We start from the raw sequence: 144,179 nt of genomic DNA on the forward strand, positions 1-144,179 counted from the left end.
CCTGGACAACCCGGTCACGTGGGGGGGTCACCCCGACCTCAGGGCCCAATCCCTGGTCACCCCCCCCCCGCTGCCCCCTCGAGCTGGGGGGAGGCTCCCCACCCACCCCCTGGTCAGCCCTGCCAGTGGCAGGACCATCAGCCTCTGCGTGTACTCCTCCTCTCTCCCCCTCGCCAGCCAAGGCACCTTTTTCCCAATTTTTGAAGACACAAGTGACACTTGCCATCGGGAATTCCCCCCAGCGACGGCGGAGCATCATGGAGGCCCCGGAGAATACCGGGGCAGGCCGGCTAATGATATGCAAATGGCATTTACTGTAAATGCTGAGTAGAACGCATTGACGCCGCTGTCGAGGCGCCAGAGAATTGAAGATTGGGGTGCGCCCAGTTCCTGCCACGATTTTGGCTTCACGCCCGATTTCCTGCCCAATCTTCCCATTTTGGCGTCGGTTCATGATTGATCACGCCCCGAATATTTTGCAAAGTGAAGGGAGAGAGAACCGAATAATTCAATCAGCCATGGAGATGAAAGAACAGTGCCTTTGGGAATCCTCCTTTTACAGGTGTCCCGGGGGGGGGTACAGCGGTCCAGGGGGGGTAGGTGGGTAGGATCACCTCTATAAGTGGGGGTATGGGGGAGGCTCCCAGGTGCTGTGGGGGGGGGGGGGGGGATGGGTTTGGGATTGTTTTGTGGTGCGGGGGTAGGGGGGTTTCGAGGCTGATTTGCGGTGCATGGGGTGGAGGTGGCCAGCCGCGGGATCTCACTATCGGGCCGCCTGTTCAAGGTGGCAGCCCGATGGTGAGATTCCCTGGGAGTCACTCGTATTCCAGGCCAGTTTGCACGGCGTGGAAGACTGAATTTCGGACCGGTTTGCATTCCCAGGAGGGTTGTAAACTGGTTGGAATCCGGCAGGAGAACATAGAAGGTTAGATGGGATTACAGGGATAGAAAAGAATCACAGAACCCCTACATTGGAGAAAGAGGCCATTCAGCCCATCGAGTCTGCACCGGCCGTTGGAAAGAGCACCTTACTTCAGCCCACACCTCTACCCTATACCCGTAACCCAGTAACCCCCCCTTGCCTTTTTGGATGCTAAAGGGCAATTTAGCACGGCAGAGCCACCTAACCTCCAAATCTTTGGACTGTGGGAGGAAACCAGAGCAGCCGAAGGAAATCCACACTGACACGGGGAGAAAGTGCAAACTCCACACAGAGTCACCCGAGACTGCATTTGAACCTGGAACCCTGGAGCTGTGAGGCAGCAGTGCTAACCACTGTGCCACCGTGCCACTCTTTCAGAGGGTTGGTGCAGACTCTGTCTGCTCTGTAGGAAGTCTGCACCCTCTCTAGCGCAATTACACCCTCCTAAAATGGAGAATCCAGCCCTATGTGTTTCTGCATTTAACAACATTTGTAATAATGGACTGTACATTTTAATTCACAAGAATGGGTAAGATCAGATGGTATCATTCCCAGTATTTAAATTCAGGGAAATTTCAAGCAAAATTGATTGAGAGTTTTTGATGTGATTGACTGAAAAATTGCAAAAGGAATAGTGTGTTGGGAGTCGGTGACAAACGGAGGTGCCTGGATGGTATCAGACATAGCAAAACCATGCGGTCCGTAAACCTTTATTCACAAATTCAAACCTACAGTTTAATCACTTTCTCTGTTGCAAATTTGGTCTTGCATCTTCTGCTGCTTCACCAAAGCTCTGCGATGTCTTTGTTACACAGTTACTGCAGCACTGTGACATTTGAGGAGAATCTTTTCGGTCAGCGTGAAAACTCATTCGACCGCCTGCATGGAGCAAATAGTGGAAAATCAGGCAGGTTAAATGGAAAATAAATAATTAATATCTCGATTCTTCCTTTCATGACTTCAGGATATCCCAGAGTGCTTTACAGTCAATTAAATGCTTTTTGCCATGTAGTCACTGTTGGAATGTAGGAAGCGTGGTCGACAAATTGTTGTACAGCAGGATCCACCAAAAAGCAATTGGATAACGACAATCGCGTGGTTTGGATGAATCTCACGAGAGGCCTCTTGCGAGATTGCCACGTCACCAAGCTGAGCGTGACGAGGCCAGTAAATTGCGCCCTGCGCCTGAGAAGTTAATTTTACCCAAAGGTAAATTGTTCGGATGTTCACCCGGGAATGTAAATGTTTTCTGTTAATCTCGTCTCCTCCAAAGGCATTGTATAAAACACAAAACATAACGAGAAAGTCTTTAGTGATCTGCCCAAAGACCTTTCGCTTGGCTCAGTGTCAGATTTTGCCTGAAATTATGCAGGTGGGTTTGGGAACTCTTTTCACTATGTTAAGGGTGCTACCTAAATGCAAGTTGCATGTTTTTTTAAAGAACAGTACATGGCAATCGTGGTGTCAATCATTAGGAGCTCCTCTTGATTCAGAATGCAAGAGTGAGATCCACTTTCCTTTCAAACCTCATTAATTATCTGAGTTTCGTGCACATATTTAATCACAAAGTTGTTGCCACCTAAGTTGTTCAAACCTTTCACTGAAACACCAAAGCCTTCGCAAGAAGATCTTAAAGTGATAGGAGGATTACATCAGTGTTTTTTAGTTGTGAATTTCTGCCCACGTAATACCGTTCTCTGCCAGCAAAGGGAGCTGTTGCACTTTAGAAATTAATAATTCAATGCAAAACTTTAGTGGGGATGTGGGACACCCACTGTCACCAGCCCCCCCCCCCCCCCCCCCCCCCCTCACTGTAAATAACATGACAGATCCAATCTGTTTTTGCTCAGCCCCCGAAAGAAGTCACATGTTTGTGGATTAAATAAAAGCACCTGGGTTATCAGCAAACGTTCGCCACTGGCAGTTTTACCATAAATAGCTGACCCTAAACTGCATTTAATTTCCACTTCTATCGATTTGTCGCAACAGCTTTGTGATTAAATATGTGCACGAAACACAGATAATTAATGAGATTGTAAAGGAAAGTGTATCTCACTCTTGCATCCTGAATAAAGAGGAGCTCCTAATGATTGACACCACAATTGCCATGACTTGCAGATTAAGCTTTGAAATATTAATAAAACAGCAAATCATAGACTAACTTCACACATGTATCACACCGTTAAGTCGGAAATTACTAGTAATTTAATCTTTTAAGGAATTATACTCATGGGGGTTCCTTACATGAAAAACATATATGCAAAATATTGTCCGTATTGTACAATTAACCACTGTTTTGCGCTGCAAATGACTGCTATTAATCACCCTCGGGAGCTGTTGTTTCACAGTTGTTGCTGCCCATATTTTGAAATAATTGGTTTCTTTGTTTCCGATAATTTCCCTCCTGCCGTCACAGATAGGCATTCGGAAATTGTGTTTTAATTTTCTGGCAACTTTCAGGTGACAGTGACCAAATGATTTTTCACACGATTAAATGGCTGCAAATTCCATTCCAGCAAGTCAGCCCGAGAGGTGAATTAAGAAACAAAATGGTTTTCACGGTAAATGATAATTACAGCAGTGCTCAGACTGGCGCAATTTGATGTGAATATCTCATTTACAATTGAATGAGCTTCTTTGACAGGATGGAAAGTACTTCATTGTGTTTCACACCTGAACAACAATCTATGTCTGCAGTTGTGAACTATTATGTGCTATTGCTGGCTGCATCATTTTAAAAATATGTCTTCCATTCATTAGTTTCTGTATTTTCCTGCTTTGCCGAACCCTGTGGAACTGATGGCATCTGCGATTCAGACTTTTGTAACTGCCTTGAATGATTTAATGACTTTGCAAATGAGGGGCTGGTTAAAGAATGTGCAAATTCCCTCAGGACATCCCATTGTAAGGTTCCACGACAGAAGGGTGGGAAGCTATTGGGAATAGTAGACACAATTTAATGCAAAGAGAAAACAGTCAGGGTGGCACGGTGGCGTAGTGGTTAGCACTGCTGCCTCACGGCGCCGAGGTTCGATCCCGACCCCGGGTCACTGTCCATGTGGAGTTTGCACATTCTCCTTGTGTCTGCGTGGGTCTCACCCCCACAACCCAAAGATGAGCAGGGTAGGTGAATTGGCCACGCTAAACCATAATTGGAAAATCTTTTAAAATGCAGTCCCATTTTGGGCAGCCGGGCACCGTGGCGGTGCCCCTGCCATCCTGGCACAGCAACCTGGCACCCTGGCAGTGCCAGGCTGGCAAAGTGCCCAGGTGGCAGCTGGAGTGCCAGGGTACCATTCTGCCTCGAGTCCAACCACCTGATAATCTGGGAGACTCCCCACAGGTGTCGTTACGCCTTGTCCACCTTTGGGTCGCCATGGTGAGGTCTCCCAGGCCCGGGTGTTTCTTCCCGGGCCTCGGGAGCATCGGGCGGCGACGTATTTAAGTGAAGCTAACTGCTCACTTAAACATGTAAATCTGGATCTCACCCAGCGAGGGTGGGATCGAGATATCGAGATCATGCCGTTGAGATCTCGTGATGTGTTCCGAGGCCTCTCGCGAGATTTAACGGCCTTGTCGCTTCACCGACTCAGGTGCGACAAGGCCATTCGATCGCACCCAGTGTCTTCAATTTCCAGATGTTTGAATCCAGTGGATGTGGCTCAATGCCAGTATATTGGGTCCATTCATAAAAACAGCTGTGGTGAGTAATTCTCAATTGACCCAGAAACAATGGCAGGCAATTCTCTAAACAATTACTTGTGGATTTCCCTTTGTCTGCTAATGCTTCAACTTTGTTCATTATGATGAAATAATGCAATGTGATATGAATACCTGTCATAGTGAAGGTGATCTACTGTCAGATTTTCAGATTGATCAGGCACTGTGGCAGAATAGACTGTAATAATATATATACTCTGTTGAATCAAGCATATCTTCCCCAGGGAAAGAGGAGCTGTCATCTATGGCTCAGATATGATTTCTATTCTCTCATCATCTTGGCATGTGTTCTACAGCTTTTAAGAGGATCAATTTACGTAGCGGTACCTGAAGTTCTGGCTCTGTTTGACTGATATCAATCCTTATAATGGAGGATTGATGGCGAACAACATGGGGCGAATGTATATAACAGTTCACCAACAATTACTGTCATTGCTTTGTCACTGGCTTGTGTCTTTGAATCCAGCTGTGTAGACAGCAACCAGTCATGTCTTCTGCTTTTCAGCAAAACATATCAAATTGATCACACTGTAGGAAAAAGAGAATGATTTTTAAAAAAAACACTCTCCTCTTCTCAATCTGATCCCAAGTTTGGGCACTGGGGATCCAGACTATTCCAGTTCATCTCTGCTCACAAGGAATGAGTGCTGCGTGGTTCTCACCCCACTAGACTCCAAGTGAACAGGTAGAATCGAGTGGCTTAGAGGACTGAGGTAAAATGACGTATTCCACTTAAACATGCAGCTGAAAGCAGCAAGGTTGTCGTTGTAGTAAAGACAGCTTTTAATTTAAAAAATTAATTTAACAGGGAGAAAGGAATGGATGGTATGCCACCACGGGAGAATTAGGAGACATAGCCAAGGGAGGTCCACCATGTCCAATGCTGTCGAAAGTTCAAGGCGGCAGATTGTTGGTGACTTGAACAATTCTTGACTTTCTGAGCCGGACGGTACCAAGGCGGAAATAATTTGAACAGGAATTTGCGGCTAAGTTGGCATGAGCTGGAATCCTGGAGACAAATAGGAGTAAATTGGAGATGATTTTCAGCTTTTAGAGGGATGCAGGATAATCATTTCAAAGTGGAGCTGTCAACAAAGTTGGCAATTTTAAGGCCAAAGAAATACGGTTAAGGTCTAGGTAGGAAGAGGATTGAGGGGTAAAAAGTGAGTCTCATGGGAGAAGTGAAGTTGCAAAGGAATTATAAGAGAGAAGCTGTCAGGGGATTGATTCTATGACCAATGAAGCTGTTATGCTAACAGTCTTGCTCTTGCCTCAATGAACTTGGGGTTGAAAGTGGGGTTGTTGTGGAGGGGAAGCGGGTTTGAGGAGGCAAGATCATAGAATCATACAATCGTAGAATTTACAGTGTGGAAGGAGGCCATTCGGCCCATCGAGTCTGCACTGGCCCCTGGAAAGAGCATCCTACTTAAGTTCACACCTCCACTCTATCCCCGTAACCTAGAAACCCCACTTAACCTTTTTGGACACAAAGGGCAATCCACCTAACCCACACATCTTTCGACTGTGGGAGGAAACCAGAGCACCCGGAGGAAACCCACGCAGATACGGGGAGAACGTGCAGACTCCGCACAGACAGTGACCCAAGCCGCGGATCAAAGCTGGGACCCTGGAGCTGTGAAGCAACTGTGCTAACCACTGTGCTACCATGCTGCCAGGTGAGCGAAGTATGGCAGAGTTTAATAGAGCCAAGCCAGATCCGATGGTAGATAACAAGATCAGTCATTTGCCATGGCAGCTTTGTTACAATATGGCGTGGTAATTGCCAGGCTGACCAAATCCAAAAGGGAAACTTGGACAACCTATCACAGCAATTCACAATTTGTATTTATTACCAAAAAGGTATGTGTACTGACATCAAAAATGAAAAATTCCAATAACACTTTTGAAGATTTTAAATATTAAATGAAAACTTTTATTAAAAGAAATTAAAACTTAAAAGCACAAGGTTACATAAACACAGTTGAAAATTAGCCTTAAAATAATTTCTCCAAAATATTTTCGACTCACAAGCAAACACTCATTTCAGGCAACAGTCCCTAAAGATATTTAATCAATAACAAAATTCCAGTAATATTACCACAAGGCACATACTGTTGCTATGGGGGAAGTATTTCATAGGGATTCTCTTTCCATCTCACTTAGCACTGGAAATCCAAGGCTTTAAACAAAACGTTGATTTCTGGTACAAACAGACACTTGCCTGGGGTTTCTGGAGACAGCTCCCTTTTCTTCTTTCACAGCTCCCTCTTAGCACAGTATCCTGCAAGTTCTCACATGGCTACTACTCCGCTACTCCAACACAGCTTTCAATCATTCCTTGAATATGTCTTTGCTCTTTAATCTTTAAATACATTGGGCGTGATTCTCTGGAAAAACCTCTCAGTGTGGTAGCGAGCGGGAATCACCACAAACTTCCTGGCGCTTGGCCCAGCGAGGCCGGCAACGCATTTCAACATTAATTGGTCCACTTAACAAGGTGTCATGGGCCTCTCGCCACAAATGAAGGCTCGCCAGATGATTCTCCAGCACTGCGCTCACCACTGCCCCCCCCCCCCCCCCACCCCCCTATCAAGGCCAAGCAGCACTTAAGCTGCACTTGCTCAGCCAACCCCAGACAGCTGACAACAATGGCACCGAGACCAGCCCAGGATCCAGGGACGCTGGACTAGGGAGGCTCCTAGATGCAGTGGAGGTCTGGAGGGATGTCCTGTTCTCCCGAGGGTACAGGAGAATCAGCCACAAGACAGCCAGTGCTGCCTGGGGCGAGAAGGAGATGGCAGTGAACCCGTGGTGTGTGACCAGGAGGACTGGCCCCAGGTGCCATAAGAAGATCAACTTACACCGGGCAGCACGAGTGAGTAGACACTCCCCCAAGGGAGCATCTACCCCCCAACTCCCCATGCGACCCCCACCCTAATCGTCGGGAGAGGGCACAGACTGGCGGAGGATTGCCGAGCTTAAGAATCCTCACCACCTACGAGGAGCGTGCATTGGAGGTGATTGGTGTGGCCGAGGACAGAGCAAGTCACCCACGCAGATGCTGGCAGACGGCGCAGATGGTGACGGCCATGGCCGAGGGTCTCTGCAGAATGTCCGCCTTGCTGGAGAAAGTTACCAGGCTGACCTTAATGTGGTTCTGCAGGACATGTCCCGCTCTCAGATGGGAATGGCCGGGTCGCTGCGGAAATTGTCCCAGTCGCCGGTGGGCATTGTCGAGTCACTGCAGAGCATGTCCCAGTCTCTGAGGAACATCGCTGTGGGTGTTGACACAATGGTGCAGACATTGGAGAACCACCAGGGCTGGCAGACCTAGACGATGTAAGGGCAGCCGGGGCTCTAACCAGCTGCCTCTCCAACCCAGGGTGAACTCTAGGGACCTACGGGCACTGACTGGGAGGTGGGGGCGCTGGGTGCTAACCTAGAGCCATCCCATGGAGTGGCAACGGTGGCCACCTGCTCCACAAAGTTCCACCTCGCTGATGAGGCTGCGTCTCAAAGTCAGCACACGGGACAGGGCAAGCACGTTGGGGCCCTCTGGCCTCAGGGCTCCCAGAGGACACCCGCCTGGGGCATCGAAGGCCACAGGCCAATATAAGCAACTGGCTGCCTCCACCTCTGATGTGCATCCTGGGGAGACACCCAGATGTAGTGCAGAGCAATGTTCTTCAAAGTCTAGGGCGCGACCCGCGGGTGGGTCGTGGGCGGGTGTCAGGAGGGTTGCGGAGCCGTTGTCCGCAGCGCTCCCGATCGTGCAAATCCCCGCGCAGCAGCTGACAAGCGGCCGGGAACATATCAAAAAAAATTTTGGCCGCGTTGAGCATGCGCGGTGACGATCGGTGCGCATGCACAAATCAGGCACGCATGCGCAGTACGGCTGCTATTTTTTAAACGGTTGCAGCTTTTTGTTTTACAAGTTCTGTCGTGGTTTTTATTCATTTATTTTATTCCATTCATTTTTTTTCATTTATTTTATTAATTTCTTTTACAAGTTCAATGTTTTATTCATTTTTTTCATTTATTTTATTCATTTTTTTTTACAACTTCGGGGGGGGGTTTTATTCATTTTTTTCATTTATTTTATTCATTTTTTTTTCATTTATTTTATTCATTTTATTTTTTTTACAAGTTCGGGGGGTTATTTGATAAAATATTCCAGGAAAAAATGCTTCACCTTCATCCAACAGGTTCCATTGGAGGAGCGTGTACGAGGGCCAAAGGGACACAAAACCATTTCCTCCATTTTTGTCAGCAGCAAACAAGGTAAGAGAAAATGGTGGGCCGCGCAGGTCGGCCGGCATGGATCACGAAGGTCGGCTGGCGTGGGTCGCGAAGGTCAGTCGGCGTGGGCCGTAAAGGTCGGCCTGGTTGGGTCCCGAAGGTTGGCCGGTTGGTAATGTTGTAGGGAAAAATCCCTTGTGCCAGTGCATTCAAGAGGTCGAGTCTCAAGGCAAGGTTCAAAGCGTTTTTACTGTATTGTACAAGTCCTGAAGTCCTTCAGGGAGACCCATGCAGCCAGCTCCTAACAATGGCTTGACCACGGTGATCTCCCCGATATGCAGACAAGGTTCAATATTTATAGTGAGTACAAGCATTTGCAAGGTTTTGGCGGGCTTTTGCCGTTTTACATTTGAATAGTACAGATAAATAGTACAGATACATGATTTCCCGGGCTTCCTGACTCTGATGTCAATGTATCGGTATCTGCTTGGTTTTAATAGGTGTTCCCTTGACTTACAATGGGGTCCCATTATCTCTATGCTGTACCATGATTAGGTGTTGAGTGTGGTTCCTGGGTTAACCTGGGAATCTATTGTGTCAGCCTCCTGTTAGTTAGGATTTTTGTCTGTGTGTAAAACTAATCTAATCAATATATTTAATCCTTAGGTTTCTTTTGCCTGCCTGGGTCATTTTGGTTTTACAACATTTCATTTTATAACATTTCATTTTATAAGTCTTAGTTTTAATCAAAATATATATATATCTGCCCCACTGTCAGGGTCTTGACTCGCACATATCCCGATCTTCTGGCCGTGATGCCGTTTTAAGATGCAGCTTCGTGCTGTTGCTAGGCAGATTATAGATTCTCCATTTCGTTCGAAAAAGGTTACTCAGCTGTGCAAAAATGGGATTCAAACGAATGCCCATCCCTTTACATCATAAATGGTGCCAATCAGTCCAATAAATGAAGAATGCTTTGATGATGTAAATATTAATACGAATCCAATATAGCCTTAAAAAATGTCCGACTTCAGTAAAAATGGATCCCCGGAAAAAAAGTTTGAAGAACACTGGTGTAGAGCTATTTAATGAGGGCCATGCACATTGAGGATCACTGAGGGCACCGGGCGAGGGGACGGGGGACGGGGGACGGGGTGGGCGGGGGGGTAGGTGGGGGGTGGGAGGAGGTGTGGGGGTTGAGAGGGTGGCACCATCGGGATAGTGGGGGATTGTAAAACATATTAAACACCTTTGTGGGGCTTGTAAGCGAGAGAAGCTTTTAAGTTTTCGTTTAGCTAATTTGATTGCAATTGAAGATAGGTAGTGAGAGAGAAGGCAGCGCTCACAGGCCTGTTAGAAGCAGTTTGTTGAGAAGTCATCTCTGTCAGCTGGAAGAAAAGCAAGACGATGGAGTAATGGTTAAGAAAACAAGCGCAGAGGTTTGAAGAGCAGCTAGTTAATGAAATAGAGAAATGAAAAGAAGTTTCCAGGAAATCTGAGGTTAAAGTACGAGAACAGACAACTGTTCAGAAAAGACTGACAGAGCTCAGAAGAAGGCTGAGATGCCACTAAGATATCTGAAGTGATTTTCAGGTTTGTGAGATTTACTACAGCCTGTGGAACGTGAATTGAAATAAATATGGAAATAAGTGGCTGAACCTCGAAGTTTGTGTAAAAGCAGTCAAGACAAAGAAAACCTCAGAGTGGAGGGTGTCAAATCCTGGACTGGATTTACAGTTAAAAGTGGAGTGGAAAGCTTTGTTTAAAAGCATTGTCATTCGGAGAACATGGGACTGGATTCTTCACCTCGCAACGCCTGAAATGCGATTCACGATCAGGCGGAGAATCAGGGGCTGGATTCTCCGTCCCGCCACGCCACATTTCTGTTTCACCCCGCCGGCGGAATGCTCCGTTACGCCGGCTGGTCAATGGGGTTTCCCATTGTGGGGCAGCCCCACACCATCAGGAAACCCCCGGGCTGCCGGCAAAACGGAGCATCCCGCCGGCGGACAATCCAGCCCCAGGTGCCCGGCCAAAATCAAAGTATGCACCCAGACCCGAACCAAAATCCATGCTCCGGTTCCTCACCGGTGGCACCAATGGGATTTGTGCCCCGTGCCCGTGGCAGCACGCAAAACTGGCATTTGCGTGCATTTACATTTCATTGTCGGGTCTGTTGTGTTATGCTTCTTCATGTAGCATAAGCTGCTTCCTTGGTGTATGCTCTGACAAAGGAAATTACAGACTTGGAGATAGGTTTAACACATTTATTGAACAGTTACCAATTCTCCTACTTGAGTTCGACTCTCCTGCTAATCTTGCTGTAGTAACTCAGTCTAACTAACCAGTCTGCTCTAAGCCATGCGGTGGGTGTGATGCTTCTGATCTGCCCCTGTCCTTCTCTCTGAGTGTCACCTGTGGAAAGAGAAAGAGCATGTGTGCCCTGTCCTTTTATATGGGGTGTCCCCTTGTGGTAGTGTCACCTCTGGGTGTCTTGACTGCCCATTGGTCATGTCCTATTCTAAGTGTCCATTAACTGTATGTCTGCATGTCATAATGTCTCTGGTGTTCCCTCGAGTGTTTACTTAGTCTTACTGTATTTACATTAACCCCTTGTGTATTTATAGGGATGCGTATCACCACAGAGTCTGCTCCGTACTTCCACGATTCTCCAGCCCTATCAGGTGGATGTCATGTGGGAGCAGTTTACAACAAGTATCTACAAGTGGGAACTGGGTGCCATGGTTGCTGAGGGGGAGAGAGAGGGTAAGCAAAGTTTATAAAAATGCTTGCCGGGGTGTGGCTGCCAGGGCTGGGAGGAGTAGCGGGGAGCGACTTGCTGACATATCAGCGGATTCGGAGTCTCCGTCTCAGGATTGGGTTGGAATGGCTCAGGCTGCCACTACTGCAGTATTTGTTTTAAACGCACCCATTTGCCAAGTTACAGGCCCCTGGTTGCTCACTGTGCTGACTGCTCACTGTGTCCTGTAAATGTTCACAGAGCCTCTGGTCATTTGGGAGCCCACCCAGGACACCCCTCTGGAAACCCCCAGACCCCAGCTGACCCATCAACGGGATGGGCGTGGCCACGTTCAATCGGTGGCACACCAGGTGCTGCCACTCCTCACTTCACCCATCAGAAGCACAGCCCCACTGCAGGGGGAGCAGGGGATTGGCAGAGCTCACCCTAAACAAAGGACCCATGCACCGTGGCCTTCGGCACCCTCCCTGGCATACTGACCCTCTCAGGGCAGAGTCCTCATCAGTGACACTATCACCTCGCTCACCCCTCAGGACGACCAGTTGTCTCCAAGGCCTGCCTGTCCACTTCGCCCCTGCTCCCATCCATCCTGCCCCTGGTCAGGTTGTCACAGCCTGTGTCTCACACCCAGGACCCACATCACACTGCAGCTAAGCTCCCAGCAGACACACACTTCCCTCGCTCCGCCCCCCCCCCCCCCCCCCCCCCCCAACAAGTAGGACCTGCCCACACACAAGCCTCTAAGCATGGTGTCAATTGGTGGCACACTGTGACCCTCTCCACCCCAGGTGCCACCCTGCTGGTGGGATAACACACGACCCATCAGTGAGGGCACTTGCAGTAGACGCCACTGGGGAGACAGAACAGGACAAGGGTCGCAGAACCTATCGCTGACATGGGTTGCGGCAGCCACCGGTACCCCTCTTGACAGGGACGGGTGGCAAGGATAGATGCTTCCCGTGCCACTCACTGATGGGGACAGGGTACTGTATGGAGGGCAACATATGGGGGGAATGGCTGTGGGGTGGTGGTGAGTTTGAGGGGGACATGTGGAAGGTGGAGTTGAAGTGCAACTCAGGGTCCCTATGTAGCCTGTTGCAATTGATGGGCAAGGGAATACTCATCTTGCTAACATGTATTCTCTTTACCCCCCCAACGCAGAGGATGAATCTTGGGGTACAGCTAGGAATGCTCGCCATCTACCTGATTGTTTACGCATGGAGGCTTGAGGGACAGGGAATGCTCAGGGAGGACCCTGCGCAAAAGAAACCTGCCCTAGGAGAGATAGGGTGATGCTGGAGAGCCGGCCGCCCAACAGGCTGAGGAGGAGTTGCGAAGAAGGCGCCGCATAAGCCACGTCTGTACCACTGGCGCCTGTCCTTCGAGGACCTGCTGGACTGCGTTGTCTGTCAAAACCCAGGCTAACCAGCGAGACTGTGCACCATCTGTGCCAGATGATGGCACACCTGGCACCGCGGGGGTTTGGAGGCCGACACCCGCTCCCACTGGCCGTCAAGATGATGGTCCTTCATCAACAGGAAGGGCTTCCACTCCCTGAATGAGTAGTTGGCATGTGCTTGATTCCCAGTAAACGCGGACAAGCCAACATCCTGGCACACTCGCCGGTTCCCGGCACCTTCGAGGCGCTCCCTCGGCTGAAGAGTTGGCTCTTGGGTGAAAAGCATAACCCGCTGAGGTCGTAGCTAATGATACCGGTCCAGAGGCCCCAGATCATTTAACTGAGCAGTGCATCGGCGTGCTAAAGATACCATTCCAATGTCTCGAACGTTCTGGTGGGGCTCTCCAATGTAGCCACAGGAGGGTCTAAAACATCATGATGGCCTGCTGCATCCTGCACAACATCACAAAGCAGAGGGAGCGACCTACTGGAGGAGGAGGATGAATGCCAGGCCTCATCTGACAAGGAGGGTGAGAAGGATGGCCAGGAAGAATCGAGGATGGAGCTCGATCCGGCACGGCAGGCCACCAATGTCTGCTCCAGGGCCTCCACTCGCAGGACAGCTTCATCACTGCCAGATATGGTAGGTAGGAGGCTGGGTATCGGCAGCTTCATCGCCTAGTCCCACCCCTCCAAACCCCTTCCAATGGTACCCCTTACACATAGCCGCTTCACATCCTCCCCTGTTCCTCATCCCTTTTATTGATCCCACTACACCAGCTTCCCCTTCCCCTCTGAGTGTCCTACAAGTATCACTACAGAGTGTTAGCCCTGGGTTGACAGCATCACTGGGTCTTGCCTACGGGGCAGAGGATGGTGATGACTCGTTGTGAGATTAGCTCTGGTGCCACATTGATGACAAGTCTGGCTGTCTGCCCAGGTGCTCCCCTGCATATGTGATGGCCATTCCATCTCACGGACCCATATATTCTTTGTGGGGAGGGGTGCATTTGGGGGGGGAACGCAGTTATGGAGTTGGTGAGCTGCGGTGGGTCATTCACTGGGTAACTTTCCCACAAGGCGGGCTCACACTTCTGGCCCCAGGCCTCTGAGAGTGACCCCAAATGGAATATCCAGGGGTCCCTGTCCCGTTCCATCCTCCAACTCCCCACCTCACAAACCTCCCACATCCCTCCACCTGGCACACCTTTTACATCCAGCCCAGCCCAGCCTTCAAACCAATCAGACAATTGAGGCAGGTCTGAATGCTGGTGAAAAGGTGTTTAATGGTGACTATATACACCATTGTGCCCTGACCCCCTACCTCTAGCCTATGTGCTGCACCCGTGCCAACTTATCTGGTGTCTAACTTCTTTATTTTACGTTGCTTATTGTTGCTTCTAGGTGTGACCCCACACACCACATGAGACATTTGTCATGATAGGCAGATATGGCAGCACGGTGGCGCAGTGGTTAGCACTGCTGCCTCACGGCACCGAGGTCCCAGGTTCGATCCCAGCTCCGGGTCATTGTCCGTGTGGAGTTTGCATATTCTCCCCGTTTTGCATGGGTTTCACCCCCACAACCCAAAAGATGCGCAGGGTAGGTGGATTGGCCATGCTAAATTGTCCCTTAATTGGAAAAAATGAATTGGGTACTCTTAATTTATGAAACAAATGATAGGCAGATGTTAGGAACTTGGGTCCAGAAATGGGATCCAAGTCATAGCAGGCAATTTAGGGGTTCAACAGACTGAGGGAAGAGACTGCTAGCAGTAGAGTCAGAGGGATACGCTCACAGCCTGAGTTACCTTGACCCATTCAGGCTTAACCTCGTTAGCGAGAATAAACAGGATGCCCTGGTACAACCACGATGAACTATTCAGGATCCATTGTCATTCGGGACAACCTTGTTTGCCCAACCGCAGCACATCACAGAGTCTGATGACTTATTTGTATGTCAATGGAACGTTATTTGCATATAGAACATAGAACATAGAACACTACAGCGCAGTACGGGCCCTTCGGCCCTTGATGTTGCGCCAGCCTGTGAAACCATCTGAAGCCGATCTGACCTACACTATTCCATTTTCATCCATATGTCTATCCAGTGACCACTTAAATGCCCTTAAAGTTGGCGAGTCTACTACTGTTGCAGGCAGGGCGTTCCACACCCCTACTACTCTCTGAGTAAAGAAACTGCCTCTGATATCTGTCCTATATCTATCACCCCTCAATTTAAAGCTATGTCCCCTCGTGTTGGTCATCACCATCCGAGGAAAAGACTCTCACTGTCCACCCTATCTAACCCTCTGACTATCTTATATGTCTCTATTAAGTCACCTCTCAGCCTTCTCCTCTCTAACGAAAACAACCTCAATTCCCTGAGCCTTTCCTCGTAAGACCTTCCCTCCATACCAGGCAACATCCTAGTAAATCTCCTTTCCAAAGCTTCCACATCCTTCCTATAATGTGGTGACCAGAACTGCACGCAGTACTCCAGGTGCGGCCGCACCAGAGTTATGTACAGCTGCAGCATGACCTTGTGGTTCCGAAACTCAATCCCCCTGCTTATAAAGGCTAGCACACCATATGCCTTCTTAACAGCCCTATTAACCGGGGTGGCAACTTTCAGGGATTTATGTACCTGGATGCCGAGATCTCTCTGTTCATCTACACTACCAAGAATCTTGCCATTAGCCCAGTACTCTGCATTCCTGTTACTCCTTCCAAAGTGAACCACCTCACACTTTTCCGCATTAAACTCGAGCTGCCACCTCTCAGCCCAGCTCTGCAGCTTATCTATGTCCCTCTGTATCCTATAACATCCTTCAGCACTATCCACAACTCCACCGACCTTCGTGTCATCTGCAAATTTACTAACCCATCCTTCTACACCCTCTTCCAGGTCATTTATAAAAATGACAAACAGCAGTGGCCCCAAAACAGATCCTTGCGGTACACCACTGGTAACTGAACTCCAGGATGAACATTTGCCATCAACCACCTTTCAGCTAGCCAATTACTGATCCAAACCGCTAAATCACCTTCAATTCCATACTTCCTTATTTTCTGCAATAGCCTACCGTGGGGAACCTTATCAAACGCCTTACTGAAATCCATATACACCACATCAACAGCTTTACCCTGATCCACCTGTTTGGTCACCTTCTCAAAAAACTCAATAAGGTTTGTGAGACATGACCTACCCTTCACAAAACCGTGTTGAGTATCGCTAATCAATTTGTTCTTTTCAAGGTGATTATAAACCCTATCTCTTATAACCTTTTCCAACATTTTACCCACAACCGAAGTAAGGCTCACAGGTCTATAATTACCAAGGTTGTCTCTACTCCCCTCCTTGAACAAGAGGACAACATTTGCTATCCTCCAGTCTTCCGGCACTATTCCTGTCGACAAAGACGACATAAAGATCAAGGACAAAGGCTCTGCAATCGCCTCCCTGGCTTCCCAGAGAATCCTAGGATAAATCCCATCTGGCCCAGGGGACTTATCTATTTTGACATTTTCCAAAATTGCTAACACCTCCTCCTTTTGAACCTCAATTCCATCTAGCCTGTTCGACTGAACCTGAGTGTTCTCCTCGACAACATTGTCTTTCTCCAGTGTAAACACTGACGAAAAATATCCATTTAACGCTTCCCCTATCTCCTCTGATTCCACACACAACTTTCCACTACTATCCTTGATTGGCCCTAATCTTACTCTAGTCATTCTTTTGTTCCTGATATACCTATAGAAAGCCTTAGGGTTTTCCTTGATCCTATCCGCCAACGACTTTTCGTGTCCTCGCCTTGCTCTTCATAACTCTCCCTTTAGGTCCTTCCGGGCTAACTTGTAACTCTCAAGTGCCCTAACTGAGCCTTCATGTCTCATCCTAACATAAGCCTTCTTCTTCCTCTTGACAAGTGCTTCAACTTCCTTAGTAAACCACGGTTCCCTTGCTCGACAACTTCCTCCCTGCCTGACAGGTACATACTTATCAAGGACACGCAGTAGCTGTTCCTTGAAAAAGCTCCACATTTCGATTGTACCCATCCCCTGCAGTTTCCTTCCCCATCCTATACATCCTAAATCTTGCCGAATAGCATCATAATTGCCTTTCCCCCAGCTATAATTCTTGCCTTGCGGTATATACCTATCCCTGCCCATTGCTAAAGTAAACATAACCGAGTTGTGATCACTATCACCAAAGTGCTCACCTACATCTAAATCTAACACCTGGCCGGGTTCATTACCCAGTACCAAATCCAATGTGGCCTCGCCCCTTGTTGGCCTGTCTACATACTGTGTCAGAAAACCCTCCTGCACACACTGCACAAAAACTGACCCATCTATAGTACTCGAACTATAGTATTTCCAGTCAATATTTGGAAAGTTAAAGTCCCCCATAACAACTACCCTGTTACTCTCGCTCCTGTCGAGAATCATCTTTGCAATCCTTTCCTCTACATCTCTGGAACTATTCGGAGGTCTATAGACAACTCCCAACAGGGTGACCTCTCCTCTACTGTTCCTAACCTCGGCCCATACTACCTCAGTAGACGAGTCCTCAAGCGTCCTTTCTACCGCCGTAATACTTTCCTTGATTAACAATGCCACACCCCCCCCTCTTTTACCATCTTCTCTGTTCTTACAGAAACATCTAAATCCTGGAACCTGCAACAACCATTCCTGTCCCTGCTCTACCCATGTCTCCGAAATCGCCACAACATCGAGATCCCAGGTACCAACCCATGCTGCAAGCTCACCCACCTTATTCCGGATGCTCCTGGCGTTGAAGTAGACACACTTCAAACCAGCGTCCTGCTTGCCGGTGCCCTCTTTCGAACTTTTAACCCTATCCCTGACCTCACTACTCTCAACATCCTGTACACTGGGACTACAATTTAGGTTCCCATCCCCCTGCTGAATTAGTTTAAACCCCCCCGAAGAGCACTAGCAAATCTCCCCCCCAGGATATTGGTACCCCTCTGGTTCAGGTGAAGACCATCCTGTTTGTAGAGGTCCCACCTACCCCAGAATGAGCCCCAATTATCCAGGAAACCAAAACCCTCCCTCCTGCACCATCCCTGTAGCCACGTGTTCAACTCCTCTCTCTCCTTATTTCTCACTTCACTAGCACGTGGCACAGGTAACAACCCAGAGATAACAACTCTGTTTGTTCTAGCTCTCAGCTTCCACCCTGGCTCCCTGAATTTCTGTCTCAAATCCCCATCTCTCTTCCTACCTATGTTGTTGGTACCTATGTGGACCACGACTTGGGGCTGCTCCCCCTCCCCCTTAAGGATCCCAAAAACACGATCAGAGACAGCACGAACCCTGGCACCTGGGAGGCAACACATCAACCGTGAGTCTCTTTCGTTCCCACAGAACCTCCTGTCTGTTCCTCTAACTATGGAGTTCCCAATGACAAGTGCTCTGTTCCTCTTCTCCCTTCCCTTCTGAGCAACAGGGTCAGACTCTGTGCCAGAGACCTGTGCCCTATTGCTTACCCCTGGTAAGTCATCCCCCACAACAGTATCCAAAACGGTATACTTGTTATAGAGGCATAGCCCTGTTCTTTTGTATAAACAGGAGTGGGCCATCAGCCAAGATACAACAATAGATTCAAGTCTGGTCACCTCAGGGGGAGAACCTTTGTTTGAGGGGGTGGGCGGAGCTTAATGAGAGAGAGAGAAATAATGCTCTTCTGAACAGTTACAGGCACAAGGCTGTGGTATTCTAGCAGAGAGGTTATGAAAGTTGTCATTGAGGTAGGCTCTGAAAAATGGTACAGAACAAATGTCCCTACCAGAAGACAAATTGCTTCATAAATGCAAGTATTGCATTTGTCTGTTTGTGTCAGTGGCACGAGAGCTACATGTTCATGTACAGTGTTATTTATGGGGAACTAGTATGTTAAGGTTAAGAAACTGCATATAATTTGTGAGTGTTAGAGCTGAAGCAAAAGTTTAAATATTGTTTTCTTTTCTTTTAATAAAGTTTGTTTATAAAACAACCAATCCCTATTTCTTATATTATCACTCCTGGAATAAATTGATCAGTTAAAAACTGAAAAAAGTTATGGCATCTGGTCCAGTCTCTTAGCTACTGTTCAGAGCTGACCAGGCATTCATAACAAGTGGAGGCGGCCTGCTGCGCATCTCACCCTTTGACCTGAGGTGCCTTTGGTAGGCGTCCTCTGGAGGGCCTGCACCTGGATGGGCCCGATCAACCTTTGGGTATCACAGGTGATGAGGTTCCACCCTGCTCTGCCCACGCCCCATGAGACGCGCCATTGTCAGGTGGGGGTGGGATTCAGAAGCTGAGATGTTCCAATGCCTCCCTGCAGAGGACACTGGCAAGGGCCCCATCACTTCCTCCTCCCTTGGGATGCTCAATGGCCCTCAGGCTACTGCATGGGAAGTTGGCGAGGCTGGAGTCATCTCCGGAGGCTCCACCATCACAGGACGCAGCCAGTCCTGCAGGTCTGCTCTCGTCTCAACCAAGGTCTCGATGCCTTCAACCATGGAGAACAGAGACTGGGGCACATCGCTCAGCGAGTGAGTCATGTCCCTCACTGCCATGGTCATGTCCCTCTGTAACTGGGTCATGTCCCTATGTGATTGGCCTAGTTCACTCAGCACCCGTCCAATGCTCTTGATGCCTTCAGCCATGACCCTTTGTGAATGGACCACACTCTGGAGTGCTGCAGCAATATCCTTGTAGGCCCCGTACATGTCTGCTTGTGACTGGGCTCCCCTATCCTGAGGCTCAGCAATTGACCACACAGTTTGCCCCAGGCCTTGGATGTCTTGATCCATGGCTGTGACTTTTAGACCAGAGGTTTCCACAGCAGTGCTACCTGTTCAATGTTGACCTGGATACCACACATTGTCGGCATCATCTACTGCATCTGTAGGCAGCTGGACTCCTCCAACGGCACCTTTAGGCACTGGAAAGTTGCTGACACCACTCCTGTAGATCCTGGCTCTGCATCTGCATCTCCACCAGTGATGGGATAATTCTTTCCAGAAACGTGATACCTGTCTGAATGACAGCTGTTTCCTGGAATTGGGCAGCCCTGCAGCCATCCATTCCCTTGGGAGTCCCTACCTCCACCTGATACGCTGCAGCATGTGTGACGATGCATCAGAGGTGACCCCCCCTCTCCCGGCTAACTCCGCCACCCTCTGCTCAGTGGGGGTGAGAGCCTGAAGGTACGGGACATCCTCTCCGATTTTCTCCGCTCCCTTCTGTTGTGGGCCGTCTTGTCCTAGAGGACACATAAGGAACATTGTGAGACGCATTGAGGCGAGTTATACAAGGTGTCTGTAGCTGGTGGCTGGTGTGTTCCAGGCACCTGGCCAGAGATATCAACACAGGTCCTGGGGTTTAGTGCAGTGAGAGAGATGCAGGTAGATGGGTGTTGATTGGCCTCTAGCGGGGTGGGGGCTGATGTGAGGGATGGGAGCCATGCCAGGGGAACAGCGGTGGAGACTCACCCGATCTGCCCTAAGGAGGTGGTCATCTTCTTGTGGCACTGGAGGCCAGTCCGCCTGGTGAGGCTCACTGCACTCACCGCCTCGGCCACCTCTGCCCAGGCTTGGCTGACGATAGCGGGCTGGAGCCTTCTGCCCACCCTTGGGGAAGAGGGTGCCCCGCCTCTCCTCCACTGCATCCCACATCCTATCAAGCTCCGACTTGGTGAACCTCGAGGATGCTCTCATCTGAACCATCTTCCTGGCTGGAAAGAGTGTGTGGGGAGACAGTGCTTATAACCTTGTCAAGATCCCCAGCACCAATTCCGGCCCCAGCGAATCCGACGCCGGCGGGGATGAGAATTGCTCTAGATTCACGAGGGCAGGCCCATTAGCATGTCCTATATTGCTCCAGAAATGAAACCCTGACGGAAACACGGTCCTCACTCAGAAATCTGGTGCAGCGGGGCTGAGAAACCCGCCCTAAGTCTCCCAAACGCAGAATTTGTCTTTTTTCAGTCCAAAATTATTGGTTATGACTGGGCCCTGCGTATTAGATTCCCCGACCAGTAGAAACAATTTCTCTGCTTCCACCCTGTTGAATCCCTTCAGGCTTTCGCAGGTTTCAATGCAAGTGCCTTTCATTCTTCTAATCTCCAGAGAATATAAACCCAATTCTTACCCTGTCATCATAGGACAACCCTCTCATCAGGGACCAGATTACTGAACCTTTGCTGTACTCCCTCCAATCTCTACCCTTATCTGACACTCTCTACCTGACAGTTGGACAGAGTGACCCAGGATTAGATTGTCCCTGTTTCCTTTAAATCAACCCCCCTCCATCCCATCGGCAGTCCTCTCTGTCTGATCCCAATAAGCCCGCCCTACTCACCTTTTACCTGCAGCTCGAGTGTCAATCCATGGTGTAGACGTCATTGCAATCGCAGCTGTTGGCACCACTTATGGTGGCATTGCCAGTATGCGGTCAGGGTGAGGAGAGGGGGAAAGGAAGAAAGAGGGAGAGAAGGGAGGAAAGAGGGGAGTAGGAGAGCGGATGCAAAAGGGGAAGGGAGGAAAGAAGGAAGGGGGAGAAGAGCGGGAGGAAAGAGGGGAGAGGAGGGAGAGTGTGGAAAGGGAAGAGAGGGCAGAAAGGGGGGGGGGGGGAGGGAGGATAACCTGATACTGTGTTATGCTGCTTTGTGTAGTATAAACTGCTTCCTTGATGTATGCTTTGACAAAGTAAGCTCCAGACTATGAAATGAGTTCAACGCATTTATTGAACTATTTTCACAGTTCTTAAATGAGTTCGACTCTCTGCTAATCTAACTGTAGTAACTCAGTCTATCTTTACCAGCCTGCTCTAAGCCACGTGCTGGGTGTGATGCTTTTGATCAACCCTGATATACTCTCTAGATCGGGGTGGACAAACTACGGCCCACGGGCCGCATGCGGCCCGCCAAAGGTCTTTATGCGGCCCACCAAGATCAAGTCATAAAAAAAAATAAAAAAAATCTTTTTTCTTTTTCATATATTTCCTTTTTTTTATATAAGGTTAATGGGGGGGGGGGGCTGTTGGGTTACTGGTATAGGGTGGATACGTTGACTTGAGTAGGGTGATCATTACTCGGCACAACATCGAGGGCCGAAGGGCCTGTTCTGTGCTGTACTGTTCTATGTTCTATGTTCTATATGAGGCGCCCAGGATCATAACCGGGTGAAGCGCCATTTTTGAAAAGTAGAGAAAAAGAGGGCTAAATGCAGGATGCCGCCGGGGGAAGCGCTGAGGTATATGCCGCACGCTAATTGGTCACAACCGGGACTATTAATTAATATACTATGCGGCCCTTTAAAATTGTGAATTTCTGAATGTGGCCCTTGCACGGAAAAGTTTTCCCACCCCTGCTCTAGATGTCTGTCTGTGGAAAGAGGCAGAGCATGTGTGCCCTGTCCTTTTATGTGGGTTGTGAAGTGCCCCCTTGTGGTAATGCCACCTCTGGGTGTCCTGATTACCCTTTAGTTGTGTCCTGTTGTAATGACCCATTGGCTGTATGTTTGCATGTCATGACATCACTGGTGCTCCCTCTAGTGGTTACTCAGTTGTAGTGTATTTACATTAACCCCTTGTGATACAGTGATGAATATCACCACACCTGACAAGGGTGGCATGATGGCACAGTAGTTAGCACTGCTGCCTCACAGCATCGGGGACCGGGGTTCGATTGCTCCCTCGGGTGACTGCCTGTATGGAGTTTGCACATTCTCCCCGTGTCTATGTGGGTTTCGCCCGGGTACTCCCGTTTCCTCCCACTGTCCAAAGATGTGCAGGTTAGGTGGATTGGCCATGCTAAATTGCCCCTTTGTGTCCAAAAGATTCGGTGGTATTATGGGTAAAGGGCTGGGGGAAGGGGGTGAACGGTCTGCGTGGGGTGCTCTTCCAGATGGACTTGATGGGCCGAATGACCTCCTTCTGCACTGTAGTGGTTCTATGATCCTCCTTAAACTGAACTGTTGCATTGTATTAATTAAGTTTGTCAGGTTAGACACAGTTCTGACTTTGGTGAACTAATATTTAAATACTGGTGTCCATCAGATCTTTAAATTTAGCTATTTAGTGCACAGCATTGCTAAGACCATTCTTTTGGAGAATGTATTATAATAGAAAATAAATCAGGAAACAAAATCACTTAATATATCAAGTAATGTATTTATCGAAACCTCTGAATATTTGCTTAACAAAAATGCAAATTCTACCAAGCTGTTCTGCTCCTGTACATGTGATATGCTGCTTTATCTGACCAGTAGGTAAATTTGGGAGTAATTAAAATCAACTGGTCTCGCTGATCCTGCCTTCAGCTGTTCTATTAGTTAATTATCTCCCCACTTGGTGTGACAAATGCCTGTTCAGTGACACTGAGAGTCAAAGGAAGGAGCTAAATTACTTTAATTATGGAGTAATTGCACACAGCGACGTTAATTAAATCTTGATCAGTTTGAGTAAGTGAATTGATTTTTCTCACTTAGAATGCAAACCACAGAGAGACAAGCCATTTCATAGTTTAATTAACGTTACCTTATCACATCTCCAACATACTGAACAGACACTTAACTGAGTTCGGCCTCAGCACATTTTACTCTTAAATAAATCTATGAGATGTCAGCAATGTTTGCTCAAGCAGTCAAACTGAGAATAGAATAGAAGACCATATGTATTTTTTTATTTCAGGGTTGTATCCTTTGTAGTTTCCAGGCAGTGAACATGTCAGTTAGCACATTATCATGTTCACATTTGACTCCAGTGAATGTAGGTCATTTATTTTAAACACATAGAGTGACACTCAATTGACCCAACATTATCAACACCCAAAAATCTAACAATGCATCCTCTTTTTCGAGGTACATAATTAATAAATGTTCATGATAAAGAACAAAGGAAACTTTTCAAATGAAATCCATTGAGTCACCACAGTGCAGAAGGAGGCCGTTCGGCCCACCGGGTCTATGCCAATCCTCTGAAACGTCACCCCTGGGCCCATCCCATTCCTGCAACCCCACATCTTGGGACACTAAGGGGAAATTTAGCAGGGCCAATCCACCCTAGCCTGCACATCTTTGGACTGTGGGAGGAAACCATAGCACCCGGAGGAAGCCCACGCAGACACCCAGGGTCAGAATCGAGCCCAGGTCCCTGGTGCTGTGAGGCAGCAGTGCTAACCACTGTGTCAACATGAAAATAGCATTATTTGCACTATCCAGTCTTCACAGGGCACAGAGTCATCCCAGTCTTATCTTTCCTCATAAGATTCAAAACATTAACTTGAAAGAAAATACCGACAAGTTCAGTAGCAATCACATTGGCATTTTTCTACTTTTAAAAATGTTTGTTCTTGGCATATGGACGAGACCACATTTATTTCCATCCCCAGGTGAATGTCCCCAGTGTCTCTTCTCTCTCCTCACAGTGTATGTCCTGTCTGATGGCTAAGATCTAAAATATATTGTCAACTGTGATCGACCCAATCCTTTATCTCATTATCATCGGGGGGTCAGGCTTAGAAATAAGAATAGCAGGAAGTGTTTGTGTGAGATCGGAAAAGAGAGTTCCAACAGAGAATGTTGAGAGAGTGACATGCACACTCCTGGTAGTTCGTTAAATCTCGGTGGAGCAATGCCTATTATCCTTATACTCCATAAACCAGAATGTTAAAATAAATATTCAGATAAATATTTGTAAACAGAAAGTTTAAATATTGTTCTTGGTTTTTTTTTGCAATTTTCCTGCTTCCTCCCATCCCTCAGAATTGTGCTATTTTGATTCAAACAACAAAATTTACATTTGTTTGCAAATGGTACTGATATTACCTCACATAACTGAGACAAAAATAGCCAAGGATGCTAACAAACCACGATTCAGAAAGAAAAAGATATTAAAGACTGAATTTCATCATCATTGTGCAAGTTTTAAAAACCGATACCTTTTTTGATTTGATGGGATGAGGTAAATTGTATTTTATGCGTTATTTTGTAAAGCAACATCAAGCCATTTTCCTCTCACATATATAAATATAACTTGCATGTTTTTCAGCAAATGTATAAAGGCATTATTTACCGTTTACACATAAGGCCTGCAATAAGGCTCTCACAATATGGCCACCATGCGCATTGTTGACACAGCAGTGGTGGTTGGAAAAGCCATTGAGTTGTTGTTGTAACAGGAATGGAGTAGATCGAGCAGAGAGGAAGCTGTTGTGATTTTTTGCAAAGGTGAATATTTCCTACGTGACTCCTAAGTATCAGATACATTAGGTAACATCGATTCACCTGTTTTACTTAACCAATCTACAATTCCCTCAGTCACCCCGCTCCTGAACAAAATCATCACCGTGTGCCAGGGCTGTGACTTAGTTATTTGGATTGCAACTGTAATTTTAAATATTTGGATGCTTTGTAGAAAAAGGTCCAACATGGTACGGTAATTTTCTTCCCTTCCTGCCTTCCTTCAAAGGCTCCATACTGTATTTGTCTTTGCTTTATTGTGTTTATTCATTGTTGACTGATCTGTTACTCATAGTCTCACAGAGTTTTAGAACACAAAAAGAGGTCCCATTATGTTTACACCGAGCTATTCTAATGCCATTTTCCAGTGCTTGGTCCATCGCCTTGTATGCTGTGGCCTTTCAAGTGCTAACCTAAGTGCTTCTTAAATGTTGCAACGGTACCATCCTCTACCACCCTTTCAAGCAGTGAGTTCCAGATTCCCACCACCCTCTGGGTGAAAATGTTTTTCCTTAAATCCCCTCTAAATCACCGACCCCTTATCTTAAATCTATGCCCCCTGCATATTAGTTCCTTCCTATCTATCCGATCTAAGTCCCTGATAATTTTGTATTTTGGGCAGCACGGTAACATAGTGGTTAGCACTGTGGCTTCACAGCGCTAGGGTCCCAGGTTTGATTCCCCGCTGGGTCACTGTCTGTGTGGAGTCTGCACGTTCTCCCCGTGTCTGCTTGGGTTTCCTCCGGGTGCTCCAGTTTCCTCCCACAGTCCAAAGACGTGCAGTTTAGGTGGATTGGCCATGTTAAATTGCCCTTAGTGCCGTAAAAGGTTAGGAGGGGTTATTGGGTTAGGGCGATAGGGTGGAAGTGAGGGCTTAAGTGGATCGGTGCAGACTTGATGGGCCAAATGGCCTCCTTCTGCACTGTATGTTCTATGTTCTATGTTCTATGTACACCTCGATCAGGTACCCCCTCTGCTCCATGGAAAACAACCCAGACCAACCAGCCTCTCTTCATGGCTGAAGGCTCCAACCCAGGCAATTTGCTGGTGAATCTCTGCACCCTTTCTAGTGCAACCGCATCCTTCCTATAGTGTGATGATCTGAATAACTCACATTACTCCAGCTGTGGCCTAATGAGTGTTTTATACAGCTCCAATATAACCTCCCTGGCACTTATATTCTGTCCCAGCTAATAAAGGCAAGTATTCCATATGCCTTCTTAACCACCTAATCTGTCCTGCTCTCTCCAGGGATTTATGGATATGCACTCCAAGGTCCCTCTGGGCCTTTGTACTTCCTAGCATCATGGGGATCACTGTGTATTCTCTTACCTTGTTCGTTCTCCCAAAATACATCACCTCACACTTTTCAGGGTTAAATTCTATTTGCCACTGTTCTGCCCATTTGACCAGCCTATCTATATCATACTGTAATCTAACGATTTCCTCCCCACGATTTACCATTCCACCAATTTTTGTGTCATCTGTGAACTTACTGATAATACCTCCTACTTTCATGTCTAAATCATTAATGGACTCTACAAACAGCAAGAGACCAGCACTGATTCCTGTGGTACACCGCTGGACACAAAAACGACCTTCAACCAACACCCTCTGCCTCCTGCCACTGAACTATATTGGACCCCATGGGCTCTTACCTCCTTGACCAGTCTCCCATGTGAGACCTCGTCAAAAGCCTTACTGAAGTCCATGTGGACCACATTAACTGCACCATGGGAACCCAGATTTTGTTTTGGTGTTTTGTTTCATGTGTGCATTTTCAGTGAGAAAGTAAAAAAAAACATGACAGACTATCATTAAGGATATTAAGTCAGGAGACATTCAAAAGCCTGGAAGAATCCTCTGAAGGCATGACTGTTATATTACTGGGTTGATGTAATATATGACGTTACTAACTGTAGATGATGTTGTAGAACACTCGAGACTTCGAAGTAAACTGAAAGAATTTATTAAGTAATGATAAAACTAATAAATGAGTTCGACACTCCACTGATCTAACTCTCGCAATAAAGTAAGGATAAACAACTGTACAAACTGTATCTAAGCTACACGTGGTGTCTAGGCTGCGATCTCTCTGCTACACTGCTGTTCTCTGGTAACTCCTGCTGGAAAGAGAGGGAGAGCCTTTGGAAGCTGTATTATATAGTGGGTCTTGTAATGCCCTCTAGTGGTCATGCCACAGCTAGGTGTTGTGATTAACCCTTTAGTTACAGGTCTGTCTGCATATCATTTTTTTAAAATTTAGAGTACCCAATTCATTTTTTCCAATTAAGGGCCAATTTAGCATGGCCAATCCACCTACCCTGCAGATCTTTGGGTTGTGGGGGCGAAACCCACACAAACACGGGGAGAACGTGCAAACTCCACACGGACAGTGACCCAGAGCCGGGATCAAGCCTGGGACTCGGCGCCGTGAGGCAACAGGGCTAGCCCACTGCGCCCCCGTGCTTCCCCTGTCTGCATATCATTACAATGAGTTCAAATCTCTCCAGGGCTGCTGGGGAATTTAATATCAATTGATCAATACATTTGAAATAAAAAGCGAGACTCTATGATAATGATCATGAGATTGTTTTAGGATTGTTGCAATACCCTGTCGAGCTCACTGATGTCTTTCAGGGGTGGAATTCTGCCATCTTTTATTCAGTCTGACCGACAGGTGACACCAGATCCGCAGAAATGTAGTTCACTCTTAACTGTCCTCGGAAATGGCCTAGTGAGCCATTCAGTTGTGTCAAACCACGACAGAAAAATCAACTGAGGAATAAAATTGGACAGACAAGCCAGCATCAAAATATGCAACGAAAATTACAAAGGCCCAGTCAATCCAGCAAAGTCTACCTCACGAACACCCTTTGATAGAAGCAATGAGGGCAGCAAGAGTTTAGAATGTGTAGTAAGAGTACATCTTTGTGTCCTAGCAACACTAACCAGCAGGAATGGCCCTCATCCTGCTGTCCAGTATTGCAGTTGTGGTGAGGGGGTATTTATGCTTTCTTTTCTTTTAAATTAAGGTACCCAATTCTATTTTTTTCCAATTAAGGGGCAATTAGGTGTGGCCAACCACCTACCCTGCACATGTTTTTGGGTTGGGTGTGAGACCCTCGCAGACATGGGGAGAATGTGAAAACTCCACACAGACAGTGACCCGGGGCCGGGATCGAACGAGGGTCCTCGGCGTCGTGAGGCAGAAGTGCCAACCACTGTGCCGCCATGCCGCCTGTATTTGTACTTTAAAAAGTTGCCTTCGCGTATTCAACAGTTTCATTGGTTGGGGTGTATTTTTTATCGAAACTGAGCCACACAGTACTACAATGCAAACAAGGTCTGCTGCAGTCATTTCTCCCCCAAATACCCAACCATCCTATTTTGTCGGCACGGCGGCAAGAAACCTACTCACAATATTTAAATTCAGTCGTTTTGTATTGCAGAACTCGAGTTTTACAAAACTCAAATGTCCAACATTATACGCGATTCTACAATTGGCAAACACCTGCTAAACAATCCTGATTGTGCTAAGAATTACACTGAAAACCAATTTAAATTGTAAGTTGGGCTTGCAGCTTGGCTCACTTAGGCATGCTATAAGCTACGTATATTCATACACCGGCCCCTGTCCTTTGCATACAGGAAGGACATATCCACACTATTGTGTATTTTTTAGAATTAGAACAGTACAGCACAGAACAGGCCCTTCGGCCCTCGATGTTGTGCCGAGCAATGATCACCCTACTCAAGCCCACGTATCCACCCTATACCAGTAACCCAACAACCCCCATTAACCTTATTTTTTAGGACACTAAGGGCAATTTAGCCTGGCCAATCCACCTAACCCGCACATCTTTGGACTGTGGGAGGAAACCGGAGAACCCGGAGGAAACCCACACACACACGGGAAGGACGTGCAGACTCCGCACAGACAGTGACCCAGCCGGGAATCGAACCTGGGACCCTGGAGCTGTGAAGTATTGATGCTAACCACCATGCTACCGTGCTGCCCCTAAGCATTTTGTTTGTTTTTATGTTTGTTTTAGTTGGAAGAAGATCACTTTAAGAGTCCGGTCACATGACATATTGATGACATCATCGGCCGTTTGCATAGCCAAAAGGGCAGTCTATCCTAACAGCCCGAGAGTAAACACCTTTCTAATAAAGCTCTTGTTTGTTTGTACCTTTGTGGTCTGCAAGCCTATTCTTTAAAAATACCACAAAGAAAACTGGCAACGAGGAGGCCAGCACCACACTGACAAACGCCCGGAGGAGTAACAAAATATGGAAAAATCAGTGATCTGAGCGCCGATATCCAAAAAGGGTTAACAAGCTTAAAACTTTGCTACATCGACGCTGGCAACGGAGGGGTGCCAAATATCGATAGCAGTCATCGAAGGAACCAAAATTTAAACGCAGATTTCAGAGGAAACAACATTGAAAAGAAGCTCGCCATGTGCCCTGCCTGGATATATCTGGAACAGTACAGGCAGCACTATCAGTAATAAGTACCTTGCAACAATTGTTTAGGTGCTCCAAAACTCAGAAGGAAATAAGTGAGCTCAGGGATATATTATTTGAAAAAAGTGAGGTAACGCTAAAGATTTAAGGGCACATCGTGCTTCTGCAAGCTCTTCCCATTGTAAAAAATATTACAGATATTATAGATCTGGGTTTGTTCTCGACACTGTGATGAGACTATCCACTTGTAATATATATTTTGCAAGTGTGGTCCATCGTTGCAGAATGGGATGGGTGCGATAAATTTATGGCTTGGAAAAAACAGAAAAAAAAACTGATGGCACCTGTGGCGAGGGTGCGGGGGGAATTTTGCCCTTCATTTGGGGGGTGTTTCTGTAGCGCTGCTTGAGGGCCCGAGTGCCCTGTTGTGGTGTATATCTGTGTTATAGGTGCTACCTTCTCCCCTCCCACTTAACCCCCCACCCCATTGCCTCCCCGCCCCGGTTTGCCCTCTACCCTCCACCCCCTTTCCACCCTAGTTGCTGTTCAGAAGCAGGTCCTCGAAGAGGCTGGTGAATTGCCTCCAGGTGCAATGGAAGTCTTTCTCTGAACCTCTGATGGTGAATTTTATTTTCTCCAGTTTCAGGAATTCTGCTAGGTCGGACAGCTAGTCCGCGGCCTTGGAAGGTGCTGCTGACCTCCATCCAAACCGGAGTCTCCTCTGGACAATCAGGGAGGCGAAGACCAGGGTGTCGGCCCCTCTCCCCACAAACACACCCCTGACACCCCTCGCAACTGTCCTCTACCTCTGGGAAGAACCTGCTCATGCGTGTCCTGGTCAGGTGCACCCTGTGCACCACGTCTAGCTGCGTTAAGCTCAGCCCTGCACATGAGGAGGTGGAGTTCACCATATGCAATGCCTCAATACAGAGACCTCCCCCTATCTCCATGTCCGGTTCCTCCTCCCATCTTTCTCGTGTCTCGTCCAGTGGGGCCTTACCTTTTTTAACAGTAATCCAAAGATGTTGGCGCATTTACCGTCCCCAAATTCGTCCGGTGCTAGCAGTCTGTCCAGTACGGTGTGTCCGTGTAGCTAGGGGAGCATTGCGGAGGGAGTCACGCAGCTATAAGTACCGGGCACATTCCCTTTCGTGAGGTGGAACTTCTTTGTTAGCTCCCCCAGAGTCGCTATCCGACCGTCTATGTATAGGTCCCTTTCTGTGTTTGCTGTCCAGTCGTTGAATAGGATGTTCGGCGGAGCCAAGCCGCCCATGTGCCGCGCTCTTTGTGGGACAGTTTCACAGTTCCTGGGGGTCTTTCCAGCCCACACCAATGCCATGATTAGCTTATCAACCTTGGTGAATCATGCGCGATCAATAACTACTGAAATGAAGGAGTAGTCTGAATTGAAGGCTTTAATCATCAAGATGTTTCTCCAGCAGCTCAAGTGCAGAAAGAAGGTTGGCTGCTGGGAACACGGGTTCTTATACACCGCCTCATTGGGCGGAGCTACCTTACGTCCCGACCAATGAAATACAAACACTTGGGCCAATGAGCAGCGAGCCTTCTCCACCAATGGTAGCTCACACTCCCAGGTACCGTAGTACCTCCAGTCATACCACCACATTCACCCCTTGTTGAGAAAGGAACTGAGGGTGGGGGGGGGGGGGGGTGCTTGGGCGTCCAGCCATGACTGGTAGTCCGGTGCGGGTGGGACAATTTACTGGTAGTGTGACTAGTGATATGGGACTATACCTCTCTCCAATGGCAGCTGCCCACTGGCCCATAACTATGTCCAGGGTCAGGAGTTGTGTTATCAACATGGCAACTATTTACAGAGACAGAGAAAAAAAAGTCCATTAAGAGTTCATATCGACTCGATCAGACGATCGGGGGACTTGCACGTCCTCTGCAACCGACGGAGCTTCGTCGGAGATGTTGATGGAGATGCGGGCGTCCATGACTCCGGGAGCGATGTTCCGGTCCTTGTGGAGGGTTCAACACCCCTAGACGGCGCTGGTGAGGGCCAGGCCGTGAGGGGGGGGGGGGGGGGGGGGGGGCGTCTAGTCCTCCAGGCGGCGCAGGTGAGGGGGTTGGCGGGCCAGGGAGGGGAGCGCCTGCAGGGAGCAGTTGCGGTTGGGAGGGTCCGGCCATAGCCTGTGGGGGGGTGGGTGGGGCTGGTGACGAGGGCGACGGCGGGGATCCGGCGGGCGCCAGGTCCCGTAGAGAGACCGTGTCTTGTCGGCCGTCGGGATACTCCACATACGCATATTGCGGGTTAGCGTGGAGCAGCTGGATCCTCTCGACCAACGGGTCCGATTTGTGCGCCCGCACGTGTTTCCGGAGCAGGATGGGCCTGGGGGCTGCCAGCCAGGTCGGGAGCAGGGTCCCTGAGGAAGACTTCCTGGGGAAAACAAGAAGGCGTTCGTGGGGAGTTTGATTTGTGGAACTGCAGAGTAGAGACCGGATGGAGTGGAGGGCGTCTGGGAGGACCTCCTGCCAGCGGGAGACCGGGAGATTTCTGGACCGTAGGGCCAGTAGGACGGTTTTCCAGACTGTACCGTTCTCCCTCTCGACCTGTCCGTTACCCCGGGGGTTATAACTGGTCGTCCTGATTGAGGCAATGCCCTTGCTGAGCAGGAATTGACGCAGTTCGTCACTCATGAAGGAGGACCCCCTATTACTGTGTATGTAAGCGGGGGATCCGAACAGGGAGAAAATGCTGTGGAGGGCTTTTATGATGGTGGTTGTGGTCATGTCGGGGCAGGGGATGGCGAAAGGGAAGCGGGACTACTCGTCAATCACGTTGAGGAAGTACGTGTTGTGGTTGGTAGAGGGGAGGGGACCTTTGAAGTCAATACTGAGGCGTTCAAAGAGACAGGAAGCCTTGATCAGATGCGCTTTTTTGGGGCGGTAGAAGTGCGGCTTGCACTCCGTGCAGTTGTGGCAGTTTCTGGTGACTGTCCTGACCTCCTCGATGGAGTAGGGCAGGTTGCGGGTCTTCACGAAATGGAAGAAGCGGGTGACCCCCGGGTGGCAGAGGTCCTCGTGGGGGGCTTGGAGGCGGTCCACTTGTGCGTTGGCACAGGTACCACGGGACAGGGCATTGGGAGGCTCGTTTAGCTTCTCAGGACGATACAAGATGTCGTAGTTGTCGGTGGATAACTCGATCCTCCACCACAAGATCTTGTCGTTTTTTATCTTGCCTCGCTGAGCATTGTCAAACATGAAGGCCACCGGCCGTTGGTCTCTGAGGAGGGTGAACCTCCTGCCGGCCAGGTAGTGCCTCCAATGCCGCACAGCTTCTGCTATGGCTTGGGCCTCCTTCTCGGCGGAGGAGTGGCGGGTTTCGGAAGCATGGAGGGTGCGCGAGAAGAAGGCCATGGGTCTGCCCGCTTGGTTGAGGGTGGCTGCCAGAGCTACGTCAGACGTGTCGCTCTCGACCTGGAAGGGGAGGGACTCGTCGATGGCGCGTATCGTGGCCTTTGCGATATCCGCTTTGATGCGGCTGAAGGCCTGGCGAGCCTCCGTCGACAGGGGAAAAGTGGTTGTTTGGATGAGGGGACGGGCTTTGTCAGCATAGTTGGGGACCCACTGAGCGTAATAGGAGAAAAACCCGAGGCAGCGCTTCAGGGCGTTGGAGCAGTGGGGAAGGGGGGGTCGGGGCCTATCACTCCATTTCGCTACGTAGCCGAGGATGGCTAGACGGTCGGTGCTGAATACGCATTTTTCTTTGTTATAGGTCAGATTCAGGAGTTTTGCGGTTTGGAGGAATTTGCGCAGGTTGGTGTCGTGGTCCTGCTGATCATGGCCACAGATGGTGACGTTACCGAGATACGAGAAGGTTGCCCGTAAACCGTATCGGTCGACCATTCGGTCCATCTCTCGTTGGAAGACCGAGACCCCGTTTGTGACACCGAAGGGAACCCTTAAAAAGTGGTAGAGCCGCCCGTCCACTTCAAACGCAGTGTACTTGCGATCGCTCGCGCGGATGGGGAGCTGGTGGGAGGCCGACTTCAGGTCTACCGTGGAGAAGACCTTGTACTGTGCGATCCTGTTGATCAAGTCGGATATACGGGGGAGAGGGTGCGCGTCCAGCTGCGTAAACCTGTTGATGGTCTGACTGTAGTCTATGACCATCCTATTCTTCTCCCCGGTCTTTACCACCACAACTTGTGCTCGCCAGGGGCTGTTACTAGCCTCGATGACCCCTTCCTCCATAAGCCGTTGGACCTCGGACCTGATGAAGACCCAGTCCTGGGCACTGTATCGTCTGCTCCTGGTGGCGACAGGTTTTCAATCCGGGGTGAGGTTTGCAAACAAGGACGGGGGATCGACCTTGAGGGTCGCGAGGCTGCAGACAGTGAGGGGAGGTATAGGGCCGCCGAATTTAAATGTTAGGCTCTGGAGGTTACACTGGAGGTCTAACCCCAGGAGTGCGGTCGCGCAGAGGTGGGGGAGGATGTAGAGTCTGTAATTTTTTAACTCCCTCCCCTGGACCATGAGGTCCGCTGTACAATACCCCGTGACCTCAACCGAATGGGAGCCAGAGGCCAGGGCGATTTTTTGCTTTACGGGATAGACAGGGAGAGTGCAGCGTCTTACCATGGTAGGGTGTACGAACCTCTCCGTGCTCCCAGAGTCCAGCAGGCAGGACGTTTCGCGCCCGTTGAGCAGGACCTTCGTTGTCGCCGTAGAGAGGATGCGGGGTCGAGACTGGTCCAAGGTGACTGAAGCGAGTCGTGGCATTAGAACGGAGTCGTCATCGGGCGGTGCGTAGTCACTCATGCCGGGGTCCTCGGAGATGATCCAAGATGGCGGCGCCCACTGGTCGCACATGGCGGGGATGGACAAAATGGTGGCGCCCGACCCCCACACGTGGCGTCGGAGACACAAGATGGCGGCGCCCGGAGGCCGCATGTGGCGTTGGGGGATGGGGACAGAGAAGGTCGCACGGGGCCCTTGGAGAGAGACGGGGCGATGTCCCGCAGTTGCTGCCCGGGACCGCAGTGACCGCCTTGGCTGGCAAACGGACAGAAAGTGGCTCTTCTTCCGGCAGCCCTTGCACGTCGCCGATCGGGCTGGGCAACGTGTCGGGGGTATTTTGCTTGTCCACAAACTAGCAACGGGGCCCAGCGGAGTTTCCAGGGCGTCACACAGCACAGGCCTGAGGCGATTCAGAGTCTGTATGGGGAAGGGGAAGCTGAATTCCACGCTGCCCAGGGGGCCCCCGCGTGGTCGGGGGCGTATGAACGGGCGTTTCTGTTCGCAACATCTAGAGAGTTTGCGAGGGCCCGTGCCTCCGTGAGGCTCAAAGTCTCCTTCTCTAACAGTCTCTGGCGGATTTGTGGGGACTGCATACCCGTAACAAAGGCGTCTAGGATTAAGAGTTCGGTGTGTTCACTAGCCAAAACTTGCGGGCAGCCGCAGTTCCTCCCCAGTACAAGGAGTGCAAGGTAAAAATCGTCTAACGACTCACCGGAGATCTGCTGCCTCGAAGCCAGCAAGTGCCGAGCATCAACTCGATTTACCGGCCGGATGAAGTGTCCTTTAAGCAGTTCCATGGCAGAGTCGTAGTCGGACGTGTCCTCGATGAGCGTGTAGATGGCGGTGCCGACGCATGAGTGGAGGATGTGTAGCTTCTGCTCCCTCACCGGTACGTTTTCCGCCGTGCTGAGGTAGCTATTAAAACAAGCTAGCCAGTGCTTGCATGTAGCTGCTGCGTTAGCTCATGGGGGCTGAGTCGTAGACACTCCAGCTTGATGCAGAGCTCCATCCTTTAAAAACTTGATGATTAAATTGATGTGCGATCAATAACTATTGAAACGAAGGAGTAGTCCGAATTGAAGGCTTTAATCATCAAAATGTTTCACCAGCAGCTCGAGTACAGAAAGAAGGTTGGCGGCTGGGAACACGGGTTCTTATACTCCGCCTCATTGGGCGGAGCTACCTTACGTCCCGACCAATGAAATGCAAACACTTGGGCCAATGAACAGCGAGCCTTCTCCACCAATGGTAGCTCACACCCCCAGGTACTGTAGTACCTCTAGCCACACTACCACAGTGAAGAAGTCTTTTGGGATGAAAATCGGGAGCGATCTGAATTTGAAGAGGAACTTTGACAACACGTTCATTTTCATCGTCTGGACTCTTGCTGTCAGGGAGAGCGGGAGGGAGTTCCAACTCCGCAGCTCTCTCTGCACCCCCTCCACCAATGTGCAGTTGTGGGCTATCTGGATCCCCAGGTACCTGAACTTAGTTTGAACCCCAGTTTGAACGGCAGCGTTCCCAGCTCTGCTCCTCCTCTTGGATGGTAACCGAGAAGATTTTGCTCCTACTCAGGTTTAGTCTGTATCCCGAGAAGGCTCATTTAGAAGTTCCATTGTCTTTCTCATGCTGGTTAAAGGGGTTCGAGACTTAGAGGAGCAGATCCGCATAGAGTGAGACCCTGTGCTCTCTGTCTTCCCTCTGAATGCCTCTCCATTCCTTCGCTGATGTGAGCCAGTAGCTCGATTGCCAGAATGAATAGCAGTGGGGACAATGAGTATCCCTGCCTTGTGCCTCTGCACAGCCGGAAATAGCCTGAGCTGGTGGTGTTCACCTGTAAGCTTGCCATGGGAACGCTGTGCTGCAGTTTCACCCACAAGGTGAATACTAGCCTGAAATGGAATCGTTGCAGTACCTCCATGAGGAACTTCCATTCTACAATGTCAAAGGCCCTCTCTGCGTCTATGAAGATGATCACTTCTGGTGTCTCCTCCCCGAGTGAGGTCATGAACATGTTCAGCAGGCGTCTGATCCTCGCCGTAAGCTATCTGCCCTTGACAAACCCAGTCTGATCTTCCGCAGTTACTTCTGGCAAGAAACTCTCCAGTTGCCTTGCCAGAGCCTTTGTCAGAACTTTGGCATCAGTGGACATGAGTGGGATAGGTCTGTATGACTCACATTCCGTCACGTCCTTGTCTTTCTTGTTGATCAGTGCGATTGAGGCCTGTGCTAGCGTAGTTGGCAGGATCCCCCTCAACAGCAGCCATTGCACATCTCCTGCAAGTATGGGGCCAATGCTGCCGTGAACCTCTTATAGAAGTCCAGCAGGAACCCATTCGGTTCCAGTGCCTTCCCTGACTGAATGGCATTCATGCATTCTATGACCTCCTCCAATCCTAACAGTGCTTCTAGTCCCTATCTCTTTTCCTCCCCAAGAGCCAGTATGTTCAGCCAGTCCAGGAACTGTTTCATCTTCTAGTCCCCCTCCCAGGGCCCGGAGCTGTACATTCCCCGGTAGAAAATTGCCAATGCCCCATTGATCTGATCCGGGGCCGTGACCATCCTATCATTAACGTCTCTTTTCTGTGTTATTTCTCTTGTGGCCATCTGCTTCCTTAGCTGGTGTGCCAGTACATAGAACATAGAACATAGAACAGTACAGCACAGAACAGGCCCTTCGGCCCTCAATGTTGTGCCGAGCCATGATCACCCTACTCAAACCCACGTATCCACCCTATACCCGTAACCCAACAACCCCCCCTTAACCTTACTTTTTGTAGGACACTACGGGCAATTTAGCATGGCCAATCCACCTAACCCGCACATCTTTGGACTGTGGGAGGAAACCGGAGCACCCGGAGGAAACCCACCCACACAGGGGGAGGACGTGCAGACTCCACACAGACAGTGACCCAGCCGGGAATCGAACCTGGGACCCTGGAGCTGTGAAGCATTTATGCTAACCACCATGCTACCCTGCTGCCCCTGCTATAAGTAGGCGGCTACCTTGTTCCCGTGCTCATAAAATGTTCCCCGTGTTTGGCGGACCTGGTTCACTTCTTTCCCAGTGGAGAGCAGGTCAAATTCCAATTGTAGTGTATTCCCTCTCTGCTAGTCACTCCACGGTTGGGGCTGTGGGGTACCGCTGATCCACTTCCAACATGGAGTCGATCAGCCGCTGCCTGGCTCCTCCCTTTTGTTGATCGCTCTGTCTGCTATTATTTTCCCCCTAATCACTGCCTTCAGTGCCTCCCAGAATGTGGAGGGTGGTCCCCATTTTGATTGCCGGTTACATACCCGTCAATGGCTGTGACATTTTTTTCCCAGAGTGCCTTGTCAGCGAGGAGAGCTGTGTCCAGCCTCCATGAGTAGTATGGGCCCAACCTGCCTCCAACCTCACATCCACTTAGTGCGGTGCATGGCCCTTATTACTATTGTGGTGTATTTCGCTCCTACCACCTTTGAAAGCACCAACTTACCCACTACAAAGAAGTCTATATAGGAATAAGCTTTGCGGACATGGGAGAAGAAGGAAAACTCTTTCTCCGCCGGGTGATTGAACCCCCACCTATACACCTCAACCCCGCATCTGCCCCCCCCCCCCCCCCCCCACACACTCCCCCCCCCCCCCCCCCCATCTGCTTCATGAAGGTGTTTAGTTCTCTTGCCATTCTTGATTTTGCCCCAATCTGGGGCTGGACCTGTCTGCCTTCGGGTTCTGCACACAGCTGAAATCTCACCCAAAATAAGTTGGTGGGAGTCAAAGTCAGAGATCTTTGCCACGTTTAATCTTTAATGAACACAGTGTCGTCCCAGTTTGGGGTGTATCCATTTACAAGTACCACCGGGGCCCCTTCTAGGGTCCCGCTAGCCATTATGTATCATCTCCCTGGGTCTGTCACTGAGTTAGTTGCTTTAAAGGCTGTCCTTTTGTTAAGCAGCATCACCAGCCCTCCTTGCCCTTGTGTCGAAGCATTTCTAGTATGTCTGTCCCATCCAACTTTTCCTTACCATCAGTCAGTTCCTCTCTCTGAGATATATCTGCTGAAGAGAGACTACGTTGAGCTTTTTAGATGGACGAAGATTCTGGTCCTTTTCACTGGTCTGTTAAGTACTCTCACGTTCAGGTGACTATTCTGATGGGGGAGGGTTTCTGTCCCCCGCCTTCCTTTGGTCAGCCATACTTACCTTGTGGACGAGTTCCAACATGCCCGGGTTTTCCTTTATTTGGGCAGCACAGTTGTTAGCACTGTTGCTTTGCAGCACCAGGGTTCCAGGTTTGATCACCGGCTTGGGTCACTGTCTGTGGGAAGTCTGCACGTTCTCCTCGTGTCTGCGTGGGTTTCTTCCGGGTGCTCCAGTTTCCTCCCACAAGTATTGAAAGACGTGCTGTTAGGTAATTTGGACATTCTGAATTCTCCCTCCGTATACCCGAACAGGCGCTGGAATGTGGCGACTAGGGGATTGTCACAGTAACTTCATTGAAGTGTTAATGTAAGCCTACGTGTGACAATAAAGATTATTATTATTATTGTGGACCATCCAACTTGGCCACCATCACCTTCCTCTTTCCATACGTCTACACGTGTTATCTGTTGTAACCAGCATTCTACATTCCACCTCCATTCCCCCATCTATTGCCCAACCTTCACCCCCGAGTCTCTCTGCTCATGCACTTTCCCCCCCCACCCTTGCCTATTGCCCCGCCCTCCTCTCCCTGTTGGCTTGCTCACTTGTCCCCTCCTTTCCTGCCAAGACACTTCTCCCCTTTCAGGAGATGCGCCATGGATCCCTCCCTCTTTTCACTCCCATACACCAACCTGCTCACTGTTGTGCTGGCTCCCCCCTGGAAATGGATCTTTCTGTTTCCAACCTGTCTGATTTCCACCTCCCCACCCCCCCCTCCCAACCATATCCCAAGCACAGTTGTGTCATGCCCCACCACTCCCCCAGCCCAGCTTGTGTAAGTCTGCATTGTTCTTAATTATTCCTCACTGCTTCTTCCCAATCCATTCTTTTGCATGAACACATTTGCTTCCTCTGGCGTGTTGAAATAGTGTTCTTAATTGTTGTATGTGACCCATAGTCTTGCCGGGTACAACATGCCGAATTGCACCTTGCTTTTAAACAGTGCAGTTTTGGCCCCGTTAAACTCCGCCCAGCGCTTGGCCAGGTTGGCTCCAACGTCCTGATCTGTGCGAGTGGTGTGTCCTTCCCACCCAAGCGCTGCAAGATCCTCACCCACCTCAGAACCCGCTCCTTGTCCTGGAATTTGTGAAATTTTCCTATTAGTGCCCGTGTGGTTCCCCTGACTTGGGTTTTTGTCGGAGCAACCTGTGGGTTTGGTCCACCTCTGGGGATCTGATGAAATCCTCCTCCCAGACCAGTTTTCCGAGCATCTTCGAAATAACTTCCCTCAGGTTTCTACCCATTGCTCCCCCCCAGTAGCTCGATGATTGGAAGATTCTGCCACCGGGTCCTTTGTCTTGGTCCCCTTTAGCCATCCCACTTCCCCGTTAGCACCTTCTGGGTTCCCACTAACTTTGCACCTCAACTTCGAGCGAGATAATCCGCTTGTCCTAGTCAGTGGCTGCTTTCTCCAGGACGTGCACCATCTCTTCCTGGTCCTTCAGTCTCCGCTCCATTCTGTCTACTGTTCCCTTTATGGGTGTCTGCACAGCCTCTATTGCCAACTTAATTGCTGACATGGGGTCCTCTTTCATAATTCCCCTGAGCTTTTGGAGCTCAGTGGAGATAAAATCCATTAGCTTCTCTGTTGACTATTGGGCCGGGGCTGGTAATCAGGACTGGGTCACTATGCAGGTCCCCCTGTTCTGGAGTTGGGGTCTTCCTACCTTTCCTCTTGCTGGCCTTGCGACCTGGCTGCTGGTTTGCTGGCATCTCAATCGGTTGGATAGTGAGTGGGGTTACACTGGGGAATTTTTTTGTGCTTTTGGTGCCTGTTTGATGGGTTAAAAATGTCTAATGAGATTTTTCTAGGAGAGAGCGACCTTTCATGTAGACCGTTCAGCTCACGGCCGCCACAGGAATTGAAGATTTTAAACAAACAGGCCATGGTCTTTCAGTGAGAGATGGGGCGCATGAAAGATCTCAGTCAAGCTAAAGATTAAGGATGAAAGCCAAGCAAGATGCTTAAATGCTGGTTAGTGCCATACACCATCTGGCCTAAGTCAAGGCAGAATTAGAGAAGCTGGTCAAGGCAAGGGTCCACAAAGTGATTAGGCCAAACCCATAGTACCCATGATCTGACAAACATGTGGTGATTTTAAAGTCACCATCAATCCAGTGCTGTGTGCAGAGCAGTACCTCTGCCTTTAATTGATTAATGGTTTGCAGGGTTGGCTGGAGGCCAGCATTTCAGTAAAATTGACCTTTGTCAAGCTTATTTCCAGATAAATGTGCATCCAGATTTGCAACAATATTTGACAATTGTGACACACAAAGGGTTATTTAGATATAAAAGACTTCCATTTGGCATCACTGTGTTGTTCCAACCTGCCATGGAACAAATTCTAAACAGACTAGAAGGAATCCAGTGCTCCTTAGACGACATCTTATTTACGGGAAAGAATAAAGAAGAGCATCTTCAAAATTTAGATGCTACACTCCAGAGACTAGAAGATTATAGACGAGTACAGAAGGATAAATCTTCTGGGGCATGTAATAGATACAAAGAGACAGCATAAATCACCCTCAAAAGTAAAAGCCATAACTGAGGCACCTGCACCTCAAAACGTAACTCAACTTTGTTCATTTTTGGACTTATTAAACTTTATGGAAGGTTTGCCCCTAACTAGCAACTATTCCCAAGCCTTTACACAATTTATTGTGTCAAATAGTGTAGGTCAGATAGGCTTCAGATGGTTTCACGGGTCGGCGCAACATCGAGGGCCGAAGGGCCCGTACTGCGCTGTAGTGTTCTATGTTCTATGTAAAACATGTTGCTCAATGTGAGGAGGCCTTCATACAAGCTAAAAAGGCATTACTAAAATCAAAAGTCCTGACACACTTTGATCAGAAGTTAGCCTTGCAACTGGCTTGTGGCGCATTCCTGTATGGGGCGTGAGCAGTGGTTTGCCACATAGTGCACATTGGTAAAGAGACGCCAATAGTGTTTGTATCAAAATCCTTGAACAAAGCAGAAATTAACTATGCACAGAACGAGGAGGAAGCTCTTGGCATCATCTTTGGGATTAAGCTTTTTTACCAATACCGATATGGAAGGAAATTTAGTTTACTCACAGATCAGTGACCACTGACAATGATACTTGGGACCCACATTGGCATTCCATTTCTAGCAGAGAGCAAGATGCAGAGATGGGCATTGCAGTTGTCAGCACATACATACACAATCAAATATTGTCAATAAAATCTCCATGGGAACACTGATGGACTTTCTAGATTAGTTTTACCTAGCGAGCAGTCAATGAACAGTTCAATTGATAATATTTTCTATTTTGAAGAAGTCGATAACACTCCTGTAACTGCAAGACGAGTTAAGGAGTGCACCAGAAATAATCCACAATTGTCCGAAGTTATGGACATGGCAAGACCGCGGGAGCAAACCCAGAGTTGAAGTCATCAGTTACCCGAAGACTCAAACTATCCATTCAGACTGGTTGGCTCCTCTGGGGATTGAAGGTCATCATTCCGCCATTGTTAAGGAAACATGTCCTAAACCAACTTCACGATAATCATCGTGGGATAGTAAGGATGAAGGAGATAGCCAGAAGATATTTTTAATGGCCAGGGCTTGATAGTGAAATTAAGGAGAAGGCGGGCATGTGCTCGGCTTGTGCAAAGGTTTGAAACTTGCCACTAGCACCATTACACCCATGGGAATGGCCAGAAGGATCAATGGGCGCAATTCTCCGCACTCACGACAGTGCGGAGAATAGCGGGCGGCGTAATTTTTTACGGTCACGCTGGTCTGACGCCCTCCCGCTATTCTCCCCCCCCCCCCCCCCCCCCACGACCGCCTCCCGACACGAATCGCTGCCCGCCGTTTTTTTACGTTGAGCAGCGATTCTCAGCTGGCCGATGGGCCGAATTCCAAGGCCTTTACGACCGTTTTTATGAACGTCAAACACACCTGGTCTGACCGTTCGTAAAACGGCCGTAAAGTCGCGATCTGGGGAACCATGGCACCGATTGGCACGGAAGTACCACGGCCATGCCAAGGGTGCCATGGGCCCGTGATCGGTGGGCACCGACCGCGGGCAGCGGGTACTTACCCCGCGCACTCTTTATCCTTCTGCCGCCCCGCTGTATCCATTCGCGGGGCGGCTGAGGGGCATACCGGCCCGCGCATGCGCGGGTTTCAAGCAAATGCGTGATGACGTCATCTGCGCATGCGCGGGTTGGAGTCTTCCAATCCGCGCATGCGCGGCTGACGTCATCTGACGCGTCAGCCGTCGCAAACTCTGGCTAGCGGGCTTAACGAAATTCGTTAAGCCCGCGATACCGGAGTTCACGGCCGCGGGATGCTAGCCCCGACCGGGGACCCGAATCGGTTCCTGGTCGGGGGGGGGCGGAGGCTGGCGTCAAACCCGCCCGTTTTTGACGTCAGCCTCACGATTTCTCCCGGGTGCGGAGAATCACGCCCTATGTCCTTGGAGACAACAATAGAAAGATTTTTTCAATATTTGGTTACCCTGAACAACTTGTGAACGGCAATAGGGCACAGTTCATTTCACAAGAATTCACAAATTGTCTAAGGATTATAGGATCCATACCATCCGATCCATTTGCTCCTTCCCATCCTGCCACAAATGGGTTGACTGAAATGTTTGTTCAGACAATGAAGCTTCATTGAAGATAACTCTTGAGCAAGGATCACTGTCTAAATAACTAAGCCCGTTCTTGATCGCATACAGGAATATTATACATTCGACAGCCCAAAGTTCTCCAGCATTACTCATAGTAAAACATCAGTCACGTAGAGTGTTTAATTTGTTGAAGCCTGCCTAAGGCAAGAGAAATTGTTGAGAGGAAACAGCAAAATCAGGTTTTGCGATGTGAGAATAGGGCTAAATTCTGTGTTTTTCAGAAAGGTCAGGAAATATTGGCAAGTACTGGCATCACCTTTATACAGACAGGACCGGTCTCCTACACCATTCAAACCCAGGATGATGACATGCCAGGGAGACAAGCTGAGCAACTTTTAGCAACTAGAACTAGTTTGCCAGAGCGAGTCAATCCAGAGTCCGCAAGAAACTGCACCAAGTGAAGACCTAGCTATTCCAGAAAACCAGACAATACCAGAAACAACTATTGCCAGATAGTGCTCCAGTTGAGTGCAGTATGAAAAGCTTTGATAGCATGTGTTATTTCCAGCAATACTTGACTATCCTGATTTTGCAAAATTGTTGATTCTCTGCTGTGCGAAGAATGCTTGAACTGTTGACGTTCCTGTGGAATTTCACCCAAGTATGAATTGTGCGATCTAACAAAACAAAAGAGTCCATTCTGGATGGGATTAGAGAGGTCATTCCAGGTGCTCGTAGGACCCCCAACAGTGACCCAGTTGCAATATTAATTATGTTCAGCAACCATTTTTTGGTCCAGAATTCAATAGGGCTTATGCATTTATTGCTGCTGCATGATCTATTTAATTTTGTAGAGGTTTATAAATTGAATGATATACACTGTGATGTTTGCTCTGTGCTTTGTGTACTGAAGCTCAGCTTATTTTTTTTATGTGCAGAGGGGTAGAAATTACTATCAGCATTAATTTTAATGATTTGGTTACTGTGCTGAGCTAAGATTCTTTTTACTGTTTACAATTATTCTAATAGCTGTTAAACTGTTTCAATAAATGTGTTGGTGACTTTATTGAAACAGCAATCATAAGACTGTTACCGGAATGGACTGAATACATCATTAACTAATTAAACATTTGCAATGCATAACACATTGTGTTATCACACTGCCAATGTAAATCACTTGATTGGAGGAAATGAAGATTTGGATGGATTGGTTTATTGTCACATGTACCGAGGTACAGTGAAAAATATTTTTCTGCGAGCAGCTCAACAGATCATTAAGTACATGAAAATAAAATAAAATAAAAAGAAAATACATAATAGGCCAACGCAAGTTATACAATATAAATACATAAACACCAGCATCGGGTGAAGAATACAAGAGTGTAATGTTAATCAGGTCAGTCCATAAGTGGGTCGTTTAGGAGTCTGGTAACAGCAGGGAAGAAGCTGTTTTTGAGTCTGTTTGTGCGTGTTCTCAGACTTTTGTATCTCCTGCCTGCTGGAAGAAGTTGGAAGAGTGAGTAAGCCGGGTGGGATTGATCATGCTGCCCGCTTTCCCCAGGCAGGGGGAGGTGTAGATGAAGTCAATGGATGGGAGGCAGGTTTGTGTGATGGACCTGGCCGTGTTCTCTGAAGTTCCTTGTGGTCCTGGGCCGATCAGTTGCCATATCAGGCTGTAATGCAGCCAGATAGGATGCTTTCTATGGTGCATCAGTAAAAGTTGGTAAGAGTTAATGTGGACATGCTGAATTTACTTCGTGACCTGAGGAAGTATAGGCGCTGTTGTGCTTTCTTGGTGGTAGCATCGACGTGAGTGGACCAGGACAGATTTTTGGTGATGTGCACCCCGAGAAATTTGAAACTGCTGACCATCTCCACCTCGGCCCTGTTGATGCTGACAGGGGTGTGTACAATACTTTGCTTCCTGAAATCAATGACCAGCTCTTTGGTTTTGCTGGTATTTAAGGAGATACTGTTGTCGCTGCACCACTCCACTAGGTTCTCTATCTCCCTCCTGTATTCTGACTTATTGTAATTCGAGACCCGGCCCACTATGGTCGTATCGTCAGCAAAACTATAGATGGAGTTGGAACCAAATTTTGCCACGCAGTCGTGTGTGTACAGGGAGTATAGTAGGGGGCTCAGTACGCGGCCTTGCGGGGCCCCCATAGAACATAGAACATAGAACCGTACAGCACAGAACAGGCCCTTCGGCCCTCGATGTTGTGCTGAGCAATGATCACCCTACTCAAACCCACGTATCCACCCTATACCTGTAACCCAACAACCCCCCCCCCCCTTAACCTTACTTTTTAGGACACTATGGGCAATTTAGCATGGCCAATCCACCTAACCCGCACATCTTTGGACTGTGGGAGGAAACAGGAGTACCCGGAGGAAACCCACGCACACACGGGGAGGACGTGCAGACTCCACACAGACATATTGAGGACTATTGTGGAGGAGGTGTTGTTGTTTATCCTTACTGATTGTGGTCTGTGGGTCAGAAAGCCGAGGCTCCAGTTGTAGAATGAGGAGCCAGTCCGAGGTTTTGGAGTTTTGATATGAGCTTGGCAGGGATTATGGTGTTGAAGGCGGAGCTGTAGCCAATAAATAGGAGTCTGATGTAGGAATCCTTGTTGTCGGGATGCTCTATGGATGAGTGTTGGACCAGGGAGATGGCGTCTGTTGTGGACCGGTTGCAGCGGTATGCAAATTGCAGTGGATCAAGGCGTTCTGGGATCATGGAGTTGATGCGCTTCATGACGAACCTTGCAAAGCACTTCATTCCAACTGAAGTCACAGCCACCGTAGGACGGTAGTCATTGAGGCACGTCGCCTGGTTCTTCTTAATAATAATAAAAGTCGCTTATTGTCACAAGTAGGCTTCAATTAAGTTACTGTGAAAAGCCCCTAGTCGCCACATTCCAGCGCCTGTTCGGGGAGGCTGGCATGGGAATTGAACCCGTGCTGCTGGCATGGTTCTGTATTACAAGCCAGCTGTCTGGCCCACTGTGATAAACAAGCCCATCTTTGGCACCATTATGATGGTTTGGTGGGAACTCCAAGTTTAATGAAAGGAAGAATATGAATGAATTCCGACTGAAATGTTGTTATTGTTCATATGTGGCATGGCAGCCAACGTCTGCACAATAAATTTCCAAAAATGAATGTCCAATTAATTTGTTTATGATGATAGGCAGCACATTGTCCAGACCAGCAGACTGCTCTCCTTTGTAACTGGTCCAAAATGGAGTTTTTTGACATCCCTCTCCATCACTGAAATGGACAGATGGAGCGTCACTTTGCCAGCTCATTTGAAAGACAGCACCTTTGACAATGCCACAATCCTCCAGTATGGCACTGAAGTATCATTTTACATTATCATAGGCTCCAGCGCTGAGATTGGATTTTAACCACAATCCCCTGGTGGAGGTGATAATGTAACAAACAGAATCAACCCTGTCACAGTGTGTATTCCATCTATTAGCATTCATTCTGGCACGGATCTGAGTGCATTAGATGTACTTTAGTGGTGGTGCGAAACCAAGTTTTGCTTTCCGATCTAGGGCAGATGTTAAACATTGTCAACTGGAATGTCCACCAATGCTAAATGATATTTCAAAGGAGGAATTATCTAAAATACGTTCAGCAATGGTTTGGGATCAATTATGGTGACACTGTGAGTGAATTCATACAATTTGCAGTGCAGAAGGTGGCCATTCGGCCCATCGAGCCTGCATCAGCTCTTGGAAAGAGCGCCTTACTTAAGCCCACGCCTCCACCCTATCCCCCTAACCCAACCTTTTTGGACACTAAGGGCAATTTAGCATGGCCAATCCACCTAAACTGCACATCTTTAGACTGTGGGAGGAAACCGGAGCACCCGGAGGAAACCCACGCAGACACGTGGAGAACGTGCAGACTCCACACAGACAGTGACCCAAGCCGGGAATCGAACCTGCGACCCTTTAGCTGTGAAACACCTGTGCTAACCACTGTGCTACCGTGCTGCCCTAAATTGCGGGTGTTCTACGGCAGATGATGGAAAGCGCAACTGAAGGCAGGTGTCAAACCTTTCAGGACCCCCACCCTTAACCCCCCATTCTTTATGAGGCCCCTTCATATCGGTCCTTCACCGTTCCACCCAACCCCCTTTTCATGGCCATGGCTCCCCTTAGGACCTAACCTTGGCATTGCCACCCTGGTACCCAGGCACCATGGTGCTGCCATCCTAGCACCATGGCAGTGCCCATGCCAGCCTTACAGTGCCACCCAGGCACCCTGGCAATGGCAGGGTGGCAGTGCCAAGGTGCCAGGTTGGCAGTACCAAGGTGCCCAATTTCCAGAGGGAGAGTCAGGGGACCACCCTGCCCTGTCCCCAACCACCCAGAGTCTCCAAGGGTCTGGGAAACAAAAGCTTTGACAAAGAGCCATCCAGACTCGAAACATTAGCTCCCTTCTCTCTCCACAGATGCTGTCAGATCTGCTGTGAATGTCCAGTATTTTCTCTTTTTGATCGGGAACATCCTTCCTGCATCTACCCTGTCTAGCCCTGTTAGAATTGTATAGGTTTCCACCAGGTTCCCTCTCATCATTCTGAACTCAAGTGAATACAATTTTTAAAAAATATATTTTTATTGAACATTTAAAATATATATTAATGCAAAAATACAAAACAGATAAACACCTCCCCCCAAAAAAACATCACAACCCACATCCCACCCCTCCGAGCCTTTGACGGTGACCAGTTCCTTGAAATACATGACAAATGGCTGCCATCTTGTGTAAATCCTCCCAGGCGAACCGCTAAACATGTGTTTAATTTTCTCAAGGTACAAAAGCTCCATGATATGTCCCAGCCAAGCCAAGGCTCTAGGTGGAGGCACTGACCTCCACTCCAACAGAACCCACCTGTGAGCAATCAGAGAGGCGAAGGCTAAGATATCTGCCTCCTCACCCATCTGCAGGCCCGACACCCCGAAAATGGCTTCTAGGGGACGGGGCTCCAATTCCCTGTGTAAGACCGTTGACATGATCACTGAAGAAGGAACACCAAACGTTTGCTAGCTTTGGACATGCCCAGAACATGTGTACATGATTCATTGGGCCCTATCCACACCGCTCACACCAACTCATCCTAGCCCTTGTGAAATGTACCCGGTGCACCACCTTTAGTTGTATGAACCCGAGCCTTGCACATGTTGAGGTAGCATTCACCCTCCGCAGGTCTTCACACCACACGCCCCAGGTTCAGCAAGCTGCAGCCCATCCCCCCCACCTGACTCCCATTCACTAGTGAACTGCAGCTTGCTGGTGAGGAAACCCTGCCACCAGAGTCCGCCTCCTCCCACTCAAACAAAAGAAATCAAAACCTCTCCACTCCACCCAACCACCCTACCACCATGAAGCACCCCACCAAAATACAACCCCCCACAATCCTCCACCCCCACCAAGTACCCATATTCAGCACAAGTGCAACAAAACACCTAGACTAACCAAAAAAAACAGGTAATTACAACTTTATCAATCATATGTCCCCAACCAACCCCAACCCCCTAACAGCAACAGAGTATCTTATCTACCATACTCAATCCAGACCCAGTCCTTCTGCCTTTGCGAAATCCACGGCCTCCTCCGCCGTCTCAAAGAAATGATCCATCGAATTGTGCGCAACCCTCAATTTCGCCAGGTCGACAGCTCCAAAGCGTATGCAAGCTTGTACACGGCCGCCTTTGCCCTGTTAAAGGTCAACCCCCTCTTTGCCTGGTCCAATGTAAGATCCTGGGAAGTACGAATGCTGGTGCCTTCCTGTGTCACCTCTCATATCTGCTTGGCCCACCTCCGCACCTTCTCCTTCGATTGATACCGATGGAAGCAAACACTCACTATCCTCGGTGGCTCATTCGCTCACAGATTTGGCCAAAGAGACCGGTGGGCCCTATCCAACTCCACTGTATGGGGAGGGGAGGGGGGGAGGGGGGAGTGGGATGGATACTGTCCCTCTCCCCCATCAGTTTCCTCAGCATTGTTGCACTAAATTCTGTCAGCCTCGGGCCCTTCACTTCCTCGGGCAGCCGCACGATCCTCAAATTCTGCCGCCACGATCTATTCTCAAGGTCCTCACTTCGGCTCTCAGGCCCTTATTTCTGTCCTCCGCCTCAGCCAGTTCATCTTCCAGTGAAGCGAACTGGTCACTGTGCCTCGACAGTGCCTCTTCCACCCCCTTCAGCACCTCACCCTGTACGTGCACCGCCTCTGATTTTCTTTCAGGTGACTCCCTGACCGGGGCCAGCAGTCCTTGCACTGACCTGTCCATTCCCAAGGGTGAAGGGTGGCAAAAGGCAGCCAACTAATGCTGCATTTGTCAAGGGGGGCACTGTTGAACTAGTTCTTCAATGGCTTTGTCTATGCTTGGCCACCAGGCGTAACTACGTGCCAACATCTTCACCATTGTCTGCCCCGGCTGGATGCTGTATAATTCCTGAAGGAGGAGCCCCCCTTGGCTGAGGTGGGATGACTACCTCTGAACCCTATAGGATCATGCTGCCTTCAGATGTCCACTTGTCTTGGCAAGTGAAGTAGGGCCTCAGCCGTACAGACTTCTTGTAACACCAGCCAGACTGTATAATTGGTCTGACCTCAAGAGTCCAGCTGCGGATATGCCCCACGGACACAGGAGGCTGTGGCTATGTCCGGAGGATGCGTCTAGTCTTACGACCAAAATGTCAGCCCCACCCCCGCACCAATGCACCACCTGGTGGGGGGTTAGCAGCCGCGTACGAACTGGCCTGCCAAAAACTGCCCCCTGTGACCCCCCCCCGCCACCCTCTCCCCAGCCCCTGATAAAGCCCCTGCCAGTGGAACAGCCCCCCCCCCCCCAACAACTGTGGCGGTGCTGGACACTGTCCGCAGCCGCCATGCCAGGTTTATGAAAGTTGAGAGGACACGTGTCCCACGCCGTCGGGAAGTTGGCCCATCGGGGATGGAGCATCGGACGAGGGCCTCAAGTGATGTCCTGAGGCCGAACCAACGGCGTGCGGCGTACTCCTCGAGTATGCCGTTTTTGTGGGTCCGGAGATTTGGAAATCAGTACCGCCCCCAATTTTGCCGTATAAAGGGATTCTCCGGCCAATTGCCGAACGCGATTTCGGAATCCCCAATCGGAGAATCCCGCCCAGGGTGCCCAGGGAATTTAGGGCGATAAATTGGGGTACCCCTGGTGGTGGAATGTTCTTCGGTAGGGGCACACAACATTATGCATCAGTAATAGCAATGTGCGTTGCATGCCTGTGCTGAAAAGCATAGTTGTAGGCCGCCAACAGCAGGGCCCAGCACTGCACCCTCGGCAAGGCTATGGCCGGTATGGGCTTATCTTCCCTTAACAGGCCCACTAAAGGCATGTGATCAGTCACTATGTCAAACCGTCAACCACACACATAGCGGCGGCCTTTCTTCATGCTGAATATAACTGCTAAACTCTCCTTCACAATCTGGCCGTAGTTTTGTTCTGCTTCAAAAAGAATCCTTGAGGCAAAGGCGAACCATTCCAAACCATCTTGCATTTTGTGGGATAAAATGGCCCCGATACCGTAAGGGGATGCATCACATGTCAGCATGATTGGTTTCCCCAGATCAAAATGCACCAAGAGGTTTGACGACTGTAATGATTGCTTCACAACTCAGAAGGCTTCTTCTTGAGGTTTCCTTAATAGCTGGTGTAGTGGTGCCAATGTTATGGCAAGATTCAAAATAAACTTTCCATAGTAATTGAGCATACCAAGGAAGGACTTAGCTTGCTGATATTTTTGTGTGCAGAGACATCTCGTATGGCCTTGCCCTTTCCTTCCAATGGGTGCCACCCTGTTGTGCCCACACAAAATCCTAGGCATGTCACTTCTGAGGCCTGAAAAGTAAATCTTTTGTGTTTTAGGCAGACCCCCTACTTCATGAAACATTTTGAATAGGTGAGGTGCCCCGCCAGCTTGGTGTAGAGGCCTTCAATTCAGGTAATTGGACATCGGTCGGCCTGGGCAGCTTGATTTATGGTCAGCTTAAAGTCCCCACAAATCCTTATCGAACCGATCAGGGTTAATGACAGGGATTATCAGCGCGCCCTCTGAAAACTGAACCGGCTTAATTATGCCCAGCTCTTCCAATCTCTTTAGCTCTGCTTCAACTTTCTGATGCAATACGTATGGCACTGGTCTGGCTTTGAAGAACTTGGGTATTGAATCAGGATTGATCTATATCTTGACTTTTACGCCCTTAATTTTGCCTAATTTTTTGTGGACAACGTCTTTTTACCTCCCTGAGACATCTTGGAGGACACGATCAGATATTTTGAAGATTTGCAGCCAGTTGAGCCTAATCTCCTGTAATCAGTCTCTTCCCAACAGACTAGGCCAATGTCCTTGCATGACAACCAAAGGCAGATTGGCCTCCTGGCCCTTGTAGGACACTGGGGTTTTGGCTGTCCTGATGACCTAAATAATCTCCCCAATATAATTCCCTACCTTGGCTGTAATACTCTTCAATTATAAAGACTGTGGGTGGGCTTCTCCAGTTGCTGACGGCAAAATCGTGTTCCGCGATCGGCCGGAGAATCCCCGTTTGTGCCGAAATCGGGGGGGGGCGGCGCCGCTTTTGCAATGCTCCACCCCCTTGAAAACATCGTACGCGAGGAGTATGCCGCACGCCATCAGGCCAGCCTCAGGACGTAACCTGAGGCCCTCCCCCGATGCTCCACCCCAATGGGCCGAGTTCCCGCCCGCGTGGAACAGTTGTCCTTTTTATTTTTGTGAACCTGGCGTGGCGTCTGCGGATTGAGTCCAGCGCCCCACAGTCAGGGGGGAGCCGTTCCATCAGCAGGGGGGGTTTTGGCAGGTGCTCGGGGCACGGATGGGAGGTGTTCCGGGGGTGCCCCACAGGGGGGCAGTTTTTGGCAGGCCGTAGCCGCTGCAGGCTGCCACCGTGCGCATGCGGGGCCACTGACCCGGCAATTCTCTGCCCATATCTGTAGGTAACACTGCGTGCCTACTAGCCCCCCCCCACCCACCAGATGGAGGATTGGTGCAGCTTTTGCGCCATTGTTTCTGGAGTAAAACACCACTGTTCCCACGCCAACATCAGCACTTAGTCTTCAAATTGGAGAATCCAGCCCTGTGTTTCTGCGCAAAGGTAGTGAAACGTCTGCTCACCCACTACGGTCAGCGAAGCTTGGCATTGACTTCCATTTTAAGAGGTCTGTCTGTAGTGATCTCTGTATGTAGTACTACATGATGAAGTAATGTTAAGCAAGTACAGGCAAATGAACACTAGATGGCCACACTACCAAGACCTATAAAAAGGTTTCCCCGCTCTTTCCTTGAGGAGAGTGTGTTAGGAGTGTGGAGAGTACAGAAGGGAAACAGCTAGAGAGAAGAAGTTAACAGATCTTTGTATATAGCATCTTATTTAATAGTTTAATCTATTGTTATTTGTTTGTTTACTAGTTCAGTATTGAAGTAAAAAGAACTCACTGATTTATTTTGTATTACTCATTAAATTAGTTTGTCATCACCTGGAAGACTACGTCTATACTTCAACAACTCGGCAGGACAAAAGGAGTAATATATATATTACAAAATCGTAATATAACATTATCATTTACCTTAAGACAATTTCAACCGGAAACGTCTTATGCAATTGGACTGCATTCAACCGATACATTGCACTCTGTTCTCCAGAGCTCGTCTCCACTATGTTCAGTGTAACATCTTACACCAGGTTAAAGTCCAACAGGTTTGTTTCAAATCACTAGCTTTCGGAGCACTGCTCCTTCCTCAGGTGAATGAAGAGGTATGTTCCAGAAACATTTATTTAGATAAAGTCAAAGATGCAAGACGATACTTTGAATGCGTGCATTTGCAGGTAATTAAGTCTTTACAGAGCCAGAGCGAGGGGTAACCCCAGGTTAAAGAGGTATGAATTGTCTCAGGCCAGGACAGTTTGTAGGATTTCGCAAGCCCAGGCCAGATGGTGGGGGGTGAATGTAATGCAACATGAATCCAAGGTCCCGGTTGAGGCCGTATTCATGTGTGCGGAACTTGGCTATAAGTTTATGTTTGACAATTCTACGTTGTCACGTATCCTGAAGGCCGCCTTGGAGAACGCTTACCCGAAGATCAGAGGCTGAATGCCCTTGACTGCTGAAATGTTGCCCGACTGACAGGGAACATTCCTGCATGGCTATTGTCACGCAATGTCCGTTCATCCATTGTCACAGCGGCTGCATGGTCTCGCCAAAGTACCACGCTTCGGGACATCCTTTCCTGCAGCGTATGAGGTAGACAATGTTGACCGAATTGCATGAGTATGCACCATGAACCTGGTGGGTGGTGGTCTCACGTGTAATGGTGGAACCCATGTCGATGATCTGCCATGTCTTGTAGAGATTGCCATGGCAGGTTTGTGTGGTGTGTGGTCGCTGTTCTGAAGGCTGGGTAGTTTGCTGCAAACAATGTTTTGTTTGAGGTTGCATCGTTGTTTGAAGGCAAGCAGTGGGGGTGTGGGGATGACCTTGGCAAGATGTTTGTCTTCATCGATGATGCGTTGAAGGCTGCGAAGAAGATGTCGTAGTTTCTCCACTCTGGGGAAGTACTGGACAACTCTGTCGGTTGTGTCCCGTGTTTGTCTTCTGAGAAGGTCGGTGCGGTTTTTTGCTGTGGCGCGTTGGAACTGTTGATCGATGAGTCGAGCGCCATATCCCGTTCGTACGAGGGCATAAAAGAATAAAAGATGTCCGACGCACTCTGATGGTTTCAGTTAAAATCTTGCAGGAGTTCAACATTTTGCTTCGATAATCCTTCCTTCAAGCTTGAGAGGGGTTTCTCTGGCAAGGCCTATCTACTTTCTTTGTAGATTCAAGATCATTTCAACTAATTCATAAAGGTATGCCAGGCACTCACTGGTTTTAGATCAATAAATTAAGTCCTTTACTTCAACAGGGAGAGAGAGAGAGAGATAGCTCCTTCTTTGTTCAAGGTCTAATCTCTTTAGTCCAGCTCTCTCAGAAACCCCCCACAGGAACCAATTACTGACTGTTGTCAGCCAGAACACTGTCCCTGGTCAACCCACAGGTTGCCAGCCTGCCAATCGAACCAACTTCATCCAAAGCTGACTCAAGGTTCCCTCGGCGCCACTGAGTGTATTCTCATCTCCAAAATAAAACCAAATCCTGGAACACACTGTGCTGACTAGCAGGTCGCCTCAGTTTAATTCCACTTCTTAAAAGCGCGTTCAGATTATGAGTCCACAGACTAAAAATAATAAAACAAAAGAAATGGGAACAAAGGGAAGTCAATAGGAAGAAATACCAGGCCTCAAGGCCCTCACCAATGGGCAGGCCTATGCTGGAGGGTAGCTCTGGGGGCACCAATAGCTTCAAACCAGCCTATTAGCAGGCAATGCAGAGCACCATTGGGCTCTGATTGATCGAGCTCCTTTCATGTGGGAAAACACTGCCCAAGATTGTTGAGAGGTGGTCGTGACTTGGAGGGAGAGACAGCAGTAACGAGGGTCTCGAAAAATATATTGTAAAAAATGGAGCAGCCCAGTTTCTGACCCGGGGGGAGGATGGGGGGGGGGGGGGGGAGGGGCGCTGCTGGGCAACTCAGGGCGAGGCAGCCTGAGCCGGCCATGAGGTGAGGTCATTGAGGTGAGCTGGGGCAACCTAAACCCCAGAAAATTAATTTGTTAATCTCAAAAAAAATCAGTCAATATGAAGCGACACTATCAATCTGGCAGTCAAAGGCACAAAACACTGAAGGCAAGGCAAGAGGACGAAGCTAGGCAAAAAGACAGTTTATCATTTTACTTTCGAAAGTTCAAAGTATTGAGAAGTGCACAAACTTATCCTCAACCCCAAAATGCATCTGATGGCTTTGACTAACCGATTCCGGAGATAATACATGATGTGTTGGGCAGGTTGGGTCGATGTGGACTGCATTTGATGCAGTGTAGCGAGAGACAGACCTCCAACACTTGATAAGATGCAACACGATTTTATTTAACGTCTTAACTATTATACATGTTCAACTGTGGGTTGACACTATGCTGACTTGACTGGAGACCTAGTGCTAGCCTGGCCAGACTTTCTAGGTACCGCATGCTGTTTGCAATGGCTAGCTCACGAACTCTGACTGTCTCAGAGGATTGGTCCCGAGAGAGCGGGAAACCTGGTGCCCTCTGGCTTTATAGTGGTAGTGTCCTGTCTGGTGATTGGCTGCTCTGTTCTGTGTGCTTACTGGTCATCCTGTGTGTCAATCACTGCCTGTCTGCACTCCATTATATACATAGATGTATATTATGACAATACATCACCTGAAAAATGGCACTGCTGATTCTGCTGCTCAAGTGAGGGAAGAAACCTACCCTAGAGATATTTGGCCTATGGGCAAAATCTGTTCCACTGGGTATGATTAAATGCTTCAAATTAAAGAAACTGGAAAACGTAGGTAATATGGAAAATTTGAGAATAGGCTTTTGAGGTTGGAGGCTCAAAGCAGGTTAGAAGTCCTCACAAGTCCCATTCGCTGAAGTTGAAGAGAGATGGGATGGCAAAGACTAGAAATTGGTTGATTTTTTTTTGCTTGCTTTGTGGGAATGTATCAGAAAGCGCAAAGGCAGCATCTAGTGGTGGAAAACTGGCTGTGCAGAGTGAATGTGGAGCTGTCTTTGGCTTTAGCTCTGCATTTTTAAAAAACATCTTTGTAATGTGCAGCTGGGACAGAACTCAACAGTTGGCTTGAGGTCGGTTCAAAGTTGCCAGCTTTAATTTCTACATGGTTGGTTTTGTCTCTATGGCTAGGTAGACCTTTAGTCATGAGTTTGTTCAGTCTGTCTTGCCTTACATTGACGTTACTCTGGAAAAATGTAACATGAGACAATGAAAGAGCCAAAATATTCAGGGAGGTATCATTTTAAGATCCATTCAGCAGTTGCACTCCGACAGTTCACGTACCTGACAGCGTGAAAAGCAAGATATTAGCTTAATGATATTCTGCATTCAAAAGCAATTAGGAGTTGCCCAGCTGAGCTGAGATTATGAGCTGAAGATATTGCACCAGTGACTGACTGTATCTGTTGGCCTCAATCAGAAAGGGCTACACTATCTGAATATGATATCTGTGCTGCACAGTTATGAATTTGATTAATAAAGCAGCCCAGATTAGTGATCTGGGGTTCATTGTTTTTGGGAGTACTTGTCGCAGTTTGACAAAATAGTATAGGCACCAAATCATTTGAGGTCTAATTAGAACAAATAATTCCCTTGGCAATCATTAGAGAACCTCTATTTTAGCCAACCGCTTGCCTTTGTTGTAGTTATTTGTGAAAACCCTGTGTTGGACGGCACGTACTGATTTTTGTAGAATCACTCGGGCAGTTTAGCTCTTTAAACCTCTCTTTAGAAACCCCATTTGCTGATACAATGTAGAGTTGACCACCTGTCGTACATCACAGTAACAGATGAACTGAGCCTTATCCTCTGTCAATGCAGATGGACTCTGAGTATGTCATCAAGCAAATTATTGTTCCCATGTGATTAAACCTTACAGAACGGAAGGATCCTTGCGCAGAAAATGATTTGCTGCTGAGACTTTGCTGAAAATGGGCCTGAACTTCCCTTTTCATGCTGCTGTCAATATTGTACGTAATCTGGTGCTAACCTTACAGGATCAGAAACCCTTTCCCCTCTGGCACGCAACTGCTTAACGGTAATCTGCTCTCAAAATTAAAATAAATAGGCCAAATTCAATAGCCTATGCACTGAAGGTATATTGTAAAATCTGGCTGTAGCAGAAATATTTTTATTGTTTATTTTAATGAATTATAATAGCAACAGGAGCACATGAATATTACGTGAAATTGTGTGTTTTAGCTCTGGGCTCTCCGTGCACTTGAGAAGTGAGTAAAACATTTTTCTTTTCACAGACAAAACTCAGCCATAAACTTTGAAACAGTGAATACTGAGTGTGAGGGTTTTGCTGTCGCTATATTTCTGTGTGCGATATCACCTCTGGTCTACCAAGGTCAGGAGGTTGGGTCTGAGGCTGATGAGACAATTTGACATCTCTCAACTGGCATTGCTGACTGCCCCAACATAGCTTGTATGAAGTTCTCCATGCTGTGCATGAAGGAACATTGCAATAATAGGGCAGCATGGTAGCATAAATGCTTCACAGCTCCAGGGTCCCAGGTTCGATTCCCGGCTGGGTCACTGTCTGTGCGGAGTCTGCATGTCCTCCCTGTGTGTGCGTGGGTTTCCTCCGGGTGCTCCGGCTTCCTCCCACAGTCCAAAGATGTGCGGGTTAGGTGGATTGGCCATGCTAAATTGCCCGTAGTGTCCTAAAAAGTAAGGTTAAGGGGGGCGTTGTTCGGTTACGGGTATAGGGTGGATACATGGGTTTGAGTAGGGTGATCATGGCTCGGCACAACATCGAGGGCCGAAGGGCCTGTTCTGTGCTGTACTGTTCTATGTTCTAATACTCCATGACTGCTTATCAATGATCCAAATATGTTGTCGGGTCTATCTTCTGTTAAAATGGGATTATGTTTGAGACTGTGGTAGAGAACACATTTTGGAGTAGTTCATGCTAACACAAGCATTTCCTTCATTCATTCCCGTGTAGGACAGGTCCCCTCTGAATAACAGTGGATGTAGTGTTTGTCACATTTCATTGGCCTTTGGGAAAATCCCACATTTGCATCTTCAACCCTGGACAGATCCTGCTCTGATGAACAGTATTATTATAAACTTCCTGCTGTAACAAACATCTCCCCTGGCTCCTGGCTAATGCACTCTTATAATTAGCAGAGCAGCTCCAAATCTCTGCAAGATGACTTTGTAATATTGAAGCATGACTATAGTCAGCAGCTGATGGCTGATCACTCCAGTTTGTCTTCAAAAGGCTAACCTCAGTGTGATGCTCCTGGCAATTCTAATTAAGGAAAAATGGCTGGTAGCCTGTATGCTACCACGGAATTAAAGATGGGCCCATTGTACGATGAAGCCACAGCACAGGTGGAGTCCATTATTGCTATTTGATCACAACATCGTTTATTTTCAAGAAATTATTTTTTTAACCATCCGTTTGTTTCTTGCATCCATCTGTCACCAGTAGCAACATTGCGTTCTTGCATTGCCGGCAAAGGGGAGTGGGGGATGGGGCTCGTCTGCTATTATTGAGGGCATTGAGATTTCAGGCAAAATGCATCATGAACTATAAACCCTCCCCCACCACAAGAATAGTTGTCAAAATAATTATGTCTATCTCAGACAGCCCTAACTAGATAATTTGTATGGGGTTTCTAATCCACTAGGTCCAGCTGTGTGTGCTTGCTGCTACGATGGAGTCCTGTCATTTTTGAGAATAGCATGAATATATACTAGGTTAGCTTTTGAGACACAGTAATTTGAACACTGAGCCCTTCACAACTATGGTCTGATCAAGCAATATGTCTCCCTATTGACATATAATTGAGCCACATGTGTGGGCCTTTCCTGGGAATTCTTTATTGGTATCACTCCTTATGATTTAGTGAGCCCCCTCCTCATGTACGGCCTCATTCCCATTGCTGACCAGCCCACACCTTTGACAAATCAATTGCCACGCTCCTAAAACTCAACACAAGTAGGCAAAGTTGATTCATGGACGTTAAGCACTTTCAGGTCCTAACTGAAAGACAGAATAGTTCTCTCCATCTATCCAGTTGCCAGTATCCACGTATCAATATTCCAACGGTTCCATTGTATGTTAACAAATCCCATCACATAATCTGAGAATAGATGGCGGTCGACAGCAACAAACCAAGGGTGCACCTCGTAAAGGTTTAGAACAAAATTGTGATTTGCTAAATGCAACCCGGAATAAATATTCAGACAAATAGGTGATGAAGACCATGATGGGCCACCCAGTGACTCATACCATTTATTCATTCATCAGACGTGGGTGTTACTTGCAAGGCGAGGGGTTATGGCCCGTCACTAATTTCCCTTGAGAAGGAGGTGGTGAGCCATGTGAGGTAGACCCATAGTGCTGTTAAAGAGGGAGTTTCAGAATGTTAACTGAGCAAGAGCAAAGGAATGTCAATACATCGACAAGTTAGGACAGTGTGTCGCCTGGAAAGGAACTTGCAGCAGGTGGTGTTCCTACGCACCAACTGCCCTTATTCCAGGTGGCAACGGTAATGTCACCATAGTCCCAGATGACCATAGGCTGCTTTCATCTTTGAGGGGGAGAGCTGACTGGTGGTGATTTAACCTGAGGACCACCACACCTCAGGCAAGGGGCAAGGTTGAGAATGCAGTGCCTTCATAAATAACCTGAGCCGGTACGGGAATTGAACCCATGTTGCTGGCCTCGCTCTGCATCACGAACCAGCTGTCCAACCAAGTGAGCTAAACTGGCCCCCAGGTGGTAGAGGTCAATAAAATCATAGAATTACAACAGTGCTGAAGGAGGCCATTCAGCCCATCGAGTCGGCACTGACCCTCTGAAAGGGTCTACCGATGTCTATTCCCCCATCCTATCCCCGTAATCCCAGAGCTCCACCTAACATGCACATCTTTGGACTCTAAGGGGCAAGTTAGAGTGTCCAATCCACCTCACCTGCACATCTGTGCACTGTGAGAGGAAACTGGAGCACCCAGAGGAAACCCACGCAGACACGGGGAGAAGGTGCAAACTCCGCAGTCACCAGTGGCCGAAATTGAACATGGGTCCTTGGCTCTGTGGGGCAGCAGTGCTAACTACTGTGTCACCATGCCACACTTGTGGTCGCAGGTTTGTGAGATGCTGCCAAAACTTACAGATCATTCTCATTTTATAGGCGTATGTTACTGGATTATTTCCTGGTGAACACCCAGCGGGAACGGTAGCACAGTAGCATGGTGGTTATGTTACTGGACTAGTGACATGGTAGCAAGTTACCAGATGAGCAAACCAGAGGCCTGGAGTAATGCTGTGAAGACACATGTTCAAATCCCACCACGGAAGCTAGGAAATTTAAATTCAATTAATTAAATAAATCTAGCACAAATAAAAACTAGTATCTGTAACAGTGGTCAGAAAACCACATGTAAAAACACATTTGGTTCACTAATGCCCATTAGGGAAGGAAATCTATCACCGTTACCCAGTCTGGTCGACATGGCACTTATAGATCCACAACAATGTGGATGACTTTTAACTGTCCTCCGAAATGGTTTCGCAAACCACTCAGTTGCTTCACAGGTTCAATAAAATAAAAGTTGTAGTCAACTGGCACTGAACTAGACTCTGGACAAGGCAAAGACACACCCTGCCCAGTTAAACCTGCAAAGTCTTCCTCACTAACATGTAGCGATTTGTGTCAAAATTGGGAGGCTGTCTCACAGATGAGTCAAGCAACAGTCTGACGTAAACATACTGACTAAATTGTAACCTTACAGGCATCCTCCCAGACACTTCCCGAACCATCTCTAGGCATGTCCTGCTCCATCGGCAGGACCAATCCATCAAAGATGGTGGTGTAATAGTATACAGTTGGGAGGGAATGGCCCTGTAAGTCCTCAACATTCACTCTGGACTCCATGAAGTCTCATGGCATCAGGTCAAACATGGCCAAGGAAACCTCCAACACTTCATCAGCTGACAAATCAGCACTCCTCCATGTTGAACACTACCAGGAAGAAGCAGTGGGTAGCAAGAGCACCGAATATAATAATCTTTATTGTCACAAGTAGGCTTACATTAACACTGCAATGAACTAACTGTGAAAAGCCCCTATTCGACACATTCCGGCGCCTGTTCAGGTACACAAAGGGAGAATTCAGAATGTCCAATTCATCTAATAGCACGTCTTTTGGAATATAGTCTGGGTGGGGAACTCCAATGCCCACCATCAAGTGTGGCTCGACTGCCTATCAAGCTTGTCAAGTCTGGAAGGACATATCTACTAAAGTGGACATGCGGCAGATGTGAGGAGGCCAACATGAGGGAGAAATCTACCAGACCTCATCTTCACATGTATACATGTTACAAATGCTTCTGTCTCTGGCAATATTGATAGGAATGGTCATCGCACAGTCCTTGTCAAGACACTGAGGACACTGTGTTGTGTGGCACCGCCACATTGCAAATTGGGATATACTCAGACAGATCTAGAAGTTCAATATTGAAGCTCTGTGAACCAGACGTATTTTATTCAACTACAGTCTTTAACCCTCATTCCAACATTACCTTCAGGGATTGAACCCTGATTCAATGACGACTGTAGGTGAGCATGTCAAGAGCAGCACCAGCATATCTAATAATGAAGTGTCAAGCTATTTAAAATTCAACACAGAACTATAAGAACGCTAAGCAAAAAGAGAAGAATCCTATACGTAGGGCTAAGCAATCTCACAACTAACAGGTCAGATCAAAACTTGGCATTCCTGACACATCAGCTCAGAAGAAAAGACATACGGACTTGAAACGTTTCTCCTCCAGGCCTGCTAGGTTTTCCCAGCATTTGCTGTTTTTATTTCATATTTCCAGCACCTGCAGTATTTTGCTTTTACGTCCAGTTGTGGGTTGCTGTGAAACATCAGTAGTTGGAGAAGGCTCCATGGCATCCCCATTCTTAAAGCTGGCCGAGCCCCACATGTTAATTCAAAGAAGCAAGGCTGAAGTGTTCAAAACTATATTCAGCCTGAGGTGCTGCGTGAATAAATTATCCTGGTCTCCTCCTGAAATCCCAGCTGCCGTTCTTCAGCCAAGCCGATTCACTCCAAATGGTATGGGCTTCGATAACAACCCAATGCGACCGGCACCCTACTCAATCTGTTCCAGTATATCCGCAATACTGGCACTTACCCAATGTGAAACATTGCCCAGGTATGTCCTATCCATTAATAGCAGGACAAATCAAATCTGGCCAATTAGTCAATTTACTCTCAGTCATCAGCAGCGCTATCAAGTGCTCCTCATTGCTCGAAAAACCGAAAATGCCGGAAAAACACAGAAGCTCTGGCAGCATCAGTGGAGAGTGAAACAGAGTTAACATTTCAAGTCAAATCTGACTCTTCTTCGAAATTGGAGAGAGGTAGAAATGTGATGGGTATTATGCTGTTGCAAAGAGAGGGGGAGAGCAAAATAGAAGGTCAGGGATAGGTTAGAGGATTAGATGACAAAGATGTTATGGAACCTAAGACAAAGGAAGTGGTAATGATCGAATTGAAGTCTCAAACTTTGGTCCAGAGTAGGTGTTCATAACAGAATAAAGATTAGCACTGTCTGAAAGCAAAATAGCAGAATTTCTTTAAAATATAAATTTAGAGTACCTAATTATTAGTGTGGCCTTTCCACCTAACCTGCACATCTTTGAGTTGTGGGGGTGAGACCTACGCAGAATGTGCAAACTCCACACAGACAGTGACCCGGGGCCAGAATCGAGCCGTGAGGCAGCAGTGCTAACCACCGCGCCACCGTGCTGCCCAGCAAAATAGCAGAATGTGTTAATAGCCAAAACAAGGCCCACTATCTGAAAGCAAAACATGAGAACAAGATACAAACTGGCACCTGGGGAAGAATAGTTCAAAATGGACAGTTCATGGCCTGAAGTTGTTGAACTCAGTGTTGAGTGTAGCCTGCCCGCTGATGGGTAGGCCCCGATCGCGGGCCAGGCCACTGTGGAGGCCCTGCCCCCCCCACCGGGATCCAATCCCCCCTCCTCCCCACCAGGCCACCCTCCACAGCCAGAACGCCGAGGTCCCGCCGGGTAGGACCACATGAGAACGACGCCGGCGGGACTCAGCCGAACTCGGCGGGCACTCGGCCCATTGCGTGGGGAGAATCGGCAGGGAGGGCCACATTGAGCGGCCCACGATCGGCGCTGTGGCAACTGCTCTGGCGCCATTGCTGCCGATTCTCCAGTTGCCGGAGAATCGGTGGACCAGCGTCTGAGCAGATTCGCGCCACCCTGGCGATTCTCCGGTCCGGCGCAGGGTCAGAGAATCCCGCCCGTGGTTTTGATTTTTTGGAGGCCAATCATTTTAGTCCCAGGACATTGTTGCAGGAATTCCTTCAGGTAATTTCCTAGGAGCAACCATCCTCAGCTGCTTCATCAAAGATCTTCTTACCTTCTTAAGGTGGAGATATTCACTGATGATTGCACAATGTTTTGTGCCATTCACAACTCCTCATACTCTCTACAGTAGTTTTGTCTACATGCAGCAAGATCTAGACAACATTCAGGCTTGGGCAGATGACAGGTGACATTTGCGCCACACAAGTTCCAGGCAATGGCCTTCTCCAGCAAGGTGGAATCTAACCATTGCCCTTTGACATTCAATGGCATTACCATTGTTGAATCCCCACCATCAAAATCCTGGGGGTCACCATTGACCAGAAACATAACTAGAACAGCCAAGTATATGCTGTGGTTACTAGGGCTGGTAGGAGACCAGATAACATGCAGCGGTAACCCACCTCCTGACTCCCCAAAGCCTGCCCACCATCTACAAAGTGTATGTGGGTACAAGTGAGGAGTGTTTTGGAATACTTTTCACTTGCCTAGATGTCAATACCTCTAACAACACTCAACTAGATTGACTCCACTCAGGACAAAGCAGCACACTTGTTTGGCACCCCATTCACAACCTTGAACAATCACTTCCACCAATGGCACACGGTGACTACATTGTGTACCAGCTACAAGACGCACTGCAGAAATACACCAAGGCTCATTCAACAGCAACTTCCAAACCCACAACACTTGAAGAACTAAGGCAGCCGGCGCATCGGAACATCACCACTTGCAAGTTCTTTTCCCAGCCATGAACCATCCTGACTTGGAAATACATTTGTCATTCCTTCATTGTCATTGGGTCAAATTCCTGGAAGCCCCTAGCTAACAGTGCTGTAAAGGTACCTGCACCGCAAGGACTTCAGCGATGGGCAGCACGGTAGCACAAGTGGGTAGCACTGTGGCTTCACAGCGCCAGGGTCCCAGGTTCGATTCCCGCTAGGTCACTGTCTGTGCGGAGTCTGCACATTCTCCCTGTGTCTGCATGGGTTTTCTCCAGGTGCTCTGGTTTCCTCCCACAGCCCAAAGACGTGCAGGTTAGGTAGATTTGCCATGATAAATTGCCTTTACTGACCAAAAAGGTTCGGAAGGGTTATTGGGTAACTGGGATAGGGTAGAAGTAAGGGCTTAAGTGGGTCGGTGCAGACTTAATGGGCCAAATGGCCTCCTTCTGCACTGTATGTTCTATGTTTCAAGAAGACAGCTCACTATCACCTTCTCATGAACAATTAGGAATGGGCAATAAATGCTCACACCTCCCAAATGAATTCAAAACATGTGATCAGGTTGTTGGTCTTTCAATAGCGTCCTTCTGCTGAATGGACTGAAGCTATATTTTTGCAGAAAGAATACAGCAACAAATATTAGCTTAGCAAATGGCTAGCTCAGATTCCGATCTTTGAGCCTTCCTCCACCAATGCCCACCAATAATAATGATGCCATTAGTGATCGAAGAAAGACCTTCATTTAAATTGCAGCTTTCATGACCTCAGGATACAGGGGGCGAAATTCTCCGCACCCGCGGAAAGTCGGCAAACGGTCGTAAAAATCGGGACCGTTTTACGACGGTCGCGAAGGCTTCATTTCCCGACCGATTCACTTCCTGGAAATGGGCTAGCAGCGCGGCCGCGTCAATTACGTGCGTGATGACGACGGAACGCGACGACGACACGAACCCGCCCATGTGACGCCGCCCGACGCCGTAAAAAGGCGCGGGCGACCACAGAATCTGTCGGGCAGGATGTCGGAGCCTAGGCGAGCTGCACCTCGCTTTATTGATGCAGACGTCGAGGCGCTGCTCGATGCCGTGGAGCAGAGGAGGGGCATCATCCGCCCGCGGAGAGGGCATCGCCAACCTGCCAGCACGGTACGCCAGGCCTGGCGTGACGTGGCTGCTGCCGTCAGTGCTGTGGGGCAGACCCCTCGCTCAGCAGAGCAGTGCCGAAAGAAGCTACATGACCTCACCAGGTCTGCCAGGGTAAGTGCCATGAGGGTGCCCCTAGTCACAACCATCCCTCCCCTTAACTGCCCGGGGGGGGGGGGGGGAGAGGGATTGGGGCAGAGTTATTTGAGGGTGGTTCACAAAGTTGTCACAGACCCAGCGCTCTGGCCCCGAGGAGAGATGCAATCATCTGATGACAACTTGCCCCCCCCCCAAACTGTGCCAGTATCAGAACGGACTTCTGAGACCTACCGTTTTGTAATGATCTACCTATGTTCCCTCCCCCAACAGGCCAAGGCCGGTCATAACCACCGTGAGCGGCACAAGACTGGAGGGGGTTCGCCCAACATGCACCCCCTCAGCACCTTTGAACAGAGGGCACTGGACCTTGTTGGGGGGTCTGCCACCCGCGATATCGCGCAATGCGAGGTTGGCGGAACTGCAGCAAGTGAGACAACCCTCCCTGACAAACACCCTCCCCCCCCCCCCCATCCTCTGTCCCTTCACACACCCTGCCCACTGGGACACCTCCCCATCCTCTGTCCCTTCACACACCCTGCCCACTGGGACCGTCCAGCGGCCTGCCGAGCAAATCGAAATAACCCGTCTCATTCTCTTCCCTAGGACGTGATGCCGAACGACCAGGGCCGTCTGGCTGCAGACGGAGACACGAATCTGCCGCCACCTCACCCGGGGCCTCACAACAGAGGGTGCCCGATCAGCGGGCAGCCCTATCTGCCCCAACCCAATCTGCGGACCAGGACGCACAGAGGGTTCGAGGTCCACCACCACCACCAGAAATGGCCAGGGACAACCCTCCTGTCGCTGAGCGGCCCCACACCCTGGACGAGGACCTAACCATTGAGAGCGTCGGGCTTGCGGCACTGCTTTCTCCCACCACTTCCATCATCCCAGAGATACACACCCCGGCGGGCCTATTTAGTGATGAGTCTCCTGGGGCACAGTCTGGTTGGCACATCACAGATGAGCAGGTACAGCAGGTGGAGGTCGGAGCAACAGAGGGCCCGGACTCGCGGAGGCCAGACCAGGCCCAGGATGCAGCTGGCTCCCAGACGTTTTCGGAGTTCCTGGAGTTTCTCAACCCACCCGCACAGCCGATGCCTCAGGAAACCCAGGGAAACAATGACGGGATGAGGGCTTCCTTCCAGACTCTGCAGACGCTGTTAGAGGAGTCGATCCGCGTCCAAGAGCAGGGAGTGGTGCCGCTCATGGCAGAGACCCAGTCCGACACCGCACGGGTGGCATCCGCGGTGGAGGCAATGGGTCAGGTTATGCAAGACGTTGGGATTAATGTGCACGCGTCATCCTCGGCCCTGGACAGGGTTGCCCTCTCACAGGCAGCAATGTGCCAGAGCCAAACCGACATTGCCGGCGCCCTGCGGGCCATGGCCGAGTCTCAGCAGGTCATTGGCCAGTCGCAGCAGTCAGTCGCCGAGAGCATCAACCGCCTGACACATGTGCTGGATGGCGTCGTGCACAATCAGGTTGAGATCGCACAGTCCCTGGCGGGAATGTCTAACTCCCTGGACTCCGTCTCTGCAAACCTTCGGATCCTGGTGGATACCGTTGCAGGCCTCCAGGACTGGCAGCGCCAGGTGTCGGTGGTGCGACGGGGAACCTCCCCGCTCGCACCTCTGTCCCAAAGTGAGGCCCGGGGGCCACCGGGCTCCCCGAGGGAGGAGGAGGTTTCGGGGCCCGTCCCATTAACTCCATCACGGGACGTCCCGGAATTCTCGGCCTCCCCCCGTCCCATCCCTGGTGCATCGGGTGGGCAGCAGGCAGAGCAGGGTGGCACAATGTCACCCGAGACGCCCGCAGAGCAGCCTGGCCCATCAAGGCCGGGTCGCCCCAGGAAACGCTTGGCCAAGGAGAAACGAGTCGAGGGGGGGCGATTCGCAGCAATCCTCCTCCACTCCTGCTGTATCATCTGGGGATTCACTTAGACGTAGTGGTAGGGCCCGTAAGGCAACTAAGATAGACACTGAGTAAGTTGGCACGGGTGAAGGGCACAGTTTAGTTGTAGGGGTAGGGCACCTGTAAATAATTGTTAATATTAAACACACTGTTCCACCTTACTTGTAATACCGTGTGATTGTTCCACAGCCACAGGAATCGTGATGGTGACCGAGTGTCGCTGGGGGTGGCGGGTGGTGAAACCTCGGTGCCGGGTGTGCAGTCCCTGCCCCTACCCCCCTCCCACAGCTAGCCCACGCGGGCACGTGATGGAGTGTCAGTGACGAACTCAGCGGCCACCAAGGTGGATGGTTCAGCTATTGCCATGGGTCAGACTCTCTCTAACGATTCTGAGCTCACAGCTCTTCGCAGAGCGGGCTGTCATCATTCCACATGGCACTGATCACACCCGCTGACACAGCCATCAATGTTGTGCCATTCCGTCTGGACCCAGTGATAAGCGTCATGTCGAAGTGGAGCAGTGTACACTGAGGGGGGGGGGGTTTGGTGGTGGCAGTTGTGTGGTGACCCTCTGCATGACTAGCGATGCAGGTGGTGGTTTGGTGTTCATCGGGGACGTCACATGCGATGCGTGAACCGTGCTGCCACCATGGCATCGCGTGCCCGCCGTCCTTGCCGGGTCCGTCGTGCCGCCTCCTGGACATCACCAGCACCTGGGTCGTGTCTGCGTGCTGCGCCCGCCACTCCGCCAGCGTCCTCCTCCTCCTCCTCCTCCTCCTCCTCCTCCTCCTCCTCTGTGCTGGCACCACTGCCACTAGCTTCTCCCTCCGCCTCCTGCAACAGGTCATCTCCCCTCTGCATCGCGATGTTGTGCAGCGCACAGCAGACCACTACAATGCGAGCGACCCTGTCGGCCTGGTACTGCAGGGCCCCTCCGGAGCGGTCCAGGCACCTGAATCTCATCTTCAGGAGGCCAAGGCAGCGCTCCACCACACCCCTGGTTGCTGCATGGGCCTCGTTGTATCGTGTTTCCGCATTGGTCTGAGGCCTCCATATCGGCGTCATCAGCCAAGACCTCAGCGGATAACCCCTGTCACCTAGCAACCAGCCCCTCAGCCGGGGGGGACGTCCCTCAAACATCGCAGGGATGAACGACTGCGCTAGTATGTAGGAGTCATGCACACTCCCTGGGAACCTTGCACAGACGTTCATGAACCTCATGTGGGGGTCGCATACCACCTGGACATTAATGGAGTATGTCCCCCTCCTGTTTGTGAACACGTCCCTGTCCACAGCAGGCGGGCGCATGGGGACGTGAACACAGTCGATTGACCCCTGAACCCTCGGTATCCCGGCCACACTGGCAAATCCACGGGCTCGTGAGTCTTGACTTGCTCGGTCCTCGGGAAAGGTGATGTAGCGATCGGCGATGGCATAGAGGGCGTCGGTCACATCCCGGATGCACCTGTGCACCGATGACTGGGAGATCCCAGAGACGTCCCCGCTCGGAGACTGGAAGGAGCCGGTAGCATAGAAGTTCAGAGCGACCGTCACCTTGATGGCTACCGGGATCGCGTGTCCTCCCCCCGTTCCACGTGGGGCGAGGTGCGACAGGAGTTCGCAGATATGTATCACCGTCTGCCTACTCAGCCGGAGTCTTCTCCTGCAGGTGATGTCCGGCATTGTTAGGAAAGAGACCCGGACACGGTACACCCTCGGCTTTGGTCGTCGCCTCTGACGCCGTGGCTGCACCCTCACTCTCTCCTCTTCCTCTTCCTCCTCCTCCTCCTCCTCCCCCCCCCCCCCCCCCCCCATGCTGCTCGACGACTGGCAACTCCTCGGCCCTTCCCTCTGCTGCTGCAGCTGGCCCTGCAGCCACTGCGGGTTGTGGGTGTGGATGCTGCTGCATCTCCAAATCCAGTAGAGCGGCCCCAACCACTGCGCAGAACATAGCCGTTCTGTTCCCATGCATCGTGCTAACCTACAGAAGGGTGGTGGGGGGCGGAGAAACGGGACATGTTAGACGGACGTTAGTCGACACCTCGGCAGCCGCCAGCCATGGGATACCAGTGTGTCCCGGTGGCCTGGTCGCGCTGCTGACACGCGGTCAGCCTAACCCCTGGTCACTTCCTGCATCCAACGGCCAGTAAACTATGTCCTCCTCACGGGTGCGTCAGTGGCCTGTGGCCGGAAGCCACAGGGGAACCAGCGGCCGTGTCCTCGTCACCTGCACACCATGGCATGGTGGCAGACATTTTGTTACGGGGTTGGACGGCTCACTCTCTACCTAAACCCCCCCCCCTCCGTCGCCCCCCACTGCCTCCCCCGTCTCCCCCACTGCCCCCTCCGTCTCCCCCACTGCCTCCTCCGTCTCCCCCACTGCCCCCTCCATCTCCCCCACTGCATCCTCCGTCTCCCCCACTGCCCCCTCCGTCTCCCCCCACTGCCCCCTCCGTCTCCCCCACTGCCCCCTCCGTCTCCCCCACTGCCCCCTCCGTCTCCCCCACTGCCCCCTCCGTCTCCCCCACTGCCCCCTCCGTCTCCCCCACTGCCCCCTCCGTCTCCCCCACTGCCCCCTCCGTCCCCCCCACCGCCCCCGTTCTGGACCCCCTCCCGTTCCCAGGGATGCCTTCCCCGTTGTGGCCAGACTCGAGCGGTGCGCTGAGCGGTGCGCTGAGCGGTGCGCAGAGTGGTGCCCTGACCTCCTCCAAGCAGTCGTCAGCCAGGCCGACTGGTTGACGAATTTAAAAAGCAGGTGTGTTTCACGACGTCCAAACAGGGCGCCATGACGTCGGGACTTCGGCCCATCCGGGCCGGTGAATAGCGGGGGGGCTCACAGTGGCGATTCTGGTCGTGTCAGGGGCGGGAAGGAGGCGTTTGTCGGGAAACGCGACTCCGACAATTTGCGGGGTTCGGAGAATAGCGGGAGGGCGTCGGAACAGCGTCGCCGTAAAAATTTCCGACGCCCGCTATTCTCCGACCCGTCGTGAGTCCGGAGAATCTCGCCCAGGATATCCTAAAGGTGCTTTCTAGCAAATAAACTACGTTTGAACAAGACAGTCACTATTGTAATATCAACAATGATAATAATAATAATCTTTATTGTCACAAGTAGGCTTATATTAACACTGCAATTAAATTACTGTGAAAAACCCTTAGTCGCCACACTCTGGCGCCTGTTCAGGTACACAGAGGGAGAATTTCAGAATGACCAAATTACCTAACAATACATCTTTCTGGACTTTTGGGAAGAAACTGCAGGCGGAATTTTCCGACCCCCGCCGGGTTGGAGAATCGATGTGGCGTCGCGCAAATTTGACACCAGGACGCAATTCTCCGCAAAGAGGAGAATTGGCGCCATTGGCGCCGGTGTGGTCAGCGTGGCGCCGGTCAGGCTATGCGCCGACTCTCCGGCCTGGGCCGGCGCAACGATTCTCCAGCCCGGATGGGCTGAGCGGCCGTCACAAAAAATCCGAGTCCGGCCGGCGCCGTTCTAACATCCTCTGAGCCAGAGGGACCTCGGCGTTGAAGGATCCGGGGGCGGCCTGTGGGGGGAGAGGGTTGGGCCGGACTCCGGGGGTTGAGGGGCCTCCGTAGTAGCCTGGCCCGCTATCGGGGCCCACCGATCGGCAGGCCGGCCCCTCTGGCTGGGGTCCTCCTTTCCTCCGCACTGCCTCCTGTAGCCCTGTGCCATTTGGCGTCGGGCCAGCGCAGGGAAGAAGACCACTGCGCATGCGCTAGTTGGCGCCGGCCCAACTGTGCATGCACGGACCCCACGGCGCCGGGTTCACGCCGGGAGCGGCAGCTGGAGCGGCATGGGCTGCTCCAGCGCCGTGCTAGCCCCCTGTGGTGTCCCGGAGAATGGTATCCCGGAACGGGCGCAGGTGCCGTAGTAAAACCCTCCCATTTTTACGCCGGCGTCGACACTTAGCCGCCCGATGGGAGAATCCCGCCCCAGAACATCCAGAGGAAGCCCACGTAGACACAGGGAGTACGTGCAGACTCTGCACTGACAGTGATCGAAGTGGGAATCGAACCTGGGACCCTGGGAGTGGTAGTCAGTTAGAGTAGAGCAAGCTCCCACAGCCATCAATGTAATAACGACCAGATAATCTGTTTTATTGATTTTGATTAAGCGATAAATAGAAGTCACAGCCCCGTGAGGAACACCCCTGTTCTTCATTGCTGTAAATCCATGAGCATTATGTCCATCTGAGAGGGCAATCAGGGCTTTGGTGTCATGTCTCATCCTAACTCTGACAGTGCTGCATGTAGTTGTGGACTTATGGACTGTGGACTTATGGGCGAACGGCAAAATACCTGCCGAACACGATGGGAAAAGAAGCCAAACTTACATAATTGTAAGAGCTGCTCAGGTTGCAGAAAGAACTATAGACTAAAAGGGGGTCCATCAGACTCCTTAATGAACTTCTGACTGGTTAAACAGAAGTACTACAAGGAACAATGTAGCAGGGTTAACCTGCTTTATTCTTATCAGTCAGTAAATGGATGACTATGGCTCACACGAATATGTGGCTAAGAACATTCTCAATGCTGGGAGCAACTGGATAAAAGAAGGAATATCGGAGACATCAACAGCGAAGACCTGCAGATACAACCATCATGGAAGAGAACCCTGAGTCCGAAACTGAGTGAAGACAACCCATCGGGAGGAAGACCTTGACTCACAAAAGGTAGTATTTAAGTCCAAGCCGTGAGTCTTGTGGTTTACTGTAACAAGTGCTTCAAGTATCAACAAAAGGCGTTTTGTAGGAAGTATCTCATGCAAGTGATTCTTTGTCCGCTGCATTGGTTGATATCATAATATGAAGGTCAACATAATCAATACTGCACTGGAGTGCCAGCCTAGATTATTTTGCTCAAGTTTGTGATATTGGACTTGAGTCCACAATCCTCTGACTTGGAGACAAAAGTGCTACCACAGCCATGGCTAACACCAGCTTCGTTTGTCATGAGGGTTGTTCCCTGGGCGTGGTGTGGCACAAATTTTGACCACTTGTGCAGCCCCAATCATGATGTACTTAGGTTCTTTCTTTAGAGTTGCATTGACTGCTTCGTTGTCATAGAAGCTATGATGGGAATTAAACAGGTGAAGAATTATCGGTGAACTTGCACCTTCTGACCACATGATGGAGGGAAGATCATAAATACAGCCGCTCTGGGTGGTTGATCTGAGAACATTCCCTGATGAATTCCTGCAGCTACATCTTGGAACTGTGATGCCAGGCCTTCACCAACCATGACATCTTCCTTTGTGCCATGGAGCAATTGAAGAATTTCTCGACTGACCCTCATTAGCTGCAGTTTTTCCTGGGGACCTTGAAACTGTACTCACCTGAATGCTGCTCTGATAATGAGCTCAACTCCTTCCACCATTTCTTGTGTTCAGCTCTCCTACTCTGAATCAATGTGATGATAGAGTATGGAGCTCAGCAGTTCTGATGAAACCTAAACTGAACATCACTGAGCACATTATTGGTGAGTGCATGTCACCACTAATGAGCCCTCCAAAATTTTCCTGCTGAATAAGTTAGATTTGTTCTGTTTTTTTCCCCCAGCTCTGCGAATCGTACCTTTAAATATGGTCAACCACAAGTCATATTTTAACAAAATTTATTTAAATGAAAGATTAAAAGAGAAGACAGTCCTCACGTCTCACTACTCTCACCACCCCACATACTCCCCATGCCTCATTAATGCCAACCTATGCTGCCTCATGGACCCTACCCACCCCCATGTGTGCATTCCCCCTCAATCAACCCATGCCCCTCTTCCCATTTCCCATAGGCCATATCCCGTGCCCTCCACATCCACATGGCACTTTATAATTCCCATGCCAACTTGGTGTCAACTCAATCCAACCCATGCCTCTCATCCACAACCTTTTGCCATTACCCCTCCATGCCAACTAATCTAGTATCTCTTGACAGTTCATTGACAGTTTTCTGACAGTTCCTGGACAGTTTTAATGGCTCCAATTAGGTTATACACATTTTATGTACGATTGTGATTATCTTTAACAATCTTAAAGGGTACCTTACCTCTCCCAAGGCTGCCTAATCTATTCCAAAGGATATATTGCCTCTCCCAAAGGTGTCCCAGGACAATATCCAAAGGGGAACTTTAATTCTTCATAGGGGTACCCTGACTACCCAAATCCACTAAATTCAGACTTCCACTTACCTGGTCTGATCTGCACACTACTAGCCTACCAAAATCCCACTTTAATGGAGGCAGCTAGTGTCTTAAATAACCAGCTGCATCTGTGAACTATACATGTCTGAATTCCGACCCAACTCCAGTTCTGCCTCCCAGAACGTCCATGGTCAGGGGTGGCCTTTTCCCGGATATTTGCCACTACGGCAGATCCTCTCTGTCATTGCAAAAATCGGGGCCACCGTTAAATGACTCATGATCTCATATGTGAAACTGGAGCTTGGACCTACACAAGCACAGAACACAATTGATGTATTATTGTTATGTATGTGTGGCGCTAACAATTACAGTCAAAGACGAGAGACATGTACAATCGAGGCTTTATTGCTGTGTGAAGCTATTCCTCCGGCTGCAACTGAAGACTAGGGTCTGAGTGACTCACACGCATATTTATACACAAGCTCCCTGTGGGCGGAGCTAGCCGGCAGGGGTTTACCGGAGGAACCTGTATTACAGGTACAGCCATACATCCCCCCACTGCAAGTACGCATATCTACAGTGGTTATCACCACAGTATGAGATGAGTATCTGAGCAAAGCTATTTGATCATCTCCATGTAACTTTCTTAAAATGTACTTAATGTTTCCTGAAGATATATCGAGGACTTACTTTTTTTTTATAAATGTTTTTTATTCAGTTTTCATGTTTTATATTGAACAAATTACAAATTGTTGGAGAGAGAGAAAAAAAAGAACACGCAAAAATTAACATATATATTTACAGGTAAGCATCTTCGTAATAATAACTGTGGCCTCCCCCCTTTAGCCGGCATACATATTTTACATTCCCCAATATGGCCGAGGCACATGTTTATAGGCATTTATTTACAGTTTGGTTTTGGGCCTTAGCTAGCCATCAAACCCCCATAACCAGCCCGTAACCCCCCCCCCCCCCCCCCCCCCCCCCCCCGGCTACCTTCCCCCGATTCCCGTCCATTTTCCCCGATTCTTGGCCACCCGACTATTCTTCCTCTTGTACGTTGGCCACAAACAGGTCCCGGAACAGTTGCATGAATGGCTCCCACGTTCTGTGGAAGCCGTCGTCCGACCCTCGGATGGCGAATTTGATTTTCTCCATCTGGAGAGATTCCGAGAGGTCGGACAGCCAGTCTGCAGCTCTGGGCGGTGCTGCATCGAGGACTTACTTGATACCCCGAACAGAATGGGCTCCTTCTGCACTGTATCATTCTGTGAAAACATCACAGTCTATGAAAACTGTCGATGAAGCAGATCAGGAGAATTCTATGTTTGATTCCTGATTGTTCTGCATCGTCTGGTCTCAGCGGGGCTGGCACTGGGGATTGTCAGCAATGGCCTTGAGTGGGAATGCTCCCGCTCTGTTTCCTGCTCCTATTCAGTGACGCTTGCTGGAAACGTTTGCGTGTGAGTATGTTTATGTCTATCAGGGAGCTCAGTGAGGACAGGTTCAGATCAAGTTGTAATTTCCCCTGTGCTTGAGTAGCTAGCAGATAAGCTCAGACATAAAGTATGGGCACTTATGTAAGACACTGGAGCTAATTGTCATACAGGGGTCACTGCCTTCAGGGCTGGAGGAGAAAAATATGAAGAAAAATGTTGGAATCTTTTTTTTCTACCAGCCCAAGAATCTAACATTGAAACATTAAAAGCAGTGGCTGCAGCTATGTGTGCGAGCTGCGGTGTTAAGTCTGCATGCTTTCAGTTACCAAATTTATACATCATTCTGAAGAGAAATCCCAGATATCAAAATGTATTTAAACGCCAGCATTTATTAAAATAATATAATCTATTAATTACTGAAAACAAAATTGCTATTTTTTTTTTCAATGTTTGATCTTTTATCCCACCCAGTGCGAGTAATTTGATTCTAGAAATCCAGCTAAGTCCCCAGCAGGCCTAGATGTGGATTATAATTATGTGTAGGTCAATGAAGACTTGAGATCTCACTTAGGTAAAAGGCTTTTTCTCCCTAATGTGTGCCTCAAAGAGATTATACAATGATTAATGTACAAATGAAACAGATTTTCATGTTTCCTCAAACCATTTGCTTTAAATGTACCATCAGCCGGTAATGTTTATTCGGATGAAATTGTAAGGAATTAGACTTAACATATTCTCTTATCCATTTTGTTCTCCATTTTTTGGGGGGGAGGGGGGGTGGTGTTTTACTTTACAGATTTGCCCATGACCTGGTTAGTTGCGCTTAAATCAAAATCTTTGAAAAGAGCTAATGGGCTGATTGAACAGAAATAGAAAAGACTAGAAACGCTCAGCATCTGTTGACAGAGAGGGGACTGGGGGAGGGGTTGGGGGGGGGGGGGGGGGTGGTTGCGCAGGAGAACTAATTGACGTTTCACATATATAACATGGCCTTATAACTGCAGGGCATTACAGATAAACAGCTTTTGTAAAGGAACACAATGCAAGAAAGGCAGATTTTTAAAAAAAACACATTGGTCATATGCACAGGAAAATAAATAAACAACCTTTCTCCTCCCAAACCCGTTTCCCTTGTTCTATTCTCTTTTAAATCATGTTCAGAGTGTCTTCTAATTCTGACGAAAGGTTCACTACATGAAAGGTTAACTCACGCCCTCTCTTCACAGTCTCTGACTGACCCACTAAGTGTTTCTAATGTATTCTGAATTTCTTTCAGATTTCCAGCATCTGCAGTATTTTGCTTTTTGTTTCAGCTGGGTGACCAAAATGCTGAGGCTCTGCTAATGTCGCTCACCCGCCGCAAATTCAGAAACTTCAATTTCTGCCCAATGCCTCTTTTCTCCTGAACAAGGCCTCACAACACACACACTGTGTTCATTGAATTGTGAGGAAGTCGAATGAAAACAAAATGGGGCTGGATTCTCCGTCGGCGGAATCTTCCGTTTCGGCGGCAATGGACTCACGGCGGTGGATTTTTCGACGGAGTGGCGGTGTCCAAAATGGGAGACCCCATTGGCCGGCTGCTGGGACAGAGAATCCCGCTGCCGGCGGAAGCGCGTTGCGCCTGAAAACAGGTGCGGCGGGACAGAGAGTCACGTCCATGCTCTTTGCGATGTTTTGCAGCAAAGAAATACTCTGTCCAAATAGTCCATAAATCCCTAGGAGGGCACCTCCAGAGTATTTATTGGTCAGCGTGCGGCTGTGATATATTGGTGATGTTGGTGAGGAGCCTGTGACCACTTGGACAAGGCGTCCCAAAGGATGTTGGGAGGAAAGAGAAAGAGGAGTTGGAGACCACCTTGGAATTGGGAAGGACTGAGCCACAGCTAAGAAACCGGAAGTCAGCTAACTGGGGCAGCCAATATTCCAATGGGATCTATAGGGAGAAGCTAAAGAGATTCCTGACTGCCAATCTCTTGCAATAGTTAACAAAACATGCAAATGATCCATTTACAATAACACAAGGCTGACTTATGCAGATCTCTAATCCCTGGCCAGCACGTATACAAGTGGCCCAGCAAAGGCCCAAGGAGAAGATTACAAGATGAGATGATGCTGCCCTGATACTTGGGAAGGGACAGGCATGCACTAACTCCTGAGAATCCTTTTTGAGTTAGCAGATACATGGGAATGGCCTTTTTTTGGAAATATTATGAGCCAAAGCTCACAGTAGGAAACAGAGCAGGAATGGTGAGACAATGCGTATGAAGGGCTGACAGGAACCTGGAAAGGAAATACTAAGGAATGAAACAACATTCAGGAATGAAGCAACTCAAATCCCAAGCTCGTGAGAGCCAGGAGGCCTTGGGAGGGACAAATTATAAAGAGATTTGTAGCAAATTATAAGGAGGTTAATGGGTAACTATTTTGGATAAATTTTGAAAGATTATTTGTACTTTTATTGAACAATAAATGTTATTTTCTGTGGTCTATAGAGTGATTTGGGTTCCATCAGGATAGATACTAAACATGCTTGGAAAAAGTGGAGCGATTTGATTGGTATTCTGTGGTTGTTGATGACTGATTGATAGCTGTTCTTACTTGCTCAGTAAATGGAGCTGATTATTGATTAGCATTAAGTTCTCATTACGTTAGTCACATGGTGCTCCTTTCGGAGCCAATACAATAATATTCCCCCCCAACGTTATCGGAACCCTTTCAAAGCGTAATGCCCTAAACCTAAGAATTTTCTTTCTTAACTGATAATGAAAAGGACAGTGTACAGACCAAATGAAAAAACAAGGAAAGGTTTTGGTCATTTACCAGTAGGTGGCACTATAGCACCACAAACCTAGCACATTTCCTTCGGTTGCTCCTTGCATGGCCGATCACAATATGAGCAGGCACTTTACTGTCAAACAATGAATGATGTTTATAAATCATAGAAACAGAGGTGTGGGACACGATTCTCTGCTCCCCACACCGGGTGGGTGAATCGCGGGAGGGCCGGGTGAATCATGACACGTCGCCCTGGCACCCCCCCGCGATTCTCCCACCCTCCCCAAAATGGCGTGTCACGGAATCGCCGCTCGCCGTCTTTCACGGCTACCGGCAATTCTCCGGCCCCAATGGGCCAAGCGGCCTGACGTTCCCGACCTGGTCACGCCGGCGGCAGCCACACCTGGTCGCTGCCGGTGTGAACATAGCGCGACAGGTAAGTTTGGGGCCTGTGGGGGGCGGAGAGGGTATCGAGCACCACGGGCATGCTCGGGAGGGGACTGGCCCGTGATCGGTGTCCACCGATCGTCAGGCCGCGTCTCTAAGAGACGCATTCTTTCCCCTCCGCCACCCCGCAAGATCAAGCCGCCACGTGTTGCGGGGCAGCGGAGGGGAAGACAGCAACCGCGCATGCGCGGGTTGGAGCCGGCCAACCTGCGCATGCGCGGCTGACGTCACTTAGGCGCCGCTGTCACGTCATTCTCGGCGCAAGCGTCAAGGCCCGGCGGCCGAGTTCATCACAACGCCGCTGGGGGGGTTGGGGGGGGGGGGGGGGGTGGATAGGGTGTGAGGAGCAGCCTCCGACACCGTCGTGAAACTCAGCCGAGTTCACGACGGTCTTCCCGATGCCGCACGGGAGCGGAGAATCGCGCCCGTGATATTAGAAAATTAGGTTTATTTGGTACTCTGCATTGCACAGGTATTCCTCTCATTTAACAACAACAGTATTCTTCAAATTGGGGTGACACGGACATTGGTTAGCACTGTTGCTTCACTGTGCCAAGGACCCGGTTCGATTCCCGGCTTAGGTCACTGTCTGTGCAGAGTGTTTGCATGGGTTTCCTCCCTAAGTCCCAAAGGACATGCTTGTTAGGTGAATTGGACATTCTGAATTCCCCCTCAGTGTACCCGAACGGGCGCCGGAATGTGGCGACTCGGGGACTTTCACAGTAACTACATTGCAGGGTTGATGTAAGCCTGCTTGTGACACCAATAAAGATTATTATTATAAAATTTAGAATTATATCTGTACTTGGCTCACTTCACTATAGCTTCCTGTCATAATTAAATAAAATGAGCAACAGAGTTATCACTTAAACAGGGGCTTAAATATGTATTTTTTTCATATCCTTTGTTAAGATTCAGAGAAGAAAAGACTTGAATAACCTCTCAAAGCATTGCTTTGTACATTTGCTTTGGGGTCAGAGCTGCATTGTCACATTCTGTAAGACACAGCAATTTATTTTTATGTTTGGTGGATGAAAACTATCGCCTTGTTGGTTGCTAGAAAACGAAGGTACAATGTACAATGTGCACTAAAAGTACTGGGCCATCAAATAACTGCAATTTTCATGGTTTTGACAAGAACTAATTACTGGCTTATTGAAATGTATTTGTTTATATGTGTTGGTGATGATCTTTAGCCTCTATTCTGTATTACATTTCCAGGGTTTAAATTCCTGTCCAATTGAACAGCTTGTGTACACCTTTCAGAGTGAATTAGTCTAATTTCTTGTATCTCTAAAGCCTTGCTGCTAGTTTGTTATAAATAGTGCTGTACAACAACCTCATATTGCATATTGTTCCCGATGAGACGAAGAATGAAAGGTACTTGCAAGTGATCGCAAGGCTGTGGCCTAGTGAAGAATAAGAAGAGAGGATGTGGGAAAAACTCAGCAGGTCAGGCAGCATCCGGAAGGAGAGAAAACAGAGTTAACATTCCGAGTCCTTCTGGGTTTTCCTCAGAATGGAATACACCGTGGTCTCCTCTACAATGGGGAGACTAAACGCAGACCGGGTGACCGTTTTGTGGAACACCTTTGCTTGGTCCGCAGGTCCTAACCTTCCTGCTGCTTTGTTGCTTGCCTATTTTAACTCGACACCCTACCGTCATGCCCACATTTCCATCCTTGGCCTGTTGAAATGCTCCAGTGAAGCCTGGCACAAGATGGAGGAGCAGCATCGAATCCGGTTGGGCATGTTGCAGCCTTCGGGACTAGATGTTAAGTCCGGCACCTTTGGATTGTGACCTTTCTTCACCATAAGAACATAAGAACTAGGAGCAGAAGTAGGCCATCTGATCCCTTGAGCCTGCTTCCCCATTCAATAAAATCATGGCTGATCTTTTTGTACAGTAAGAAGTCTTGCAACACCAGGTTAAAGTCCAACAGGTTTGTTTCAAACACGAGCTTTCGGAGCGCAGCTCCTTCCTCAGGTGAATGATCTTTTTGTAGACTCCGCTCTACTTACCCCCCTGCTCACCATAACTATTAATTCCTTTACTGTTCAAAAATCTATCTATCTTTGCCTTAAAACATTCAACAAGGTCCTCAACTGTTTCACTGGGCAGGGAATTCCACAGATTCACAATCTTTTGGGTGAAGCAATTTCTCCTCAGCTCAGTCCTAAATCTGCTGACAATGTTGTTCGTGAGTGTGCTCGCATATTTCCGCTTTTAGGGAATATCTCTTCACCTTCCAACATCCAATTGTTCCATATGTTTTGGGTACTTTCCTTGAGAGGTTTATTTATACACACATTCAAGGCCTGAATAGCACCCTCAAGATCGCCAGGACCAACAGCTCATCAGTGTTGCTTGCTCTCACATGGTCATCGATGAGGTGGGTTTTGAGCATGACCCAGACGGGCAAACCTTTTCCATGCATTGGCCTCCTGGTCTCAAATTTCACATTTTTTGTTCCATATCTTGCAACTGCCTTCAATCATTCCGTCTTCCTTGTGGACATGGTCGACAACGCCTTTCTGTAATTTCTCTTTGGAGAGAGCTTTGCCTTTGAATATAATCATTGCCTTTAATCCACCATTCAGGGTGGAACTGCTCTGAAACGTGCCTTCTCATGGCCAGTCGTCTTCAAAGGACAGGTTTCTTCACCAATCTTAGTAACAGTCTCGTTTACTGACCAGTCAAAGTTCATTGGTGTTCCGTCCATGTCTCCAATGCAGGCCAACTGATGTGCATTCTCCTCTCAATGTCTGACGACAAAATGGTGGAATTTAGTGATTTTATCGTTGGGTTGAGGGGGCAGACGCGGTGAGATTTTTGTTTTCTGACAGAACACTAAATTGCCCCTTTTCCTGAATCTTTATTCTAAATTTTTGAAATCCCACTCTTTCTCCACTTCTCTGGGATTCCTCAGCGGTTGATCACATGACTATTCCGCTGATCTTCTTTTTAAAAAAAATTTAGAGTACCCAATTATTTTTTCCAATTAAGGGGAAATTTAGAGTGGCCAATCCGCCTACCCTGCACATCTTTGGGTTTTGGGGGTGAAATCCATGCAAACACGGGGAGTATGTGCAAACTCCACACGGACAGTGACCCAGGGCCGGGATTCAAACCCGGGTCTTCAGCACCGTAGGCAGCAATGCTAACCACTGCGCCACCGTGCTGCCCTCGCTGATCCTCATTAACCCCTTCTGCCACTTTTAGTCCAGTTTGAGTTAAGCTGCGTACTTGCTATTTCTCTCGAAGACATCATGATAGATCACACATCAGGGTTAAACATCAGACTAGGTGAGCAGCTGGGAAGTTTCTGCTAGCGGAGGGAAAATCTAAAGATTCCCATAGAACCATAGTCGTTAGCGGTAAGTAAGTAACTATGACAGCATGGTTTGCATCCCTGAAAGATTAGGGTAGGCTTTTACTCAAAGTGTGGAACAAAAAATTACATATTTTTTTAGGTATAAAGTCGTGGGGTCAACTGTTATATAAGATCGACTTCTGCACATGTGTATGGGGTAGGTTGATTTAGTTTTTTATTGCTGAACTGGAGGAAATTGAGACATTACAAACCTGTCACAACATGCCCTTTATGCTGGTTGTTCAGTGCACTGCTTTCCATAATCCCAGAGCCTGTGTTTTCCATCCTCAGAGAGCCATAAGGACACAATAGATGCTTAATTCAATTGTATCATGATTGTGCCGCTCAGTTTGTGATCTCGCAATGAGGACTTTTGTCCATATTATTCCTAGAATTTTGGAAGAGAAATGTATTTCAGGTGCTGCTATTAATTTACAATGAAACTATTTGCCTCTTTCTCGTATCTTTAAGGTAGAACTTTGTCAAGGCGCTTCACAAAGAACAAACTAATGTAGAGCAATAGTAGAAGGGTTTGCAGAGTGGACCAGATGAGTAATTGAGAATATGGGTTCTGAGGAATATTTTAAAGTTAGAGAGAGAACGAGCAGAATGGAGAGAGGGGTTTAAAAGAAAAGGCACCTGAGAATTTGGTTCTGAGGTTCGGGCTTTAGTCTCTGAGGTGGCTAGCTGGAGTCGGAAAATTTCCTGCCCCACCAGACCTGTTAGGTAAAAGGTTCAGAACTTTTAATATGGACCCAGCCCATATGAAAGCTTCTGGCATTATTCTTTGTTTATTTAAAATGGACACCGATGAACTGTTAAGGTGGCTGCAAAGAGATCAGATGACAATGTTATTCAACACAGACTGTTAAGCTTCTGGAAAGTTCTGAGTTGAATAACCATAGGTGGGGACCACCTCTGGAGTGGACATATCCACGCAGCACCATTCCGTGAAATCCACGTCCACCATTGTTTGAGGCTTACTTAAAACACAGAGACAATGGACTCCAAGGCCTAGATATTTCTCCGCACACTGGGTGTGCAGAGTTGACTCCACAAACCTGACTTCTATAAATATCTGATTGAATGTCATATTTTCAGTCTGGTGACTGGGTTACAGGAGTGGGTGCAGGCAACGTGGAAGGAGTGAGAAGTTGGAGGTCGGCTTGGGATGGGTTGGGCTAATCGGGAGGCAGATAGAAAGAGGGCCCTCAGAGGTCCATTTGAGAGATAGATCAATCCTGGTGAGGTCCCTATACCTCAGAGGAGATAGCATTGATTTGTCAGGTGAATTTTGTTTTCCTTCGTTCATGGGATGTGAACGCCACAGGCTGGGCAAGCATTTATTGGCCATCTCTAATTGCCCCTTGAGGGGGCAGTTAATAGTTTACTGCATTGCTGTGCCTCTGGAGTCACGTGTTAGCCAGACCAGGTAAGGACATTAGTGAACCAGATGGGTTTTTACGACAATCGACGATGGTTTCATGGTCACCGTTTAATTCCAGGTTTTTTTATTGGATTCAAATTTCACCATCTGAAGTGGTGGGATTTGAACTTGGATCCCCAGAGCAGTACTCTGGGTCTCTGGTTTGCTAGCCCAGTGACAATACCACTATGCCACTGCCTCCTCATAATCGGAAATCTAAATGTTGTCCAATTGTTAACTGACCCTAGAATGGATGGCCCATCATTGCCTTTCCCCAGGAAAATATTGTCATTGTTGCTGCCTATTTACAGAGTACTCGACCAAACCACTTAAAGTATGGAGTGGATTCTCAAGGCACAGCTATCGAGTTGGCATCATCCTGCCACCACTACCTGGTACAGATATGCTGCAGTCATGTAGTTAGTTGCCAAGACTCAGTGGATGATTGATGAATAATGCCATTCTCGTTCTCTCATCCACTTGCCATCTTGCCACCCATCGATCAGAGTGTGCCCACACAGTTGACCCTTGACCAGGTCCCTCACATCAGCACACTGTTAGGGTATAACAGTGTGACTAAGAAGGAGGAAACCAGTGGGGCTGTTAGTGGCTGTGGAGTCACAACATGCTACCTTGGGCTGACAGCCCCAACATTTGTGCATACCCTGCATACCCTGAACAGTAATCACTGATGATAATATTAAAATGGTTATTGATAAGCAGAGAGATATGAAGGAGAGTATTGTAATCTCAATGGATCATGACCATTTCACCGTGCATTTTTACTGATAAAATGTCACACATAGGAGACGTGGGGGAAGGGTTGGGCCTGGCTGCTCCATGCTTTTCTGATCAGAACCTTCCAGTTTTGCTGCAAGAGGTCCAGAAGAGGAGACCAATCCTTTACCTCACTGGTCAGTGTAATCCTCACAGAGCTCCAAGGGAAGGGTCATATCTACTTGATGCATCTGAGATGCGACCGTGACACATAGCTCTGCGGCAGCATTGAGGAGTTTATATGTAAACAGCACATGGAAGTGCTCACAGAACACTATGTGAATGAGCACTGCGAATGAGACAAGATGAAGAGTAATATCCATCCATGCACTATTTACCAGGGTAACATAAAGCCATGCTGTCATTGCAGACCAAAAGGGTGAAGATTGAAGATTAGCCCAGACTGGGGTGGGTCAGCTTGTTTGAAAACAATTTGCTCGATTGAGCAGGTGGTCTTGGAGATAGTCAGGGTGCCCGAGGAGCTGTCTGTTGGTGATGGTGCATCACCGTTAGCAGGCGATAAAGGCAATGCTGAAATCCCTTTGGAACATAGTGGTAATGGTGGAAGGCACAATGTCAGCTCACAGAGTCCAATGGGATATTGGCATGAGAGGAAGGGCAATGATAAGGTTGAGTCATATGAACAGTACGAGCATGGCTAAAAGCATTGGAGTGCAACAGAACGTGCTTTTATAATGAGAAGGGCTGTACATAAATAACTGCTTTTGTGTCACTTTATCACCTCTCCCCCACCCCCTCCAGGACAGTATCAAGAAGAGGAAGAGATGTCCGAGGACATGTCACATTTCACTAGCACGCATTCCACCATCTCAGGTACAACACACCAGAGGGATGTAGCACACATGTAGTGTTTGATGGCACAGATGAAAGCCCCCACACCAGTGTGTAGGAGGTGGTGTCAGAGTGCGGAGAGTCATGATGATGTTCTAGTGAGCAGGAATATGAAGCCTATGGTTTTAGGACACAGTATTTGGACAATTAATAGCAGATATGTAGACATCTGGGGGAGTTCACTGAGACAGTGGGAGCTCCAGGACGCGATTGGAGGAGTCTATCACTGTCAGGAGCTCCAACGTGTCCCATGGGCTCAATTGCATGAGCTCTGTCCGTGAGAGAATGGCCAATCTTGTGTAGAGACACAGGCAGCAACACTCAGAGAAAATTCAAGAGCAGTGTCTTGTCCAGGAAAGGGTGCAAACTTCCCCAGGAGGTTACCGAGGAGGGTGAAGATGCTAGAAGATTCTCAGCAAACTCATGTGCAACACATGTATCCGTGTGTTGGTACTGTGGGCATCACAGCCCCACAGGCCATGTGTGCTCTGTCATAATATACACCAGTATATCATGGTGCAGACACACACTGATGGACACACACAGGGACCAATCAACATGCACAAACACCGCAGCCAATCACCAGTTAGAATACACACACTATAAAGGCAGAGGGCACCACGGTTCCCGCTCATTCTGGGTGCTGCCTCTCAGTAGAACAAGAACTCATCCAGCCCAGCACAGACCCACACCGCGTGCTGAGAGAATCAACTGGTTCAGACAAGGCTTAGGTCTCTAGTTTAAGTTAGCATCATATAGACCCACAGTCATCGTGTGTTAGTTAGTTAGAGGTTAGTTAATAAAATTGAGTTGAACCTTCCTCAGTGTTGGTAGTGTCTGCTCATATCTCAAGCCTACACTAGCCAACACTTCATGCTCCAGGGAATATTGCTGGTGTGCTGTCTCCATTGGTTTTGATTCTATCTGGTGGATTATGAGCTTTGTGAAGGAATCAGAGGTTTATGGAAGCCTGGAATGTGGTATATAGTGTCCAGTCCAGAAACTGCACCATTGACATGAATAATAATAATAATAACCTTTTATTGTCACAAGCATGAATAGTGCACAAGTATATCAAAGACCTATTTCTGTGGGCTCATCCTGCGCAATATATCTTACCTACGTGTTTGCTGGCACATACAATCCTATCAGCATTTAACAGGTGGAAAACCTTAAGTGTCCCTCTCAGCATTATGGGTGTGGTTTGATTATGGACAAAGTGGTGGTTTTGGCACCTCATCTACAGGCACTGCTGTTTGTGTAAGGGCACGAGGTTGTGAATGATTTCTTACCATATGTGTTTAAAAACATAAAACATAACAGCAGGAGTAGACCAAATGGCCCATCGAGTCTGCTCCACCATTCAATGTGATCATTGCCCATCCTGGGTTTCAACAGCAGTTTCCCAGCCAATCCCCAACTCTCTCGATTCCCAGGGAGACCAGAAATCTGTCTAGCCCAGCTTTAAACGTATTCAATGATTGAGTTTCTATGAACCTCCAAGGTGTCAGCACAGCTGCCGGGAATGCAAAAGGAAAAGAAGATCAAGGATCATGGATCCCTGGAGCAGGAAGGAAGTCCAGACTTTTGGGCCAGGAAAGTTTGGGTAGGTTTGATAGAGGGGCAGGGAGGAGGGGATGGGTTTAAGGAAAGGAGCAGGTAGGATGGTGAGGAGGGTTCGACCTAACTGGGGGGCTGCTTAGCAATTATCCAAGGGAAGCCCCTTCCTTCCTACTCGTTAAACATTTCAATGTAAAAAACAGTTTTCCCACTCTTGCCCTGCTGTCCATGCCAAACATCCAACTCTTATTATATCGGCACTGTATTATCGGGGTGAATGGTCTTCAGAAGAAGCCTAATTGACTCTGATTTAAATATGGTGGGTGGACTGCAGATTTCGACCCCCCCCCAATGTATTTTGGTTTAGAACTTGGGGAGGGCTGGAGGACGGTGGGATAGGTTGACGTTAATAGGATGGGTGAACACCCCACGGGGAATACACCCACAAGGGGCATGTAAAGTCAAGCCCCTGCCGGTTTTAGATTGCCTGACCAAAGGAAACAATCTCTCAGCATTCACCCTATGAAGACCCTTTTGTAGGTTTCAATGAGATTGCCTCTCACTCTCCTGAACTCCAGAGAATATAGGCCCAATTTGCTTAGCCTTGCATCATGAGAGAAGCCCCTCATCCCAGGGCCCAATTTAGTGAACCTTCGCTGGGCCACCTCAAATGCAAATATATCCATTCTTAACTGTGGCGACCAAAACTGTGCACAGTCCTCCAGGTGTGGTCACAGCAAAACCCTGTACAATTGTAGCATAGAATCCCTACAGTGCAGAAGGAGGCCAGTCCGCCCATGGCGTCTGCACCAATCCTCCAAAAAAGCACCCCTCCCAGGTCCAATCCCCCATCCTATCCCCATAACCCCACCTAACCTTTAGACACTAAAGGGCAATTTATCATGGCCAATCCACCTAATCTGCACATCCATGGATTGTGGGAGGAAACTGGAGCACCCAGAGGAAACCCACACAGACGCAGGAAGAACTTACAAACTCCACACACAGTCACCCGAGGTCAAAATCGAACCCGGGTCCCTGCCGCTGAGGCAGCAGTGCTAACCACTCTGCTACTGTGGCCAAGACTTCTTTACTCTTGCACCCAAATCCCTTGAAATAAAGGCTAAAATACAGCTGCTTTCCTATTTGCTTGTTGCACCTGCATGCTAACTTTCTGTGCTCCTTGTGCAAACACATCCAAATCACTTTGAACTTCAACACTAGCACGTTTCACATATTTAAAAAAATATTCTGCTTTTTCATTTTCATGACCAAAGTCAGTAGCTTCACAGCTTCCTATATTATACTCCATCTGTTGAGGTAGCACGGTGGCACAGTGGTTAGCACTGATGCCTCATGGCGCCGAGGTCCCAGGTTCAATCCAGGCTCTGGGTCACTGTCCGTGTGGAGTTTGCACATTCTCGCAGTTTTGCCCCCACAACACAAAGATATGCAGGGTAGGTGGATTGGCCACGCTAAATTGCCCCTTAATTGGAAAAAATGAATTGGATACACTAAATTTATATTTTAAAAGAATTATACTCCATCTGCAACCTTGTTGCCCACTCATCTAATCCTATCCTCTCTGTGGCCTCCCCACAGCTTACCTTTCCAACTAGTTTGGAATCATCAACAAACTTAGATACATTGCTGTCTGTCTCTTCATCTAAGTCATTACAATAGGTTGCAAACAGTTGAGGCCCAAGCACTGATCCTTAGGGCACTCCATTGTTCATTACCTGTTAACTTGAAAAATGCTTATTTTATGCCCACTATCTACTTACTATCCATTAACCAATCTTCCATCCATGAAAAATATTACCCCCCAGCTCCATGAGACCTTATTTTGCCTGTTAACATTCAGTGTAGCACCTTATTAAATGTCTTTTGGAAATCCAGCTATGCTAGATCTACTGGTTCCCCTTTATCTACCCTACCCAACCTGGGAGGGGGTCATAGAGAAGAGTTACAGGGAGGTAGCCACACCAAAGGTACTGGACAAGAGTAGCTGGGTTACAGTCAGGGGAAAGAAAACTAACAGGCAGACAGTGCAGGGATCCCTCGTGGCCATTCCCCTTCAAAACAAGTATACCGTTTTGGATGCTGTTGGGGGGGATGACCTACCGGGGGAAGGCCCCAGCGGCCAGGTCTCTGGCACTGAGTCTGGCTCTGGGGCTCAGAAGGGAAGGGGGGAGCATAGAAAAGCAATAGTAATAGGAGATTCAATGGTTAGGGGAATAGATAGGAGATTCTGTGGTCGCGAGCGAGACTCCCGAAAGGTATGTTGCCTCCCGGGTGCCAGGGCCAGGGATGTCTCTGATCGTGTCTTCAGGATCCTGAAGGGGGAGGGTGAGCAGCCAGAAGTCGTGGTGCACATTGGTACCAACGATGTAGGTAGGAAAAAGGGTGTGGAGGTAATAAACAAGTTTAGGGAGTTAGGCTGGAAGTTAAGGGCCAGGACAGACAGAGTTGTCATCTCTGGTTTGTTGCCGGTGCCACGTGATAGCGAGGCTAGGAATAGGGAGAGAGTGCAGTTGAACACGTGGCTGCAGGAATGGTGTAGGAGGGAGGGCTTCAGGTATTTGGATAATTGGAGCGCATTCTGGGGAAGGTGGGACCTGTACAAGCAGGACGGGTTGCATCTGAACCAGAGGGGCACCAATATCCTGGGGGGGAGGTTTTCTAGTACTCTCCGGGAGGGTTTAAACTAATTTGGCAGGGGAATGGGAACCGGATCTGTAGTCCAGCAACTAAGGTAGACCATAGTCAGGATGCCAAAGCACATAGTGATGCAGTGGGGAAGGTAACAATGACAAAGGAGAGTACTTGCAGGCAAGGAGATGGGTTGAAGTGTGTATACTTTAATGCAAGAAGCATCAGGAATAAGGTGGGTGAACTTAATGCATGGATCGGTACTTGGGACTACGATGTGGTGGCCATCACGGAAACTTGGATAGAAGAGGGGCAGAAATGGTTGTTGGAGGTCCCTGGTTATAGATGTTTCAACAAGATTAGGGAGGATGGTAAAAGAGGTGGGGGGGTGGCATTGTTAATTAGAGATAGTATAACAGCTGCAGAAAGGCAGTTCGAGGGGGATCTGCCTACTGAGGTAATATGGGTTGAAGTTAGAAATAGGAAAGGAGCAGTCACCTTGTTGGGAGTGTTCTATAGGCCCCCCAATAGCAGCAGAGATGTGGAGGAACAGATTGGGAAACAGATTCTGGAAAGGTGCAGAAGTCACAGGGTAGTAGTCATGGGCGACTTCAACTTCCCAAACATTGAGTGGAAACTCTTTAGATCAAATAGTTTGGATGGGGTAGTGTTTGTGCAGTGTGTCCAGGAAGCTTTTCTAACACAGTATGTAGATTGTCCGACCAGAGGGGAGGCCATATTGGATTTAGTACTTGGTAATGAACCAGGGCAGGTGATAGATTTGTTAGTGGGGGAGCATTTTGGAGGTAGTGACCACAATTCTGTGACTTTCACTTTAGTAATGGAGAGGGATAGGTGCGAGCAACAGGGCAAGGTTTATAATTGGGGGAAGGGTAAATACAATGCTGTCAGACAAGAATTGAAGTGCAGAAGTTGGGAACATAGGCTGTCAGGGAAGGACACAAGTGAAATGTGGAACTTGTTCAAGGATCAGGTACTGCGTGTCTTTGATATGTATGTCCCTGTCAGGCAGGGAAGAGATGGTCGAGTGAGGGAACCATGGTTGACAAGAGAGGTTGAATGTCTTGTTAAGAGGAAGAAGGAGACTTATGTAAGGCTGAAGAAACAAGGTTCAGACAGGGCGCTGGAGGGATACAAGATAGCCAGGAGGGAACTGAAGAAAGGGATTAGGAGAGCTAAGAGAGGGCATGAAAAATCTTTGGCGGGTAGGATCAAGGAAAACCCCAAGGCCTTTTACACATACGTGAGAAATATGAGAATGACTAGAGTGAGAGTAGGTCCGATTAAGGACAGTAGCGGGAGATTGTGTATTGAGTCTGAAGAGATAGGAGAGGTCTTGAACAAGTATTTTTCTTCAGTATTTACAAATGAGAGGGGCCATATTGTTGGAGAGGACAGCGTGAAGCAGACTGATAAGCTTGAGGAGATACTTGTCAGGAAGGAAGATGTGTTGCGCGTTTTGAAAAACTTGAGGATAGACAAGTCCCCCGGGCCTGACGGGATATATCCAAGGATTCTCTGGGAAGCAAGAAATGAAATTGCAGAGCCGTTGGCAATGATCTTTTCGTCCTCGCTGTCAACAGGGGTGGTACCAGAGGATTGGAGAGTGGCGAATGTCGTGCCCCTGTTCAAAAAAGGGAATAGGGATAACCCTGGGAATTACAGGCCAGTTAGTCTTACTTCGGTGGTAGGCAAAGTAATGGAAAGGGTACTGAGGGATAGGATTTCTGAGCATCTGGAAAGGCATTGCTTGATTAGGGATAGTCAGCACGGATTTGTGAGGGGTAGGTCTTGCCTTACAAGTCTTATTGAATTCTTTGAGGAGGTGACCAAGCATGTGGATGAAGGTAAAGCAGTGGATGTAGTGTACATGGATTTTAGTAAGGCATTTGATAAGGTTCCCCATGGTAGGCTTATGCAGAAAGTAAGGAGGCATGGGATAGTGGGAAATTTGGCCAGTTGGATAACAAACTGGCTAACCGATAGAAGACAGAGAGTTGTGGTGGATGGCAAATATTCAGCCTGGAGCCCAGTTATCAGTGGCGTACCGCAGGGATCAGTTCTGGGTCCTCTGCTGTTTGTGATTTTCATTAACGACTTGGATGAGGGAGTTGAAGGGTGGGTCAGTAAATTTGCAGATGATACGAAGATTGGTGGAGTTGTGGATAGTGAGGAGGGCTGTTGTCGGCTTCAAAGAGACATAGATAGAATGCAGAGCTGGGCTGAGAAGTGGCAGATGGAGTTTAACCCTGACAAGTGTGAGGTTGTCCATTTTGGAAGGACAAATCTGAATGCGGAATACAGGGTTAATGGTAGGGTTCTTGGCAATGTGGAGGAGCAGAGAGATCTTGGGGTCTATGTTCATTGTTCTTTGAAAGTTGCCACTCAAGTGGATAGAGCTGTGAAGAAGGCCTATGGTGTGCTAGCGTTCATTAGCAGAGGGATTGAATTTAAGAGCAGTGAGGTGATGATGCAGCTGTACAAAACCTTGGTCAGGCCACATTTGGAGTACTGTGTGCAGTTCTGGTCACCTCATTTTAGGAAGGATGTGGAAGCTTTGGAAAAGGTGCAAAGGAGATTTACCAGGATGTTGCCTGGAATGGAGAGTAGGTCATACGAGGAAAGATTGAGGGTGTTAGGCCTTTTCTCATTAGAACGGAGAAGGATGAGGGGCGACTTGATAGAGGTTTATAAGATGATCAGGGGAATAGATAGAGTAGACAGTCAGAGACTTTTTCCCCGGGTGGAACACACCATTACAAGGGGACATAAATTTAAGATAAATGGTGGAAGATATAGAGGGGATGTCAGAGGTAGGTTCTTTACCCAGAGAGTAGTGGGGGCATGGAATGCACTGCCTGTGGTAGTAGTTGAGTCGGAAAATTTATGGACCTTCAAGCGGCTATTGGATAGGTACTTGGATTAGGGTAGAATAAGGGAGTGTAGGTTAACTTCTTAAGGGCAGCATGGTAGCATTGTGGATAGCACAATTGCTTCACAGCTCCAGGGTCCCAAGTTCGATTTCGACTTGGGTCACTGTCTGTGTGGAGTCTGCACATCCTCCCCGTGACTGCGTGGGTTTCCTCCGGGTACTCCGGTTTCCTCCCACAGTCCAAAGATGTGCAGGTTGGGTGGATTGGCCATGACAAATTGTCCAAAATTCTATGATTAACCTAGGACAAAAGTTCGGCGCAACATCGTGGGCCGAAGGGCCTGTTCTGTGCTGTATTTCTCTATCTATCTATCTACAAGGTACATGTACAAAAAGCTCGAACGGGTTTGCCAAACAGGATTTCCCTCCAGTAAAACCATGTTGGCTAGTTCTAATCATACTATCCTTTTCTCAGTGCATGGTAGATTCCAGCATTTTCACCAACAGCTGATGTTAGGCTAACTGGCCTACAATTCCCTTTTTCTTGTTCCCTCCTTTCCTGAAAAGCGATGTAACATTTGCCAACTTCCAATCTGACTGAACCATTCCTGGATTTAAAGTATTTTGAAAAATCATACTAGCACATCCACTAAATCTGTATCTATCTCTTTCTGGATCCTAGGATGTAGGCTTTTAGGTCCCGGGGGATTTAAACATTTGTAATAAATGTCTGGAGAATTTTTAAAAATCATCGCTTGCTATTTCACTCTGTCTGTTGACATGAACATGAGAGTTTCCAGAACTGGATTACTGCTGCAGACTGACTAAACAACCTTCAATTATCACAGTGGGGTTCCTGCCATTACAAAGTTTGATTGACAGCCCCAAGTGGTTATAGACTCTTAGAAGTAGGACTATGAATTTCAATGTTTGTTTTTATAATGAATTCCGCACTTGAATCAAATGTTTGTTCTCATAATTTATTGTTGAAGGAATGTAAATGTAATAAATGGGCTCATGAATAAGAGTTTATAAAAATAAAGTCTGCAATAGATGCTTTGAGGTATATATAATTTTATCCAAACAGGGCTCCTCAGGTCTGTCCATGGTGAATACTGGGTGAGTTGGATAATAGAGTCAGGGGAAAGAAAATGAACAGGCAGACAGTGCAGGGATCCGTCGTGGCCGTTCCCCTTCAAAACAAGTATACCGTTTTGGATGCTGTTGGGAGGGATGACCTACCGGGGGAAGGCCCTAGTGGCCAGGTCTCTGGCACTGAGTCTGGCTCTGGGGCTCAGAAGGGAAGGGGGGAGAATAGAAAAGCAATAGTGATAGCAGACTCAATGGTTAGGGGAATAGATAGGAGATTCTGTGGTCGCAAGCGAGACTCCCGGAAGGTATGTTGCCTCCCGGGTGTCAGGGCCAGGGATGTCTCGGATCATGTCTTCAGGGTCCTTAAGGGGTAGGGTGAGCAGCCAGAAGTTGTGGTGCACATTGGTACAAACGACGTAGGTAGGAAAAGAGGTGTGGATGTAATAAACGAGTTTAGGGAGTTAGGCTGGAAGATAAAAGCCAGGACAGACAGAGTTGTCATCTCTGGTTTGTTACCGGTGCCACGTGACAGCGAGGCTAGGAATAGGGAGAGAGTGCAGTTGAACACATGGTTGCAGGAATGGTGTAGGAGGGAGGGCTTCAGGTATTTGGATAATTGGAGCACATTCTGCAGGAGGTGGGACCTGTACAAGCAGGGTGGGTTGCATCTGAACCAGAGGGGCACCAGTATCCTGGGAGGGAGGTTTTCTAGTCCTCTTCGGGAGGGTTTAAACTAATTTGACAGGGGAATGGGAACCGGATTTGTACTCCAGCAACTAAGGTAGCTGATGTTCAGGACGTCAAAGCATATAGCAAGGCAGTGGGGAAGGTAACACTGACAAAGGAGAGTACTTGCAGGCACGAAGATGGGTTGAAGTGTGTATACTGCAACGTAAGAAGCATCAGGAATAAGGTGGGTGAACTTAAGGCATGGATCGGTACTTGGGACTACGATGTGGTGGCCATCACAGAAACTTGGATGGAAAAGGGGCAGAAATGGTTGTTGGGGGTTCCTGGTCATAGTTGCTTCAATAAGATTGGAGAGGGTGGTAAAAGAGGTGGGGGGGGGGGGGGGTTGCATTGTTAATTAGAGATAGAATAACACCTGCAGAAAGGAGTTCGAGGAGGATCGGCCTACTGAGGTAGTATGGGTTGAAGTCAGAAATAGGAAAGGAGCAGTCACCTTGTTGGGAGTTTTCTATAGGCCCCCCAATAGCAACAGGGATGTGGAGGAACAGATTGGGAAACAGATTTTGGAAAGGTGCAGAAGTCACAGGGTAGTAGTCATGGTGACTTCAACTTCCCAAATATTGAGTGGAAACTCGTACTAACACACCTGGCTTACTAGATGAATACCAGGGATGGACGGATTGTCTTATGAGGAAAGGTTAGGCAGGCGAGGCTTGTATCCACCGGAGTTTAGAAGAGTAGGAGGCAACTTGATTGAAAAATATAAGATCTTGAGGGATCGAGAGGAGGATTCCTCTTGTGGGGGAATCTAGAACAGGGGTCACTGTTTAAAAACAAGGGGTCACGCATTTAAGACAGAGATGAGGAGAATTATTTTCTCTCAAAGGATGAGTTTTTGGAACTCGTTTCCTCAAAAAGCAGTAAAAGCAGAGTTTTTGAATATTTTTTTTTTAAATAATTTTTATTCAAGTTTTTCAATAACAAATTTTGGATGGGGTGGAGTTTGTGCAGTGTGCCCAGGAAGCTTTTCTAACACAGTATGTAGATTGTCCGACCAGAGGGGAGACCATATTGGATTTGGTACCTGGTAATGAACCAGGGCAAGTGATAGATTTGTTAGTGGGGGAGTATTTTGGAGATAGTGACCACAATTCTGTGACTTTCACTTTAGTAATGGAGAGGGATAGGTGCGTGCAACAGTGCAAGGTTTACAATTGGGGAAAGGGTAAATACAATGCTGTCAGACAAGAACTGAAGTGTATAAGTTGGGAACATTGGCTGTCAGGGAAGGACACAATTGAAATGTGGAACTTGTTCAAGGAACCGATACTACGTATCCTTGATATGTATGTCCCTGTCAGGCAGGGAAGAGATGTTCGAGTGAGGGAACCATGGTTGACAAGAGAGGTTGAATGTCTTGTTAAGAGGAAGAAGGATACTTAAGTAAGGCTGAGGAAACAAGGTTCAGATAGGGCGCTGGAGGGGTACAAGATAGCCAGGAGGGAACTGAAAAAAGGAATTAGGAGAGCTAAGAGAGGGCATGAAAAATCTTTGGCGGGTAGAATCAAGGAAAACCCCAAGCCTTTCACACATGTGAAAAATATGAGAATGACTAGAGCGAGGGTGGGTCTGATCAAGGACAGTAGCGGGAGATTGTGTATTGAATCTGAAGAGACAGGAGAGGTCTTGAACGAGTACTTTTCTTCAGTATTTACGAATGAGAGGAGCCATATTGTTGGAGAGGGCAGTGTGAAACAGACTGGTAAGCTCGAGGAGATACTTGTTAGGAAGGAAGATGTGTTGTGTATTTTGAAAAACTTGAGGATAGACAAGTCCCCCGGGCCTGACAGGATATATCCAAGGATTCTATGGGAAGAAAGAGATTAAATTGCAGATCCATTGGCAATGATCGTTTCATCCTCACTGTCAACAGGGTTGGTACCAGGGGATTGGAGAATGGCGAATGTTGAGCCCCTGTTCAAAATAGGGAATAGGGATAACCCTGGGAATTACAGGCCAGTTAATCTTACTTTGGTGGTAGGCAATGTAATGGAAAGCGTACTGAGGGATAGGATTTCTGAGCATCTGGAGAGGCACTGCTTGATTAGGGATAGTCAGCATGGATTTGTGAGAGGTAGGTCTTGCCTCACAAGTCTTATTGAATTCTTTGAGGAGGTGACCAAGCACATGGATGAAGGTAAAGCAGAGGATGTAGTGTACTTGGATTTTAGTAAGGCATTTGATAAGGTTCCCCATGGTAGGCTTATGCAGAAAGTAAGGAGGCATGGGATAGTGGGAAATTTGGCCAGTTGGATAACAAACTGGCTAACCGATAGAAGACAGAGAGTGGTGGTGGATGCCAAATATTCAGCCTGGAGCCCAGTTACCAGTGGCGTACCACAGAGATCAGTTCTGGGTCCTCTGCTGTTTGTGATTTTCATTAATGACTTGGATGAGGGAGTTGAAGGGTGAGTCAATAAATTTGCAGACAATACGTAGATTGGTGGAGTTGTGGATAGTGAGGAGAGCTGTTGTTGGCTGCAAAGAGACATAGATAGGATGCAGAGCTGGGCTGAGAAGTGGCAGATGGAGTTTAACCCTGAAAAGTGTGAGGTTGTCCATTTTGGAAGGACAAATATGAATGCGGAATACAGGGTTAACGGTAGAGTTCTTGGCAATGTGGAGGAGCAGAGAGATCTTGGGGTCTATGTTCATAGATCTTTGAAAGTTGTCACTCAAGTGGATAGAGCTGTGAAGAAGGCCTATGGTGTGTTAGCGTTCATTAGCAGAGGGATTGAATTTAAGATCCATGAGGTGATGATGAAGCTGTACAAAACCTTGGTAAGGCCACATTTGGAGTACTGTGTGCAGTTCTGGTCACCTCATTTTAGGAGGGATGTGGAAGCTTTGGAAAAGGTAGAAAGGAGATTTACCAGGATGTTGCCTGGAATGGAGAATAGGTCTTATGAGGAAAGGTTGAGAGTGCTAGGCCTTTTCTCATTAGAACAGAGAAGGATGAGGGGCGACTTGATAGAGGTTTAAAAGGTGATCAGGGGAATAGATAGAGTAGACAGTAAGTGACTTTTTCCCCAGGTGGAACAAACTATTACAAGGGGACATAAATTTAAGGCGAATGGTGGAAGATATAGGGGGGATGTCAGAGGTAGGTTCTTTACCCAGAGAGTAGTGGGGGCATGGAATGCACTGCCTGTGGAAGTAGTTGAGTCGGAAACATTAGGGACCTTCAAGCGGCTATTGATGGATAGCCGTACATGGATTATGGTAGAATGATGGGGTGTAGATTAATTTGTTCTTCATCTAGGACAAAAGTTCGGCACAACATCGTGGACCGAAAGGGCCTGTTCTGTGCTGTATTTTTTCTATGTTCTATAAGTTTAGTGCGTGAGGGGGCATGTGATGGCATGAAATAGTACTATGTTGGCACAGGGACTGTAAAGGACCATGGGGTGTGCAGAGGGGCATAGGCTGGCATGGAGGACATTTGTGTGGGTTGCAGACATGAGGTAGCACGGAGGCTGTGAGAGGCCATGGGGAGGGGGGGGAAACATTGGTTGCTCAGGTGCAGCATGGGCCGTATGTCACGGGCTGAGGAATGTGAGGGATAAGGGCTGGAGGATGTGTTATGTTTTTTTTATCTTGGGCACAGTGTTTGAGCACTGAGGCAGCCTTTCCCCCTGCTTTCCTCTGCACCCAGCAGTCTCCATACTTGTTCCAGAGTTACACGGCCTGACTCTCAGAGAATACTTCCATCCCAGAATGAAAATTCTAACTACTGAGGCACTTACTCTCTGGTCGGGTATGCGGAGCCAGGAAATGGCCTAGCCCTGGGTTCCCAACCCGGTAGCGAAAATCCTGGCCTATGTCTGCAGGTCTGCAATTCAAGAAAAAGAAGCTGATGAGACCCATTCTCCATACGTTAAATGAGAAGGACCATTATCGATCTCCAATTTGTAGTGATGGCTTTGGACTTCCAAACCATCCTGGTTGGAAAATTGCTTACATTGGTCATGTGATTGAAACCAGCTTATGATAATGAGTTTTATCCAAAGACTCAAAGAGGCCAGTGTCGACTGCAGAAGAACACCAACAAGATAATAGCTGCAGAGAAAGTGAACACTAACCATCATAAGCCAGTCTACGGACCAAACTCTGAAACTAGCCACAAGCCACCAAGCAGCCAAAGTACTTAACCTGTTGAAGTTTGAAAGTGCACCTGAGAACCAACTTCCCATATATTCGACTACAAGAAACCTCACATAACCTGCTGAAAATCCATTGCTTTACAAGATCCTCCCTTCAACTTTAAATCATTATGTGCTTTCAATGAACCACAGGTCTCAAATGTGGGACACTGGAAATCATAACTCAAAGACTGAATCAACTGTAATCGGTATCCAATCTTTGCTTATGTGTGCATGCGGGAGATCATGTGTGATACTTAGCATTAATTTGGGGTAAGTGTCTGGGAATAAATAACTTTCTATATTTTAAACTCATGAAAGCTTGCTGCTTGAATTAGAATGCACACTCTCGGGGTAAGAAAAGACATGACTCTTTCTGAGCAAAACATATATTGAGAAAATACTTTCTTGCCATGACACTACATTACTTAGTCCTCACAATGCATCAGAGGGTTTAGCCCTCTGTGGTCATACGACTTCTATGTAATTTAGGAAATTCAGTTTGGGAAAACATTCATTGAACTCTAAGGTTCGGTTTTCTCTGATTCCTTTCTCTCCTTTAAAGATGGATTTATAAAAATATTTTAGGGAATATTGTGGTATTCTATAAAGATGGCTGTGTATCTGTGTGATTATGTGTGTGCAAATTATCTAATTAAGCTGGGGCAAGGTTAATATAAACAACTTGTCTGAGAGAGCTGTAAACTAAAAGGGGGTTAAGATGCTAAATGCATATATCTTAATAAGCCCATGGTAAATTAGATTTATAAGTAAATATGTTAGGGTTAGAAATTTGCTTTTGGAGATAGATAGGGGTTCAGCTTTTCAGCTCGTAAATTTCAAAGGAGAGCAAGGTCGTTTTACAACTTAGAAAGGTTTCATAAGTAAATAAGGGAAGGTTGTTGAATTTTATTTGATCTGAAATTGGAGACAATAGGAAAACATGAAATATTTATATATTTCTGGAAATAGTGAGTTCAAAGAGGTGCTTAGGGCAATAGAATTGAGAATGCAAGTGAAAAGGGTTATTTTAGGAGCAATGTTGAGTTGAGTTGTGTTGGCTGTGTGGGGAAGACATCATGAGAACACCTCTGTGCTGAGAGAAGGTGTGAAACCGAAGCAGCCACCCAGAAACCCAAAAAGTATTTTTCAGAAATAAATCTTGTTTCTGAATTTTCTTGGATTTCCACAACAGAGTGGAAGCGATTGGGAAGTCATGCGGTAGACCGTTGCCAAACTGACAGTAGTTTTTGTCTTTGGTAACATTACTGGAAAAGGAATGTTGCCTGGCAAGTGTTTACTTGTCAGTTCTGACCAAGTGGATATTTTGGGTTTTGTTTGATCTTGTGTGCTTAAGTTTTCTTTTCTTCTTGTTCATAAATTCTTTCAGTTTTAAAATGCGTGAAGTATTACTGGAAACCTATGCTGCTAAGATCCATACTTTTTTCCCTTGTTTTCAGAATACTAATAAAAGAGCTATGATCAATAAGACAAGTTTCCCTCTGGGATTTGGCTTGCTTAGCAAATAACATTTGCTGAGGTCACAGGACCAGACTGAGTCCTTGAAGTATGGTTGGCAGAAAGGGCCATGATCTCTGCTGATGATAACTACTCTAATGCACTCTCTCCTTGTTGAACAGTATAAAATGGTTATATTATTGGACATTAAATGTCGCTGGTTTCACAGATTTAAAACAAAAAAAATGAAATGAATTTACAAAGGAAATCTCATTCACGCAATTTTAAAAATCAAACCATTCAGTATAAGTTAAAATTGAAAATTTGTATTCTTTAAAGTAAAACAGGATTGACATCCATAAAAATTAGTGCTGCTTTTGAATGGATGAAATCAGTCTATTTTCCACTGGAGTGGTACTGGTGGCTGTAGTGTTGCAAATATCCTGGCCAAATACCCGCATTACTACCCATTCTGTTCTTTAGCTATTCCTATGTGACTCCATTCAGTGTTCCCTCTGCATCAAAGCCAATAGAGGGAGTGAATCCCATTCCTATGCTTCAGGGATCAGGGATAGGAATATAATGGAAGCTGCTCCGACTTCACAGTAGCTGCAGAGTAACCCCCATTTACAGGTGTTAATAGGAGCGATGCAGCAGTTCTGAGAAAATTCTCAGCCTTTGTTGTCCTGTTGTTCAAACTCCAAGTATACGTCCAATAATTGCTTTCAATCAAAATGACACAACCTCAGGACTGAAGGCAAACAAAATAAAACCTAAATCCACCCCCACTCCCTTTCACATAAAAGCGAGGTTCTGTGAATTAGTTTATTTCTTCAACGGGTAAAATAATATAAATAAAACTTCCGAGAAGTGTTAAGTGTGACTTACTATTTTAGCACATAAATGTTAGCTAAATCTTCTTAATAAAACAAAAGACAGAATGCCTCTTTTGGTCTGCCTCTTCCAGCATTGAAGGCAAGCGTCAGTATTATTAAAATGAATGTGTGCTCAGTAATATTACATTCCTGATATCCAATCCTCACTTCCTGAACAATCCTTTAAAGTATTGAATACCAAGATTATCCAATTTATCTGGAACACCAGATTCCCTATGTTAAAGTTAGAAGCTTACGGAGAAACTACAGAACAGGTGGATTGAGCCTTCTAAATTTCACATTGGCTGCTTATTCCATTTCCGTATAATTGAAATATATGAGGGTCTCTGGTCTTAGGCATTTGATATGAGACTTTATATTTGTGTATGGTGCGCTACACTCATGCATCACAGCATTTTGCTTTCTCATTTTCCAGAAACAAGTAACTATTTCTTTGTTATTTGCATTGATTAATTCCTGATCTTTAAATGGAATTAGATTGCTGAGAAACTCAAGGATTATATGAACAGTTGACATGATGCATTTAAAATTGTTCTAAATTTTAAAGATGCATGTATTATTCATTTTATCATTGCTCCATTATTGATAATAATATTGTCATTGGTAGGCAGTAGCTGTGAGCAATATTTTTGTTAAGGCTGTTCAGCGTTTCTGCAATTAAACGGCACAGGGAGAAACTGTGCTGGAATGAACGTTGGGCAGCGCTCACTGCTGGGAAAACTGATGGATTGTCAAAAGTGGCTGCCACAAAGAGGTGAAGGTCTGATTGGCGAGAACAACTGAGCAAACAGGGTTGAAGATGTTTAGCCAATCCTTACCTGTGAACCGCAGGAGTTTGGGTGCCATTCAACGGCCGCATTGTGCCGGGTGAGGATCCGGTAGCAATGGGTGAATTGCGGGAGAGCTCCAAATCGGGCTCCGTGCCCGGAGCCGGACCGATCGTGAGTCACCCGACTTGCACCGCCCGTCGCAATCTGGATCTCTCCCTCGCTGGGCAAGATCCCGATCTGAATATTTTAATGAGCCGTACAGCTCGTTTAAATACTGGCACCCTGGCATTGCCAGTCTGGCACCCCGGCATTGCCATCTTGATGCCTGCATGACACTGCTAAGGTGCCTGGGTGGCACTGCCAGCTGGCATGGGAACTGCCATGCTTCTAAGATGGCACTGCCAAAGTGCCAGATTGGCATTTTCCCTGTCCTGTGGATCGGGCCCTGGGGTACCCTGTGCGGGTGCAAGGGGATGCGGGGATGGGGAGGCTTAATGACCCCCTTATCGGTGAGTTGGGGCTTGGGGTCTGTTCGGGAGTCATGTCGGGGGTCGAGAGGTCAAGATGCCATTTAAAAATGGTGCCCTGATCTTATCCTGCACTGAGGGGTTCCGGAGAGTGGAGCACCTCAGTGCAGGAAACGGCACTAAGTGTAACTTCGGCAGTGCGTTCTCGTTAAGGCCTCCAATCTACCTGATTGTCCGTTCAATAGCTTGGTGTTTCTCGGCATTCCAAGCGCCGGGAAACACCCAGATAATTGCGTGTTAGAGGACTTTGTTCCCATTCGGGTAGATTGCGCCCAAGATGTCTGACTTTTGAGGACATTATAACCAAATTCAATCATTTTCGCTGTGACATTCATGACACATGAACTTTTTTCAGCAGCGGTCATCAGACAGCAATTGCAAGTTGAATCCCTGGTTGATTTACCCCTCTGTCTACTCTGTGGTCTCAGAGTTTTGTCTACTTGGCGGAATTTGTGCCCTCTCTTCTGGCAGATTTGGTGGTGGGGGCATTTAATCAGGTGGCTGGGTGGCGGGTGGGTACCCCGGACAACCCTCTCACCTCCAGCCCAATATAGGCCCGTGAATGGCCTTCGAGTCTGCAAAAACCCTCTGAAAGAGCACTGAAAGGCCCACTGCCCCGTCATAACCCTGTAATCCCGTAACCCCACCTAACCTCCACATCTTTGGACACTTAGGAGCCATTTTGTCAGTCTGGCCAGTCCAACTAACTTGCACATCTTTGGATTGAAGAGGATCTTGATGTTCCGTGATTCCAGATTCTAGTCCAATTAAATTGAAATTGACAAAAGGTAAAAGGCTGAATTGAACATTTACAAAATAATTTTAAATTGTTGGTCTTGCTGCTTTATTGCAATGTGATATGGAACAAACCCATACAGAGTATAAAAGCTCTGGTTTTGATCGCCAGTCTTTACTGATCTCAGCTGAGACAGAGGGCAGAATCTTATTGAGGTGACAAGGGTCTCTGCTGTCATCTGGAGAGCAGGCGAGATCTCTTCACTGTAGGTATTCTATGGATTCTTTAATGAGCAGATTGGAATTGGCCTTTCTCTGGAACTGATATTTTCTTATTTTATGTTAAATGTCTGCAGTATTGCTTGTATATGTAAATAAAAATTGAATAAGCTTAAGGCAAGATTTGAGCAAAGTGCCCTCTCCAAATAATAAACACAAATATAATCAATTATGTCACCATAAATGAATTGGAACTCCTACACAGGTTAAATGGTCTTTAACCGACTAAAGCCCCAAAATGAGATGGTATTTATCCAGAGTTTTAAAAAAGACGACGGGCAGGATTCTCCATTAGCCAACGCCGAAATCAGGAAAGGTGATTGGGCGGAGAATCGGTTCTGACGCCAAAATTGTGGCAGGCGCCAATTTGCCGCCAAATCGCAATGCTCCAGCACCTCAACAGCGGCTTCACTGTGTTCCGGAATGCACGTACAGTACATCGTTTGCACATCATTAACGGACCTGATCCAGTATTTTCTGGGGCCTCCGTGATTCTCCGTCTCCGATGGGCTGAGTTCCCCGAGGCTCAATTCTCTTGTGTTTTAAAAAATCGTGAAATCGTGGTGGCTGCTAAGGGAGAGTGAGGGGGTACGGAACCTGTCCAACATCACCATAGTTTGCTGACAGGTGTGCCCCGCTGGCCAGGGGGCTTCTGCCAGGGCTGGGGGAGTAGCGGGGGATGGCCTGGAGGTGGGCTGTGGGGTCGAGGTGGACGGGATTGGAACACCATTGCCGCTGCCGGTAAGGCAACCATTTAGCTGCACACATTGCTAACAGTCCACTTTGAACTTAGTGCCATGGGACGTATAGGTGTCCCCCAGCGCCCCCCCCCCCGCCACCCTGATGCCCTCTGGCCCCAGCTGACCCATCAGCTGTATGGGCGTGCTCCAGCACAACCAGTGCCATCTTGTTGGCTGGGATGGTGTGTGTGGGGAGTGGTATGTGATGTGTTGGGTAAGCTGGGTCTGCGAGGACTGCGTTTACTGCAGTGGTGAGAGAGACAGGCTTCCAACACTTGAAGAAATGCAACTTGACTTTATTGAACACTTAACTATCATACATGCTTTAACTGTGGGTTGACGCTATGCTGACTTGACTGGAGACCTGAGACTACCCTGACCAGACCATCTAAGTACCACATGGTGTTTGTTCTAGTTGCTGCTCACGAGCTCCGACTGTCTCAGAGGCTGGATCCCGAGTGAGCGGGAAAACTGGTGTCCTCTGGCTTTATAGTGGCCGTGTCCTGTCTGGTGATTGGCTGCTGTGTTCTGTGTGTTCACTGGTCATCCCGTGTGTCAATCACTGCCTGTCTGTGCACCATCATATACCTGGATGTATATTGTGACAGAATGTGTATGTGCGGCTGCAGCTTGTCAGCCTCCCGAGTGTCAATCACGGACCCGGCGAATGCTGCACCGTTTTTCATTGGAATCGATGGGGTTTCACGCAGCACTGGTGCTAGCCCCTCAACGGTAGCAGAATCGGTCTGGATGTGATGCCAGTTTTTCAGTTGTAAAAGTCCACGGATTCTGTGTTGGGGTCAACGCTTAGTCTCAGAAACTGAGAATCCTGCCCGTCAGCCAAGATTTGAGAGGTTCTGAAGACTTTCGTAAGGGCATTAATGGTCCTGTAGATTAAACACAGGCTGATGTGATGATCATATTCAAGTAAAACAGACAGAGGTAAGCACAGATCCATTGGACCCATTTTAATTCTGTTGATTTGAGTGAGATGAAAGGGCTGGATTCGCCGGTCCACCCAGCCGTGTGTTTCTCGGTGGCACGTTGTTCGCTGGCGGCAGGATTCTATCCTCCCGTCACTTGTCAATGGGATTTCCCACTGAAACCACCCACTCTGTCGGGAAACCCGCTGGCGGGAGTGCACTGCTGGCAGGAACAGGGAATCACAAGAAATCTCTGCTTGTTGACATGCCAGCTCAACTTGAAGCAATGCAGGATCAGACTGATCCCTTCATGGCTTTGGATACGAGCGCCCAAAGGAGCTTTCAGGGTCCACATCATTCCCGTAATCTGTCCTGTAACGGATTCCTGGATTGCTCAAACACCTCGTCCAAGGGAATCGCCATGGCTTCTCGAAGCATGAATCTTCTGTCTAGCCTCAGGAAGACAGCTCCTTCCATCACTGCAACTCCTCCACCACCATGACTGGGTCTGCCCTGTCCAATCAGCAGGCCAGACCTACCAGATGCTGGACCATAGAGGCCCTGGGAGTCCTCAGCATTGACCCTGAATTGCATGACATCTCATGGTATCAGGTAAAATATGGTCAAGAAAACATGCTGCCGGTAACTACCTATTGCTCACTCACCCCCACCTCCCCCCCTCAGCTGATGAATCAGTACTCCTCCACATTGAACACTACTTGGGGGAAGTACTGAGGTAGCATGGGAACAGAATGAACTATGGGTGGGGTCTCCAAAGTCCATTATCAGAGTCCCTCAGTACTAGTGATTGAACTGGCTGAGTCCTGAAGGATGTACATGTAAGACAGGGACTGCCGCAGGTGCTGGGAAACAACAGAAAGGAAAAACCTACTTGACCTTGTTCTCATTAAACTGTCGCAGATGCATCTGCCACCAACAGCATTGGCAGCAATGACCACCAAACAGTACTTGTAGTTATGAAAAAAATCCTGTCTTCACATTGAGGACACCTTCCACCACTGTGCTAAATGGGTTAGGTTCATAACAGCTGCTGCAATAGCTCAAAACGGGGCATCCATGAGGCGCTGAGGGCCATCAGCAGCAGCGCGAGGATTGTTTTCAAACCCAATCAGTAACTTCATGGCCCGGTATTTTCCCCACTCTGTCAAAGCCATCAAGCCTGGGGAATCAACCCTGAAACAAAGAGGTGTTTAGGAGAGCAAGCCAAGAGCGGTATCACGTATACCTCAAACCTGATGAAGCAACAACAATGGGAGTAGCATACTACAGATAGACTTAGGGGGCTGAATTCTCCGCAGCTCCGCGCCACAATCGCGTTTGGCGCGGGGGCGGAGAATCAAATTTCACGGCGTAATCGGGCCCGCCCGCCGCCGGTCTGACGATTCTCCAGGACCCGAGCGGGAAACTCCGCATGGCTGGGGACCATTGCTAAGACGAGCAAGGAGGGGACATGAGAAGTCTTTGGCAGGTAGGATCAAGGAAAACCCAAAAGCTTTCTATAGGTATGTCAGGAATAAAAGAATGACTAGGGTAAGAGTAGGGCCAGTCAAGGACAGTGGTGGGAAGATGTGTGTGGAGGCTGAGGAGATAAGCGAGATACTAAATGAATACTTTTCGTCAGTATTCACTCAGGAAAAAGATAATGTTGTGGAGGAGAATGTTGAGACCCAGGCTATTAGAATAGATGGCATTGAGGTGCGTAGGGAAGAAGTGTTGGCAATTCTGGACAAGGTGAAAATAGATAAGTCCCCGGGGCCGGATGGGATTTATCCTAGGATTCTCTGGGAAGCCAGGGAAGAGATTGCTGAGCCTTTGGCTTTGATTTTTATGTCATCATTGGCTACAGGAATAGTGCCAGAGGACTGGAGGATAGCAAATGTGGTCCCTTTGTTCAAGAAGGGGAGTAGAGATAACCCCGGTAACTATAGGCCGGTGAGCCTCACGTCTGTTGTGGGTAAAGTCTTGGAGAGGATTATAAGAGATACGATTTATAATCATCTAGATAGGAATAATTTGATTAGGGATAGTCAGCATGGTTTTGTGAAGGGTAGGTCATGCCTCACAAACCTTATTGAGTTCTTTGAGAAGGTGACTGAGCAGGTAGACGAGGGTAGAGCAGTTGATGTGGTGTATATGGATTTCAGTAAAGCGTTTGATAAGGTTCCCCACGGTCGTCTATTGCAGAAAATACGGAGGCTGGGGATTGAGGGTGATTTAGAGATGTGGATCAGAAATTGGCTAGTTGAAAGAAGACAGAGGGTGGTGGTTGATGGCAAATGTTCAGAATGGAGTTCAGTTACGAGTGGCGTACCACAAGGATCTGTTCTGGGGCCGTTGCTGTTTGTCATTTTTATAAATGACCTAGAGGAGGGCACAGAAGGTTGGGTGAGTAAATTTGCAGACGACACTAAAGTCGGTGGAGTTGTAGACAGTGTGGAAGGATGTTGCAGGTTACAGAGGGACATAGATAAGCTGCAGAGCTGGGCTGAGAGGTGGCAAATGGAGTTTAATGTAGAGAAGTGTGAGGTGATTCACTTTGGAAAGAATAACAGGAATGCGGAATATTTGGCTAATGGTAAAATTCTTAGCAGTGTGGATGAGCAGAGGGATCTCGGTGTCCATGTACATAGATCCCTGAAAGTTGCCACCCAGGTTGATAGGGTTGTGAAGAAGGCCTATGGTGTGTTGGCCTTTATTGGTAGAGGGATTGAGTTCCGGAGCCATGAGGTCATGTTGCAGCTGTACAAAACTCTGGTACGGCCGCATTTGGAGTATTGCGTACAGTTTGGTCGCCTCATTATAGGAAGGACGTGGAAGCTTTGGAACGGGTGCAGAGGAGATTTACCAGGATGTTGCCTGGTATGGAGGGAAAATCTTATGAGGAAAGGCTGATGGACTTGAGGTTGTTTTTGTTAGAGAGAAGAAGGTTAAGAGGTGACTTAATAGAGGCATACAAAATGATCAGAGGGTTAGATAGGGTGGACAGTGAGAGCCTTCTCCCGCGGATGGAGGTGGCTAGCACGAGGAGACATAGCCTTAAATTGAGGGGTAATAGATATAGGACAGAGGTCAGAGGTAGGTTTTTTACGCAAAGAGTGGTGAGGCCGTGGAATGCCCTACCTGCAACAGTAGTGAACTCGCCAACATTGAGGGCATTTAAAAGTTTATTGGATAAGCATATGGATGATAATGGCATAGTGTAGGTTAGATGGCCTTTAGTTTTTGACTTCCCATGGCGGTGCAACATTGTGGGCCGAAGGGCCTGTACTGCGCTGTATCGTTCTATGTTCTATGTTCTATTGCCAGAGGCCAGCCAAGCGATCCCCCATTAGTGACCAGCCGAGTTCCTGACGGTGCGGTTCTAGCCACCTATTGCCGTTCGGGAAGCTTGCGTGGTGGCTGCGGACTCAGTCCGCGGTCGCACTGGTGGGCCATGGGGCGGGGGGGGTGGGGGGTCTTGTACACCGGAGGGGGCCTTATAGGCAGCTGGGGGACAGAACGGGGTGATCGGATGTTTGGGCGCACGGCCGATCAGGGGGGCCTACATTCTTCATCTGCCTCCACGGTCCGAGACTGCCATGATGTTCGGCGCGGCCACTGGAGGCCGCCATCTTGCGCATACACGGACTCAAAACCGGAAGTGCGGGGGCCTGTATCCACAGCTAAAGCAGCGTTAATCACTCTGGGTCCCTGCTAACCCCCTGCAGGTCAGTGAATTGACTCATTTTTTTCCAAGGAATCTTGAGAGTGAACCACCAGCATTTTTATGCCAGCATGGGAATATAGTCCCATTTTGGGAGAATCCAACCCAGGGTATTTTGCAACCAACAGATCAGACCAAACCTCTGCTATCCTGTGAAATCTATTCCTGAATAGCGTTCAACAATTAAACAACTGACTGGAGGACGAAGCTCCAGGGACATCTCTGTCCTTGATGGTGGTGATACCTAGACGACCAGTGCAAAAGAACAAGGCTGAAACATTTGTAACCAGCTTCAGTCAGAAGTGATAAGTGCATGAAGCATCTCTGCCGCCCCCTGAGATCACAGCATTTTTTCAGACAATTCAATTCACTTCATGTGAACAGCTAAGTTCACTAGTTACAGAGAAGGTTATAGGTTATACCTTAACCCTCACCCTGACACTTCCCTGTTATAGTGTTGAAATCTTGTTCTCCAGAACTGTACAACTTGCTAAAGGCTGTTCCAGTACAGCTGCAACACTAACAACTACCCAAAATTCCCCAGATATATCTTTTCCACAATAAACAGGTCAAATCCACTCATTGCTCCATCAGTCTACTCTCAATCATTAGCAAAGTGGTAGAAGAGGTTATTGAGAGAGCTGTTAAGCAGCACATTCTCACCAATAACCTGCTCATCGATGCTCAGTTTTGGTTTTTCAAGAAACACTGGCTTCATTCCAGTCTTTGCCTCAACATTGACTAAAGAACTGAATTCTAGATGTGAGATGAGAGTGAGTGCCCTTGTCAACAAAGCAGCATTTGCCTGAATGGGATCAAGCAGCTCTATTAAAGTTGAAGTCAATGGGAATTGAGGAAAGCACTCCACTGGCTGCGTTTACGAGCCTCATAAGACCGTTAATAGAACATAGAATATAGTACAGCACAGTACAGGCCCTTCGGCCCACGATGCTGTGCCGACCATTTATCCTAATCTACACCCCTTCAATTTACTGCTGTCCATGTGCCTGTCCAAGAGTCGCTTAAATGTCCCTAATGACTCAGACTCCACCACCTCTGCTGGCAGTGCATTCCACGCACCGACCGCTCTCTATGTAAAGAACCTACCTCTGACATCTCCCCTACACCTTCCTCCAATCACCTTAAAATTATGTCCCCTCATGACAGCCATTTCCACCCTGGGGAGAAGTCTCTGGCTATCCACTCTATCCATGCCTCTCATCACCTTGTACACCTCTATCAAGTCACCTCTCTTCCTTCTTCACTCCAGTGAGAAAAGCCCTAGCTCCCTCAACCTTTATTCATTTTTTTTTAAAATTTAGATTACCCAATTATTTTTTCCAATTAAGGGGCAATTTAGCGTGGCCAATCCACCTACTCTGCACATTTTTGGGTTGTGGGGGTGAAACCCACGCAGACACGGGGAGAATGTGCAAACTCCACACGGACAGTGACCCAGAGCCGGGATCGAACCTGGGACCTCAGCGCCGTGAGGCGGTTGTGCTAACCACTAGGCCACTGTGCTGCCCTTCAACCTTTATTCATAAGACATGCCCTCCAGTCCAGGCAGCATCCTGGTAAATCTCCTCTGTATCCTCTCCAAAGCATCCGCATCCTTCCTATAATGAGGCGACCAGAACTGGACACAATATTCCAAGTGTGGTCTAACTGGGGTATGATAAAACTGCAGCAAAACCTCACGGCTCTTAAACTCAATCCCCCGTTAATGAAAGCCAACACACATTACACCTTCTTAACAACCCTATCAACCTCGGTGGCAACTTTGAAGGATTTATGTACGTGGACCCCAAGATCCCTTTGTTCCTTCACACTTCCAAGAATCCTGCTTTTAACCCTGTATTTCGCATTCAAATTTGACCTTCCAGAATGAATCACTTCACATTTATCTAGGTTGAACACCGTCTGCCACTTCTCAGCCCAGCTCTGCATCCTGTCAATGTCTTGTTGTAACCTGCAACAGCCCTCAACACTATCTACAACTCCCCCAACCTTTGTGTCATCGGCAAACTTACTAACCCACCCTTCCACTTCCTCATCCTAGTCCTTTATAAAAACCATAAAAAGCAGAAGTCCCAGAACAGATCCCTGCGGGACACCACTGGTCACCGACCTCCATGCGGAATACTTTCCATCCACTACCACTCGCTGTCTTCTTTCGGCCAGCCAATTCTGTATCCAGACAGCCAAATGTCCCTGTATCCCATGCCCCCTAACTTTCTGAATGAGCCTACCATGGGGAACCTTATCAAATTCCTTACTGAAGTCCATATACACCACATCCACTGCCCAAACTTCATCAATGTGTCTCGTCACATCCTCAAAGAATTCAATGAGGCTTGTGAGGCATAACCTGCCCCTCACAAAGCTATGCTGACTATCTTTAATCAAACAATGTTATTCTAATAATCATAAACCCTATCTCTCAGCATCCTTTCCAATATTTTGCTCACCACAGACGTAAGACTGATGGGTCTGTAATTCCCAGGGATTTTCCTATTCCCTTTCTTGAACAGGGGACCAACATTCGCCTCCCTCCAATCATCCGGTACTACTCCAGTGGAGAGTGAGGAGGCAAAGAATAGCGCCAACGGCGCAGTAATCTCCTCCCTCGCTTCCCGTAGTAACCTTGGGTATATCCTGTCAGGCCCAGGGGACTTATCTATCCTGATGCTTTTCAAAATTTCCAGCACATCCTCCTTCTTGATATCAATCTGTTCGAGTCTATTAACCTGATTCACGCTGTTCTCATGAGCAAAAAGGACCCTCTCTCTAGTGAATACTGAAGCAAAATATTCATTTAGGGCCTCCCCCATCTCCTCAGACTCTAGGCACAAGTTCCCTCCACTATCCCTGATCAGCCCTACTCTCACTCTGATCATCCTCTTATTTCTCACGTAAGTGTAGAACGCCTTGGGGTTTTCCCTAATCCTTCCTGCCAGGGCTTTTTTATGCCCAATTGTAGCTCTCCTAAGTCCATTTTTGAGTTGTTCCTGGCTACCTTGCAATCCTCTAGAGCCGTGCCAGATCCTTGCTTCCTCAACTTTAAGTCAGCTTCCTTCTTCCTTTTGACTAGAAGCTCCACTTCTCTTGTCATCTAAGGCTCCTTCACCTTACCATTCCTTCCTCGTCTCAGTGGGAAAAATCTATCCAGCACTCGCAGAAAGTGCTCCTTAAACAATCCCCACATTACTGTTGTGCATTTCCCTAAGAACAACTGTTCCCACTTTATGCTCCTCGATTCCTGTCTAACAGCAGTCTAATTTCCCCTCCCCCCATTAAATACCTTCCCATACTGTCTGTTCCTATCCCTCTCCATGACTATGGTAAAGGTCAAGGAGTTGTGGTCACTGTCACCGAAATGCTCTCCCACCGAGACATCTGACACGTGGCCTGGTTCGTTGCCGAGCACCAAGTCCGATATGGCCTCGCCCCGAGATGGCCTATCTACACATTGTGTCAGGAATCCTTCCTGTACACACCTGAAAAAATCTGTTCCATCCAAACCATTTGAAGTAAGGAGGTTCCAGTCAATATTAGGGATGATGAAGTCACCAATGACAATAACTCTGTTACTTCTGCACTTTCCAAGATCTGCTGCCCAATCTGTTCCTCCATCTCTCTGCTGCTACTGGGGGGGTCTATAGAAAACTCCCAATAAAGTGACTGCTCCTTTCTTGTTAACTTAAAAACATGTGTGAATTTCCCAAAGCAAAGAAACCTGACAAGCTTTCAAATTTTAAGAATTTTACTGAAACAAACTAAAATCAACATCAACTTAAACATTACTTAGTAGGTAACTAATGCACTAAACTACACAAAAGATATTCCCTGCTAACCTCTTTATACAAATGTAAACCCCATGCCATGTTTATACATTAAACCACACTCTCAGTAAAAATGGAGGGCCTGACAGAATGACCTTGTCTCGCCTGACTCGGGGCAGGATCCAGATTTGCATATTTAAGTCTGCAGTTAGGCTCACTTAAATATGTCTACGCCGGATTCTCCCAAGGCCTGTGATCGAATGCCCACACCTCGGAGACCCTGCCATGGAGCTATTTAGCACTGGTCCACACAAACATGGACCAGGCATAATGGCATCTGGGATGGTGTGGGATCTCTGTGTCTATTCGACTACCTGTAACGCCGTATCATATACCAAATAACAGAAATTCAAGACTGGGCTTCTTGCGTTAAAAGCGATTTGCAACTTTTATTTTGTCAGCTGGTAGTGTCTACTGGTAAGCTTCAATTTTCATAAAAGTACAGAATGTAGGAAGGTCCGACTAGCCCTGCGGTAAGCTAGTCAGATGTATCGACTGTTGGTTCTTAGCAAATACAGACAAGTTGAATTGAATTTAAAATACAATTATAGTTCGTGGTAATTCAGCTCCGAATCAAAATTTACAATACAAAAATGAAACAAAAGAAAATGGTGGTTTGCAAAGCTAGCAATAGGTTTCAGAAATTAGGTGAGAATAGAAAAAGAGGTGAGGTCTCATCCCGACAATTGAACTCTTGAAAGCTTTAAAGTTCTGTCCCCTTTTTGGCTATGATTGGGTTTAAATAATTTATAGTTCATTCAATTCGAGCAAATGTCTGTCTGTCAAATTAAGAGATAAAAGCCTGGTGCAATTTCTGTATTTTTCTACTCAAAGAAAACCTTTCTCACCAATTAGCACTATGTGCTGACTGGTCGTGACCATCGAAACAAAACTAGGATTTCATCCAAGTTCTTTGTCAGACAAAGGGTCTTTTTGCAACATGACCTTGCGCAGACTCTAACAGTCTGAAAAAACAACTTACAAATCTGCTTATCTGATCTTTTCCCAAGCAGTCAGCTTTCCTTACTGTTATGGTTAATATATGACTTTAAATTTTAGTTAATATTATTTCTTTAAATAATTTCTTCCTCTAAACCTTTTTACCTCTGATAAAAGGGTGATTTCTTTCAGATGGTCACCCAGGCCATCGAAGGCCTTGGTCTTTATCTCTCCACAAGCTTCATTTCCTCACCAGCATTCTGCTTGAAGGTTAGGGTGGCACAGCGGCGCAATGGTTAGAACTGCTGCCTCATGAACCGAGGGCCTGGGTTCAATCCCGGCCCCATGTCTGTGTGAGTTTCACGACCACAACACAAAGATGTGCAGGGTAGGTGAATTGGCCACACTAAATTGCCGCTTAATGGGAAAAAAATAGAATCAATTACTTTAAAGTTTTAAAAAAGCATTCTGCTTGAAGGATAACACAAAAACATTCTTCTCTTCTGCTTGACATGGCAGGCATATGTTTTCGCCTGCTATAGCCGCACCTTCTTTGGGTCTTCTTCCCCAAGCCTCTGACTGACCATGGGAGTCTGTGAGTCTGTAATGCAGAAAAGAAAAGTTGCCTCATATTTTGTCCAGTGTTAAAACTTACACCTCATTTCCAATAAATTTTGACTTGGGCACCTGTACTCATGGCACTCCGGTGATCTGGCCTTGTGTCTGGGAAGACTTCATAGGAGGTCTTACCCAAATCCAAACTTCTATTTTACCCTGAATCAAAGAAGACAGTTTAAAAATTAACCATTTTATAAAGTCCAGCAGTCATAACACTGTAATCATACCAAACACGAAGGAGAATAGTTGTGGGCATTGGATGCCACTCATCTCAGCCTCAATGTAATGCTACAGGAGTTCCTTAGGGTAGTGTCTGAGGTCCAACCACCGTAAGCTACTTCATCCTTGATCTTTGCCCCATCATAAGATTAGAAGTGGGGATATTTGTTGATATATTAAAACAAACTTTATTATTAACACAGTATTAACCACGAAACATCACAAATACAAAATTTCAATTAACAGTTAAACAATTTTTTAAATAAAAGGAAACACTTTAACTACTAACTTACACCTTCTCTATCAAAGCCGATTACAGGTCAAAAGCCACTGAGAAATAAAGTTAGCAAATACAGGGATTCTTGCTGTGCTATTGTTTAGAGAAAAGTAGAATAAGAACAAAGCAGTATAAAGATGTTTTCCTGAGATATGGGTTTATTCATTGTGCCAGTGCAAAGTGTGTGTGTGTGTTATATGCAGGAAAGTACTGGAAAATGAAGATTAAAACCCTCAAAACCTCAAAGGCACATGAAGACTAAGCATGGCGGGTTCGAGGACAAACCTCTTGATTTTTTTCAACGGATGCAGTGAGATCTTAAATCATCAGCTGAAGTCCTCAGCAAAATTGTAATGTTGAATGACAGTATAAGTGAGATCGTGAGGACCAAGCAGGCTCACCTGTCACATTAAAGGTAAGTGAAAATAGGCTGTGAAGTTCGGGTGGTGTAAGTTGTGAAGGTCGGCCGGCATGGTGTCCGAAGGATAGCCGGTTGCCAAAAATGGGTCCCGGGCAAAAATGTTTGAAATGGATTAGGATGCTGAAACAATTCTTCTCCTGCCTCAATCACTTTGGACGAGCCCTCCAGGGCTTGCCAGAGACTGTGCCACGATTCATCATGGCTTGTTGACTAACATAGAACATAGAACATAGAACAGTACAGCACAGAACAGGCCCTTCGGCCCTCGATGTTGTGCCGAGCCATGATCACCCTACTCAAACCCACGTATCCACCCTATACCCGTAACCCAACAACCCCCCCTTAACCTTACTTTTATTAGGACACTACGGGCAATTTAGCATGGCCAATCCACCTAACCCGCACATCTTTGGACTGTGGGAGGAAACCGGAGCACCCGGAGGAAACCACGCACACAGGGGGAGGACGTGCAGACTCCACACAGACAGTGACCCAGCCGGGAATCGAACCTGGGACCCTGGAGCTGTGAAGCATTTATGCTAACCACCAAGCTACCCTGCTGCCCTTCTAATCCTTACTGCTGTGTATGCACCAAAATGTTAAGAGCGAAGCTTTTATTCTGCATTTTATACTGCAGGACCCTCCAAATTGCAGGATTTGGACATTGAAACAATCAGTGCCTTTGGGTTTTTGCATTTCATGCTTTCTTTGATGTAACATAACTTCCCACTCCTACAAATGTAACTCACAACTCCTGAACTCCAGAGAATACAATTGGTTGCCCATTACCCAGGTAAGTGATAGCAACAAAACAGTGCACTCGTATAGCACTCTGGACATGAATGCCGGAGTCTATCACGTCACTAACATGCTTTCCCTTTTCACTCCTGTCCCGGCTGCACCAAGAGTTCCTGGCTCAGCGAACCTAACCTCGATAAACGTGTGCCCAAACCTCTACATTTCAGTCCTGATGAATGACACCTGAAGTAGTGGGTGGTCAGAGATGGGTCTGGCGTGACACGGATAGAAATTGGGCCTTTGAAAAGTCCATTTGAGAAGTGGACTCCTTTCGGCTTGGAGCAGACATCATTGCCTCGTCAGGTGAGTGTCAAAGCTGTACATGTGGTTCATCTGTTAGCTGACCCTAGAATAGATGGCCCATCATGGGCTTTCCCTGTGGAAGAATTGTCATTGTTGCTGCCAAATTAAAGTGTACGCAACTGAACCATCAAACGTATGGAGTGAATTCTCAGGACTCACCCACTATCTGGTACAGATATTCTGCAGCCATGTAGTTAGATGCCAGGACATGTGGATGGATGAATGATGAACACCGCCATGCTGATTATCCCATCCACTTGCCTTTTTGCCACCCATCTATCAGGATGCACTCACACAGTTGACCTTTGAACAGGTCTCTCACAACTGCACACTGTCAGGGTATAACAGTATGATTAAGGGAGGAAACCAGTTAGGCTGAGAGTGGCCGTGACATGCTACTCTGGTGTCACACCAAGCATTTGTACAGAGACATTTGCTCCAGCACATCATTAACAGTGGCTGTTGATGGTGTGGTGAAAATGGTCAGTGTATATATGTGCACAAAAGTGAATGAGGGCATTATAAACTGAATGGCTCATCTTACATTTTTAATTATAGAATGTCACAAGGAGGAGATCTGAGGCAAGGGATGGGTCCAACTGCCCCACACTTTTTCTGATTAGAACCTTCCAGTTTGGGTGGAAGAGATCCAGATGGGGAGACCAGTCCTTTACCCCACTGGTCAGTGTAACCCACCTGCGACAACCAGGAAGACCTGGATTCAAATTGTGGCTCCAGCCACCCCCACACACCTGTGCAGGGCAACCCGACCCCATCACACCCACGTAAAATTAGAAAATGGCAGTGCCAACCTGCCACCCAGGCAGTGTCCCTGCCAGTTGGCAGTGCCACCTGGGCTGTGCTAGGCTAACACCCAGGTGGCAGTGCCAGGGTGCAATGCTGACAGTGCCAGGGTGCCAAGGTGGTATCAGCCATGCATGGGTGCCATTCTGCTCAAAGGGCATGTACCTGGGAGCCTCCGATTCCCTGGGAGACTCTCACAAGTGCCGTGCCATCTGGTCCCCATTTCAGGAGACCAGTACTGAACAGCACTCGCCCAAGGTCTCCAAGGCAAGTGAGATTGACCCTACGCCTCAGGTAACTCAGGAATCTGCACGTTAAAGTGAGAGTAGCTGTATCGCTTTAATATGTAGATTTGCTAAAATTGATCCCACCCACAATGGGCGGAATTCACATCACAACATCTCGGGAGATCACGTTAGATCTCTCAAGGCGTTGCAAGCCAGGTGGATCCCAGGAGCAGGGCCTCCCGACTTTTATCGGCTACGCTGCACAACAGCAAGCTGCTTTTCAGGAGCAGTGTGGCCATTAATTTACACCCACAGTCTTCATACAGAAATATATTCCAATTCCTTTGAAATTGAACTTCAATGAAAGGAAATGAATGACTGCATCTTTCATAGGTGCATAGAGAGTGAACTTAACAACCTTATCTCAGCATAAATGGAATGGTATCAGTCTAAATCTGATGTTGGTTCACTTGTCACCCCATTGACATTGGCACTCCAACCATTGCTCTGTAGGATTAGTCATAAAGGGAGCCTGCCTGTTTCATGTGGGAAGCCACTTTTATGTGTAAATTGGGATCTTATACACAGGGACCTGGAGCTTGACTGATATCAGTGGAACCAAAGCGATAGATCGTGGCATTTTAAATAAAAATTGCATTCAGCACATTTTGTTTTTTCCACAATCCTTTTTGCTGGCTTTAAAAGAAAATCGCACACAAGACTGGCTACCTCCCCAGGATGAATTAATTTCCATTTGAGAATGATGTGACCATCAATTCACTTGAGACACGTGAGGAAGTAAACTGTGGCTTTAATAGACTTACAACTGAGCCTGCCTGCGACCAGAAGAACTGAGGGTAGACTCATAAGACCGCAGCACTTTATACTTCCGTTAGTGTGAGGGGTCATGGGCTGGGCCATGGGCGGAGCCAAGGGTGGAGCCCTGTACAAGCTCCTCATCTCCCCCTGTGGGCAGAGCCGTGCAACGGCTCACAGACAGAGCCCACAAGGACACAATGATACACAGTGTGAATTAAGGATTATACATTCACCACAGAGAAACTTTACTCACTCCATTCAGTTATATGTTTTCAAGTTCACAAAATGTTGAGAGGTTGCAGGAATGCTAACAATTATGTTTTAAAATGTTTTTATTTTAATTTCCGAAGGAACGAGATTCTGCCCCTATATAACAGGATAATAAATTTCTATATTTTATAAAAGTAATTTTAAAATGAATTTATAATTGAGCTATTTGCAGGTGGGGGAACAACACTGTGATTTTAAAAATGTATATGTTTTGGCATAAACCCAATTAAAGCTGTGTTAATAAAAGCCACCACATTAAATATAGCAAGAAACATTTTTTAAACAAAATTTTATTTTGAAAAAATGTTACGTTTTAGAATGCTGCCCAATTATGCTGGTTTGTGGCAAAGTTGCCATGTGTCGATATGCAAATGAGCTTCAGCAGAATCTCAAGAGATAAAACACTTCAAATATTTGGGCACAATTTCTTCTGGATTGTGTCCACAGTGGAAAATCTATCCAAGGATCAGGATTGCAACTTTAAAGTAAAACTAAGAGTTCAGCAATTTGACCAGTGGGCGCACTAAAGGAATTAGGCTGCCTAAAAACGGCCTAAAGGAAAGTTTAACTTTTTTATTTTTGTGGTGTCAGGAGGTGTAGTGTTGCTGCACACAGTAACCCAGGCAGTGTCCCAGTGTCCCACCCTCTCTCTCCAGCAAGCTGCCTCAGAGTGCCAGGTTGGCATGTACAGTTTGTCTGCAGCAAGCAGACTCTTCAAGAGACCTGGGCTTGACAGCAATTACAATAAGGCAGTGAGCCTAGACGGCTATGTGCCAAAGATTGAAATGGCCCAATTAAATCATACAGTCTGGCTGAACATTGCTTTTCCCTCCTCAGTGCTGAATGGAAGGTCAATTAATGGCAACAGTACATCTTTACACTAACAATTCACACTTGGGTTGTAGCCACCTGGGGTGGCCACGTCCCGATTCCAAAATGGACACTCGCAAGGAGTGCAGGGAAAAACGGACAACACCAGAGAAAACATGCAGGTGCAAGGTTTCCTGTGTATTAAGATTTGCAGAACACAGACAGAACTGAAACTAATAGCCATTACCATATTAATGAGCTATCTCCAGGGACAAAAAGAAACATTGAAACAATCAAGACCAGGACAGACTCCCCGGCGCCAGTGGGAGTTAAAACAAAAGCAGGCCAACGGCCACATAGGGCCCGCCCAACGATCAGGGAACAACTCCAGTATTGGAGAAATCAATACGAACGATTGGGACATGGTCCAATTAATTGGGACCAAGTCCGGGGTCCGCCCAGAAGGGCGCGAACCCTCGGGGAATATAAAATAGAGTCCCCAAGTTCAGTTCGCTCTCTTGGAAGCTCGTGGAAGACCTCTTCACCTTCACCTTGGCTTTTGGCTCTCAGCGACGGGAGGCCTGCCAAGCACCAACCAAGTAAGTCTAAGGCCAACGCATGCTACGAGATAGGCGCTCCTAGCTACTATCCTATCCCAGTTTGAAGCCAGCAATATCAGAACCAGACAACGGCCATTGTTCCTCTGACTGAGTGGGCCACTCGAAGCTAAGTATAGGCTTTAGTAGTAGTTGTAGTTTAGCGAATAGAGTTTATGCATGAATAATAATTGACTGTGTGTGTAAATAAATGTGTATTGATTTCAAACTTACTAACTGGTGTATCGAGTTATTGATCAGTACTTGGCTTTGAACCCTGTGGTGGTATCAGAAAGATACCTGACGACTCTTGAGCAAAGGTAATTAAAACAGAGCAAATTAAGGGAAAGCATAACGAGCAACAGGTATCACATTGTGCTTGCTTGAGAAACCCACGCCTTGTGTAGTCCACTTCAAAGAGCCCGTTTGGTCTCTAAGTTGATGACTTTTCTTCAAGAAATACCCCTAGACTTTAGTCTTTAAACCGCTGACATACTGAGGTTCATTTTAAACCAGCTTGCCAGGTGGGAACCTCACTGAATTTGATGGAATGCAAGCTTTATATCTCATCCAATATTATTCTCAACTGAATCCAATAGAGTGTTAAAAAGGGGCGGGGCGTGGCAGCCCAACCTTCAGTTTTGTCAAGGGCAAAGAAGGCTACAAACGGGCCCACTTTCTGGCAGCTTAAAATGCAAGTTACATTTTCAATGGGCATCCCAATCCAACTGACCACTATCATCCCACAAACCTCAGAGGCCCAGGGCTGGATTTTAAGGTTCTTCGCTGGCGTGTTTGAGGGCAGACGTCTCATATAATGCAGGATTTGGCTTTCCCACAGCCTTCCTGCTTGCCCCCAACCTGTCTCTCATTTTACAGGGGTGTGGTCAGATGGTGAAGACATTGGCAGTACTGTTTGCCCTTGGCCTATTATGGCCCTTGTTGTGTTCTGTAGGATTGTCTTTGCAATGATTCATACAGAACTGCTGGTGACTTAACTAGAATGATGATTTATTGATTAACACATGGTAAGGTAACAATCAGAATGCTATACAGACTAAGTTACTGACTGAGTTACATAGATTCTCCCCTTATGTACGACTGTTCTGGTGTATGCTTACAACCTTCTGGTGAGTCTGCCACATAACGCAACCAAGGTCTGATGTCACCAGCTGGTTGGAGGTCGCATTACCAACTGCATACAATCTTATTCACAGACATATCATCACAGCCCTTAAGAGGACAATAAATGACTACCTAAGTGCCTCACTCCCCGCCCCCCCCCCCCCCCTCCTCCCCCCGCTACTTTACTTATGGCAGGGGGAAGCCCATGCCTAGCTGATAGCCCAGCAGCTTTTCACTGGGAGAGCTGGTGTCACACAAGGAGGAGAGGATTGGATTGGATTGGATTGGATTGGATTTGTTTATTGTCACATGTACTGAGGTACAGTGAAAAGTATTTTTCTGCGAGCAGCTCAACAGACCATTAAGTACATGGGAAGAAAAGGGAATAAAAGAAAATACATAATAGGGCAACACAAGGTATACAATGTAACTACATAAGCACCGGCATCAGATGAAGCATACAGGGTGTAGTGTTAATGAGGTCAGTCCATAAGAGGGTCATTTAGGAGTCTGGTAACAGCGGGGAAGAAGTTGTTTTTGAGTCTGTTCGCGCGTGTTCTCCTACCCGATGGAAGAAGTTGGAAGAGTGAATAAGTCGGGTGGGAGGGCTCTTTGATTATGCTGCCCGCTTTCCTCAGGCAGCAGGAGGTGTAGATGGAGTCAATGGATGGGAGGCAGGTTTGTGTGATGGACCTCCCATTGGAGGTTCTCCTGTGCACATCGGAGGAACCTCCCTACTGTCATACTGATATACATTAACAATCTGGAAGAATGAACTGAGGGAATTGTTGCTAAGTTTGCAGATGATACAAAGATTTGTAGAGGGACAGATAGTGTTGAGGAAGTGGTGAGGTTCCAGAAGGACTTGGCCAGACTAGGAGAGTGGGAAAAAAGTGGCAGACGGAATACAATGTGGAAAAGTGTAAGGTTATGCACTTTGGTAGGTAAAATAGAGGCACAGACTATTTTCTAAATGGAGAAAGGCTTTGGAAATCTGAAGCACAAAGTGACTTAGGAGTCCTACTTCAGAGTTCTCTTAAGGTTAATATGCAGGTTCATTTGGCAGTTAGGAAAACAAATGCATGTTAGCATTCATGTCAAGAGGGTGAGAATACAAGAGCAGGGACGTACTGCTGAGGCTGTATAAGGCTCTGTAGTCAGACCCCATTTGGAATACTGTGAGCAGTTTTGGGCCCTGTACCTAAGGAAGGATGTGCTGGCCTTGGAGGGAATCCAGAGGAGGTTCACAAGAATGATGCTGGGAATTAAGGGCTTATCATATGAGGAGCAGTTGAGGACTGTGGGTCTGTACTCAATGGAGTTTGGAAGGATGAGGGGGGATCTCATTGAAACTTACAAAATACTGAGATGTCTAGGTAGAGTGGATGTGGAAAAGATGTCTCCACTACTAAGAGCAGCTAGAACCCGAGGGCGCAGCCTTAGACTGGAGGGACAAGCCCATAAAAATTAGATGAGGAGGAATTTCTTCAGGCAGAAGGTGGTAAATTTGTGGAACTCATTGCCACCGAAGGCTCTGGAGGTCAGGTCGCTGCGGGTCTTTAAGACAGAGATAGATAGGTTTATGATTAATAAGGGGGTCGGGGGTTACAGGGAGAAGGCATATCAGAGAGAAGAATTTTGATGAAAGCATATCAGTCATGATCAAATGACAGAGCAGACTCGATGGGCCAAATGGCCTAATTCCGCTCCTATATCAAATGGTCATTTCCCCTTTTAACGTCCAGCCCACCTATCAAACACAGCCCCTACCTTTGTTGCCTCTCTTGCTGGGATCTGCGAGCTAGCCCTCATCGATATCTTCAGTTCAGCTTCCATAATGTCCCCTTATCTGCTTGCATCATTCACGTTTTGTTAATTTTGTATATACATTCACAAAGAAACTATGCAACAAAAAGGTCCAGTTCTAATTCCTTCTCAAATAAGGAGATAAACATGCAATTTACCTCAAACCAATGACAACATTAAGTCACATTCCACAACATCAGTGGGATTCAAACTATTAATAGTGATTCTGTGATTCTGCCATCTGATGATCTCTTTCTGTATCTTGTGTTTCCTCAATTACAAATTAAATTGTGGAGAATCTATCTCTGCACCATTTTGGCCTAATTTTAACTCTGTTTAAGTGAGTGGGCTTTGAATGTGTTAAAATCAGGCCCATTTGTGTCGGATTCGGCGGTGAAACATGTCTGGGGTAGGGCTGGTGGCCCGGAGACGAACATTGATTGATTCAAGGTTCCCCCACTCCACCTATTGCCTCTACTTGGCAGGGAGACCTAACATCATTTCTGCATCTGAAGAAGGTCAAGTTCACACCTGGGGTCGGTGGAGAGGTTCTATCTCAGATGGAAACCATTTATTTCCTTTTTTAAGGACTTAGTCACCATCAGTTATTAGGGGGTTTAGGTTAGTTCTTGTATTTTAGTTAATTAGTTATTGTGTGTTGTTTTTCCTTTTTTATTGTAATGTTTTGCCTTTTTTCCTGTTTGATTGTTTCGAGTTGTATTGACTATTATGAAAAATGCTTCAATAAACATATATTATATATTTAAAATCCGACCTATTGACTTAATTAAGAGCCTGAGTTTGCTGCCGATGTCCTGTATAAAGTATGAAGATGGCCTGCAAATCTGTAGAACAGTGATTATTCGACAACAGCACCATCTACAGTCCGAGCGTTAACAAGGATTCAGAAACAGCTTTGATTCTAGTTTTGTGCGAGAAGATGTGAGTTTTTAATCACCCTGACCAAAAGAAAAAGACGCCTGAACATGTATCCACAGAGTGCACAGGTAGAGCAATCTTACGGCACGGTAACCAGCCTTTGTCCGGATCTCCCAGTTTCAGTAGAGTGGGCTGATAAGACACTGCAACCCTCAGAAGTGGAATCAAAGTTGGAAAAAAATTCTCAGGCTGAAAAAACAGCTGTATCCCTTATAAACGTACCTAGATTTAAATAGAGGAAAGCACAGGCTTAGTTTGTGTTAGCCCTTTAAATGTTCTCTTGAAAAGAAACAACACATTTGAAACATTTCCTGCTGCTAAATCCCAGCAGATTACTTGTAGTCTTATCCACCAAAGTAAAAATGCATTGCAAGTATTTGGATATTAAACCTTTGGAGAACTGCCTTTTCAGAGGAGTAATCATTGGTATTAACATTCATGATTTTAACAGGGGAACTGATCACAGCTGCATTTGAGCTTGGGGTAAGTATTACCCTATTGTTTAAGAAATGCGCTCATTTAAGGCATTAGTGAAGATTAATTAGGCATGGACTAATATGGATTAATATAGTTTCCAATCACAAATTTCACTTATTTTTATTCAGTAAAATATGCTAAGATTTATTTCACTAATATTAATCCAATTAAGTAGAATTATAAGGAAATAGCTTTCTCGTGTATATACAGCTTATTATGTGGACATATTTTCCCAAAGCTCGAAAGAATGAAATAAATCAGGTTAACAGTTTTAATATGAGTTTTATGATTTAATGAACTTTAGATTTTAGTGCTATGGGGAACCTTCTTTATAACTCCCATAAACTGTCGCCATGGTGGTAATGGATAGCCCCAGAGCATCAACTCAGCACAGCAGAGAAGATTTTCCCTCCTGACTAGGCTTACGCCTTTCTTTTTCGAGGGGGCTGTTTGTTTTCCTCGTTTTCACATCTGCTCTATATTTTGAAACAGCGATTGAAAGTAATTTGTTAACCCTTCAACCCCGCCAGAGCAAAGGCAAATTTAAAAAAGGTCAAATCCCGAAAAGTATTTTGCTTAATCACGAGGGTATTGCAAACGGAAATACATGGAACTACAAAAATACATTGCTTGCCGATGCAATGCGAAAACTAAGGATCTTTATGTTCTGAACCTGGAAAATTCTATCAGTGCTGGAAGAGTTAAGTAGTTGAATGGATTGTGCCATCCTGTGGGATAAAGAGGTGGTGCAGGCCTGATGAGAGATGAAAAGTGTACCCTGTTTACACTGGTGCCTTCATGCTAGAATGAAACTAGTATTACTGCATGCTAATCTGTACCATGAAAACCTTCCCAAACTGCATACTTCAAACTCATCCAGCATTCCGTGATGCTACTTCTGGCATAAAGGCCTCAACCTGCTGAAAATTCAGCGGAGCTGCAGTATAAACCCCAAAACAGACCTGAAACTAATACAGATGATCTTTGCATCACATTTGCTACAAAGCAGCCCTTTTTTTTTACTTCATCAAACTGACTGCCCTCATCTCAATGACAAGGTACGATCAAATGATCCAGTGTCAGTAAATGTTAACCGGAAAGAAAATTCACAGATCCCGCCTTATGACGGGAAAAGCAAGCAGCTACAATACCCAAAAATTCAGTAACGCTCTCCACTCCTGTGCAAATGGCTTAAACATCTATAACAGGGCTGTGGCGGAAATGAGAATAAAATGGAGAAAGGAAGTGAGGGAGAGGAAAGAGGGCCAACTCACTTCATTATTGATCGTTCTTTACTTGGATATAGGAAATATGTACAATGTTAGTGTTAAACTTGTTTACTATAATTGCCTCCCGGCATTCCTCTGTAGCTCAGGGATCAAAAGAGAGAGGAAAATTACTGAGTGGCTGCAGAGGTGCACAGCTGAGAGCTTAAAATGTAGACGGGGCGGTTCCACTCACTTCACCATTGGAAACTGAATTCTGAGCCGGGATTAATCAGGAACATGACAATGGTGATGGCGTCTGTTTGATGTATTACACAGTGCCAAATGTCGACAGCCAGTGAAATCAAAGTCAGCGGCAGAATACTTACACTGAGGGGCAGATTCCGAGGATGTGGGTTAGTTTTAAATACACAAAACAAAGTTAAAATGCTTATATTTACATTTGCAAAGTGCCTTCAGTGTGAGAAATGCAGGAGGCGCCTATTTTTCCTGATAGTCAATGAACAACTGGGGTTATGGGGTCACGTGAGAAGTGTGTTATGCAGAAATATTTTTCCATTGCATAATCTTTTGTGAGAAACGTTGAAACTTATTTTCCCTTTTCCTCTTTATTCACTTTCACGCAAACGGTCTCAGTTGCGAACTGAGGTTATTAATGCCACTGACTTCTCTATCGCCAGCACAAGGGTTTGGTAACAATATAGCTTTTAGTGGAATGAGATAGTCAATGCCAATTCCCCTGTGCCCTGGAATGGACTGCTCCATTATTATGCATCTCTGTAGGTTATGAAAAGTGTTAAAAAGCTCATTCCAAACATGGCAAGTATTTACAAGTGGGAGGCACACCTCTGGCTTGGCTCCCTCTGCTGTCCCCACTGGAGTGACACAGAATATAGATGCTGCTGGCAAACTGATTTTTGAGAGAGAAAAAAAATCACTTGCATTTGAGTAGCACCCTCCATGACCCCAGGATTTCAGCTAATGAAGCAATTTTAAAGTGTAGTCATTTGTAATGGGGGCGGCACGTTGGCACAGTGGTTAGCATTGCTGCCTCACAGAGCCAGGGACCCGGGTTTGATTCCCACCTTGGGTGACTTTCTGTGTGGAGTTTGCACTATCTCCCCGTGTCTGCGTGGGTTTGCTCTGGGTGCTCCGGTTTCTTCCCACAGTCCAAAGATGTGCAGGTTCGGTGGATTGGCCATGCTAAATTGACCCTTAGAGTGACGTTACAGGGCTGGGGATTAGGCCTAGGTAGGGTGGTCTTTCAAAGGGCCGGTGCAGACTCGATGGGCCAAAGGCTGCTTTCTGTAGTGTAGGGATTCTATGATTGTATGTTGGAAACATGATAGGCAATTTATGCACAGCAAGTTTGAACAAACAATGAGCTGGTATCTCCGTTCTGGAGACTGAGTGATCAATACAGGCAAAGAGACTGTTAAAGAGCTCTCTGTCTTCTTCGAATAGTGGTAAGGGATCATTTACATTCACTTAAGAAGGCGAACGTCGCTGTAGCTTGGGGTCTCACAGGAAGACAGTATCTCCGACAGTGCAACACTCCTTCGGTAGTGCACTGGAATGTATGCCTGAATGTCAAGTCTCTTTAGTGCAACTTGGATCCATAGCCTTCTGCTTCACAAGCAAAAGCGTTACCCATCAAGTCACAATTGGCACCAACCACAAAGTAGAAACACAAAATCCTTCTTCAGGTCACTCTTAGGTTACAAATTCTTCTGTGCTCCTCAAAATATTAAATACCATTAGACTAATTAGCACAACTTGTATTGTGTCTTTGAAATATAATAAAATGTTGCCTTGGTGTTTCCTTAAGAGAAAATGGAATGTTAAAGTGTTAGAATTAGATGAGTCAGTGATAAAAATGTGCTTGAAAAGAATCATTATGAGGAGGGTTTAAAGACAGCAAGGGCACTGAATGGATGAAGAAGTTTCGGAAGGGAGTTAAGGTTTAGCTTGAAGCTCTCCGACCACGATGAGCTAGATATGGGTAGGGGTTATGCACAGGATATCAGAACCAGGAAAAGTTACATCAGTGAGGGCTAAGGCCAGAAATCCAATCCAAGCCTGGCTGATGATTGGGGTCATCAAGGATACACTATGTTGCCAAGAATAATGGACACATATTCAGCTTTACACTGCTTCGGGTCAGATGAAGAGTCGTCCCTGCAACCCCCTTGGACTGGTGTAGAAAATTTAAATTGTTACACTACATCATTAGTGATTAAACATTCCTTGCCAATGACCATCAGTCTATTGCTGTCATCACCGAACATAGACAAGTGGTTAAAATGAACAGATACTTCGTCTGTCAGGTTTCCGGGGAGACAGGTAAAACTAAATAGATTCATTGAGGCATTCAAAAGCAAGAGTCTCTGGGCTCAGTGTAGACATGTCCTCACAAAGAATAAGTGTGGTACTGCCAAATCTGGAGGCCCCTGGTTATCCAGAAGCATACAAGGTAAGATAAAGCAAGAAAAGAAATCTTATGACATTCGCAGAAAGCGTAATACTGAAGAAAGCCTGGAGGAGAACAGAAAGTACAGGGGTGAAGTATAAAAGGAAATGAGGAAAGCAAAGGGAAAAAATGTTGGCAGGTAAAATCAAAGAAAACCCAAAGATGTTACCAGCACATTAAGATCAAGATAATAACTAAGAAAAGGGTAGGATCTATCAGAGATATACGTGGTTACTTACATGTTGATGCTGAAGATGTGGGCGGAGTTCTCAATTAGTACTTCATCTGTGATTTCACTAAGAAGAAGAATGATGTTGACATTCTAGTTGAAGGGGAGGAGTGTTAAATACTGGATACAGTAAGTATAGTGAGCGAGGAAATGCTGAAGGGACTGACATTCTTGAATGTGGATAAGTACATAGGTACCCAGGGCCAGATGGATTGTATACCAGACTGTTAATGAAAACAGGGAGGCAGGAATAGGAGATGCTCTGAGGATCATTTTCCAGTCTTCACTAGATACAGGCAAGGTACCAGAGGATTGGAGGTCTGTGAACGTTGTACCATAATTTTAAAAAGGTGCGAGAGATAGGCCAGAAAATTGTAAGCTGCTCAGTCTGACTTCAGTAATGTGCAAATTATTGGAATCAATTCTGAGAGACAGTTTAAATTGCCACTTCGAAGGACACGGATTGATCAGGGATAAAAGGGAGAATTTTATCTGAAGGAAGCAGCTCCACAATCCAAAAAGGGAAGACAAAGAACAAAGAAAAGTACAGCACAGGAACAGGCCCTTCAGCCCTCCAAGCCCGTGCCGACCATGCTGCCCGAATAAACTACAATCTTCTACACTTCCTGAGTCCGTATCCCGCTATTCCCATCCTATTCACGTATTTGCCAAGATGCCCCTTAAATATCACTATCGTCCCTGCTTCCACCACCTCCTCCAGCAGCGAGTTCCAGGCACCCACTACTCTCTGTGTAAAAAAAGCTTGCCTCGTACATCTACTCTAAACTTTGCCCCTCGCACCTTAAATCTATGCCCCCTCGTAATTGACCCCTCTACCCTGGGGAAAAGCCTCTGACTATCCACTCTGTCTATGCCCCTCATAATTTTGTAGACAAAAAGACCCCGAAGATAGAAAACGCGATGCCGCCCTTTGACAAATTTATTTTAAAAATCGGGCTACCCACTCCCACCCGCAGTGCATTATTGGGGTCAATTACCTTGGTAACAAACCTAATTGAACCTTGATTTAAATATGGTAAGTGGGCTAACGATTTTGATAGTCACCCAAACCCTGTTTTATGGGGGTGAGCGCAGAGGTGGGTGGGAAGATAGTGGAACCCACCTTCTAGAATCACGACAGTGCAGAAGGGATCCATTTGACCCATCAAGTCTGCACCAACCATCTGAAAGTGCCTAGCTAGGCCCACTCCCCTGTCCTATCCCAGTAACCCCACCCAACTGCTGATCTTCAGGAGGAAATTGGAGCACCCAAAGGAAACCCATGAAGACAAGGGGAGAACGTACAAACTTCACACAGACATTCACCCAAGGCCTGAATTGACCCCGGGTTCCTGATGCTGCGAGGCAGCAGTGCTAACCACTGTGCCACCGAGACCCTCCCACTCTGAACACACATTTATAAAATGTAGCCCCATATGTATGATTACACTTCATAACCTCAATGCCCAACTTAAAAATGACATTGCATTGAGCGATCATTCTCTTCCTCATTAATTTGAATACAAGTAGAGAATTTCTGCTACCTTTTTTTTCAGTGAAGCACTCTTGGGTTTGAGTCAGAGATCATGGGTTTAAACCCCAATGAAGAAACCTGGGCACATATTTTAAGATGACAGTTTAGCGCACTGCTAAGGGACTGCTGCACTGTCTAAAGCTGTTGTGTTTTAGATGAGGCATTGGACTTGCCTCTGAGGGGGGTCTTAAGAGATCTTATGATAATATTCAAAGAGTAACAGGGAAGTTGGCCGAGCCAATGTTTATCTACATCACTAAAGCCGATTATCTGGTTATTTATCTTGCTCTTTTGTGGGACGTCACTCAAAGGGTAGAGTAGCACAGTGGTTATGTTCCTGGATTAGTAGTCCAGCGACATTCCACAATGGAATGAGGGGAATTTAAATTCAGTTAAATAAATTAATCTGGAATAATAAGTTAACAATGAGGACCATGAAACTGGTGGATTGTTGCAAAAGTCTAACTTGTTCATTAATATCCTTTGGAAAAATAAACCTGCTTTCTTTACCTCAATTAAATGTGATTCCAGGTCCACAGTGCTCTGAAATGGTTTGGCAACTCAGTTGTATCAAAACTGCTGTGACAGATCTCAACGGTCCAAGATGTCATCTCACCATTACCTTCTTAGGGGCAATTAGGGATGAGCAATAACTGCTGAGTTTATCAGTGCTGTATACATCCTACAAATGAAAAAAGGAAAGGGCTAAATTCAGTCTGCCCCATTTGAATGCTAACATAATTTACACTGTGAAAAAAAATGGCTCATTAAAAGATTTGATTAATTATGTAGACGATGATACTTTTGGTCAAAACTCACTTGCTGCCCTTTGATGATAGGCTAGTAATGACACAATTCAATCCAGATCAGTTACTTTTCATGTACATGTCTTGAATAGCTCCTTTGAATCTTTACAGAGCAATTATTGCGGATTAGCAGTGATGTACTCAGACCAATATTCAGCCTGCAGTACAAGCTACCTAACCCATGTTATCCAAAGCAGATTAGTTTTTTTTCCTCTTTCCTATCAGCATTTCAGATTCATAAGTTACCAGATGTTGTGGTGCTTTTCTCTATAACATAACCTAAAATATATATTTAGCGAAAATAATACAATGTCCAGATGGTTATTTTATTTCACAAGAATATAATATCAAAGGAAATGTGAAGCAATAAGTAAGTGAAAAAATATTTCATTATGCATTTATCAATAAAAACCATCAGTTTATATCAAAACCTACCACTAACTTAGAGAATTTCTCAAGATTAGTTATATTTTGTTTATTTTTTTCATAACCTTCAGTACACTTGTCTGATTGCTAATACATCTCATTGACAGCCCTGCCAAGGAGAATTCATTCTTAGGGCACTCAGATAATAGGAATAATTGTTAAAAACATTTGATACCATGCATGTTAGGTGGAATTTTGACAAGCATGACTAAACTTTTATTTTATGCGCCAGTATTTGCATTTTCAGCAAACTTTTACATCAGCGTGCAAGAAATAGCCACAGACAGGAAATTGAAAAGGCATTTCCTTGCCAGGTAGTGGGCTCATACACAAAAAGGTCACTTCATTGGGAACCCCTGCTCCGTCAATGCCATATATCTTATTTACTGCAAATGGCAGTACATCATTTCCTCTGTACGGTCTCTGAGTGTTAACGTTTTTACACCAATGTTTGTCCCCGGAGTTGCTTTAATATTCTTCCCTTGTGCGTCCATTAGGCACTGGATGCCAAAAGAAACTGCGATGCTGTTACTAATGAGGAGTAAAATAAAGTGTTGACAAGTTGCACCAGTAGCATGATGTAATGCAAATTATTTTCCTTCTCATGTTTATTATTGGGCTTCAATAAAGGTTGGGTTTTTATGTTTTTTAAACCTTTTGGTACCACTGTGCTAAATCTTCAGGATTACACCAATGATAGTACATGGAATGATATTTTTTAGCTAAAGAGCAGTTTCTCTTCTCTCTGCTTAATCTGCTATGACAAACTAATGCTAACATTTTATTAATAAACTGAATTTCACTTTGCCTTGTGAAGGTTTATTTAGCTGAGTGAGAGGGTGCAGAAAGAAAAATCTTGCAATCCTAGGATTGTACCATTTTCACAATTTTCATGACTTGATGTTTACATTATATAAATATATTTTCGAAAAGGTATGAATGCAACTGATATTATATTTTAATTCATTCATCTTAGTAATATTAGAGTTACTTTGAGCTGTTACAAGCCATCGCAAATAATCCCCTTACTATTAGGCTCTTGCATCATTGAAATTCACTTTAAAATAGCAGTCCCCAAATTTGTCTAAATTAATAAGCTGCCTGTTTGTGAAAGTGCTGCATCTCAGCACCAGCCCTAATCCAGAAAATACCCTGTGCTCAGTTTTTTGCTAAAAAGATGCTTTAGCCTAATATGCAACACTAGACGCCTTGTTCAAAAATGTTGCCTGCTAAAGATATTCCCCCCTAACACGAGCAGTATAACATTGCATGTTTAGAATGACAAATATTTTAAAGCTTTTGAATATGTATAATCACAAAATTTCTTTTGGCTTAAATTGATGTAATGTAGTGACATTTTGGTGCCTTTTGATCCAATTTCAAATATACTTATTCCCTACATAGGAAGATTTAAATAGGAACATGCCTGAATACAAATAATGTACATAATTTATGAAGTACATGTCTCTAGGGAGCATGACAGTTCAAGTGTCAGATTCATCCTGCTGACAATACATACTCACGGCCAGTACACAAAGTGAACCCTGTCTATGGTAATGGACTGAACATTGACCTATTGATTGAGTGGTACAAGACATCATACAATATCAGCTGGGTCTTTCAAATTTCATTTGGTGCGTGACATGAATTAACCTTCGGAACCTTTCATGTGCACTCCGAGCTCCGACAGTTAAGTTCCAGATAATACTCAGCCATGTTAGTTTGCTGGTCAAAGTAAAACATTACTTTAATGGTAGCAAACTCTGCCCAGTTTAAATAACTAAAGCTGTCAGTTAATACAGCATGCTTCATTAGTCTGGTGTGCTTGTAACATATGTCATCCTTATAGAATTATGCTTTTAATTGGAAAACATATAAAGTAAGTTGAACTATGAAAACTAAATCATTTGGGAAAAATGCTTTTTTATATTTATAATAATAATGTTCAGAGCAGCTTAAGAAGCTTATAAAATGATCGGTTAAACTCTAGTAGATAAATTACAATTAACAGATTAGTTTGTGTAATTATGAAGGAAGGCTATGTATGAACTGTAAAACTATGCACTCAAAATAAAATTATTATTATACACATAATAGATTCCACTTCCATAGAAATAAATAAGAAAAATTGTTTGTTATTTAAAAAAAACAAGTGATATACCGTTAAATAGATGGCATTTTCAGATCTCACTTAGGCCATTGACTGCTGCTTTGAGTGGAACCTAGGTGTCTAGTCAACAGAGAGGAAATGTATAACGCTCGAAAAAACTCCAGCTCATAATTAGAGGGCGCAATTCTCCCACAACATTTCTAAGTGTGGTCTCCGGCGAGAAACACGGTGCGATTCATGCCGGGTGGATCGGCATGATCCAGATTGCAATCCACCCACACATAGGAATTATATTGGAGGGGAGCAAGTTTCGCAACATGCCGGCTAGCCCAATCTCAAAGTCACAGTAAAGGACCCCAGCCTTCAACACCATCACCAATGTCAGGGCTTGAGTGCCCCCCCCCCCAACCACCAAACACGCCATGATCAACCCCCTCCAACCCCTTTCCCCCACTCCTCGCCCCCACCCCCCAAGGATTTAAATATGCTTGTCTGGTTCACGCCCAGCGAGGGAGCATTGTGCACTGTTTGGCACCCAGCGCAAATCCTGTTTCGGGGTTCTCCTGGTATTCCCCTTACATAGCAGGATTTCCGCCAGGGGCAACGCAATTGGAGATTCATCCCCCCCCGAGTGTTAATGGATTATATCACAGAGGTGGTCTGAATCAGATTCTCAGGTATGCAACCTGAAAAGATGCCATGAGGATTTGCAATGTTAAAAGTCTACTGCTAAAGACCATAAGACATAGGAGCAGAATTAGGCCACTCAGCCAATCGAGTCTGCTCCACCATTCAATCATGGCTGATATGTTTCTCATCCCTATTCTCCTGACTTCTCCCCATAACTCCTGATCACCTTATTAATCAAGAACCTATCCAACTCTGTCTTAAAGATGCTCAGTGATTTGGCCTCCACAGCCTTCTGCAGCAAAGAGTTCCATAGATTCATTACTCTCTGGCTGAAGAAATTCTTCCTCATTTCCGTTTTAAAGGATCGTCCCTTCAGTCTGAGGTTGTGTCCTCTGGTTCTAGTTTTTCTGACCAGTGGAAGCATCCTCTCCACGTCCACTCTATCCAGGCCTCGCAGTATCCTCGAGGTTTCAATACGATCCCCCCTCATCTGTCTAAACTCCAACGAGTACAGACCCAGAGTCCTTAACCATTCCTCATACGACAAGCTCTTCATTCCAGGGATCATTCTTGTGAACCTTCTCTGGACCCTTTCCAAGGCCACCACATCCTTCCTTAAATATGGGGCCCAAAACTGTTCATAATACTCCAAATGGGGTCTGACCAGAGCCTTATACAGCCTCTGAAGTAAATCCCTGCTCTTGTATTCTCGCCCTCTTGACATGAATGCTAACATTGCATTTGCCTTCCTAACTGCCGATTGAACTTGCACGTTAACCTTAATAGAATCTTGAAGAAGGACTCCCACGTCCCTTTGAGCTTCTGATTTCCTAAGCATTTTCCCATTTAGAAAATAGTCTGTGCCTCCATTCCCCCTTCCAAAGTGCATAACCTCACATCTTTCCACATTGTATTCCATCTGCCACTTCTTTGCCCACTCTCCTAGCCTGTCCAAGTCCTTCAGCAGCCTCCCTGCTTCCTCAATACTACCTGTCTCTCTGCATGTCTTTCTATCATCTTATTTAAAAATAAATAAGCCACTTTGACATAAAACATAATGGTCGTCTCTTGAGGATTATAGATGCATTGAATAAAAAATTAAAGCCAGGAATAAAATAAATTAGGGAGTAATGCAGAGAAGCAGGAAGAAATCTAATTCTGTTGAATAATACTTTTATCATGTTCAAGCTTAGGAAATTCGAAGATTTTCAGAACATGTTATGTGTTAGGGAAACTAGACTAAATAATGGCACTTCAAAAGATCTTTAATTACTTGCACTGACTTTTCAGTGACATACCTATACATGAGTCCTGTTTTAACAGTTTTAACAGTGATACATAATCTGACTAAATATTAGCACCGGTATTCTATTCCAATAGTCCATTCATATTTTGGATTCAAACATATTGGCTATGGACTCTGCGTATAAAGGTTTGATTTCACTGATCTAAGGTTCAGCTTCAACATGTAGAAATCTACCTATATTTTTCTATATTAAGTAAAAGTGGTATATTTTGGAGATGCAAATTTGGTATGTGAATTTTCTGCAGGGAAAAAATAAGTTGGTTATGAATTTTACATTTATCTGAATGCGCAAATTATGTTTGAATATCAAAGATGTTGGACCGTATGTACTTGCACGAGCATTCAAAGGATTTGCTTTGTCATTTTAAAATCTCGATAATTAACATTGTTGGCTTCTTTGTCTTACTGCGAGTTGAATTTTATCATTTAAAAAATGCTGTTTCCAGGAACTACTTTTCCAGAAATTTACCTTTCCACCTTTTGATATAAATTTTTTAAAGAATGTTAATTCATTTTGATGTAATGTATTTATAAGAAAAATGAATTGAGGTTCATGGTACGTTAAAAATAAGGACAACGGAAGGCTTATTAAAGAGCTGACGGTTGCCCACTTAACACATACAATAAAATGGGATATGATCTTACCTTAAGTCATTGGATTGTACTGCAGATTCAAAAAACGATTACGGCAACTTTCTTACAGGAGGAAGGATTGGCTGCTAATAGTTAGGGGAGTTGTTTTCCCCTAAATGCAAAGTTAAAAATGTCATTCATTTACAATAACGGTTAAATAATGTTTCTTGACAAAGGAAAGCATAATCATTACTCCGACAAAGTGAATGCTTATGGAAATTCATACAAAAAGAAATCAAACATAATCTTAACCAGAACTTGTCTCTGCAGACTTGCTGTGTGGAGGGCGCTGTACATAAATGGTATTCTGAAATTAGGCATTTTAAATAGCACCCTTTTCATTCATGAGATTGAAATATACATAACTGGCATATTTAATGTAGTTGGATCTACCATACTCGGTTTATTAGTGGCCAGCAAAGAGAAATTCCTTAATAAGATGGAGGACCCTTATATGACAACTGCATTTTTCATTAGTTCAAGAAAATGTTAATCGTGCAATTCCAAGTCTAATCCTTTTGATATCGTCAGGTACCTCCTGTTCATGGGTTAATTGCTTTAAAAGCGGAGGCAATATTCTGAACGGTGGGCCGTGTCACCTTTTCACAGCTGTTACCATTGAGTGACAACTAAATCCCATGTGTAAGATGTGGAAAAGCTCAGTCTCCAATCGGGAGAAAATTTATGTAAACTGCAATCCCTTCAGTATGTGCGGAAGTCATAGACTTTCTTGATTTACCCTGCTTTTCCCAGAAAGCTCCATTGTTTGCCTTCCTAAGTCTCATCAACCCTTTGTAGCAGAATATCACAGCAGCAGCAGATAGCTTGAAAAATATAAATGCTATCATAGTGCTGATTAATAGCAGTGCTTATGAGTCAAGTCAGATAACAGTGCAGCTCTCCACTCAATTTCAGATACTGCTAATGGAATCTGTCTTCTCCAATTGTAATATGAGAAGGGCTAATTTGCTATGGAGCTTGGAGCTGTCACCAACAGGGGATTGTGGGGTCAGATGGGAGCTGCCAGGTTTTTGCCCTGCAGCTTGTATCTCCAGCTTTGAATAGAGCAGCCCCCTGCCTGCCAGTTAGCTGATAGGCCGCTATGGGGTTTATGCCACCTCATACAATAGGAAAGGGTTGCGCAGACTGACTTTTGTAATTGTGAAGCTGGCTCATATTTCGAGAGCTACTGTGCAGCGTAATTTCTAATAACTGGTTTTAACAAATGTCAGATTATTAAAAGTTTTCTCAATTACAAAAACTCATAAAACATTTGAATTGATAAATCTGTCCCTTGTTGAGTTTCTGCCACTGGAAATTGAGCAGTTTTTTTTTTCATTTGTGGCATTATACATTCACTTTAAAACTTCAATTGCTTTTAGTTTTCTCTGGCTTCAGGGAAGAAAATAGTGCTGCATGTACTTTGCAATAAAGACACTTAAATGATGGTTGAATTCATTGAGGCCACACAAATTATTTTCAACTTTTTGAGAGCTAGGTTTTCCTGGCACCTTGCAGGGGAGGACCTTGCTTTCTTAATGCTTAATGTCTCTGCAAATAATGTTAATCAGTGACAACCTTCTAACACAGGTGGCAGAACACAGCAGCTGCCTCCCAACAGAATGTGGCCTAGGTTACGTCCCTGGTTACCTGCACTTCAGCTTGCCTGTCTTTGTTGGGAATAGGATTGGTGCTTCTTTGCTCCACTGTTAGATGGAGCACAGCATGACTGTTCAAATCTTTTGACCTTGGTCTCTACCAAAGAGCCTGAGAGGCTACCATTGAAATCTCCATTTTACAGAGGCGGTCACGGATGGAGAATCCCACCCGATGTTTTCAATGCAGAGAAACATTGCAAGGCACTTTGGAGGAAAAATCAAAAGAAATTGGTACCAAGCTGGAGAGGACAATTTTGGCAGGAGCAATCGAAAGCTTGACCAAATTTGGAGCATTTAAGGGTGATTTAAAGGAGAGCAGGAAGGTGAAGGCAGAGGAATTTTAACAAGAGAATGGGGCCTAGGTGAGGACAATGATGGAGTGGGATTTTGGTTGGAATTCTCCAGGATTCACTTACCCCGCTGGCAGCGCACCAGCAGGTTTCCCCGTGGTGTGGGGTGGTTTCAATGGGAAATCCCATTGATAAAAGGGGAGGGAGAGGATAAAATCCAGGCGGCAGCAAATGACATGCCTCCGGGAAACACATGGCTGGGAGACCGGAGAATCCAGCCCTTTGTGTTGCATAAGAAATGAGGGGCTAAATTTAAGAGGGGCGACGTTTGGTGGCCAGGCAGGAGAGTATGAAGATAGCCCAATCTGGAGGTGGCTGAAGTATGGATAAGGGTTTCAGTCACTAATGGACTGAGGTAGGATTGGAGATGGATGTAACATATCTTTATTACGTTACAGAGATGGAAGTAAATTGTGTTTGTGATGGTGAGGTTGTAGATTGAGCCTTAGCCCAGTGTCAAATAGGATAGGTTGTGAACAATCTTGTTCAGTCAGAGATGGTAGCCAGATGTAGGACAACATCAATGGCAATGGTGTGGAGTTAGTGGCAGAGTCCGAAGACATGATCACAGTCATAGAGAATGTTACTGGTGACTTTCTGATGCTGTAAAAGGGATGAAAATATGATTGGAGACATTACAATATTGTCTTCCCACCCACCCCAAACCTGGTCCCTATAATGTGAAGGGCGAGTAAGGCATCCGCTAGGCTTCCTGAGCTTCGGCATATTGAGGGCCTTAAATGCCCAATTATTGCCTACTGAAGGCCCTCAATCCGCCTTTACTGCCATAATACACTGGGCAGTGGCAGGCGGGGGGAGTGGGCAGGTGTTTTCTTTACAACATTTGTCAAAAGGTGGGAAGGAATGGGGCAAATCATTCGGCAGAGTTGGGGGGGGGGTGAGGTAGGGAGGGTGCCCTATGCGCATTGGGCCATCATGCAAGGTGTTACCTTCCTCCTTTGTTTCTCCCACCCTGCCTCCAAAATCACTCCCCCCCCCCCCCCCCTCCCCACATGCATCACCCCCTCCCTCGGATGCCCGATCCATCCCCGCCCAAAAAGCCCAGGAGTTATCTGGGTCTCTGTGAGCCATCTGGTTGTCCCAACAGCACCCACTACTGAGTTCTGACGCTACTGGGTCTGCTCGAGCTGTCAACTAATCAGATTGCCCAGCAGCTCTAGAGGTCAGGACTTCCTCCCAAGGAGAGATGGTAGTCAGCTTGTTTAAGCCACAGGGAGTGTGTTGTTACTGTGGGTGCCCCTTATAAAAGTCAGCCAGTTTGGAACTTTAGTAGGGGGTAAGCATTATGTCCACCCCCTTATAAAATTCAGCCCCATGGACTCAGTCGGCGACAAAACTTTCAATTACGTTGGAAAGGTAAAAGAGATTGGAATCATAAAATCCCTACAGTGCAGAAGGAGGCCATTCGGCCCATTGAATCTGCACTGACACTCCACCTTGACCCACTCCTCCAACCCTTCCCCGTGACTCTGCATGTTGATCATGGCCAAATCACCTAACCTGCACATCTTTGGACTGTAGGAGGAAACTGGAGAACCCGGAGGAAACTCATGCAGACACAGGGAGGACGTGCAAACTCCACAGATAGTCAAGGCCAGGGTGAAACCTGGGTCCTGGCGCTGTGAGGCAGCAGTGCTAACCACTGTGCCACCGTGCATAATCAAGGAGATGGGGCAATAGTTTACAAAGACAGGGGAACCATGATGATTTTGAAAGGAAAAAGAACAGCGCCTGATGAGAGGGAGCCATTAACAATGTCATCCAGTATTGGAGCAGGAAGGTATGGTGATATGCATCACTGTAGATACACAAGGGGTTAATGTAAGTACATGTAGACTAGGAGACTAGGTAGACACTAGAGAGAGCACCAGAGACATGACACACAGACATTCAACCAATAGGTCAGTAAGATAGGACACGACCAATGGGCATTCACGATACACACAGAGGTGACACTACCACAGGGGGGCATTACACCAACCCATATATATATAAAGGACACAGCACACATGATCTTCCTTTTTCCAGTGGAGACACTCAGTGAGTACAGACACAGGGTTGATTCAACATCACACCCACCACGTGGATTGTAGCAGACTGGTTTGTCAGTCTGAGTAGCTATAGAAGGATTAACAGTAGAGGCGAATCCGAGGAAGAGAATTGTAAATCGTTTAATAAATGTGTTGAAGTTATCTCCACGTCTGAACCTTCCTTTGTCAGAGTGAACATCAAGGAAGCAGCTTATGCTACGCCAAGAGCATAACAAGACATGGTACCAGCGAGTGACTGTTTCAATCCATATAGTTACAACTCAGCAAACAGTGACAACTGTTGCAAGGTGATCTAGAGTCCAGTTCCACAGCTGCTCAAGTGCCACAGCAATCTCTGCGTAACTGGCGCGCATTCAGGCAAAGGTTTGAGATCTTTCTGGTAGCAGCCGACTTACAAGACGTGGCTGATGCTGAAAAGACAAAGCTTCTGCTCACCATCGCCGGTGCCAGAGCAGAAGAAATCTTTAAAACATTCAAGTTCTCCAAAGGGCAAAACAGGAGCGACTTCCAGGCAGTCCTGGACAAATTCAAAGAATACTGCGAGGAAAACACAAACAAACCAACAGAAAACGATAAGAGAGGCGCCAGTACTCACCACGAGGCCGAGATCCCGGAGCAGAGAACGACAATTTTGATCGGTGGCCATCTTGGTAAAGGTACTGCAAATGCGCAGTTGAGAAAAATGCCCCAAGTAAAGGAACAGCGATCTGAGCATGCCCAATCGCTTCCTACGACCTATGTCACACGCTTCGTGACGTCAGAGGCCCCAGACCACGCCCACTTAAAGGGGAAATGTCCCAAAACACAAAAAAAAAATTTAAAGCCGTAAAACCTGATTTATTCACCTGGAACGACAGCACAATGCCTGAAATTCAACCAGTAGCTGAACGTAACCTCCGCAGAACCCTGCAACAAGCAGTTAGCACCGCGCAAAGCGATGATACAGTCCTTGAATACTACGACTCCGACCTTTATTTCTTCTTTGGACATCACAAGCCCGATGCCAGCTCCGACACAAAAAGTGATGATATGGTCCTAGAAGACTACGACTCAGACAAAGGTTTCATCATTCGAGATGGCGACCCCAGTATCAAATCCAGACCGCAATGAGATGTGTTCAACAGTGAAGAATCTGACACAGATGCGGATGTGTTCTTCGGATTTGAGGATCTTCAGCCCAGCATATATGACATCCCGACTTGTGAATGCAGGATTATGCTGTGGCCTGACACCAAGAGACAGAGAGCGGTACAAGCCCACAGAGAGCGGCTTGCTGCCAAAGAGAGAGTGGTCCACACACCACAAAGGATCCCAGCCTCTACACAGGAAGCGATGAAAGACTCAACAGCGAGACAACTGTACGTCTCCACACAAGAAGTGACTCCAGTGACACAAGCCTCCACAGCGAGTTCGTGGACAGACTCCATGATAGAAGAAATGCAAGGCTCCACACCGCAGTCCTTGCATGAACAAGAAGTGACTCGAGTGACACAAGCCTCCACAGCGAGCTCGTGGACAGCCTCCATGATAGAAGCAACACAAGACTCCAAAGCGCAGTCCTTACATGAACAAGACCATGAGGGTCTAGCAACCTCTTCTGAGCAACTAGCAGCAGATGATGCAAGTCTGCCACGCTCAAGTGAACAACCGAAAGACTATGACCGTCTGCCATGCTCAAGTGCACAGCAAGGAGACTATGAGAGTCTACTATGCTCCAGTGAACAGCAAGACGACTATGACAGTCTACCATGCTCCACGGAACAACAAAGCAACTATGACAGTCCGCCCACATTGTTTGAGCCACAAGAAGACTCTAACAGTCTACCCAGCCCAAGTGAACAACAAGAAGCTACTGAGGCTCTACCCGCTGTATGTGAGACAAGTGACGACAGCATCCCACTTCCCATACAAGATGTGCAATGTGTCAGACCTCAGCTAGTGTGTACAGAAGCACTCGACGATCACAGTGAGACAACTGGTGACTCCGGTGACACCACGTTACTTCAAACCTCATTCGCTCGAGCCTCTCCACAAGCAAATGCATTCCTGAATATTTTGACTCCAGACGTGGAGCATCAAGAAAACTTAGCTAACTCAAGTGAACCAGAAACGACTCCAGACGGGGAGTATCGACAAGGCAAAACCGACTCATGTGAAACAGACGAGACTCCAGATGGAGAGCATCCACAGGCCAAAGCTGATTCAAGTAAGCCGGACATGACTCCAGACGGGGAGCGCCGCAAACTCAGTGACAGCACGCTCAAGGAAACAAAAGGTGCCACAAAGCACGCTGACACGAGTAACTGTGTGAAGGACTCGTATTATCCACAGAGTGTGGTCCTTGAGCGCAGCAAACACGGCAACAAAACCAACCGACACAACAACACAACCTATGAAAACCATATCAAAGACAACGACACGACGCATACCAAAGGCAACATCGTCGACAGCAAGCACGACAAAGACTACACCAATGGAACTACAACTGGTACGACATGGTACAACTCTGCCCATGAGGGACACTGTTACTGCTCAGCTCAGTACAATGACATACCATGGCAGGACGATGCATCTTCCCAATTCGCGTGTGCTGCACTACCAACAGGCAACCTGGCTTTCAGGACAGATGCCATCCAACATCGCTGTCACAAGCATCGGAAGAAAAAAAGACTCCAAATCAGGCAACAAAGTGATTTGACCACTTCTTGGTTCCTTATGCACAGGGACACTGATGGCGTTCACAAGGACATGCCACCGTCAAAATCACCAACTCACCAACCCAACAAGAAAGACATTCGACCATGATAATTGATGGGTTTTGGACTCATACATATGAGTTGGACTTATTGTTTAATGACTGTCATCATAACTTGTACAGAGCATCGCTTATCTATCTGTTTTTTTTGTTCAATTTTTTTTAACAGTGTACAGAAAATATGTAACATGAAAAAAGGGGGGGTGTGGTGGTATGCATCACTGTAGATACACAAGGGATTAATGTAAGTACATGTAGACTAGCTAGACAGTAAAGGGAGCACCAGAGACATGACACGCACACACTCAACCAATAGGCCAGTAAGATAGGACACGACCAATGGGCATTCACGATACACACAGGTGACACTACCACAGGGGGGCATTACACCAACACATATATAAAGGGCACAGCACGCATGATCTTCCTCTTTCCAGTGGAGACACTCAGTGAGTACAGACACAGGGTTGATTCAAAATCACACACACCACATGGATTGTAGCAGACTGGTTTGTCAGTCTGAATAGCTATAGAAGGATTAACAGTAGAGGCGAATCTGAGTAGGAGAATTGTAAATAGTTTAATAAACGTGTTGAAGTTATCTCCACGTCTGAACCTTCCTTTGTCAGAGTGAACATCAAGGAAGCAGCTTATGCTACGCCAAGAGCATAACAAGACATGGTACCAGCGAGTGACTGTTTCAATCCATATAGTTACAACAAGACAAAAGGGAAGGTGGGAAGTCTGCAGTTTAGTAGGGGTTAGATTCAAAGCTGAAGGTTGGCCTAATAGTTGGGCCAAAATTAGAGAGAAAACATAAGGTGAGATTACTCAAGACTCGGGAAGAAGAGCCCTGGGAGATGGTTTTTTACAATTACTTTATTTAGATATAGGGCTTGATTCTCCAGCGCTCAACCATGGGAGGCAACACGCTGTTTATTGGCAGCGGGATTCAAGTTCCCACTGCTGTCAATGTGAATTCTCATTGGACAGCTTCTTCACCGCTGTTACCAGACTCCTGAATGACCCTCTTATTGACTGAACTGATCTTTCCATGCATCTTCTCTACTGAGTAGCACTACACTCCAAATGCTACACCCGATGTCTATGTATTTACATTGAGTATTTATCGTATGTTGTTTTTCATGTCTGGAGCGATCTGCCTGGACTGTACGCAGCACAATACTTTTCACTGTACCTCTGTACACGTGACAATAAATCTAATTCTAAACCTGAAGACCCCCCACGCCGGTGGGAAATACGCAGGCAGGTGTGCGTTGCCAGCGGGACCAAAGAATCCTGCCGCCAGTGAACTGCCGGAATGGCATCATTGGCTGGTGCAGTTGTGATGATATGCATAAAGCAGGTTTGTACATAATGTTATGCACGACCGCTGACCACTAGGTGGCAGTGTAAAACCCACTGCGTGACCCTGTAGTCTGAGAGTTGGAAATAGGTCGTGCTGGAGGACTGACATATTTTGCAGTAGTTCCACAATAGTTAATTAGTGTTAGCGGTTTATAATTTTATTTGTCCTAGTTATCTCATCAAGCAGTCGTTCGACAATAAATTATTCAAACTAGATGATCTGGAGTTCATCATTCACTTCGGCCACTCTACAGAACATGACATGGTACCAGGTTTGATGATTTACAAAGAACTAGAAGATTCTGTACAAAAAAAATCTGAACCACGAAAAATAACTTTGAAGGATACGGAAGAAAACACGTCTTTGCTGCTAACCTTGCAAGTTACTGGCATCTGGTGATCAAAGCGCGATAAAACCTCAAAGCCTGGGATGGAAGGCAACAATACACTTCAACAGCTTCGGATTACCGGCAATGTAGACAAGACTTGGAGGGTATTTCAGCAACAGTTTAAACTCTATGTCGCAGCCCTTGGTCTGCAGGCAAAGCCCAATAAGAGGTGTATTGCGTTGCTGCTCACTGCAGCAGATTCCCAAGCACTTGAAATTTTCAACACCTTTGCCTTTGAAAATTAGGCTGACAGCAAAAGTTTCGATGAAGTTGTTAAACAATTCGATCGGCATTGCTCCCCTAGAAAAAATGAAACGTTTGAGCACTCTATATCCCGTACGCGCACCCAGAACGAGGGAGAAGCATTTGATAGCTTCCTCACTGACTTGCGATTGAAGCCACAGTCGTGAATCTTCAGCACACTCCAGCCATAATGATATGAGATCAGATAGTTTTCTGAATCTCCAATGATCAAGTGCGCGAGCTGCTTCTGCGGGAAACAGGGGCGGGATTCTCCGACCCCACCCCCCGGTGAGAGCTGGTGCAGGAGCATGCCAGGGAGGCGACGGAGGCTGCTCCAGAGGAACGTGCCGCAGGCTGGAGGGTCGCCCACACGACAGGATGAGGAGGAGGAGGAGGTGGTGGTGGTGCCACGGTGATGGAGACACCCGATGAGGCCCAGTGTGTACCGGCCCCGCTCGTCGTACCAGGACCTCACGGACCGGGCATGCAGGAGGAGACTCCGGATGAGCCGGGAAACGTTGGCACACACCTGCCACTTGATGGCACACCTGGCACCGTGTGGCACTGGGAGAGGACACTCTCTCCCGTAGGCGTTATGGTTATGGTGGCCATGAACGTCTATGCCACGGGGTCATTCCAGGCACCGAGTGGGGACCTGTCCGGCATCCCGCAGGCATCGGTGCACCGGCGCATCCGTGCAGTGACAGATGCCATTGCGGACCGCTACATCCAGTCGCCTGTGCACCAGGCCAGCCAGGATGCCCGGGCAGCGGGCTTCGCTGCCGCGGCCAGGATGCCCATGGTCCAGGGGGCAATCGATGGGATGCACGTCGCCATGCGGCCACCTGTGGATAACAGGGCTGTGTTCACAAATAGGAAGAGGACCTATTACATGAACATTCAGGTGGTCTGTGACCACCGCATGATGATCCTGCATGTCTGTGCCCGGTACCCGGGCAGTGCACATGACTCATTTGTATTGGCGCAATCTTTCATCCCC

General features: G+C 47.0%; 3 long non-coding RNA genes across 6 annotated transcripts; 1 reads left to right on the plus strand and 2 right to left on the minus strand.

Annotated features, from left to right (window-relative positions):
- Positions 1–1,616: 1,616 nt before the first annotated feature.
- On the minus strand, positions 1,617–100,900 carry LOC119954422. The gene is made up of 2 exons (XR_005458242.1): positions 100,802–100,900; positions 1,617–1,801 (listed from the first exon to the last, which is right to left on the minus strand). It is a non-coding gene; the product is annotated as an uncharacterized LOC119954422 (long non-coding RNA).
- Positions 100,901–111,890: 10,990 nt separating this feature from the next.
- On the minus strand, positions 111,891–129,363 carry LOC119954391. Of its 4 annotated transcripts, XR_005458233.1 has the most exons (7): positions 129,253–129,363; positions 128,944–129,115; positions 126,910–126,966; positions 122,581–122,719; positions 121,523–121,653; positions 113,153–113,239; positions 111,891–113,066 (listed from the first exon to the last, which is right to left on the minus strand). It is a non-coding gene; the product is annotated as an uncharacterized LOC119954391 (long non-coding RNA). The 4 variants fall into 4 exon arrangements; XR_005458230.1 differs by lacking the exons at positions 121,523–121,653; positions 129,253–129,363 and having other exon boundaries at positions 128,944–129,075; XR_005458236.1 differs by lacking the exons at positions 121,523–121,653; positions 129,253–129,363 and having other exon boundaries at positions 122,523–122,719; positions 128,944–129,075.
- Positions 124,305–130,236, plus strand: LOC119954416. The gene is made up of 2 exons (XR_005458241.1): positions 124,305–124,595; positions 128,965–130,236. It is a non-coding gene; the product is annotated as an uncharacterized LOC119954416 (long non-coding RNA).
- Positions 130,237–144,179: the final 13,943 nt, after the last annotated feature.

The sequence above is a fragment of the Scyliorhinus canicula genome, chromosome 2, assembly GCF_902713615.1.
Source record: "Scyliorhinus canicula chromosome 2, sScyCan1.1, whole genome shotgun sequence".
Taxonomy (NCBI): Eukaryota; Metazoa; Chordata; class Chondrichthyes; order Carcharhiniformes; family Scyliorhinidae; genus Scyliorhinus; species Scyliorhinus canicula.